Consider the following 139,461-nt stretch of genomic DNA (forward strand, 5'->3'; position numbering starts at 1 on the left):
CTGTGAGCAGTGGTGTAGGTCACAGACGTGGCTTGGATCTGGCATTTCTGTGGCTGTGGTGTAGGTGTACAGCTACCGCTCCAATTTGACCCCAAGCCTGGGAACTTCCATATGCTGCAGATGCGGCCCTAAAGAGACAAAATAAATAAATAAGAAAACATTTTGTTTTTCTCTGCTGCCTGTTAGATTTTACCATGTTTAAAATGAATCTGATTAGTATCCATAAGGATGCAAATTCAATCCCTGGCCTTGCTCAGTGGGTTGGGGATCCCGAGTTGCTGTGGCTGTGGTGTAGGCCAGCAGCTGTAGCTCTTTTGACCCCTAGCCTGGGAACTTCTGTATGCTGCAGGTGCGGCCCTAGAAAGCAAAAATAAATAAGTAAATAAATAAATAAATAAAAGTATTGATTTCTCCTTACAGGATATCCATTTATAATGGTTTTTAGTCACCTAAGATTAGTGAGCTTTACCTCAAAAAAAAAATGCCTTGAATTACAAGTTCTCTAAGACATAAGGGAACCAGTGTAATAAGGTAATTCTTAAGAGATACTTTGTATTTTTATCATCTGTTCCTACAGTCACTCACACACATATGGGGATACTAACCAAACGTCACCCTGAAGACATTCTCAGTAAAGTGGAGGCGTTAGAAAATAAGTGAGCTTCATGACTGAAGAGAATGTGATGTGTGATGGGATAAAACTGAGTAACTGAGCCTACCGATCCTTTCCCTCTCCCTTGTGAACTGGAGTTTGCCTACTAGCTCTTCTATTTACCAACACAGGACCAGCAACCAAGAACTGTAAAAAAATAGATAAAAGTGGTTTGTTATGGAAACCCATATATGCACAATGGCAAACTAGAAAAACAGCCAGCCATATTTTCAATTCAAATAGCTGATCACTGGGCCAGAACTCTACTTCTGACAATGAAAGGTGCTGAACAAAATAAATATAGCCCAGAGGATGCCAATATGAAACCAAGGCAGAAACGTGAGAGAAAAAGGGTAGACTTGAGGAAAACAAAACAAAACCTGGACTGCCTTAGATGCTAATCCAATAGTCCAGTTTTTATGAAATACGACTTTCTCAGAAAAATCATCCCATAAGAGGAGCCAGAAGAACAGGGAAAGGAAATAAGAAGCAATGGAGCTGGTGAGGGCTGCAGGAAAGGGGGAAGACAAGAGTCCCTCAAGGGATGAGGGCAGGGTAGGGGTAGGGTGCTGAAGCTCTGCTTAAACATGAAAAGTATAAACCCAATAGATAATCCCATTAGATTTAAGAAATGCACCAATACTTTTCAACAAATATGACAAAAAAGAAATGTTAGCACTTTTCTCTAGGAAATTAGGGACGTGAGAAATGAGGGCTCAGCTCCTGCCTCTTCCATCATGGGAGCTGGCACCCTGTGAGTCCCAGCAGGCAGTGGATCCACAAAAACTTCTTGGCACCAGAGATAATCCACTGAGAGTGCAGAAAGTAAATACACAGGGCAACTGAAACTAGATTCCACAGTAGTTGATTCAACTCTTTACTAAGAAGAAAGGTCAGTATAGTTGGTCCTTTGCCTACCACTGGCAAATGGTTTTTGTATACTTTATTACAAATAAAATAATCTTGCTCGACAATACCATCTGTCAGCTTTACAACATACCACTAAATAATAAAGTAATAATATATCTCTAAGAACTGAGCTTTTCTTAAAAACAAACAAGTGAACTATTAGTATATCCTGTATCTAATTTTATACAGCATCTTTAAGCAATGTGGAAATGAAATTATGATTTATTAATTTACATAAAAATTTCTTTATACATTAATGAATAATTTTTCAAACTGTTAAAAAACAAAGTCTGAAGCTGTAGTTATTGGGATTCATGGGATGTGGTCTGCTCTTCTATCACTTGCTTCACAATTTCTGCCAGTTTTAGTCGATCTACTTTATCTGTGAATCCACGACCTGAAACCCCAAAAAAAAAAGTCAGTCTCCAGACTGTCTGGGAGGTAATGAGATTCTTGACAAGGACCCAATAAGGTACACTTTACCAATGTCAAATTCACCCTCACCAATGGAGGAACCATCCCTAACAGTGATCAAAAGTGGTACTGATCTACCATTTTTCAGATAGAAGTGAGCAGCTTATTAACCTGGTAGTAAAAATCCAGTGTTCAGTACAATAGCACAGAAGGCAATTATAAAGAGGGAGAAGTTCTTTGTAATACCTATGTCCACCACAGGACTCATATATAGACTAAAGAAAGAAATTCTATACATCTATAAGAGGTACAATTCAACAGAAAAATGGACAGAAGTACTTCACAAAATATAAATGGCCAATAAACATTAAAAAGTGCTTAAGATCATAAGTCATGAGGGAAAGGCAAAGTAAAATGACACTGCAATACCAGTAGTACTTTTTTTTTTTGTCTTTTTTGTCTTTTTGCCATTTCTAGGGCCACTCCTGTGGCATATGGAAGTTCCCAGGCTAGGGGTCTAATCAGAGCTGTAGCCACCAGCCTACACCACAGCCACAGCAACACGGGATCCAAGCCACGTCTGCAACCTACACCACAGCTCATGGCAATGCCAGATCCTTAACCCACTGAGCAAGGCCAGGGATCGAACCTGCAACTTCATAGTTCCTAGTCGGATTCGTTAACCACTGAGGCATGACAGGAACTCCACCAGTAGTACTTATTAACCAGAATGATTAAAATGAAAAAAATAGACAGTAGCAAGTGTAGGTGTGGATATAGAGTAATTAGAATCCGCAAACACTGCTAGTAGAAGTATCAGTTGGTCCAATTACTTTGGAAAACTGGTGGCAGTACCTACTAAAGCCAAAGAGATAAATATCCCCATGAATCAGCAACTCTAATCCTTGATACATAAGAGAAATGAATCCATCAAAATACTAATCAAAAGATATGCACAAGGAGCTCCCGTCGTGGCTCAGCAGTAACGACCCTGACTAGTATCCATGAGGACGAGGGTTCAATCCCTGGCCTCATTTAGTGGGTTAAGGATCCTGTATTGCTCTGAGCTGTGGTGTAGGTCGAAGACTCGGCTTGGATTCCGTGTTGCTGTGGCTGTGGTGTAGGCCAGCAGCTAGAGCTCCAATTTGACCCCTAGCCTGAGAACTTTCATATGCTGCAGGTGTGGCCCTAAAAAGACAAAAAAAAAAAAACAAAAACAAAAAAAGATATACACAAGAGTTTTCATAGCAGCATATTCCTTAATTATGAAAACCTGGAAACAAATATCTCTTCAGTAGATAAATATAAATATAATATATATTTATACATAGAAAAAACATAGAGAATATATATATTTACATACACACACACACATATAATGAGAATGACTTGCTGTTACAATATGGCTGAATCTCACGAATATAATGTTGACAAAAAGAAGTCAGACACAAAAGAACATAGACTTTCCTGATTCCATTTATGTAAAATATAAAACCAGGTAAAGCTAATATATAGTGCTAGAAATTGGGATGGTAATTACCCTTGTGGTGAGAGAAGTAGTTAGAAGAGGACACATGTTCCACTACATGTCCTAGGTGCTGGTTACAGGGGAGTGTTCACTTCGTGAAAATTCACTGGAGGTGCACTTTTTTTTTTTTTTTGTCTTTTTGCCTTTACGTGAGTCACTCCCGTGGCATATGGAGGTTCCCAGGCTAGGGGTCGACTCGGAGCTGTAGCTGCCAGCCTACGCCAGAGCCACAGCAACTCAGGATCCAAGCCATTTAACCACTGTGCCACAACGGGAACTCCAAGGTGCACATTTTAAATGTGATCACTTTTCTGCATTTCAAAATCTTAAAAACAAACAAACAAACAAAAACCCTGGGGATTTCCTGTTGTGGCTCAGAGATAACGAACCTGACTGCAACCCAGGAGGACGCAGGTTCAATTCCTGGCCTTGCTCAGTGGGTTAAGGATTCGGCGTTGCCATGAGCTGTGGTGTAGGTTGTAGACACCGCTCGGATCTGGTGTTGCTGTGGCTGGGGTATCCTATTCAACCCCTAACTTGGGAATTTCCATATGCTGTAGGTGCAGCCCTAAAAAGCAAAAAAAAAAAAAAAAAAAAAAAAAAAAGACCAGAAAAATAAAATCAGAGTTCCCTTATGGAGCAGTGGCTTTGGGACCTGGCATTGTCACTGCAGTGGCTCAGGTCACCATTGTGGTACAGGTTTGATCCTTAGCCCAGGAACTTTTGTATGCCGTGAGCACAGCCAGAAAAAAAAAAAATCCCAGAGAAGGTAATGTCCTCCAGGTATGGGAATGGCCAGGCTAGCACTTTGGATTTCTCATGTCCAAGAATCCAGCCAGGCAATGAGTTTTCTCCCTTTCCTGAGCATCCTAGACCTTAAGTCTAGTCTAGTCTAGTCTGCTAAAGTAGAAAGACAATACAAAAGCAGCTCGAAAAATACACCTTAAGGTAAAGGTGTTTGCCTGTGGGGAAGAAATTCAACAAGTAGCGGATTTGGCACTCATTGATCTTTAATGAAACACATTTTCCGTAAGCTAAGCAGATGAGCAGGGTGGACTCTGTGGTACTTTGCCCTCTTTCCCCATTTCAGAGGATACTGCTCTTTAATGACGCAGTGAACAGCTCAGGTAGTCTGGAAGGAATTCTGAGATCTGATGGTCTTTTTTCCCAAAGGGTATGTGATGGGGGCTCTGAAGCAATGAATCTAGAACATATCTCTCCAGCTCTGCTTCACTTGAAAATAGCCCAAGCTCAGTCCCCAGAGAGCCTACATGTTCTAAACACAATTACTTCTTTACATTCCTGGGGAAAGACATAATTAAGGCTCCTACCATTCCAGCTGAAGCTTTGCAGAGTATCTCTTAGGAGTTTGCATTCCCGGTTATACTTCCAAGCTTCCTGCACTACTTCATTCAGCTTTTCATCTTCATTCTCTCCTATTGATAAAGATGCAGAAGTTGCATTTTCATACAGCATCATGGGATTTTAGTGTCAGAGATGGAAGGACATAATGTTCAATTTGTTGAGAAGTGATGATTAAAGGTGCAAGCTTTATTAGACATTATCATTACTGCTAGTCCCTACAGTAATATGTAGACCAATTCTGGTTTCTGAACTCCATTCTCCATTCTTTATGGATGTTATCCCCATGGGGATAAAATATGTGATCTCATTAACAAACTAAGAAAATACAAAATTACATGCTGTGCCTGACATTGGCAATTAAACCCAAACTAGAAATTTCACAGGAAACCAAAGGAGGTGCAGAACTTACCACTTTTCTGAGTTTCCACTATCCACTCTTTTCAGCAGGCACAGACTATATAATATACTTATTTTCTTGTAACACAAAGATGAAACACACAACTTTAAATTAAACCACTCCTTTTGTCATGTGCATGTACACACACAAAGACACGCACAAAGCATTCATAAATGGTGTGACCTTTACCAGCCTGGGGGAGAATACACTGAGCAATCACATCTCGAAGCTTTTCCAAGGCAACATTTGAATCCTCAGCTCCATTCTCACGGTCATGGATATAAATACCATCCTTTGGCTTGGTGCTTTAAAAGTTTGGGAGAGAGGTAATAACAAGGTGAGATCCCAAAACCCAAGTCTTAACAAATGTTATCTCTAAACATATGGCAACAGATTTTTTAGATAAATAATTAACTACAGAGTATCTCTAACTTCTGATGCTATTTAAAGAACTTATCCTTTCCACCCTCTTAAGAGGCAAAAAAGGGGAGACCCCTGGCTGACCTTTCAGTACCCTGCACTCAGCTACACCAGTCATGAGGGAGAATCAAAGAAATAAAGCTCAGTTACCCGAGTAATTTCCTCTTCCGCAGAATGGGGTTGTTCACAGAATGCAGGGGTTTGAGGCTGACTTTCAAATCCTGAATTCGCATGTTGGCCAACTGTTCCGCATGGGCCTGCTGGATTCCTGCAACCACTGCCTGAATGTAAACACTGTTGTCAGTTTTTCACATTCACTTCTAGTCACCTGAAAGTCCAATCTAAGAGACTGGAAAAGAGAATCTCAAAGAAATAAGGCATTTTCATTCTTATGCTGGCAGTATACAAATTTTGCTAAGGCAGAGGACTCTTCCCCGAGGATCAGCAGGGCTCAGGGAATACCAGGCCAATCAAGGACAACACAACAGCTAACCCTTCTTTCCTGTATGGGGACAGAAGTGCAAGTAAGAAATACTAACAAAGTTCATGATCACAGTCATTGGCAAGGGGAAAAGCTGGCAGGCTACCATGTGAGAAACCTCCTTGACTGGCATTTATTCACTGTCCCCATAGTGCAGACATCACCTCAGTCCTGATGGTTTGGAACCCCAACCTTTTCACAAAGTGAGAAGATAGATCCTCACAAACTGATCTATCTAAAAGCCAGTCAATTAATTTACAAAGAGGAGTAACCATCATGAAGCCTAGCACCCTTTAAGTCTGTCTTTATGATGAGTGCATTTTCTCAAAATGGGAAGACCAATGAGGGAATGCAAATAATCAGCAAAAAGCTTTGTAAGAATGCGATGATCCCAAAAGGACAAACTCTGTGAGTGTGTGTGTCTCCCCAGCAAAAGATCAGCAAGGATACATCAAGCTGTAGATCACCTCACCTCTGAGGAGTGAGCTTGAGGCAGGGGAATACAAGAAAATTTTTGCTTTTTATTTTATATACCTCTGCAGTGTCTGAATTTCAACAATAAAATTTGACAATTTAAAAAAAAGTAGTTCCTTGGTAAACATGCAATTAGATCAGGAAGAATTCTCACTCCTTTAGGGGAATTATAGTAATTAGCCCTGGCTATAGGACCCCAGACCCTTACAACTTTTTCCTTCTCATCAGTGATGTAGCTCAGCCAAAAAGTGGAGAACAGCTCAAGGTCATGAGCTCAGACTCCATCTCCTAGGCACAGCTTGGATGGACACTGTTCAGCTTCTGCATATGTGGCTATTTTTTCTCCACTTCTAAAGTTGACCATCCTGCATCATGATCACATCATTTTCTTTAAAAGAGGGAATACACTGTCACATTACAGTTCCATCTTATAGGCCTAGGAGCTACTCTTCCTCATTAAGATTATGCATAGCCATACTTGGCTTAATTAAAGTAACTCCAGAAAGCAATCTTTATTTTCCGAGATCTTGAGAAAGCCACACCGTAACCCTAATGTGCTGACAACCAGATGATACAAGTAATCCTTTTGTATTCTGGACTGACCAACAAACCATTTCTGGACTACTGGGCATATATATTTTTTTCTTTTCCTTCTTTTCTTTCTTTTTTTTTGCTTTTTAGGGCCACACCTACGGCATATAGAAGTTCCCGGCCTAGGAGTTGAGTCAGAGCTGCAGCTGCTGGCCTATACCACAGCCACAGCAACACGGGATCTGAGCTGCATCTGCAACTGATACCACAGCTCATGGCAATGCCGGATCCTTAACCACGGGGCAAGGCCAGGGTTGAACCTGCATCCTCATGAATCCTGGTCGGGTTCAATACCACTGAGCCACGATGAGAACTCCCTGGGCATGTTTAAACCAGGAAGACAACTGCACACAAATCAGAGATAGCAGAAAACTATGTTCCTTCTAGCTGTCCTTTCTCTCCTATACTATAGCTAAAAGGGAGATCTGAGCATTCTTTTTTCCTATCCACTTATTTTCTTCTCACACTTCAACTCCATCCCTTCTAAGTGAGTAACACTCAAGTCTTAGTCACTGCCTTTACCTCTCTTACCTCTCAGCTACACTCTGATTCCATACCACACATCTCATTCATCTGCATGTCCATCTACCACCTTAAATAATACCTAAAACCTAAGAGACTCCCCTTTATCCAAACTAGCCTCATTCCTGATTTCCTTCTATTTGTCAGCGGTATCACCAGATATGCCACCCACTGTTCCCTTATATCTAGTCAGTCACCAAAAATTAATCTTCAGAAATATTGAGCTTATTCATTCATCTCTGTCTCTGCTCCTAGAGCAGCTTCTCAGCCTCTAGATTACTATAGAAGTATTAAGTTGGCAAGTCTGCACATCTGACTAACCATACCTAAATACCTTGTGGCAAATCTATCCTCACAAATCTACAATAGCTTCTCAGTTATGCCCTACTGAGACTTAAACCCCTATGTCTACCTTCAAAACCAGGCCCTACCACACCCATCTCACCAACTTCCCATTACTGAAGCCAGGCTGTGTTTCCCAGTGATGAACTTCAGTCTCTAATTTTCTGCTTGTGCTGTTCACCACACAGGGGCACTCATGCTGTCTACTCAAATTCTTCAAGGCCAGCTCATAGCTAAACATGTGAAGGGGTTAAAAAAAAATGCCACACAACAGTTAATAAATATGATATTTTTTGCCTTCTCTTTGGGAACCTTTCCCTAATTATAACTTTTCAAAGATGTTCTCTTTTTCTGAATTCTCACAGTATTTGCAGAAAACTTAGCATGCAAAAGCTCTGATGTCTGAAATGTTCCCTCTTTGTTTTCTGTTTATTGGTCTTTCCAGTCTTATATAAACCCCTTGGGCAAAAGGAGGGTGTCTGATACTGCCACCCCATAACACAAATATGGAGGATAGTCCTTTGAGTGTTTACTTAGTGTATTTACCAGGCTTTGATCTGATCTTTTCTGAAAAGAAGCTCTTTATTTCCAATCCTGATCTTTATGAAACCAGAGATGTTTCTCTGGGAAGAGCTGAATGCTTTGCATTGTTTTGCCTTTAACCCCTCACTGAGTCAAGCCCCAGCATTCCTTCCCAGCACAGCCTTTTTGGCTAACAAAATAAGCATCATTCAAAACCTTATCCATCATCAGTTGAGCAGAGGGTAGCACATTATCCAGAGCCTCAGTAGAGTTGAGCCAGGGGTGGTCCAACACTCCCTCGATGGTAAGTCTTTCCTCTGGTTTGACCTTCAAGAGCCTGTGGAGAAAAGGCCAACAGGGCTGCCACACACATTTGTTTCTAGAAGGCCAGGAAGTTCCTGGGTCTAGCTCTAAACCAGCTCCAGCTTCTGACTTGCTAACAACTCTTACAAGCCTAGGCTTTCCATCTATAGGACAGCAGTGGGTTCTCATCCCTAACCATTGGTTATAAGGGCACTGTGTCCTTAGGCAATCCTTTCTATATTAAACAAATTAAGATTTTTAAAAAAAAAATTGGTAGGAAAAGGCTTAATTCAGTGATATTTCAGCCTGAGTTCTAGGTCCAGTAAGGTAGTCCTACCTAAGGCTTATAGTCCCTGAGACACTGAATCCCCAGACTAATGTTTCTAGACAGTGGGCTGTAATTTCCAAAAGGGACTCAAAGTGCTCTTTTGGCTGACGGTAGTTGCAAAATTGGTTGAGGGGTCATACCATTCTGAAAATCCAGATTGCTACTTGTGATAAAACTCTTGGATGTCATCATATGGTAGGACACGAACCTTTTGTTCTAAAGACATTCAAAAGCTAAAAATCCAATCTCTGAGAAGGGAATGGCATTTCTTTCATGGCCTAATGCATTGTTTTGTACCACTGGCTTTTTGATCATAGTTCTTTATATCTTGCACATTCATGCTGATGCAATTCCTAGCTCACCCCAGCATATTCCCTGGGCCTCTTCCAGCATCTCCTACCAAATACACAGCCTCTTATTCTAAACATCCAAGTCAGGACAATATGCCTACTTGCTTTTTCATTCTCTGCAACCTTCTGGATCATTGTGAACAAACAGGTTCAGATTCTAAAGAAAGGACTGTTTAGAAAAAAATCCCAATGCTGAAGATGATAATCAGTGTTGCTCTAGAGATAGGAAAGACATTCATTAGAACTGCCAAGAACCCTTTAGAGGATACTAATGTTTTGGTTAAGCATGGAAATAGCACAGAAAGACAGATGATGATTTAAACATTGCCTCCCCACCCTCCCATTGTACCTCTGGGAGTTCCTATTGTGGCTCAGCTAGTATTCATGAGAATATGGGTTTGATCCCTAGTCTCACTCAGTGGGTTAAGGATCTGGCATTGCTGTTAGCTGTGGTGTAGGCTGCAGATGTGGCTGGGATCCTGCGTTGCTATGACTATGGTGTAGGCTGGCAGCCGCAACTCTGATTCAACCCCTAGCCTGGGAACTTCCATATGCTGCAGCTGCAGCCCTAAAAAAAAAATAAAAAACTTTTTTTATTTGTACATTTTAGAAACTAGTCCTTTTTTTATATGTATAAACACCTAACCAACAGGACAAGTTCACTTCTGAAAGGGAGTAATTTCCATAGAGAAATGGCTGTACTATTGGAGACAGTTCCCAGGTACTTCCCCTTGATTTTTTATTTTATTTTAATTTTTTAATGGCATCTGCGGCATATGGAAGTTCCGGGGCGAAGGGCTGAATCTGTGTCATAGGTCACAGCTGTGGCAACACTGGATCCTTAACCCACTTTGCCTGGCTAAGGATCAAACCCATGCCTCCTTGGCAACCCAAGCCACTGCAGTCGGATTCTTAACCCACTGAGCCACAGTGGAAACTCTGCTACTACCCTTTTAATGCTTATCTTTATCATATTATAGATGAAGAACCTGAAACCAAAAAAGGAGAAATTACTCAGTGAAGACCAAGCAGTGGGGCATTCCACCCTGTTGGACAGAACAATGTCCAAGTCCCAGGTAGCTGAGCCTCTCACACAGGTGGGCAGAAAAAGCAAATATACCTCAAATTTAGGTCTGACTTCTTGCTTAGTACTCCAGCAAAGGACTCCAAAGGATTCTGAATGTCAGCTCTCCCTCAGCTACTCACTAGCCCTAATTCATCTAAACCTTTCCACCTTAATATATGTCAGAGCAACCAACGAGGATCAGGAAGACCAGGGGCAGGGGTCCAGGCCCTGCACAACCAATCACTCATTCCCACAGCAGCCAAGGAATGAAAAGCCAAAAGCATGGTGGTCATTTTAGCACCCCATTTCAGTTCCTGGCATCTTGTCCCTCACAAATGACCAGCCTCTGTGCAGGAAGAGTACACGAGGAGGGTTACCATTTAAGGTCCTGAATTAATGCTGACAGATACAATGGCTACCAGGGGACCTGGGTTCAACCCTGGAGACAAATTCTAGGAAAGCAACAGGAGGGAACAAAGCTTCATTTTCACTGTGGTGTGGACACAAAGAACCTTCACATTAAGCTCCAGGGAAAAATTTCTGTGATGCTAAAATGGGAAGGAACATGCCTGGGAAACAAATGACTTTTCTCTACTCAACATTCCTTTATGTTCTACTACTCTTAAGGCTTCCCCAGACTCCCCACCCAGTGGCCAGGGCACTCACTTTCTCACTACATCTTTGGCCATCTCAGAGATCTGGCTCCATTCTTCTTCTGGGAACTCAAAACTGCCTGTCATGATTTTTTTCCGCATGTCCTTTGGGATGGTCCGGCTATGGTGTTTGGAGTAAAAAGGAGGGTATCCACACAGCATCACGTAGATAATCACCCCTAGGGACCACAAATCACAGCTCTGAAAGCAAAAAGAAAATAGTCACTCACAGTAGAGGTAAAGCCCTCAGGACTGACCCAGAAACAGCCCTTGATATACACAGGTTGATATCGCCAAGAATCATTTAACAGAAACTGTGAAAGTCTCAGGAAGTCTTAAGAGAACTAACCTTTCTCTCCTTATTTGTTATGTGCTGCCAACACTACATATATGCACACTGCATATGAAAGGCCAGTCTCAGGTTTAGTCTCACTGCTTAGGTCCAAGCTGTTATCTGATTACTGGGAACAGATGTAGGATACTCTGTCCCCAGCCAGAAAAGTAAGCTAGCTGGTTGTGAAACATGTACTCTGGAGACCTGGGGAGGGTTGAGGGTGCGGGAACAAAGGAGTTAGGACAGGAGTTCCCATTGTGGCTCAGTAGTTAATGAATCCGACTAGGAACCATGAGGTTGCAGGTTCGATCCCTGGCCTTGCTCAGTGGGTTAAGGATCCAGCATTGCCGTGAGCTGTGGTGTAGGTTGCAGACGTGGCTTGGATTCCGTGTTGCTATGGTTGTGGTGTAGGCCGGTGGCTACAGCTCCAATTAGACCCCTAGCCTGGGAACTTCCATATGCCAAGGGTGTGGCCCTAGAAATGGCAAAAAGACAAAAAAAAAAAAAAAAAAAAAAAAAAAAAAAAAAAGGCAGTTAGGACACATGTGGGCTGACCCCATAAAATAGACATTTATAAACGACATGATCCATGCTGTAGAACATAATTTTAAAATTATAGAGGTGAAAAGAAATCTTAAAAAATAGTTCAAATGAGGAAAACAGTTTACACGAGGAAACTGATATAGAAATCTTGTCACCTCCAAGGTAATCTGTCAAAAGCGAAACTAAGTGCACTAACCAACATCACGCAGCTGAATAGTGGAGTCAGAGTAAGTCTCCTGGCCTAATGCCTTTTTTTTTTGGTCTTTTTTTTTTTTTTAAAGCTGCACCCACGGCATATGGAAGTTTCCAGGCGAGGGCTCGAATCGGAGCTGCAGCTGCCAGCCTATATCACACCCACAGCAACTCAGAATCCAAGCCTTGTCTGCCACCTACACCATAGATCATGGCAACACCAGATCCTTAACCACTGAGCAAGGCCAGGGATCAAACCCATGTGCTCATGGATCCTAGATGGGTTCGTTACCACTAAGTCACACAGGAACTCTTTTTTTTAAAGGTTATAAATTTAATTTTTGAAAATGTAACTGCATCTTTTTTTTTGTTTTGTTTTTTTAGGGCCATACCCACAGCATATGGAGGTTCCCAGGCTAGGGGTCGAATCGGAGCTGTAGCCGCCAGCCTACACACAGCCACAGCAATGTGGGATCCGAGCCACGTCTGCGACCTACACCACAGCTCATGGCAACCTGGATCCTTAACCCACTGAGTGAGGCCAGGGACTGAACCTGCATCCTCATGGATTCTAGTCAGATTCGTTACCACTGAGCCACGAGGGGAACTCCTAACTGCATTTTAGTACATTATTTTTATTTAAAAAGTATTTGCAGATGTAGCATTCAGAGTTCGCTTAGCCAATATAAAGATTATAATTAGACCAACATATATATTCATTCAAAAGTAACATGAACTTTTTATTTCAATATATTATTCATGTGTGGAATGTAAATTTTATGAAGGCAATGCTAATTCACAAGCACATTTAGATTCACAAAATGAAACAGAAAGCAAAGAAAAAATAGGACTGGGAAATAATATATCACACAAGAATCCATTGTCTTCATGCTGAAAAGACTGTACTAAATAAATTAATCTGTTAGCTAAGTGCTTCTGCACCTCAATTCCTGCTTGAAATGGGAAGCAGGAAGCAGTTTCTGACTCTGACACTATAATCAGCATGGCCCTCACTGACCATGAGGGTTAGAAAGGGCATGCTGCCTACAGTTTTCAGTTTATAGGACAAGAATGTGTAGAGCAGTGCTTCCTTTGAGGACTGAAGTGTGTTAATCAGGACCTCCAGGACATGTTTCAAGAGGCCCTAAACCTCTCGTATTTTAGAAGAGAAGTGTAATATGTAGGCTATAGATTAAGAACTGTGATAATATCAGGTAACACTTAGGAGCACTTGCTAGGTGTACTAAACACTGTTCTAAGTTGAGTATTTTATAGTGTTAGAAAGAATGGTACCATAAATGGTCAAGGAATATTCTCTGAAATGGCCTCCACCTCAAAAAAGCAAGACAAACATATCTTTCAAATGTGATCAGTAGACTGCACAGCTAGCCAAATAAATAACCTCCAGGTAACCATGGCCTTTGATTTCTACTGCAAAACCTAAATTGATAAGAATCTTATTTCATATTTCACCAGATAAAAAACTTCAATTCCAAATACTCTTCTGCATGTGGCTGCTTTCTGCTTCTTAGGCAGGAATATTGAGAGATAAGAATGGAATTTGCCACCTTCCTAGAGGGCCACAAACACTTCATGGGAAAAGAATGGCTACACTCAAGGGGTAAAGAGAAGTATCTTTTCTCCTACCTTGTTATAAGTGTAGGGTGTTGGCGAGGTAGGTATGATGCCAGATTTCTCCTTCTGATGCCTTCTCTGTGCCTCTAGTACCTGTCAGAGTCATACCAAAGGGGACAATTTACTGAAAATCATACCAACGACCTGCAACTTGAGACAGACCACTGGAAGGCTGACAAAGGTAGTCACTGGCAGTCAACAATCAACAATTTTAAAAAGTTCTATATAGGAGTTTCCCACTGTGGCTCAGCAGGTTAAGAACCTGACTAGTATCCACAAAGATATGGGTTTGATCTCTGGCCTCGATCAGTGGATTAAGGATCTGGCATTGCTTAAGCTGCAGCATAGGTCGGCATTGCTGTGGCTGTGGTGAAGGACAGAGGCTACAGCCCCAATTCACCCCTAGCCTGGCAGGTACGGCCTAAAAAAAGACCAAGAAAAAAAAAAAAAGTTCTACATAAACTCTTTCAAAACCCCTTTTTCTCTCTTACAACCAGCAATTTATCAGTGTTTGCCTAGGTCAAGGACATGAAGATTAAGTCCTTAAAAAGGAGATTTCTCTCTTCTTCCTGATCATCTGAGATCAGCCATCCCCTATGCCTCCCTAAAAGCATAAGCGCTGGCCAGTGGTACAGGTTTAACGTACTTGTTGCCACGTGAGACTGCTAACACTTACGTGGTCTGAGTGTTAAGTGCTCCAAAGAGGTAACCACTTGCATCCATGGGGCCACCATCCTGGCTAAGCTCTCCATTGTCAGGTGCAATGGGATTCCTGAGAACATAAGACTGGCAAACCCCTCACAATTTCTTGAAAGTGACAAGATACTATGGCTCTCTGTGGCTACGCTTCATCCTTGCATCCAGACTCATGGCAATTATTGTTTTGGCCCCCATGACCTCAAAGGACTTGCTGATGGCAAGTCCTGAAAACTGTTACACCTCAGCCAAGGGCTGCACTGCCACCTTGGGCAACTTTGCCAAGGCCACTTTTGATGCTACCTCTAAAACCTACTGCTATCTTACTTCTGACCTCTGGAAGGGGACTATGCTAACCATGGTTCCCTAACAGGAATTCACTGACTATCTTGTAAAGATCCACACCAGAGTCTCTGTGCAGAAAGGACCCAGGTTTGTGTTTTCATACAAGAATAATAAAGTGAATTGATTAAACCCGAAAAAGAAAATACCACTTATGAAAGCCTAGAAAACATTGAGGACAAATCTAAAAAGAGATACGAAAGACCTATGCTAAAAACTATACAAATATTGCTGAGCAAAACCAAAAATAAAAATAAATGGAACAGGAGTTCCCGTTGTGGCGCAGTGGTTAACGAATCCGACTAGGAACCATGAGGTTGCAGGTTCGATCCCTGGCCTTGTTCAGTGGGTTAAGGATCCGGCGTGGCCGTGAGCTGTGGTGTAGGTTTCAGACACAGCTCGGATCCCGCGTTGCTGTGGCTCTGGCATAGGCCGGCGGCTACAGCTCTGGTTATACCCCTAGCCTGGGAACTTCCATATGCCACAGGAGTGGCCCTAGAAAAGGCAAAAAGACAAAAAAAAAAAAAAAAAAAAAAAAAAAAAAAAAAAGGAACAATACCGCTTGCTCATGGGTCAGAAGAAAAAACCCAAATTGAATCCCAAAAGGCTTTTCTATTATATAGAAGTGAATTCTAAAATTTATAGAGAAATGGAAAATGTTTTGACTGTTCAGAACTAGTCAAAACAATTCTGAAAAAGAATAAATTTGAAGGACTTATTATACTATCTGAGATCACGACTTAGGAGTTCCTGTTGTGGTTTAGGCAGTAACAAATCCAACTAGTATCCATAAGGATATGGGTTCAATACCACCTAGCCTCGCTCAGTGATCCAGCATTGTTGTGAGCTGTGGTGTAGATTGCAGACGTGGCTCGGATTTGGCATTGCTGTGTGTATGGCATAGGCCGGCAGCTGCAGCTCCGATATGACCCCTAGCCTGGGAACTTCCATATGCCGCACTAAAAATATGTGCGGCTCTGAAAAGAAAAAAAAAAAAGACTCAATATCGAGCTACGGTAATCCAGGTGATATAGACATATATATCATATAAACAGAATATAGCCTAGAAGAGACGAACACATACATATATGGTCAACTGATTTTCAACAAAACTGCAAAATAATTCAATTCAACAAAACTCTAAGGTAATTCAATGAGGCATGGATAGTCTTTTCAACAAGTGATATGGAAACACCTTGACAACCACAAGGGAAAAAAAGACCCCTGTCCCTTTTTATAAACATAAATATACCTTAAATGGATCATAGTCTAAAATATAAAAGCTAAAACTATAACCATTAATAAGAAAAGATGAGAAAATCTTCATGTCCGTGGATATGGAAAGATTTCTTAGGAACAAAAAGCACCAACCATTTTAAAAAAAAAAATGGTGATCGATATTTAAAGCTTCTGCTATTCAAAAAGACCATTAAGAAAACTGAAATGCAAGCCACAGACTGAGAGATATACTCATAATACATAAGTGGCAGGCAGAATAATGGACTCCCAAAGATGTCCCTATCCTAATCCCTGGATCCTATGAATAAGTTTCCTTATATAACAAAAGGGACTTTGAGGATTTAATTAAATTAAGGATCTTGAAATGGGGAGGTTATCCTGGATTACCCTGGTGGGTCCAATTTAATCACAACAGTCCCTATAAGAGGGAGGCAAGAAGGTCAGAGTCAGAGAGAGAGAGACCAGAAGATGCTCTCTGTCTGCTGCTTTTGAAAACAGAGGAAGAGGCCACAAGCCGAAGAATGCACAAGCTGGAAAGGGTAAGAGGATGGATTCTCCCCTAGAGCCTCCAAAAGGAACACAGTCCTGCTAAACCACTTCAGACTTCTGACCTCCAAAAGTGTAAGATAATGTGTGTTATTTTTATAGCAGCAGTAAAAAATTAATACAGGTATACAACAAATAACTTACATCCAAAATATAATTTTAAAATGTCTTATATCTCAATTATAAAACCAACAACAAAAAAGGGCAAAAGATTAGTACTCATACTTCATAAAAGAATGCTGTACCCTTGGAGTTCCCGTCGTGGCGCAGTGGTTAACGAATCCGACTAGGAACCATGAGGTTGCGGGTTCGATCCCTGCCCTTGCTCAGTGGGTTAACCGATCCAGCGTTGCCGTGAGCTGTGGTGTAGGTTGCAGACACGGCTGGGATCCCGCGTTGCTGTGGCTCTGGCGTAGGCCGGTGGCTACAGCTCCGATTCGACCCCTAGCCTGGGAACCTCCATATGCCACGGGAGCGGCCCAAGAAATAGCAACAACAACAACAACAACAACAAAAGACAAAAAGACAAAAAGACAAAAAAAAAAAAAAAAAAAAAAAGAATGCTGTACCCATATTTCACAACAAAATGGTGAATAGACACAAGAAAAAATATTCAACAATAGGAGCCATCAGGAAAATGCTATAATTAAACCCGTAAAAAAATAACACTATATACCTACCAGAATGACTAAGACTATATATACAAACAAACATGAGTTGGTGATAAGAATGTGAAGAAACTGAACATTACATGACTTTATTGGTGCATATGCAAAATAGTACAACCATTTTGGAAAAAGATTTTACCTAAAGAGGGGTATGTCCTCCAAAACTTATAAATGAATGTTCCTAACAGCTTTATCCATAATAGTCAAAAATGGAAAACAATCCAAAATGACCATCAGTAAGTGAGTGGATAAACAAATGTGGCTTAGTCATATGTTGGAATACTACTTGGAAATAAAAGGAACTAACTACTGACACCCATAATAACACGGATGAATCTTAAAAACATGCCAAGCCAAAGTAGTGAAACACAAAAGCTACATTAATTCTATTCTTATGAAATTCTACAACTGGCAAAACTACTATAATGACAGAAAGTAGATCATTTTTGTATTTTTTTCTCTTTTTACACCGCATCTGTGGCACATTTGGAAGTTTCTGGGCTAGGGGTTGAATCAGAGCTACACTGCCTACATCAACACCGGATCCAAGTCACATCTGTGATCTACGCTGCAGCTTTCAGTGGATCCCCAGATCACTGAGTAAGGCCAGCAATTGAACCTGTATCCCACGGAGACCACACTGGGTCCTTAACCTGCTGAGCCACAATGGCAATTCCTAGATCAGTAGTTTTAATTAAGGAGATTAAGTCGGGAGCAGAATGACTGCAAAAGTACATAAGACAGCTTTTGAAATGATAGAAATGTTTTATACCTTGATTTTGGTGATGTTCATGCAGGAGTATTCATTTGTCAAAACTCATCAAACTGCACTTAAGGTAGGAATACTTTATTGTATATTAATCATACCTTGATAAAGTTTCTTTTCTTTTGTTTTTTAAGGATATTTTGAGTTTTTATTTTTCAGCACTTCCTAACTAAATCAAATAGGTATTCATGTAAAAATATTTATTTATTATTACTCAATGAATTTTATTACACTTATAGTTGTACAGCAATCATCACAACCCAATTTTAGAGCATTTCCATCCCACCCCCCACCCGTCTCATTTGGAAACCATAAGTTTTTGAAAGTCTGTGAGTCAGTATCTGTTCTGCAAAGAAGTTCAATGTGTCCTTTTTTTAGATTCCACATGTAAATGATAGCATATGATGTTGGTATCTCACTGTCTGACTGACTTCACTTAGCATGATAAATTCTCTGTCCATTCATGTTGCTGCAAATGCCATTATTTCTTTCCTTTTAATGGCTGAGTAATATTCCATCGTGTATATGTACCACATCTTCTTGATCCACTCCTCTGTTGATGGACATTTAGGCTGTTTCCATGTCTTGGCTATTGTATACAGTGCTGCAATGAACAATGGAGTACATATATCTTTTCAAGTCATGGTTTTCTCTGGATAGATGCCCAGGAGTGGGACTGCTGGATCAAATGGTAATTCTATTTTTAGTTTTCTGAGGAATCTCCATACTGTTTTCCACAGTGGTTGCACCAATTTACATTCCCACCAACAGTGTTAATAGGTTCCCTTTTCTCCACACCCTTTGATAAGGTTGGTTTTAAAAGAATAAAATGCCTACATACACCAAATTAAACAGCCTTATAGGTTTCTGAAGATGAGTTCTCTCCCTCCTATTTGTAATATATGCCTATTTATGCTGTAAAATGGAAGAAATGTCAGTCTACAGGCCTCTTGGTGATACATCCTATGGCAGAAACAGCACATGCTTACCTGAGGTGCTACATAATATGGGGTGAACTGCGGTGTCATCAAGTCACCTTGGTCAATTTTGGCAAATCCAAAGTCACATAACTTCACTGGGGCATCCTGAAACAAAACACATGGGAGTAACTGCTCCAGAATTCTCAGAAAGCTAGGTGTAAGACGAGTTACCTTGACTCTTACAAATTTCTGGCTGCTACGTGGGCCTATGAGTTGCCTGTCCTCAGGTCTGGAGACAGTGATTCATATTTAGGAACTGTTCTAGTAATAAAGACGTAAGGAATTCCACTCACTCATAGCCTTGTTTTATAACTTGTAAAGGCAGCACTAAAATCAAGATCTTAGCCAAATGCTCCCTGACTCTATCTATTGGCCCATTATCTCTCACCAATCCAGGTGCTTCACCCTTAACATCAGCTTCGTGATAGCCAGATTATTTGGTTGGACATGGTACATGAGGCAGGGGGCTAGGGCTGGAGATGAAAACACACCTTATCAGGGTTAACAGCAAAATCAACCATTAAGTTTCAAGGTAATATATAACATACAGATTTCTCCCCCTTTCCAAAGTCCCTCCAAATAATATCCAAAATCTTAAGTCCTACAGATACATATCAGCATCATCCAAAATGATCAATACCAGGGGTATGGTACAATCACTCTGAGCCTTTAGCAAGGGAAAAGATGGAAAAGTAAGCTGCTTGAAGCACTTCGACCTAAAGCCTCTCTTCACCATGGATTCAGAGCACTCCTAATATATACACACTTGCACACCGTTCCTGAACTATGTTGAGAGTAGCAGCAATAAAATGCAGAAAAGCAAGTCATCTCACCAAAGAGTTATCCTTGAAAAGCAGATTTTCAGGCTTGAGGTCTCTGTGCGCGATGTTTAACAAGTGACAGTGTTGTAGAGCCAAAGCTATCTGGAAAATGACATAATGGAGCAACCATATCTTAGAGAAGATAACTCTTTAATGCCCCTGGGTTTAGAGAACTCAGGATATTCCTTACTAAGGAAAAAATGATCCTAAGTCAATTAAGACTGTGGTCAGTTTTCAGTTTTAAAGCAGAAATTAAGTAAGACTTTGGATATTAAGAAACAGAAATGAACTAAGCTTAGTTTAACTGCAATCCGTATTTTTTTTAACAAAAAGAAAAATACAATAGTAACACAATTCTTCGTATGAAATGCTTCTACTTCCATTCATCTGAGATGTGATAAGTACTGCAGGGCAAATATTGGGCCAGGCAGTCTTCAGCAGGTCTAAGTTTCCCCCAGCAGGGCAGGGGCACTAATGCCTGGCTCAGAAGAGACCAGAACTCTTCAAGAGACCCAACTTCAAGCTCTGCCTTCAAGAACAATGGAAAGCAGCTGAATGGATTTTTCCACCTGAAGTTCTAATTTGCTTATCCCACTTGTTGAAAATGTTGCCTGTTTAGGTGAATTTGAAGGGGTTTTGTCTTGCAGAAGACTATCAGAGCTCATCCTTTAGTCCTAATAATTGAAAAATACAAGCTATATATTTTTTAATTAAGTAGAACAGATTCTAACTGTTCTTTAACACTCTGTATGGAACTGGCATTCCAAATATCAGTCCCTCCCAGAAATAAGAGGCATCAAAAAATGCTTGAGGCTCTGGAGTTCCCACTGTGGCACAATGGGATCAGTGGTGTCTTTACAGTGCCAGGACACAGGTTCAATCCCTGGCCCTGCACAGTGGGTTAAAGGATCCAGAGTTGCCACAGCCTTGGCATAAGTCACAACAGCGACTCGGATCTGACCCCTGGCCCAGAACTCCATATGCCACAAGGCAGCCAAAAAAAGAAAAAATAAATAAATAAATGCTTGAAGCTCATGGAAAATTTGGAAGAGTTTTTTATTAAGAGCTAATAGGGCTATGTGTCCTGCTTCTCTGCTTTTTTTGCTTGGCCTGAAGATAAACCTTAAGAGTTTAGCTTTTCATTTCCTCAAGAGGTTATTTCCAGTTGGATTCCTAGTATTGTTTGTGACATAAATCATTCCTCTAGCAATAAAATGTGATGTCAAAACAGAACATAACCAAGAATAACCCAGAATTACAAAGACCTATTAAAATCTGATTAGAAAGGTGACTCATAAGCAAAAAGTATCAGAACATATTTTTACATTATACAATCTTTGAGGTATTATCAGCAGCATTTTATCTCAAAGTCCAATAGCAGTGCTTGGAACTATATATCTAAAGATTATCTGCTGTCTAAAAAGAAATTAAGATTACATTCCCTCCAGAGTTTATTTAAATCTTCTAATAGGCAAAAACTGACAACTTAAGAATACAGCCCCCCTAACAGGCAAAAACTGACAACAACTTAAGAAGACAGCCCCCCTCTCCAAAGTACAAACAGGGTCACATTCTTCCTGTCAAGGTATCTTTTCTAATTATATAACAAAGCAGGCAATGAGAGATCAAATAGAGCTTTTCTTCAAGCTTTCTTTTATTCCCCCCAATAAAATTGCACTTGTTAACCAACATTGTTGGCAGTTTGATTGGTACCCGGGGTTAACTTGCCTGCTTTGTTACTTGGCTGGCTTGCTTCTCTGTAAAGTGCCGGTGCTGGCTGATTCTGTGAAATAGCTCTCCCCCTTCCATCATCTCCATTACAATTAAGAGTCGAGCCCTGTTTGAAAGCATTTGATTTTGTTAAGTTAAAAAAAAAAAACTGAAACATCAAGTATCTAATCTAGATACCTCACATACAAAGTGCATAACTACTTATTAAATCTAGTCCTACCAAGCCCCTTTGATTTGGACCCCTTGTCACAACCAGCTGCAAACTATTAATAAGGCATATCCCTAACCTAAAGGTTTCTAAGAAGCTAAAAGAAAGTAAAAGAATTAGATTAGAAGACAATGATCCCTTTGAAGATTCTATATTTAACTTGTTATTGTTAGATGCTAAAGGGGGGTATACTTTTAAGTGACATGTTTTATACATGTATTTCAGGAAGCTACACTGAAAGTGTATTGAAAACAATATGACTTTGTGTAGGACATGAATTTCAAGTCATTTGATTGGGCTGTCTTGTTTATTCATTCTCCCTGTGTGCGCACACTTCCCCCTTTCTACTTCCCGCCCCTCCTCCACTAGTTTTCCATATGACCCACAGCATACCCAGCAAGGGAGCTGGACAGGGTTACACAGTTACTAAATAAAAATTCTCATGCTGTCAAAAAAAAAAAAAAATCCTGAATTTTGGTTACCACTGTTTGATATGTTTCCAGCTTCCATCCAAATGCTTTCACCAACAGAGCACAATTTTAAGAAATAATCATTTGATTTCCCAGTTGTCCCTACGAATTCATCTTTTTCCACTTAGAAAACTCCTATCCACTCCCTTCAGGTCCTAGTCCCCACACAACCACTGAGACACTCTGCCTCCTTGAATTCCCTGGAAAAGACTCAGAATGCCACCCAATGAGCTTGCCAAACATCTGACGGTTAAAAGAATGATACCTATTTCTTCCTTTAAAAGGAATGTCAGACTAGGCAATAAGGGCTTTTTGCCATATTAACCTCTAAGACATTACCTAGAATAATATTTAGTCCTCCTTTGAAACAGAACGTTTTAATTCCACAGTGCATGCATGCTTTTTTTAAGAGAGAAAATAATACAATAATGGGGGGGGGTAGACAGGAGAATGGGTGGGGTATAGATGAAACAGAGATTGGCAATGAGTTGATAATTATTGTGGTTGGCTGATGGGTACTTAGAGATTCATTATCTAATTCTGTCTTTTACAAATGTTTGAAAATTTCCAAAATAAAAAGTAAAGGGGAAAAAAAAAAGAAAGAGGAAAGGAAGGTGGGAGAAAAGGGAGGAAAAGAAGGCACAAAAAGGAGGAAGCCCTCCATACACCTTGGCTTACATACAGAGAGATGGGCATTTGGTAATGACCCTGTGTGCAGTCTTACCTGGGGCTGGATTCATGAGGAAACTGTACACTATTAGCAAACACTTCAATAATTTGCACTATATTGGGGTGTGTTGCACACATCATGTGCAGACGTACCTTAAAGAGAACAGAGGAAATGTTTCTGTACATAAGGGATGCCAAAGTTTCCTCTCCAAACTTTCCCCCCAAATCTGACCACACTAGGCCTGGGGATGAGCCTATTACAGTAAAAAATCTTATCACCTAAATGATGTTTAAAAGAAGAAAAAAATGTTTTCATACACAGATTACCTCCTTAATGCTCTTTTCATGGAAAAAAAAAAAACTAACATATTTCCTTCCTACTGTCTTTTATCTATTAGCAAATGAAAAATTTGGCAAATCATTTTATTTCAGAATTTATTCATATAGGGAGCTCCTGTCATGGTGCAGTGGTTAATGAATCCGACTAGGAACCATGAGTTGGGGGTTCGATCCCTGGCCTCGATCACTAGGTTAAGGATCCAGTGTTGCCGTGAGCTATGGTGTAGGTTGCAGACACAGCTCAGATCCCGTGTTGCTGTGGCTCTGGTGTAAGCCAGCAGCTACAGCTCTGATTAGACCCCCAGCCTGGGAACCTCCATATGCTGCGGGAGCGGCCCAAGAAAAGGCAAAAAAGACAAAAAAAAAAAAAAAAAAAGAATTTATTCATATATCTATAAACAAAAGTTCTTCATTGCATGTTATTAACACATCATCACCATATCCAAACAATTTTTTTAAATGCCTATTTTTAAAAACTAGAAATATTCTCAGGGTTCTGCAGCACCCTTTTAAGACACCATTCCTCAGAACCTTCCGCATACTATTATATCTCCACTCTTTAAGGACCTTTTCCAATAAGTAAAAGCTGAAGTAAACCTGAAGCAGGGTACAAAAATCACAATAATTGAAAAAGAATAAGGGGTGGTTTGAAAGGGACAAGACTCCACTAACAGCTTTTAATATTGGTAAGGACTGCTTTATAATGATAACGTGAATAGGAAAAAGGAGAAAATATAAACATAAAATTCTTTGTGCATGTCTATATTCTCTCCAGGAAGCTACCTTACTTGTAAAAAGAATAATTCTTAGGCACTTCAAATATTTAAATAAGTCAAGGCAATAAAGAACCATACCTCATTTCTAGCTTTTGGACGATCAAAAAGAATTTTTAGTGCAAACCGTTCTTGGGTAGATTTCTTCACACAGACTCTAGATTTGGAGAAAAAGTTTAATCAGAAATCATCAGAGTTCCCATCACTGCTCAGGGGTAATGAACCCGACTAGTATCCATGACTCGGGTTCAATCCCTGGCCTCACTCAGTGGGTTAAGGATCCAGCATTGCCACGCTGGGTTGTGGGTTGCAGACATGGTTCAGATCCTGAGTTGCTGTGGCTGTGGTATAGGCCAGCAGCTGTAGCTCTGATTCAACCCCTAGCCTGGGAACTTCCATATGCCATGGGTGTGGCCCTAAAAAAACAAAAAAAAGAAAACATCTATGTTACAAGAATACTAATTTAACAAGCCATTTTTGGAGAACTGTACTTTTTTTAATATATAACAATTTTTTTTTATTATAGTTGGTTTACAAGAGAACTGGACTTCTAATCAAAAAATGAATCTAGGCACATCAGAACAAATTTGCCTCCAGGGCTAGCAGGTAGAAAGGCAGAGAGAGCCACGAGAATCAACTTCAGGCTGGACAAGAAAGCAAAAATGGCTGGCTACAGGTGACTCATAAATGGCTCAATGGTATCGACATCTTAAATGATTCAGGTTACAGACCATGTGACTTGGTCACTTGAATCTATTTCTAAATGGATGCGAAAAAGCCTATCCTAACTACCTTCACTTGTTAAATTAAGGTTATTTCACAAATCTGGCATACCTAATGCTTCTAACTTAAGATGTATTTCGAATGGCCCTTTTTAGAACAGTTTTGTCATAGTTTACACATGGGTCTCTTACCTAACTGGACCACTAATTCCAGCGCCCAGCTTCTGGGTCCAATTGATATTGTATTCTTCTAAAATGGAGGTTTCCTATTAAAATAAAAATGAAGGGGGCAGAGAATGATTCTCCAGTTTAGCACAAGTGGGACAAAACAATACCTTAATGCTCAACATCTCACCTTCTGAAAGAAGATGATAAGCAGAGCTTTGTGTAGAGCTTTATGATTAGACATTTTGCCTAAATGACTAGGCTAGGCATTGTTTAACATTGTTTAACAAAAGAGAAGGGGCGTTCCCATTGTGGGGCAGCAGAAACAAATCGGAGTAGGAACCATGGCCTTGCTCGCTTAGTCAAGCATCTGGCGTTGCCGTGAGCTGTGGTGTAGGTTGCAGGGTGGCTTGGATCCAGCTTTATTGTGACTGTGGCATAGGCTGGCTGTTGTAGCTCGGATTTGACCCCTAGCCTGGGAACCTCCACATGCCTTGGGTGTGGCCCTAAAAAGCAAAAAAGCAAAACAAAACAACAAAACCTAAAAAAAAAAAAAAAAAAGAGAGAGAGAGAGACAGAGAGAGAAGGCAAAAAAATTAGGATAAAAAAGTTCTTCAGCTCACCTGCAAGGTCTATGTGAATAAATACTTGTTGGGTTTGTTTTGTTTTCTGGAGTGTGGAAGGAAGATAATCTTTCAAAATGTTTCACTACTAAATATTTATTTGCTCAAATGGTCAAGTGTATTTTCTGAGATTCTAGAAAAACTGGTCTAGATGTTTTGCTGCTAAGATATAAGGGCCTATATCCTTGAACAAGTTGATGAAATTGGAATAACTGAATAAACTGAAACAAACATTTGAATGAAATTGTAGTAAATATTGTAATAAATTTATCTAGTTTTCAGCAGTACTATTTTGAGTACAAAGGTATTCTGTCACATTCACTGTATGCTATATTTTTTAGTGTTTTAAATAGTTTCCAGCAGTTCCATGGTTGGCTCAGCAGGTTAAGGATCCAGCATTGTCACTGCTGTGGCTTGGGTTACTGCTCTGGCACAGGTTCGATCCCTGGCCCTGGAGCTTCTGTGTGCCATGGGCAAAAAAATTTTTTTTTTAAAGTTTCCAATTTGAGCTTCTGTTGCTATGTTTTTAGGCAAAAAAGCCATACATTTAAACTGGTAGGAGTTCCCTTGGTGGCGCAGTGGTTAACAAACCCGACTAGGAACCATGAGGTTGCGGGTTCGGTCCCTGCCCTTGCTCAGTGGGTTAAGGATCTGGCGTTGCCATGAGCTGTGGTGTAGATTGCAGACTCGGCTCGGATCCTGCATTGCTGTGGCTCTGGCGTAGGCTGGCAGCTACAGCTCCAATTCGACCCCTAGCCTGGGAACCTCCATATGCCGCGGGAGCGGTCATAAAAAAGGCAAAAAGACAAAATAAATAAATAATAAAAAATAAACTGGTAGGTTAAAATTCATTTTTCAGGGTTCCACAGGTAAAACAGGAAACCAACTACAGAAGTTGAGAAATTAGGCCAAAACTCATGAGACTTTCAAACTGTTTTGTTGCAATGAAAATCTAATAGACTGAGGTTAGTACTAGAATCCTGATTCCCAGGTATGGCAATAGGATATTTATTTGTCCATGTAACACAAACTCATTGAATAGTTAGTAAGTGCCAGACACGAGACTAAGTTCAGAGATGAAAACAGAGCTTCTGTCCAATGAATATGCAAGTATTATAAAACAAGCTCAAAACAGCCTTCATCTGCACACCTTTCTGCTGACAGTTCTTGATAAGGGTTCCCATCATATAGTTTGCTCAGTGAATATGGAATGATTGATTAGAAAGGTGGAAAGAGGAGTTCCCATCGTGGTGCAAGTGGTAACAAATCCGATTAGTATCTATGAGGACATGGGTTCAATACCTGGCCTCACTCAGTAGGTTAAGGATCCAGTGTTGCCATGAGTTGTGGAGTAGGTCGCAGACATGGCTTGGATCTGGTGTTGCTGTAGCTGTGGTGTAAGCCAGCAGCTACAGCTCCGATTCGACCCCTAGCCTGGAAACTTCTATATGCCATGGGTGCAGCCCTAAAAAGCTAAAAAAAAAGAAGGTGGAAAGAAAACCAAGTGATGGAGGGAAACTGATTTAAGAGGGACCAGCAAAAATAATTACACAAACTCTTTTCTGAAAAACTGTATATCAGGGTTAAGAAGCTTTCCAAAGTCACATATATATAACAGTGAGTTATATACAGGCACTGATAAGACCAGAATCTATGGCTTTGGCCTCTTGTCCATCATTCTGGTTATCAAGGATAACTGCCCAGGCCCTAGTATGAAGATTAGGAATGAATCTTGCCTAGTTAGGGAGGTCCTAGGCTTTGTCTCTACTTACCATCTTCTAAACAGAATTTCAAAACTAACCATACAACCTGTCTACCTCCTTCATGTTTCCACTGCCTAGCCTGTTGGATTTAGAAGTATTTAAGGAGTTCCCTCTGTGGCACAATGGGATTGGCAGCATCTCTGCAGTGCTGGGACACAGGTTTGATCCCCAGCCTGGCACAGTGGGTTAAGGATCCAGTGTTGCTACATCTGTGCCATAGGTTATGACTGCAGCTGGAATCAGATCCCTTGCCAGGAAACTCCATATACTGCAGGGTGGCCAAAAAAGAAAAAAAGAAAGAGAAAAGTATTTGAGAAGCCAGAGAGGAACAAAGGATGGGGAACAAGGGAACTGCAGCACAGCCTATGCTTCATAGTAGAGTAAAATCACTGCCAAACCTCTCCTCTCAACTCTAATGAAAACATACACTCATAGGGGACTCAATGGAAAAGAGATTTGTTGTATAATCAGATCAAAAGACTAGTTTCTGGGATGTAAAAATAATATTAGACCAAATTCTTCAATGCACTGGTGCCTATTAAGACAGTACTCTACCTAATGGACAGCCAAGAAAATTCAACTTAGAGAGGTTCTGGCTGGAGTTTTGACACTTGGCTTTGCAACAGATAGGAGAGGCACTACCACGTCTCTCTACAACCCTGATTTCTGAACTCTATTTTGTTTTATGTCTCTTGCCCTCTTTCCCATGTTTAATTCTTGTACCTTTGTTGATGGTGCCATATACAATAATCAGTGCGAAGACTTTACTAAGCCCAGCTGGGCAAAAGAAGTAACACTCCCATGTCAGCCAACTCTTCTGTATGTAGATGGCATATTTTCTCATATATTTTAGAGGCAAAGAGAAGTTAGAAAGGCATGGTACTTTATTGAAGAAAATTACAGACTACCTCAAAGGCATCAATGACAAACACATTATACCCAAAGCAAGCAGAAATAATCAAAAGTAGAACAGAAATCAGTAAAGTAGAAAACAAAATAGAGATAAATCAATGAAAATCAAAAGCTGATTCTTTGAAAGATCAACAGAATTAACAAACCCTTAGCTAAACTGAGAAAGAAAAAACATGTTATTATTAGAAAAGAGAGGACGTCACAATAAACTTTACAAGAACAAAGTTTTATAAAAGTGTATCATAAGCAACTGTATGCTAATAGAGTAGACCACTAGATGAAAGAGACAAACTCCTAGAAGGATGCAAATTGCCAAACTGACTCAAAAAGAAAGAGAAAATCTGAATAGATCTTTTAACAAGTAAAGAAGCTGAATTAATAATGAAAAATCTTTTCACAAAACAAAGTCTAGGCCCACATGGCTTCAGTGGCAAATTCCACCAAACATTTAAAGCAGTTTCTCAACCTCAGCATCGCTGACATTTTGAACCACATGGTTCTCTGCTGTGAGATTGTCCTATGCATTTTAGGATGTTCAGCAGTATTGCTGGCCTCTACCTGCTAGATGCCAGAAGCATCCTCTACCAGTAGGGGCAACTAAAAGTTTCTCCAGATACTGCCAAATGCCTCATGAGAGGCAAAAATTGCCCCTTATTGAGAACTACTGATTTAATGAAATAATACCAATCCTCTACAAAGCTTTCCAGAAAATAGAGACTCATCTATGAGACTAGTATTACCCTCACACCAAAGCTAGACAAAAAGCTAGACAAAAGCATCACAAGAAAACTATAGACCTATATTTCTCAAGAATACAAATGCAAAAATCCTCAGCAAAATCATTGGCAAACCAAATACAGAAACACATAAGAATGATTTTTACATCAAGAATGCAAGATTGGGAGTTCCCACTGTGGCTCAGTAGTCTAAGAATCTGACTGCAGTGGCTTAGGTCACCGCAGAGGCACGGGTTCAATCCTGAGCCTGGCATAGTGGGTTAAAGGATCTGGAGTTGCTGCAGCTGTGGCAGAGGTAGAAGCTGTGACTGGGATTTAGTCCCTGGCCTGGGAACTTCCATATACCTCGGGTGCAGCTATAAAAAAAAAAAAAAAAAGAATGCAAGATTGGCTTAATTATCTGAAAATCAATTAATATTGTATTAATTGATATACTGTATTAAGAATAAAGAATGAAAACCATACATGATCAATTCAATAGATGAAGAAAAAGCATTTAACCAAGAAAGACAAAAAAAGAAAACAACCCTTGGAGTTCCCATCATGGCTCAACAGAAATGAATCTGACTAGTATCCATGAGGACACAGGTTTGAACTCTGGCCTTGCTCAGTGGGTTGAGGATCTAGTATTGCCATGAGCTGTGGTGTAGGTCGCAGATGAAGCTCAGATCTTGGCTCGGATCTGGCGTTGCTATGGCTGTGGTGGAGGCCGGAAGCTGTAGCTCTGATTCAGCCCCTAGCCTAGGAACCTCCAGGTGCTGTGGGTACAGCTATTAAAAAACAAAAACAAAAAAGCCGTCAGCAAACAAAAAGAAGGAAACCCCTCAATTTGACAAATGACATCTACAAAAAAACTTACTTAGGGATAAGTTTTGAAATGCTGTCCCCCTGAGATCAAAGACAAGGTCAATGTCCACTTTTGCCACCTTCATTCAACACTGTTCCTGAGTTTCTACCCATGAAATAAGGCAAGAAAAAGAAATCAAAACATACATACTGTAAAGAAGTAAAACTATATGTATTTGCTATGTAGAAAATCCTAGAGAATGTACCCCCCCCAAAAAAAAACCTACTAGAGCTAACAATTATAGTAAAGATGGAAAAACCAAAATTAAAATACAGAAATCAGGAGTTCCCATGTGACTAAATGGGTTAAAAACCCAACTAGTATCCATGAGGATGCAAGTTCCATCCCTGGCCTCACTCAGTGGGTTAAGGATCCAGTGTTGTGGTGAGCTGTGGGTGTAGGTTGAAGAAGTAGCTAGGATCCCTCATTGCTGTAGCTGTGGCATAAGCTGGCAGCTGCAGTTCCAATTTGACCCCTAGCCCAGGAACTTCCACATACTCCGGGTACAGGCCCCAAAAGGAAAAAACAAATACATATGAAAATCAGATGGAGTTCCCACTGCGGTGTAGTGAGTTAAGAATCCGACCGTAGTGGCTTGGGTTGCTGCAGAGGCACTAGTTCAATCCCTGGACTGGCACAGTGGGTTAAGGATCTGGCATCACCACAGCTGTGGTGTAGGTCACAGCTGTGGCTCAGATTCAATCCCTGGCCCAGGAACTTCCATATGACACAGGTATGGCCATAGAAAATAATAATAATATGTAAAAAAATAAAATATTTCTATACACAAGCAACAAAAAAATCCAAAAAATGAAATTAAGAAAGCAATCCCATTGTTAATAGCATCATAAAGAATAAACAATTTAGGAAAAAAAATTCATCAAAAGATGTGGAAGATCTATACACCGAAAACTACAAACACGTTGCTAAGAGAAACAGGAGACGCCCTAAAGATATGGAGAATTACACAACATTCTTGGACTAGAAGATAATATTGTTCAGCAACATAGATAGAACTAGGGACTCTCATACTAAGTGAAGTAAGTCAGAAAAAGAAAGACCAATACCATATGATATCACTCATATCTGAAATCTAATATATGGCACAAATGAACCTTTCCATAGAAAAGAAATCATGGACTTGGAGAACAGACTTGTGGTTGCCAAGGGGGAGGGGGAGGGAGTGGGATGGTCTGGGAATTTGGGGTTAATAGATGCAAACTATTGCCTTTGGAATGGATAAGCAATGAGATCCTGCTGTATATAGCACTGGGAACTATATCCAGTCACTTATGATGGAGCATGATGGAGGATAATGTGAGAAAAAGAATGTATGTGTGACTGGGTCACCTTGCTGTGTAGCAGAAAATTGACAGAACACTGTAAACCAGCTATAATGGAAAAAATTAAAATCATTATTAAAAAAAAAAAGAAGAGAATATTGTTAGGATGGCAACTGTCCTCAAAACTATGTATAGATTCAATGGAATCCCTATCAAAAATCCAGCCCAGGAGTTTCCGTTGTGGCGCAGTGGTTAACGAATCTGACTAGGAACTATGAGGTTGCAGGTTTGATCCCTGGCCTTGCTCAGTGGGTTAAAAATCTGGTGTTGCCATGAGCTGTGGTGTAGGTTGCAGACGCAGCTCGGATCCCACGTTGCTGTGGCTCTGGTGTAGGCCAGTGGCTACAGCTCTGATCAGACCCCTAGCCTGGGAACCTCCACATGCCATGGGAGCGGCCCTAGAAAAGGCAAAAAGACAAAAAAAATCCAGCCCATGTTTTTGGTAAAAATTGACAAGCTGATTCTAAAATTTATTTGGAAATACAAAATTTGAATAGCCAACTTAATTTTGAAAAAGAAAACTCAAGTTGGTTCTCATGCTATACAATTTGAAAACTTACTATAAACCTTCAGTAATCAAATCAGTGTAGCAATGGCATCAGGATAGTTATATGGATCAGTGAAACACAAAAGAGAATCCAAAAAAATAAATGCGTACAGTTATAATCAACTGATTTTCAAGAAAGATAATTCAATAAGCAAAAGACAGTGTGTTGAACAAATAGTCCTAGAACAATTCCATTTTGGAAAAGTTTTGCAGTTTCTTAAAAAGTTAATCACGTACCTTGGAAATCTATACATAGAACTTCCATATGACCCCGCAATCCCACTCTTGGGCATCTATCCGGACAAAACTCTACTTAAAAGAGACACATGCACCCGCATGTTCATTGCAGCACTATTCACAATAGCCAGGACATAGAAACAACCCAAATGTCCATCAATAGAGGATTGGATTAGGAAGATGTGGTATATATACACAATGGAATACTACTCAGCCATCAAAAAGAATGACATAATGCCATTTGCAGCAACATGGATGGAACTAGAGAATCTCATCCTGAGTGAAATGAGCCAGAAAGACAAATACCATATGATATCACTTATAACTGGAATCTGATATCCAGCACAAATGAACATCTCCTCAGAAAAGAAAATCATGGACTTGGAGAAAAGACTTGTGGCTGCCTGATGGGAGGGGGAGGGAGTGGGAGGGATCAGGAGCTTGGGCTTATCAGACACAACTTAGAATAGATTTACCAGGAGATCCTGCTGAATAGCATTGAGAACTTTGTCTAGATACTCATGTTGCAACAGAACAAAGGGTGGGGGAAAAAATGCAATTGTAATGTATACATGTACTGATAACTTGATCCCCTTGCTGTACAGTGGGAAAATAAAAAAAAAAAGGGGGGGGGGAGTTAATCACGGAGTGTGGTATAGGTTGCAGACGAGGCTTGGATCTGGCATTGCTGTGGCTGTGGTGTAGGCCAGCAGCTACAGCTCTGATTCGACCCCTAGCCTAGGAACCTCCATATGCCTCCGGTGCGGCCTTAAAAAAACAAAAACAAAAAAACAAATATGTAAGACAATCTCTAATCCCAAAATGCTCATTATCTAGTCTAGGTAAGTGACTTGGGAGTAGTGAAGTCAAGTGGCTATGGGAGTAGAGACAGAGATGAGAAGAAGAGCTTTTGGTTGTAGCCAGTTGGCCTAATCCAAATACCTTTAAGAGTAAAAGGATGCGATCTTAAAGTCCAATCAGACCACTCTCTGGTAGTCAGATGGCAGAAATTTAAGTGTTGTGGTGGGAGCCTAGAAAAATAGCTTTTCCAGCTGAACTCTACAGGTCTCAGTTCTCAACAAATGAGGGACGGCTGAAAAAAGCACAACAATGAATACAACACATTGCCACAAACCAAGACTTTTATTTGATGTGATGCTGGCTTACTTCCATGGAAGTATATCCTAGTCAGTACTGTTTGTTAGAGCAAATATTTTAAACTCCACTAATTTGTATTGGTTGTACATACCCAAATTAGTAGGAAGATTCACCAATGGCTTGTTAATTAGTACATGAAGAGAAGAAAAAAAATGTTTTTAAGAAAATTAGCTTGGATAATAATGACTGAAGAAAACTGCAACTCTTTCTAAACCATTCTTAAGTTACTATGGGCTAATATTCACTGAGTTCTTACTAAATGTTAGGTATTGAAAGCACTTTCAGATATGTGTGCTTATTAAATTCTCAAAAAAACCCAAAAAAAACAAAAAAGCTCTGAGCTGGAGAAAGTTGTTTTTTTTTAACATTTTTAAATGTTTGGTATCTTTTCATTTCTTGTTTCCTAATTTCTTATTATAGTTGATTTACAATGTTCTGTCAATTTCTGCTATATAGCAAAGTGACCCAGTCATACACACACACATTCTTTTTTTCACATTATCCTTCATCATGTTCCATCACAAGTGGCAAAATATAGCTCCCTGTAGATAGGAAATAGTTTCTGTTTTTGGGGCTTTTTTTAATCCTCTTTCTTTGGATGAGGAAACAAGGGACAGAGAAGTAAAGTGACTTATTCCAGGACACAGTTAAATGAACGGCCAGGCTAAGATTTCAACTCATGAGTCAACCTGGAGAAACTTTTACAACCACTAAGTAAAACTGCCTCCCCCTTTACATACTTGCCCACTAAAACTATATCTGTCTTCTGCTCAAAACTCTCCCAGATTTCCTCTTTTACTCAAAGTCAAAGCTAAACTTCTTACAATGGCCTACAAGGCCCTATGTGCTTTGGCTTCCCATTACTTGTCTCTAACAATCTACACTGACCCACTGCATCCAAGACACCTTGTTGTTCCTGGATCACATAAGACTTGCACCTACCTCAAGACTTTTGTAGCCACTGAAAAGGGGAGAGGCCACACGGAAAAGTGAGAACAACCTCTTCGCCAAAGAACAGGTTTTCCTTCTGAAAATGCAAATTTCAAACAAATCTGCAGCGATGGGTAAAGTCCAACTCTCCAAGTGTTGCTGCATATTATCTGGACGCAAATTCTGACGACACTTGGGCAGCAGTCTAAAGTAGAGTAGTAGTACGGCCCCCTCCATCCTACAAACGTCAAGCATCTCCACGCCACTCACTTCCATCCTAGCTAAGCACTAGCCACATGCCGGTTTTAAGCAAATAAATCGCCGCAGGGAGTCGGAAATCTCTCTCTCTACACACACACACGCGCGCGCAACCCTTCGCCCCAGTGCTGTAAAATGCAGTCCAAAAAATCCGGGGAAGATCTAAATCTGGGAGATGCTGCAATCTCTCCAAGTTATCTCTTCTTTCTACTGCTGGAGGCAAGAGGAATGCCACAGGAGCAAAGAGGGGGGAGGAAGGGGGCATCTCCCCCTTACCTTGATGGCTTTCTCCATGTCGCTCTCCTCCGACATGCTCCGCGAGGCCCGCACGGCCGGGAGCAGCGGAGGCTGCGCAGCTGCCTGATCCCACCGCAGCCGAGGGAACAAGGAGCTCAGCGCTCCGGACCCCGAGCCTCGGGAAGACTGGCAGCAGCCGCCCCCAGGAACCGGCAGGAATGAAGGCCCCGGCGCCGGCTCGGCCTCGGCGGGCGGTTCTAGGCTGGCGGCGGCGGCGGCAGCGGCCCCCGGGAAGAAGCCTTTGTGCTGGGCCCCACGCGGCCGCCTCCCGGCCTCATCCCCGGCCGGGGAGGCAGGCTCCCGGGGCAGGGCGAGGCGGAGAGGGCCCCGATCCGGGGCGCTGTGCTGGGGCCTCGAAGGGCCTCCGCTTAGGCCCGGGCTCGCCAGGTCCTGAAGAGGAACCTGCGCCTCCGCCTCCGCCGCCGGCACCGCCGAGAAGCCGAGGCCGACCCCGCCGCCGCCGCCGCCGCCGCCGCTGCTCCCGCTGCTGCTTCAGCGCCACACATCGCCGGGACACCCGCGCCGGGCAGCCCTGCCGGCCGCCCGCCTGCCGGCGCTGTGCACTACTTGAACTCCGGGCCGCCCTTCCTGCGGCCAGACTTCGTGCCCCCACAGCTCCACGCGCCCCTCGCCGCGGTCCGCTGGGGTTTCCGAGTCGCCCCCGAACCACGCAGTTGACTTGCAGGCGTCTGCCAAGGCCTCCCCAAGGTGGCGCCAAACTCAGGACAGGCCCCCGGGCCCTCCGCAGCGACGGCGCAGTGCTGATGACGTCAAAGGCCCCAGACCAGGCGGGGCTATTGGACCTTACCACCCAATTCGAGTGGCAGCGGGACATTTCTCACCTTCTGTGTTTTTCCTAACGTCGTGGTCTAGATTTATGGTAGCAGAAACACGCTGCGGAAGAAGCAGAGGATATCGGCTTGTGATAGAGGTCAGACACTGAACCTCCGGAAGAATCCTGAGGTAAGAACAGATATATAGCAATAACAGTTATGTATACAGGGCTTTCATTTTGCGTGAAGCTCTTTTTTTTTCCATTAGTTTCCTTATTCTTTATAAAGTAGGCATTTGGCTCTTCGAGGTAAGTGTATGTATGTGGAATATATAAAATATGTATGTATTTTTTGCTTTTTAGGGCCGCTTCTGTGGCACATGGAAGTTCCCAGGCTAGGTAGGGGTCGAATAGGAACTGTAGCCTCTGGCCTACACCACAGCCACAGCAACGCCAGATCTGAGCAGTGTCTGCGACCTACACGACCTACACCATAGTTCGTGACAGTTCAGGATCCTTAACCCACTGAGCGAGGCCAGGGATCAAACTGGCATCCTCATGGATACTAGACGGGTTTGTAACCTGCTGAGCCACAGTGGAAACTCCTGAGGTGAGTATATTGTTATACCCTATTAACAGATGAGATAACAGATGAAGTAACAGATGAAGTAAGTGGAACTCTCTTGCAAACAGCTGAGAACTAGTGAAGTCAAAATTGGAACCAAGGTTTGTGCTCGTTATGTTACACCAATAACCTGTCAAAGGACCTTGCAGGAGTTTTTGCCTAATCACCTCTTGATAGATCTTCGTTCATTCACTTATTTACTGAGCACCACTGTGTGCCAGGCCAACTCCATCCTGGGGAAACAGTAGAAACAAGATATGGTACCTGTTTACAGATCTTACTTTCCAGAAAAGGAAGCAGAATGTAAAGAGGGAAAAGCACAGAGTTTGTGGATACTAAGAAGAAAGTCAGCAGGGTGCTGAGGTAAGAGAATAACTGGATGTGGGGACTTTTTCCAAGTAGGTGATCAGGGAAGGTCCCAGGTGGTAACTTTGAAGCAGAGACCTCAGATAAATGAGGAGGAGCTGTCTCATTAGAAATCCAAGGAGATTTCTGGGCAGATGGAACAGCATGTGGAAAAGTCTTAAAGTGAAAGTAAACTAAATGTGGTCAAGGAGCATCTGTCATTGTAGCTGGAGTAAGGTGAGTAGGAGAGAGTGGTAAAGGTTGGAGAGATGGGCAGGGCCTGTATCATATACACCCATAGAGGTCATGGTGAGATCTTTGGATTTTATTCTAAGCCAGTGGAAAGTTTTAAACTAAAGAGTGATACCAAATTTATGTTTTAAAAGATAAGACTGCTGTATGAAGAGTGAAATATGGGCAAGTTAAAGTGGAGACATGGAAGAAAGAGAAAAAAAAAGGATTTCCCGTTGTGTGGCAGAAATGAATCCCACTAGGAACCATGAGGTTGTTGGTTCGATCCCTGACCTTGCTCAGTGGGTTAAGGATCTGGTGTTGCTGTGACCTGTGGCATAGGCTGGCAGCTATAGCTCCAATTCAACCCCTAGCCTGGGAACCTCCATATGCTGTGGGCACAGCCGTAATAAGCAAAAAAAAATTGGAGACATGGACAGTTATTAAGAGGCTGTGGGGTAACCTAGATGATTATGATGTTCCAACAGTAAAGTGGCGGTAAAGTTAGAATAGATGGATTTATGATATGTTTCGGAGGTAGAGGTGAATGGACTTACTGAAGGACTCAGTGTGGAAAATGTGAATAAGAAACTAATCCAGAATAATTTCTGGCTTAAGCAGCTTGTATGGGTGATGGGACATTCAGTGAATGAAAGACTTGATGAGAGTGAGAGTGGAGAATCCAGAGTTCTTTTCTGCCTGGTTAATTTGAGGTTCTTATGTGATGTACTAGAGGATAAGTAATTGGATATATTGTGGTGCAGACGTAGTTGTCTCCTTTGTTGACCATTTACCTACACTACATTCCTCAACCCCCGTAAAAAAGGTGTGGCCATATGCCTATGCTTTCCTCCAGTGGAAAGTGAGCAGAATACATGTGCATATATCTAGGCCTGGCCCAGAAAATCTATGAACAGATGCTCTTACTTACTTTGTCAGCCGGAAGATGATGACCAGGTTATGGAGAAGGCAAGGCTTTAAGATGGAAGATACCTGAGTGAAGGAGAAGTCTGCTGTGTTGACCTTAACATCCACTCAGTATTGTTACATGAGAAAAAAAATAAATCTCTGTCGTGTTGAGCTTTTATGTATTTATGTCTTTTTGTTATAGCAGCTTTGCCTATGCTACCTCATTCAAACTAAGAATGTGACCCAGCAGTGAACTTTGGGAGAAAATTTCTGAATAACTTGAACAGTAAGGAAGTAGAAGATGCCTTGGATTCATTTATTGATTCAATAAGTAAGAACTTTTCAATTCTTGGCACAGACAGGCACTGTCCTATGTAATAGAGATGCAGAGATGAGGTCCATTCCTTAAATTATCTGAGTCTGGCAGTTAAACATATTGGTTGTTATCTGCATGTACTTTCCCTCTATCTAGAAACTTACTCTTCCCTCCCCACACACACATACACACACAGCTCAGTTTCTACACGTCTTAAATCACCTTCTGAGTACTATTTTATCAGAAAGACTTTGCCTGACCCTTGTCTCAATCTAAATTAGATGTGCCTATTATCTCATAATTAACTTCCTTGTACTTAGCACAGTTTTTATTTGTATGTTCACTTTATTCTTTAGTGTCCTCTTCCCCCACTAGACTAAGTAATCTCACCAAGGGAAAGAATCTTATTTGTATTATTGATCACATCCCCAACACCCAGCCCACTGTAGGTGTTTAATAAGTAATTTTTGAGGGCGTCAAGAAACAGAGAAGGCAGAGCCCTAAGGAAGGAGATGTTTCCTCTATTTTTTGCCTGGGAGATGGTAGGCTTCCTAAGATAGCCTTCAATGATGCCCACCTCTTGTGGGCTGCTTGTGGACTGATCTAGTGACTTGTTTCCAATGATGGGATGTCATGTCTGAGATTAGGTTACAGAAAGACTATGGCTTCTACCTTGGGTACCCCTCTCCTGCTTATTTGTTCTGAGGAAAGCCAGTTCAAATGTGAGTAGCAAGACCCTGAGCTAACTTCCTCCCATTGTTGGAGGCATGAATATGCGACATAACAAAGAATGGAAAGAAAAGATTGGCGCCGTAGAGTAGCTATAGAATGTCAGTCTATACTTTACAAAGTCTTGTGACTCTTTCATGACCGTTGAGGCAAAACGAATGAGAACAACATCAAAGAATGGCATCTTGAAAATAAGATTGCTGAAGCATTGATGTTGCTAATGGAAAACCAGTAGTTCTGACATTCTCAGGACTGGAGCCTTGGGGGATTTGTGGGAGAAAAGCCATGGATGGCTTGAAGCAAACAACAAATTATGGCCTGGGAGGGCTAAAACATTTATGATTACTTTATGTGCTTAGGAATGACTGTGCTAGCATATCTTGCTTCCAGTCTATTTGAAGTAAAATACCGATGTATCCCCTGCACATACAAGGAAGTAGAAAAGAGTAAATAAAAACCATGAGTTGGCTCAGAGGGTTGCTATTGCCTCTTGAAGGCTGTAGCCCCCTAATCCCCACTCTATTTGTCTCTTTCTTCTTATTTCTGTGGCACCACTGACTTCGGGACCAGGGTCATGAGCAGGCCTCCTCATCCCATGGTCACACCAAAATTACAACTATTTACAGAGCAGCTATTGATGAAAATTACCTGAAGACTAGCAGAAATTATTTTCCACAACTAAAGTATAAAGAAGGAACCACAACTAGGCAGATAAGAAGGGCAGAGTTGCAGTATAGTCAAGACCCACACCTCTAGGGTAGGCTACCCAGAAGAATCCAGCCCCAGAGTGTCTGGCTTTGAAAGCCAAAGGAACTTGTGTATGGGAGAACCAGAGGGCTATAAGAAACAGAGTCTCTGTTCTTAAAGGACATATGCAAAATCTCACATACACTGAGAGCCCAGCACAGAGGCAGTAATTTGAAAGGGGCCTTGGTCAGACCCACTTGCTGATCTTGGAGAGCTTCCAGGAGAGGCAGAACACAATTGGGACTCCCCACTGGGGCATAGACTGATGGCAGCCATTTTTAGGAGCCCAGTCTACGATGAGGACATTGGTTTTGCCAAGTGCCATTTTGGAGTCCTCCCAGCCATTGGGCCAGTAGCCTATGCACGAGGCAGAGCCTGGCAACCAACCAGGCTGGGGGACAGCCCTGCCTATTAGTGTACCCATAGTGGTCAGCCCCATGACAATAGAAGGACCCACGTAGCGTACAAGAGCATATAGCTCTGGTAACCAGAGGAGAGTGTGCTGCTAAGCCACATAGCTATTAAGGCCACTTCTCCAAGATTAAGAAACATAACCAGTCTACCTAATACATAAAAGCAAAAGCAGAGGGTTATGCAAAATGAAGCAAAAGAAGTGTGTTCCAAATGAAGGAACAAGGTAAAACCCCAAAAGAAGACTAAGCAAAGTGGAGTTGAGCAATCTACCATTAAAAATTCAAGGTAATGATTATAAAGATGTTCAGAGAGCATCATTTGGAGAGGAATAGATGAACACAGTAAGAAGCTTAATAAAGAGAAAACATGAAGAACCAAACAGCTGAAGAATACAATAATGGAAATTAAAAAATATACAAGAAGGAATCAAAATAGATTAGAAGATACAGAGGAACATATCAGCAAACTGGAACACAGGGTAGTAGAAGTCGCCCAAACTGAACACAGAAAAAATAATTTCAAAAAATAAGAATACTATAAGGGGAGTTCCTGCTGTGTTGCCATGACTTAAGAATCTGACTGAGTGGCTCAGGTCACTTTGAAGGCACGGATTTGATCCTTGGCCAGGCACAGTTAGTTAAGGGATCTGGCATTGCCACATTTGTGGCATGGTTTACAGCTGCAACTCCAATGCAATCCCTGGTCTGGGTGCTTCCATATGCTGCAAGTGTGGCAATGAAAAAATGAGGGCGGGGAGACTAGTTTAAGGGACTTCTGGGACAACATCAAGCATATTGACATCCACATTATAGAGGCTCAAAAGGAAAATAGAGACAGAAAGGGGCAGAGAACTTAGTTGAAGACATAATAGCTGAAAACTTTCCTAACCAGGGAAAGGAAGCAGATATCCTAGAGTGGGAAGCACAGAGAGTCATAAACAAGATCATCACAAAGAGGTCCACACTAAGACACATTGTAATTAAAATTGAAAAAAAGTTAAAGACAGTATTAGTAAAAGCAGCATGGGAAAAGCAACTACCTACACACAAAGGAACTCCACGAGACTGTCAGCTGACTTTTCAGCAGAAACTTTGCAGACCACAAGGGGTGACACAATATATTTAAAGTGATAAAGAGGAGAAAAACTATAACCAAGAATATTCTACCCAGCAAGGTTAGAATTCAGATTTTAAGGAGAGACAAAAAGTTTTGCAGACAAACAAAAACCAAGAGTTCAGCAACACTAAACCAGCTTTACAAGAAATGTGAAAGGGACTTCTCTAAATGAAAAAGAAAAGACTACAACCAGAAACATAAAAATTGTGAAAGAAAAAAATGTCATTGGTAAAGACAAATACACAGTCAAGTTAGTAAGTCAACCGTGTATAGGGCTAGTAGGACGGTTAAAAGACAAAAGTAATAAAATTATATCCATAATCAGTGGTTAAGGGATACACACAACAGGTCAGTAATATTCAATACAGTGAATATGCAGCATTGTTAAGAGATCAACTTAAAATAATCGTGTATATATATGACTGTTATATAAACCCACTAATAACCACAAACCAAAAAAAGAACTGTAATAGGTACACACATAAGAGAGAAAGGAATCCAAACATAACATTAAGAATAACTGTAAAATTACAAGGGAAGAAAGCAAAAGAAGGAAAAAGAGGAGTTCACATTGTGGCTCAGTGGTTGTGAACCCAACTATTATCCATGAGGATGCAGATTTGATCCCTGGCCTCACTCATTGGGTTAAGGATCCACCATTGCCATGAGCTGCAGTGTAGGTGACAGACATGGCTCAGACCCACGTTGCCGTGGCTGTAGTGTAGGCCAGCAGCTGTAGCTCCAATTCAACTCCTTACCCAGGAACTTCCATATGCTGCACCTGTGGCCCTAAAAAGCCAAAAAAAAAAAAAAAAAAAAAAAAAAAAAAAGAAAGAAAATCAATAAGGAAACACTGGCCTTAAGTGACAGATTAGATGGACTATCTTCGTAGATATATATACAACTTTCTCTGTGAAAGTGCCAGGCTGCAAATTATTTTCTTTTTTTTTTTTTTTTTATTTTCAAGTGCACATGAAACATTCTCCATGATAGGTCACATGCTAGGCCACAAAATGAATTTCAATAAATTTAAGAAAATTGAAATCATACCAAGCATGTTTTCCAACCACTATGGTGTAAGACTGGAAATCAACTACAAGAAAAAATGGCAAAAAATACAAATGTGGAGGCTAAACAGTGTGCTACTAAACAACCCATGAGTCACTGAGGAAATCAAACAGTACCTGGAGACAAATGAAAATGGAAACACCATGATCCAAACTCTATGGATCATGCAGCAAATGTGTTCTAATGAGAAAGTTTGTAATGATACAAGCCTACCTCAGAAACAAGAAAAAACTGTCAAACATACAACCAAACCTTACACCTAAAAGAAAAATAAGAGGAAACAAAACCCAAAATTAGTTGAAGGAAAGAAACCATAAAGATCAGAGCTGAAGCAAATGCAATAGAGACTTAAAAAAAAATCAATGAAACTAAGAGGTTGTTCTTTAAAGAGAAATGAAAATGATAAACCTTTAGTCAGAATCATCAAGAAAAAAAAAGCCAAAATAAATGAGTTAAAATGAAAGAGACCAAACCTTGTATTTGAAAAATACAAAGGATCATAAGAGATTACTATAAACAAATATATGTCAATAAAATGGACGCCTAAAAGAAGTGGATTAATTCCTTGAAGTGTACAATCTACCAGGACCGAATCAGAAAGAAATAGAAACTATAAACCAATTACCGGTAATTAAATTGAATCAGTAAATTAAATAAAAAACCCACTCCCAACAAACAAAAGTCCAGGACCCAGATGGCTTCAAAGGTAAATTCTACCGAATATTTAAAGAAGTGTTAATGCCTATCCTTCTCAAACAATTTTTTTAAAATTTGAAGAGGAAGGAATGCTTCTGAAATTCTGTGAAGCCAGCATCACATTGATACCAAAACCAGACAAAGACACAACACACAAAAAAAGGAAAATTACAGACAAGTATCGCTGATGAACGCAACTGCAAAAGTCCTCAACAAAATGTTAGCAAACCATTCAAAAATACACTAAAAGGGAGTTCCCATCATGGTGCAGCAGAAATTAACCCAACTAGGAACCATGAGGTTGCAGGTGTGATCCCTGGCCTCAGTGGGTTAAGGATCCAGAGTTGCTGTGAGCTATGGTGTAGTTTGCAGATGTGGCTAGGATCTGGCATTGCTGTGCCTCTGGTGTAGGCCTGCAGCTATAGCTCTGATTAGACCCCCTAGCCTGGGAACTTCCATATGCCATGGGTGTGGCCCTAAAAAGAAAAAAGACAAAAAAAAAAAAATACCCTAAAAGGATCATTCACCATGATCAAGTGGAATTTATCCCAGGGATACAGGGATGGTTCAATATCCACAAATCAATCAGTGTGATGTACCACATCAAACTGAACAATAAAAACCAAATGAACTCTCAACAAAGTGCAAAGAGGGGACATACCTCATCATAATAAAAGCCATATGTAACAACCCCACAGCAAATATCAAACTTAAAGATGAAAAGCTGAAAGCATTTCCTCTAAGTTCAGAAACAGAATAATGATGCACAGTCTTACTCTTTTATGCAACACAGTATTGGAAGTACTAGACACATTAATCAGACAAAGAAAAAAAAATAAAAGGAATACAAATTGGAAAGGAAGAAGTAAAACTCAATGTTTGCATATGACATGATACTACATATCATAAATCATAAAGATGCCACCAAAAAAATTAGAACTAATAAATTCAGTAAAGTTGTCATATACAAAATTAATATAACAAATCTGTTATATTTCTATACACTAACAAGGAACGATCAGAAAGAAATTTTTTTAAAAATCCTATTCACAATTGCATCAAAAACAGTAAAAAACCTAATAATAGATCTAAGGAGATGAAAGCCCTGTACTCAGATAAGTATAAGACATTGGTGAAAGAACTCAAAAACACAACAAAAAGGAAAATACTTCACTCATGAATGGGAAGAATTAATATTGTTAAAATGACCGTACTGTTCAAGGCAATCCCTATCAAACTACCAACAGCATTTTCTACAGAACTAGAACAAAGAATTCTAAAATTTGCATTAAAAAACACAAAAAACCTTGAATAGCCAAAATGACCTTGAGAAAGAAGGACAAAGCTGGAGGTATCACACTTCATTATTTCAAACAATACTACAAAGCAACAGTAATCAAAACAATATGGTACTGGCACAAAAACAGCAGACATATAGATCAATGGAACAGAATAGAGTGCCCAGAAATAAATCCAAACTACTGTAAGCAATTAATATATGACAAAAGGGGGGAAGAATATACAATGGGAAAGAAAGCTTCTTCAATAAATGACATTGGGAAAACTGAACTGCTGCATGCAAAAGAATCAAACTGAACAACTTTCTCACACCATAAACAAAAACACTCTCAAAATAGATTAAAGACTTAAATGTAAAACTGCAAACCATGAAACTCCCAGAACAAAACATAAGCAGTACACTCTTTGGCATTGGTCTTAGCATTATTTTTTTGGATATATCTCCTCAGACAGGAGCAAAAAATAAACAATTGGGACTACATCAAACTAAAAAATTTCGTACAGCATATGAAACTTAACAAAAAGGCAGCCTACAGAATGCAAGAAGATATTTGCAAAAGACGTATCTGATAAGGGATTAATATCCAAAATATACAAAGAACTCTTACAACTCAACATCAAAAAACCAAACAACTCAATTGAAAAACGGGCAGAGAATCTGAGTAAAAATTTTTCCAAATAAGACATATAGATGGCCAACAGACACATAAAAAGATGTATAACATCACTAACCATCAGAGGAAGACAAATCAAGACCATAGTAAGATATGACCTCACACCAGTTAGAATGGCTGTTATCAAGAAGGCAACAAAGGAGTTCCCATAATGGCTCAGCAGAAACAAACAAATCTGACTAGTATCCATGAGCATGCAGTTTCAATCCCTGGTCTCACTCAGTGTGTTAAAGATCCAGTGTTGCTGTGAGCACTGGTGTAGGTTGCAGACATGGCTTGGATCCAGCATTCCTGTGGCTGTGGCATAAGCCACGGCTGCAGCTCTTATGTGACCCCTAGCCTGGAAAGCTCCATATGCCGCGGGTGTGGCCCTAAAAAGACGACCAAAAAAAAAAAAAAAAAAAAGCAACAAATAACAGGTGTTGGTAAGGATGTTCAGAAAAGGGAAACTTCATGCAGTGCTGGTGGAAATGTAAATTGGAACAGTCACTATAGAAAACAGGAGAGAAGGTCGTCAGAAAATTAAAAATAGAACTGCCATGCATTAAAACAATTCCTCTTCTGGGTATTTTTAGGGGAAACACTAATTTGAAAAGATATATGTACCCCTATCATTGTAGCATTATTTATAATAGCCAAGATAAAAAAGCAACCTAAGTGACCGGCAATAGAGGAATTGATAAAGAAATTATAGATATAGATATGGATACAGATATAGATACACACCCCACACAATGGAATATTATTCAACCATGAAGAATGAAATCTTACCATTTGCAACAGCATGGATGGACCAAGAGGATATTATGCTAAGTGAAATAAGTCCAACAAAGAAAGACAAATAACCATATGATTTTATTTATATGTAGAATCTTTAAAAAGAACAACAGCAAATGTACATACATAAAACAGAACAACCATAGATACAGAGAACAAACAAATGGTTGCCAGAGAGGAGTAGGAATGGGGCATGAATGAAATAAGATTAAGCGGTAAAAACTTCAGTTACAAAATAAATGAGTCACAGGGATGAAACGTGTACAGCATAGGGAATATAGTCAATACTGCAATAACTTTGGTGACAGATGTAATATGTAGAAATGCTGAATCAATATGTTGTACATATGGAACTAATGTAGTGTTGTAGATCAATTATACATCAGTAAAAATTGTTTAATAAATAAAAAACAAAAAATAATAAACATTTATTCCTCACAGTTCTGGAGGCTGGGAAGTCCAAGATCAAGGTGCTTAACAGATTCAGTTCCTGATGAGGCCCTCCTCCTGGTTTGCAGAAAGCTGCCTTTTTTTTTTATTATTAAAGTATAGTTGATTGACGTTGTGCCAAAAGTGACCCACCCATATATATACACACACACACACCCCCTCTTTCTCTCATATTATCTTCCATCATGTTCTATCACAAGAGATTGGATATAGTTCCCTGTGCTGTACAGTAGGATTTCATTGCTTATCAATTCTAAATGTAATAGTTTGCATCTACTAATCCCAAACTCCCAGTCCATCCCCTCCCCCTTGGCAACCACAAGTTTGTTCTCTATGGCTGTGAGTGTTTCTGTTTTGTATATAGTTAATTTGTGCCATGTTTTAGATTCCACGTATAAAGTGATATCATATGGTATTTGTCTTCCTTTTCCTGACATACTTCACTTAGTATGAGAATCTCTAGTGGCATCCATGTTGTTGCAAATGGCATTATTTTGTTCTTTTTGTGGTTGAATAGTATTCCATTGTATATATGTACCACATCTTAATCCATTCATCTGTCGAGGGACATTTAGGTTGTTTCCATGTCTTGGCTATTGTGAATAGTGCTGCAATAAACATTAAGAGTGCATGTATCTTTTTTAATTATAGCTTTGTTGGAGTTCCTTTTGTGGCTCAGTGGTTAATGAATAAGACTAGGAGCCATGAGGTTGCAGGTTCGATCCCTGGCCTTGCTCAGTGGGTTAAGGATCTGGCATTGCCATGAGCCGTGGTGTAGGTCACAGACACGGCTCGGATCCCATGTTGCTGTGGCTCTGGCCATTTGACCCCTAGCCTGGGAACCTCCATATGCCATGGGAACGGCCCAATAAATGGCAAAAAGACAAAATGAAATAAAAATTTTTTAAAAAATGAATTATGGCTTTGTCTGGATATATGCTCAGGAGTGGGATTGCTGGATCATACAGTAGTTCTATATTTAGTTTTCTGAGGACCCTCCATACTCTTTTCCATAGTGGAAAACATTCCCCAAATGTACCAATGTATATTCCCACCAATGGTGTAGGAGGGTTCCCTTTTCTCCACACCCTCTCCAGCATTTGTTATTTGTAGACTTATTAATGATGGACAGCTTCCAGAAAAGTTATCCCTCACAAAATAGCTGAATGAGAGCCAGGTGTGACTGTAGGGGTTGTGAGGAAAAGAGGCCCAGAGGTTATGTGGGGTTTTTTTCTAATTTAGGTAAAATTCACATAACATAAAATTGATCTTTTAAAAGTGAACAGTTAAGTGGCATTCACAATATTGTATAGCTATCTCTATCTAGTTCCAAGACATTTTCATGGACATTTCCCAAAGGAAACCCATAACCATTGTTCATCCCCTTTCTTCCTTTCCCCAGCCCCCTGCAACCACCAATCTACTTTGTGTCTCTATGGATTTACCTATTCTAGACATTTCATATTCATGATGTAGACAATATATGGCCTTTTTTTATGTCCAGCTTCTTTCACTTAGCATCATGTTTTCAAGGTTCATCCATATTATAGCCTGTATCAGTGCTTCATACCTTTTATGGTTGAATAATAATAATAGTTCATTATGTGAATAGGTCACATTTTGTTTATCTATTCATCTGGATATTTGAGTTGTTTCCACCTTTTGACTATTGTGAATAGTACTGCTGTGAACATTTGTGGACAAGTTTTTTTCCACAAGGTGGCGCCTACACTTAGAAAACGCCTTATCAGCCAGGTTCTCTGGGCTGCATGAAAAGTTCCTTGTCTCCGTTATTCAGCCAGAATCAGAGCATTTCCTGTTGGATACTGGGTAAGGCTATAGGCAGAAACAACAGCTTTACACCCAATACTCCTGTGACTGACCCACATCCAAATACCCAGAGAGATTAGGTTGTTCATAACCTGAGAACTTTTTGTTTTCAGACAGCTACTTAGTGCTCTAACAGGTTCCTGTCACTAAAAGCATAAGGAGATGAATAAGTGTCTGTGATGTCAAAATCAACATTATAGACTTTCACAGCTAGCATTTCCTTTGTTTCATCAGCTTCAGAGCAGATTCTTTTACAGAGTTTGATTCAAAGCTGTGACTTTGTTCAATCTGAACCTCTGGAGGGAGACTCGACACTGAGATGTACAAGTAATTCTGTTTCCCACCATAAGCTTTGTCCACCAGTGGTGTTACTGAGATGATTTCAGGTAATACAAAGGCAAACTCTGTCTTAATCACTACCTATTTGTAAATTATCCAAAACTTACAAATATGACCAAGAAGATATCCTTTCAGTGTTACACGAAAACAGTTTTTAACAGACCCATCCAATGATTTTCTCATTCTCAAGGACATGGGTCAGCAAACTATGGCCAGGGAACCAAATCCAGTCTGTGGCCTATTGTAAAGCTCTCAAGTTAAGAATGTTGGTTCCCCCACCACCACCATTTTTAAAGGATTGTAAAAAACAAAAATAAAAAGCAAAAAAAGAATATGTGGCAGAGATGTTACATAGCCTGAAAAGCCTAACATGTTATTACCTTGGCCTTTTACAAAAAAAGCTGCCCTAGATCATAGCATTGTTTGAAATTCCTGTTAACGAATTAGGAGCTCACACTCGGTGAAGTGACCAATAATTTATATGTAGATTTATGTCCAGTACAACTGCAAATAATTTCTATCTGGTTAAAAACAAAACACTCATGGTTAGTTTCTTGCTTTATAGTACATAAACCAGCAGTCTTAATCTAGCATTTCTTTGTTTTGTTTTGCTTTTTTATTGTTTTTTTTAGGGCTCCGTGGCGTATGGAGGTTCCCAGGCTAGGGGTTGAATCAGAGATATAGCTGCTGACCTATACACAGCTACAGCAAAGCTGGATCCGAGCCACACCTGAGTAAGGCCAGGGATTGAATCCATATCCTCATGGATACTAGACGGGTTCATAACCTGCTGAGCCACAACAGGAACTCCCTGTGTTCATTTTCTATTAATATAAAAATCATGCTTTTAACTTTTGCAAATCAGACTTTGACACGCATTGGTTATTGCTTAGGGTAAATATTAAGCAGATAGGTGTGGTACTTCCATTTACATAAAGGGCATAAATTATAGACAGATAACCTGGCTTCAGGAATTGAACTTCTGGCAAGAAGCCTGGAAAGCAAGTGAAAAATATGAGTACCATCTAGGGAGCTTTCTTCCCTTTCCTTCTTGTCCTTCCATGATGTCACTACCTTATCGCTCTCATTGCACCTGGCATCTATGTTATATTATAATCGACTTTTTTTTTTTATGGCCACACCTGTGGCATATGTAAGTTCCCAGGCTGGGGTCTAATTGGAGCTGCAACTGCCAGCCTACCCCACAGCCACAGGAAAGCCGGATCCAAGCCACATCTGTGACCTATACCACAGCTCACGACAATGCTGGATCCTCAACCCACAAAGCAAGGCCAGGGATCGAACCTGCATCTTCACGGACACTGTGTCGGGTTCTTAACCTGCTAAGCTACAATGGGAACTCCTAATCATCTCTTTTGAGAGTCTGTGTCCCCTCACCAGATCCTGAGCTTCTATAGACAGTGTCTTACGAGTCTTATTCATCTTTGCATCACCAGTACCTAGCACTGAGTAACCTCCCATAAGTGTTTGTAATGGACACACATTAAGTGTGACGGGCATGACCTCTAATTCCATCAGGCCCAGCTTAGGCCAGGCATCTGCTCTGGCACTCTCAGGATACCCTGCTCCCATTACATTCCTATGATTAACACGACTCTCCCCAAGACTTGCTGAGAGGACAGACATTTCAGCTGACCTGGTGCCGCCACACACCCAGTGTGTACCACAAGGCCTAGGAGGTTGCAGAGTAAGGTGAGAGAACAGGGCTGGGTTCAAAACTTAGCCCTCTGCCACTAGGTTCACATGTTACAGCTTTGGTGCTGCAGCTCATCACCAGGGCTAAAATCCAGAATCATTTTATTGGCAGTGAACCCCATTTCACTTTGAAGCAATGTGAACTAAAATACTCCCCTACTGCTGACTGGTCATAAAATTGTCACCTCCATGAGGCACTTATTTCAGGTATAAACAGCTATAAAATTGTATTTATTTATATAAATACAGAAATGTAATTGAAAGGATTAGGTTTGTTTGTATTTTATTTTAAATTTAGTAATGCTGTTCTTTCGTCTTTTTAATATTTCTACTTACGACAGTTAAATGCTATTTTTATGTATTGCGGTAAGGTATTTTTAAAAATTTTACAGTTTAAAAGAGTCTATTTGAAAGAAAAAAGTAAATAATAGTATGCATTTACGACAAAAATTGTGACATGCTATTCAAAGAAGTCAAATTAGTCTTTGGCAGAATAGGGATTGCTTATCAAGACGTGGCTTAGCCTCAATGAAATAAGGCCAGGGGTCAACAAGTGAGTTCCATCACTCCCCTGACACTGTCTACAAAAACTATGTGGGTGTGTTTTTCTTAGGAAAGTATCAGACCTTCCCTCAAATTCTTAAAGGAATCTGTAACCCGAATGGTAACTCACAAACTGATACTGTGATTCAACTCTTTTTGCTCCAGTTCCATTGCTCACTAGGGAATCTTCTGATTGCTAATTTACCAGTAATACTAATTACTGATTTGCTAGGTCCCTTGACTAAGAGAAGGTTCTAGATATGAGATTCAAAAGGTCTGGTTCCTGGAAATACAGACCTCACTTAATATGAATAAATGGACATCTGGTTTTCAAATCAGTCTCTTATGAAACTGGTCCATCAGGACTCTTGTCTCATTTGGTTTGATCAAGTATTTGAACTTAAAACACTGAGAACCAACCATGGGCATCAAATATGTCTTTCCTGGTTTACCTCCTGCCCTGAGGGTAGGGGCTGGGAGTCTTTATTTATTTATTTGTCTTTTTAGGGCTGCACTCATGGCATATGTAGGTTCCCAGGATAGGGGTTGAATCGGAGCTGTAGCCACCGACCTACACCACAGCCATAGCAACCCGGGATCTGAGCCACATCTGTGACCTACACCACAGTTCATGGCAACACCAAATCCCCGACCCACTGAGCAAGGCCAGGGATCAAACCTGCATCCTCATGGATACCAGTCAGATTCGTTTCCACTGAGCCACGACGGGAACTCCCTGGGAGTCTTGTTTAGGTGTCATCCTCAGTGTCCAGCACAGGACGTACCACATGTGGGAAGGCCAGTGATACTTGTTAATTACACCCAGGAATCAAAGGTTATTGACCCACAGCATGGGAGAGGTGGTAGTTGTATACGTGATGTATGCACAGAGGGGACAACATATCTGTGTGACAGCATCTCCTTGGGTTGAGATGGAGGAAGAGTTACCCAAAAAGTGAACAGTAGTATTGTTTTTAATGAGTTTTAGTCCAGAATACAAAGCAAGGTGCTAGTTGCCTCAATGATAGTACAGTGGTAAACAATGGCTTTTTCTTCCCCCATTAAGGCAAGTTACAGAAGTGTATCAGATGGACAGGATGAGACATTTCAATCTTATGTTTGAAAAGGCAGCCCGAAAGCTAGTAGCATTGTTGTAGTTTAAAAGGCTTTCCATGTACCTTTTGCCCCACACCCACCCTATTTATTGATTAAAATTCTGGAACTTTCTTGATCCAAGAGATTTTTCTGGTAGAATTTCTCTTTTGAGAACTTTATTGTGCAAGGGTCCTTTTTCGTGGTTTTGTTGCTTATGTCCTTGAAGTTTACGTCACTGGATGAGTAAGAAAGCCAGCATGGTTCTTTATGAGTTCTTCTGAGGAACTTTGACTGTGACCTGGGGGTTAGGGAGAGAAGCTGTTAAATCTACTGTTTTCCCTATGGTCTGCAGGCATCCTCAGCTGGGTGTTGCCCCAGCTGTAAGCACAAGGGCTTTCCTGACTTCTAACATCTCAGTGGTCAGCTGGCCAGTACCAGCAACTGCTGGGGCTGTGTTCTGCATGAGCTCACACTCTGCCTCTTTGACCTAATCATTCTCAACTGGGGGCTGCTGTGGCCTCCAGGGAACTGTGGGCAATGTCTGGAAACATTTTTTGATTGTCATGGCTGAGGGGACTTTGCTACAGGCATCTAATGGGCAAAAGTCCAAGATGCTGCTTGACATCCTACGCTGCACAGGGCAACACCACAACAAAGAATTACCCAACCCCAAATGTCCATAGTGCCTAACCTGGATCCCTACATTCCTCCACAAGAATCAGAACCAGAAAAAGGTAATGTGCTCAAGCTCACAGGTGTCTCAGTGTGTTAAATGGGAAGATTCCTGATTCAGATAGATGTGGGGCTGAATACAAGCTTTACCCCCCACTGGGCAAGTGCTTCACCTCTGTGTGCCTGGTTCCCTCATGTGTAAAATGGGATAGCAGCCATATCTCCATGGGGTTGTTGTGATTATTAAATGAGGTAACATACAGAAGAAAGTCTAGCCCAGATTCCAGCACAAACTGTCAGTAAAAATGAGTCTAAAGGAAGAGATTTTCTCGTCAGTCCCCCTTGCAAACTTGACTTCTCTTTCAAAAAAAACCCTATATTTGTTAGTGTCATCATTTGAATTCCTCAAGCTCAGAATATAGGAATCTTTATCAGGAGCACTAAGCACAGTGTAGGTAGGTGCTGGGCTGCATCAGCTTTGCTTCCTTCACCTGCATCCTCTAACCCTCCCAAGCCATGAAGTCCTGCCACTTCTTTCTTCAAAAGCCTTCTCCCATTCTGTTCTCCCTAACACCTCAGTTCCTGAGGCCTCTAACGTTAGCAGCTTCCACTTAAGATTCCTCCATGAATCACCTCAACTCAAGCCTCTCCTTTTCAGGCTCTCCCACTGCCCTCCCATCAGTCCTCAGATACTGCAGTTCCTTGGGGTTCAGTTCCAGCCCTCCCTCCCCCCTCACTCCATGCCTAAATAATTTCTTCCCCTCAGTGTCGATTTCAAATCTAGTTCTCACCGCTTATATATACAGGAAAGATTTCAGTAAATAAGTAAACATGTTTTACTTTATTCCAGTGATCTTCCTGAGAAGACGTGTTATATCTTATTAGAGTTACATTTTATACAAAGTTTATTCTCAGGTTCACCACTGTAATGTTGAATGAACACCACTGTTTGCCTTTTCTTGCTCTGTTCTCCCTTTTGCATCCTGCCCCTGCCCTCCCACCCAACCCTGGGCTCATTTGGTTGCCCTGAGCCTTCTTTCCCAATCCTAGAAAAGCCCAGCTCCTCCCATTTCTCTTTTCTTAAAGTATCATTTGTGAGTATGTTTCCTGACTAAATTGTAATTGATGTTCACTGCAGAGATAAAATCATTTTCACTTTAGTATCTTTCCTTTTTCATATTGATAAAGATTATGAGTATCTATATATGTGCATATATGGTTTTTAAATTGGGCTTATACTGCATATATTACTTGGTATCTGCTTTTTTACTTTAAACGATGAGCATTTTCCATATCAAGTATCCTGTTGAAATACTTAAACACCTACTTCATATTCTATAATGTATTGGACATTTGGGTTACATCTGATTTTTCCCTGTTAGAGAGAACACTATGATGGGTATTTATGGAAACAGGACTTTAGATCTTTGTATTTTTGACTAGTTCTTCAGGCTATATTCCTTGTTCAAACTGCAAAGCAAAGGATATAGGTATTTTTATGGCCCTTGAAACCTAATGCCTCATAGCTTGATTCTTATTAGACATTTTTTCTCGCTGTTTCAGTCCACTGGGGTCTTTGCCTCCTTCTAGGTGTTACAGAACTTAGTGTATAACAAAGTCCAGCAAAGGACTATGGGGGCATATTGGTGGCCAAGACCCCGGTTATTCCTCACGAGATAGAGCAAAAACTGGGTCTTTTGTAGCTTCCGTGGCTGAAAACAAGAAACTACCGATAAGTACTGAGGGACTCTGGCACAAGGGCAGGGTGGGGTCGGGGCTGGGAAGGTACCCATACTCACAGTTTTTACTTCCGTGTATGCCTGCAGCCCATACTCTCCCAGCTCCCGGCCACTCCCAGACAGTTTGTAGCCACCAAACGGTGACTGGGCCCCAAACACGTCATAGCAGTTGACCCTATAATTTGAGATGAGATTTCAGAAGTAGCTCTTGGGGTGGGGGATAAGTATCCCTATCCCTGGGACCTCCTGTTCAGCTCTAAAATTTTACTGAGAAAAACAGATGGGTAGAACCCTACTAACAACTAGCCATACTGGACTCCTGAGCAGGTCACATGAAATAAAGCCATGTTATCTCGTCCTTCTTGATATGGTCACAGGTGGATATCAGTAACAGGGTGCCTGACGTGCTAGCTTCCCATTTTAATGAATCATTTTTGCTAACTAGGTGCTAAGCTTTGGGGGGCAATTTTTGAAAATTACTCATTTTAACTAAATTTAAAACTTATCACTTTAGGAGTTTCCATCATGGCTCAGTGGAAACTAATTTGACTAGTATCTGTGAGGACACAGGTTCAATCCCTGGCCTCACTCAGTGGGTTAAGGACCCGGCATTGCATGAGCTGTGGTGTAGGTTGCAAACGCAGCTGGGATCCTGTGTTGCTGTGGCTGTGGTATAGGCCAGCAGCTATTGCTCTGATTCGACCCCTAGCCTGGAAATCTCCATATGCCATAGGTGTGGCCCTATAAAGCAAAAAACAAAAACAAACAAACAAAAAAAACCATAGCACTTTATTTTTATTTATTTATTTATTTTGCTTTTTAGGGCCACAATTGCAGCATATGGAGATTCCCAGGCTAGGGGTCGAATTGGAGCTATAGCTGCTGGCCTACGCCACAGTCACAGCAGCATAGGATCCTAGCTGCATCTGCCACCTACACAGCTCATGGGCAACACCAGATCTTTAACCCACTGAGTGAGGCCAGGGATTGAACCCACAACCTCCTGGTTCCTTGTTGAATTCCTTTCCACTGCACCATGACGGAAACTCCAAAACCTTAGCATTTAAAAGTATATGATACAGTGCTTTATTGCATATTTATAATGTTGTGCAACCATCACCTCTATTTAACTCCAGAACATTCCTATCACCCCAGAAAGAAACCCTATACCCAGTAAATAGTAGTTACTCCCTATTCCCGCCTTCCCCAGCCCCTGGCAGCCCCTAATCTACTTTCTGTCTCTGTAGATTTGCCTTTTCTGGACATTTCATATAAATGGAATCATATAATATGTGGCCTTCTGTGTCTGGCTTCTTTCATTTAGTAGTAATGTTTTCAAGGTTCATCCATGTTGTAGCAGGTGTCAATTCTTCATTCCTCTTCATGGCTGAATATTCCATTGCGTGGATAAACCACATTTTGTGTATCCATTCATCAGCTGATGGACATTTATGTTGTTTCCACCTTTCGACTATTGTGAATAATTTGTGAACATTCAAATACACTTTTTGGAGTGGATGTTTGTTTGTTTGTTTTTTTCTCTTGGGTATATACCTAGGAGTAGAATTTCTGGGTCCTATGATAATTTTGTGTTTAACTTACTGAGGAACTGCCAGACTTTTCTACAGTAGCTGCAACATTTTACATTCCCACCAGCAACATGCAAGGGTTCCAATTTTTCCACATACTAACCAACACTTGGTATTTTCTGCATTTTAAATTGCAGCCATCCTAGTGGGCGTGATGTAGGTGCTAAGCTTTTAAGACCCATGTTACCTAAGTGTAAGCCTTCAGCTCTGGTCTCTTGCTCCTTACAGCTTGGGTGGAGCCCCAGTCATCCATCTGCCCAAGGACAGCTGCATGGGAAAATGTGCTGGAGGGAAGTTTAATCTCCTGAAGGCGAAGAGATAGGAAACCTCCATCTGCTGTACCACACCCTGACCCAGGGGGAACTGAACCCAGCACCCCAATTTTGGGATGTGAGCAGTGTATTCCAGAAGACCCTGGGCTTGGGGATCTCTGCCTGAGTTGTGAAAGGCTGCTAGGAGGCACTTACCACACGGTGCCAGCCTGAAGGGCTTGAGACAGATAATTGGCCTTGTCTAAGTCCTTTGTGAAGACAGCTGCGGCCAGCCCGTACTTGGAATTGTTGGCTCTCCCAATGACTTCCTCTATGGTCTTGAACTTGAGAATCTGCATCACTGGCCCAAAGATCTAGGGTGAGAGAACACAGTGGGTAGGCACAGCAGACACAGAACCACCTGTTATCCAGCTTTCACAGCGTGGAACAGGTGATTCCAGATGTGGTTACGAGCCCAAGGAGGGAGATGACAGCTCCAGCGCTCACTGGAACACAGAGGGAAGGACAATAATGGGAACTGGTTACCTTCCATGTGCCACGGGCCTTACACACCTTTTCTTATTCTCAACAGTCCTGCAAGTAGGGACTTGCACTGACAGGTTACATGTAGATTTAGTTTCAAATAATTTAAGTCATTCAGCAAAACACACACCAAAGGCTGAAGAAACAACTGTGAACAGATAGGGTCTCTGATCTCAAGATGTTCCAGGATTATCTTAGTACGTTCCCTGTCCTATTTCTGAGTCACTTCTTCAGGGAATCCTGGTTCCTTCTAGTGAGTAATAGAAACCAAAACATGGGACGAGATGTACTTGTTGCTGATGGGGTGTAGCTGCTCTTAGCCTAATGAAGGGAGAGACAGGGGTGGGGGGAAACAGATCCTGATGTATTCACGTGATTGGCGTGATTGTCATATGACCATGACAAGCAGGAGGATGAGTGATGGGAGTCCAGAGGAGCTACCTGGCTTAAGTGGTGGGAGGCGGGGGATCAGGAAAGACTTCTCGGAGTGATAGTCAAACTGTAACACCATAGGAGCAGAAACTGGCCAAACTAGATTAGGGGTGAGGAGCAGAGAGGAGGGAAACAGAGTCCTAGGCACCAGCACACTCAGTGCCCATTCTCATGAAATCCTTTTCTCCTCTATAAGGAACTAGGACTTCTTGAAAAAATGGCTGATTCCAGGACTGTGTGGAGAGTATCAAGACAAAGATGGAAGAAGACAGCCAAGAGCCCATCATGGTTGGAGCAAGGCCTGTGGGATGGGGCATCTTGCACTTGAGGCACTAGCAAAGCAGAGGCATCCTGCCCTTCTAGAAAATGGGTATTTTCTATTTCCATTGTGTTTTTTTTTAAAAAGTGTCAAAATTGTCTTGAGAAAAGGGGCAGAATTCTGAGGTACTTTCTTACCCTGACTTTGCATTTTAGTATTATTTTATTTTGAATTATCCACGGAAGGGGGTGACAGTATAATATTTTCTCTGCGTAGGACCTCTAAAAGGGCTTAATCCAGCTGGGGGAAGTGGAGTGAGTCTGAACTTGCCAAGGGCAGAGTTGGATACCCCTGGGTGTCCAGTGTTTGTAGAGCACCTGGCACATAGAGGCATTCAAAAATTATTTGTGAAATGAGCCAATGAATGAGCTGGAGCTGCTGCCCTGAGTTTATAATCAGTGCCAAGCAGGAGATCAAAGGACTCTTGCCACATGGGGAAGTCAGCCCTTTGATCTAGTCCGGTGTCCTGCTTATGTGAAGGCCACGAGAAGCACCAGGCAGAGTCATTCCTTGACTCACAGCTCACAGGGATCAGGACACACAGGGCCTATAGGCTATGCCAAGGGATTCAGGGGTTATCCCCAGCCACTGGCAGTCACAGAAACTGAAGAGGAGAAGCATGAGATCAGAAGTGAATTGTGAATAATTTGTCCTAGACGTAGAGCCAGGATTTGGCCCAAGGCCAGCTGATGGGTCAAGATGCTGGACTGAACTGTCCGCTTCTCCTAAGAATATTCCCTCAAGCATTGGACCCATGCTGACCTCCTCCTTTGCAATGGTCATGCCATCTTGCACATCTCCAAACACGGTGGGCTGGATGAAGTAGCCACGGTCAGCAGCCGCCCCTCCACCGCAGAGCAGTTTCGCCCCTTCCTCCTTCCCAGACTTGATGTAGCCAAGAATCTTCTTAAACTGAGTTTCATCTATCTGAGGGAGAAAAAGCCCAGAGTTAGAGATGCTAGAGCCAGACCACTCATGGCTTCAGGCTTAGAACCACACAGGCAAGGAGACAACTGGAAAATGGGCCAGGGCATGAGTAAGCAAGGCCAAAAACATAAGAAAAAAGTTTTCCCCAAACTTTTTAGCTCTCAAAGAAATGAATATCAAGCCCATTGTTTTTGTTTTTCAAGTATGAGATTACTAAAAATTTTAAATAGCAAGAAAATACATTGATGGCAAGAGCTTGTTACATACTCTGTAATAGTCATACACTATTAGAAGGACTGATAGGTCAGTTATACCTCAATTGTTTTAAAAAAGGACTGTAGGGAGACGGGATTAAATGGCGGAATAGAAGGACTGGAGCTCAACTTCTCTCCTAAAAACAACAAAATTCACAACTAAAGACTGAGCAATCTCCACCCAAATGGACCGGAAACCCATACCCTACTCCAGAAGAAAAAGAGGAGGCCACATCCACAGGTAGGAGGGGTGATATAAACAACCCCATACCTCCCGGTTGGGAAGCTCCACAGACTGAAAACTATCTGGCTCACAGAGACTCACCTACAGGAGTGAGAGTTCTGAGCCCCACATCAAACCCTCACATGCTGGGATCTGTCACTGGGAGAAAGAGCCCCTGGAGCATCTGGCATTGAAGGCCAGCGGGGCTTGTGCGCAGGAGCTCCACAGGACTGGGGGAAATGGAGACCCCATTCTTAAAAGGCGCACACAGACTTTCACGTGCACTAGGTCCCAGGGCAGAGCGAGGTCTCCCCAGGAACCTAGGTCAAACCTGACTGCAGTTCTTGGAGAACATCATGGGAAAACGGGTGAATGTGGCTTGTTGTGAGGGAAGGACATTGAAGGCAAAGCTCTCAGGAATATTCAGCAGTTGCCTTTCTCTGGAGGTGGCCATTTTGGGAAAATCTGGCCCCACCCGTCAGTCAGTGCTGAGAAGCCCCAGGGCAAACAACAATCCAGGTGGGATCACAGCCCCACCCCTCAGTAAACAGGCTACCTAAAGAGCCTCAGGCACACAGCAGCCCCTAATCCCATCCAGAGACTAAGCCCCACCCACCAGAGGGATTAGAATCGGCTCCACCTACCAGTGGGCAGGCATCTGCCCCTCCCATCAGGAAGCCTACAGCAAGCCCTCCATATCGACTTCAGCCACAAGGGGGGCAGACACCAGAAGTAAGAGAGGCTACAGCTCTATTATCTATAAAAAGGTCACCACACCAAAAACCCATAAAAATGAAAAGACAGAGAACTATAACTCAGATGAGGGAGAAAGGAAAAACCCCAGAAAATCAGCTAAGTGATCAGGAGATTCTCAGCCTCCAGGAAAAAGACTTTAGACTGTTGATGCTGAAGATGATGCAAGACATTGGAAATAAACTGGAGGCAAGGATGGATAACTTACAGGAAACACTAACCAAAGAGATACAAGATATAAAACTTGAAGAGAACAAGAAGAGATGCAAAATATAATAACTAAAATAAAAAACTCACTAGAAGCAGCTAACAGCAGAATACAGGAGGCAGAAGAACGAATAAGCGAGGTGGAGGACAGATTTGAAGAAATTACGGATGCAGAACAGAAAAGAGAAAAAAGATTGAAAAAAAAATGAAGAGAGTCTCAGGGAACTCTGGGACAACGTTAAATGCACCAACATCCGTATTATAGGGGTGCCAGAAGGAGAAGAGAGAAGGGGACAGAAAAAATATTCCAAGAGATAATAGCCGAAAATTTCCCTAACATGGGAAAGGAACCACTCACTCAAATCCAGGAGGCACAACGAGTACCATATAAAATAAACCCAAGGAGGAACACACCGAGACACATAATAATCAAACTGACCAAAATTAAAGACAAAGATAAAATACTGAAAGCAGTTAGGGAAAAGAAACAAGTAACATACAAGGGAACCCCAATAAGGTTATTGGCAGATTTTTCAGCAGAAACCCTACAGTCCAGAAGGGAGTGGCATGATATACTTAACGTGATGAAAGGAAAAAACCTCCAACCAAGAATACTCTACCCAGCAAGGCTTTCATTCAGATTTGAAGGAGAAATCAAAACCTTCACAGATAAGCAAAAGCTGAGAGAATTCAGCAACACTAAACCAGCCTTACAACAAATACTAAAGGAACTTCTCTAGGCAGGAAAGAAAAGATCAGCAACAGGAAGCAAAAATTCCACAAAAGATAAGGCTCACCAGTAAAGGTATATATACAGTAAAGATACGAAATCATCCATGCACAATTATACCATCAAAATCAGAAATCGGAGTTCCCGTCGTGGCGCAGTGGTTAACAAATCCGACTAGGAACCATGAGGTTGTGGGTTCGGTCCCTGCCCTTGCTCAGTGGGTTAACAATCCGGCGTTGCCGTGAGCTGTGGTGTAGGCTGCAGACACGGCTCGGATCCAGCGTTGCTGTGGCTCTGGCGTAGGCCGGTGGCTATGGCTCCAATTCAACCCCTAGCCTGGAAACCTCCATATGGCACGGGAGCGGCCCAAGAAATAGCAACAACAACAACAACAAAAGACAAAAGACAAAAAAATAAAAAGTCCTGTCAGTTATTAAAAAAAAAATCAGAAAGCATGAGAAGAGGTGGCTACAAATGCGGGACACCGGAGATGAACTTGCAATGAAGAGAACAACAACTTAAAACAATCTCATATACATACAGACTCTTACATCAAAACTTCAGAATAACTGCAAGCCAAAAATCTACAATTGATACACAAACAAGGAATCTCTGGAGAAGAAATATATCTCATAGTAAATAAGTGCATAATCCACTATGAAAGGGGTCATTTGACATCATTCTTGGAATGCTGAAGTCTTCTTAGATCTGATTCTGATTTCCTCTCCATCAAAGAACTTATGATAATTATAATTAAATAATGCCACTGTACAATTAAATAATACAGTTCTACAATTGTATTATTAATAACCATTTCTCTCCATGGTACAATGTAAAGTCTATAATGTCTTGTTTATCACATCACCTAGAATGGTGTAATGCCTTTACTGAAGAATCAATGAGATGGAACAAATTGTGAGGACATATTTATATAGTTACACTGTTTTTTAACCAACTTATGCATTTTATATTTTACTTATTTTCAGAGGGTGTATTATTTTTGTTATGCTTACCAGTTGTTATTCTTTTTACTATGCTATATAAAATATTTAATGGTATATAAGGCTTTTTTCTTTATAAATTTTAGTTGCATAATATAACAATTTAATATAATGCTAACTTTTAAAGAAAAATTGAAATGTAATAGATAATGCTAAGTAGTAAAGATGAAAGCCTAAAATTGGGATAAAGTATAGAATAAATTTCCTATTTGTCTCAGCATATTTTCCATTCCACTTCTCCAGTGGGAGTCAATCTGTTTCTTAAGATCCACGTTATAACAATCTGTGTGAATGTAATTGTGTGTAAATGTATGTATTTTATTCTGTAAAAAAAATTTAAAAAAAAAGGACTGTAAGCTGGTACAGCTCTTTGGGAAAGTAGCTTATTAACATTAGACAAAAAATTTGATGTTCATATCCTTTGATCCAGCTATTTAATATTACTTCTAGAAGTTTATTCTACATGTGACAAAGAGACTTGAACAAGGATAGTCACTGGGGAGCATCTTATAGAAGCAAAAAAATGGAAACAATTCTAAGTATACATGAGCAAAAGGGCTGGTTAACGTAATTATGGTATATCCCTATATTGTGTCATCATTTATAGCAGATCTGTGAACTATCTGACACAAAAAGACAGCCTAAGATATTTTGTAAAGGTGGAGGGGGGGAGTGTGTAGAATGGTATATATTACAAAACCCTATTTTTGTTAAAACAAACACACCAAAATGTAGCTCTTTGTGTGTTTTGGGGGGGAGGTGGAGCAGGTTACCTGTGGGGAATGGACTTGGAGAAGACAAAGGGGTGTTATTTTACTTTAAACTCTTTTCTTTGAAGCATCTTATACAAATTTGTGTTAGCATAATAATTAGCCACAAACCACAAAAACAAGAGAGAAAAAGAGATGCTGGGGTTCACAGCAGCACTCTTCACAACAGCCAAAAAGGAGAAACAACTTAAGGGTCTATCAACAGATGAATGGATAAAGAAAATGCAGTCTACCCATTCAATGGCATACTATTCAGCCATAAAAAGGAATGAGCTTGGAGTTCCCCATTGTGGTTCAAGGGTCACGAGCCCAACTAGTATCCATGAGGATGTGGGTTCGATCCCTGGCCTCACTCAGTGGGTTAAGGATCTGGGGTTGCTGTGAGCTGTGGTGTAGGTCCCAGACATGGCTCAGATCCTGCGTTGCTGTGGCTGTGGTGTAGACTGGCAGCTGCAGCTCGGATTTGACCCCCTAGCCTGAGAACTTCCATATGCCACTGGTGTGTCCCTAAAAAAAAAAAGAAAAAAAAAAGGGAATGAGTTATCAAGTCATGAAAAAATATGGAGGAAACTTAAATGCATATTGCTAAGTAAAAGAAGGCAATCTGGAAAAAAAAAGCCTAACCTCAAAAGGCTACAGACTATAGGACTCCAACTATATGACATTCTGGAAAAGACAAAACCATAGAGTTAAGATAAGTGGTTGCAGTGGTTGGTTGCAGGGGTTGGGGGAGGAAAGAATGAATTGGTGTAGCACAGGAGATTTTCACTGCACTGAAACTACTCTGACAGGGGATACATGTCCTGATTCATTGTCAAAACCCATAGAAAGTACAACACCAAGAGTGAACCCTAATGTAAACTATGGACTTAAGTTAATAATAATATATCGGTAATGGCTCATCAAATTATAACAAATGTATCACAGCAATGCAAGATGTTAATAATAGGAGAAACTAGGTAGTAGGAGATTAGGGAGTATGTACTTTCTGCTCTTCTTTCTAAAAAATAGAATCTATTAATTTTTTTAAAAAGGCTGTTCTGGCCAGTCCTGGAGCCTGGGGAGTGGACACCAGCAGTGTAAATGCCCCCAGGACAATGGAGCCTATAGAGAGGCCCCAATGGGCCACAGAAGTGGGCTCAGGGCCGCATGCAACGGACTGAAGGGAACTGCAAGCATCCCTGACCCTATGTATTCTTCGTCCCTCGGAGGCGGGTAGCTGGAGGAGGCCAGTGCAGAGCCCTAGGGAGAGTGTGCCCAGGACAGGCTGGTCCAAGGATGATGCTGGAAAAAGGACCAGGATGTGAGAGGAAATGGTAGGGAGTGACTCTTTTTATTGTACTTACTATTGATTATGTTTTTATTAATTAAAAAGAATAGGAATTCTCACTGTGGCATCTCTGAAATGCCAGGACACAGGTTCAACCCCTCACCTGGCACAGTGGGTTAAAGTATCTGGCATTGCTACAGCATAGGTCGCAACTATGACTTGCATCTGATCCCTGGCCCGGGAAATTCCCTATGCTGTGGGGCGGCCCCCAAAAAAGAATACATGCTTATAGTAAAAATAATTTTTTTTTAAATCTTAAACAGCTCAGAAGACTATAAAGTGCAATAAAGTCTCTCTGCTACCCATACCATGGCCCTCCACCCACCTCCCAGAAGTAACCACAATGAACAGGTATGCATGTGTCTTTCTTAGATGCATTTTTATGGATGGCCAAAAGGCTAGAAGGCATACATTCCCTTTTGCACAGACACTCCTAGTGTTTATCATGTGTATGTAATTTACAAGGGGCTTTCCATTATTCATTTCCACTTCAGAGCCACCCTGTGATTTAGGAAAGGCAGACATTATGGATGAGAGAATGGTAGCTCAGAGAGGGCATGTGGCTTCCCAAGGGCACACAGCTGGTTCCCAGCAGAGCTGAGACCTGAAACCAGGCCTGCCCAACTTGGAGGCCAAGGTCCTTTCTGCTTCTCATGCCGGCTCCAGACACCAAGACCTACGTGCAACTACTGGGCTTACCTGCGGCCCCTGCTCAGTCCGGCTGTCAAAAGGGTTCCCCACCACACGAGACCTGGCCCGGGCAACACTCCGCTCCACAAACTCAGCATAAATGTCCTCCTGCACAAAGGTCCGGGAGCCCGCACAGCAGCACTGGCCCTGGTTGAAGAACAGGGCGAAGTGGGCCTGCTCCACAGCCCAGTCCACTGTGGAGGCAGAAGCAACCGTAAGAAGAGGACAAAGAGAAGCCTGGTCCCTTAACCCATTAGCACTACCACAATCGCTGTGCTGGAACAAGACAAGACCCGTTCTCTCCCTCCTCTGAGTGTAGAGACTAAGTGGCAGACAGACACAAAGGATGGTGGTTGTAACCCACGTGGTAACGGAGCCAAGGGCAGCCGGAAGACCAACCCAGCTGGCCTTTAGCCCTCGGAGAAGGCTCCCTCAGGGAGGACAAAGCTGAGAGTGCCTCAGCAGGACCAGAAAAAAGGAAGTGATGGAGGAAGAGTAGTGTTATCTGAAAGTATGAAGTGTGGTGGGCAGCTAAGTACCTCAGCCTGGCTGAATTATAGGGAACAGAGAGGAGAAAGGCTGGAGGAGAGGCCACATCATGCAGGCAAGGGGGCCATACTGGGGCCCTGGGGGCAGAAACCCCTCCTGATGGATGCTGAGAATTACAGAAGTCAGTGGGACCATGGAATAGAAAGCCAGGGACACGTTGATACCAGACCTTCCTCTACCCTGACCCCACCCAAAAACTTACTATCAGCATCTGACATGATGATATTGGGGCTCTTTCCTCCTAGCTCCAGGGTCACTCTCTTGAGGTTACTCTTCCCTGCAGCAACCTGGATGAGGTGGCCAACCTATAGGGAAGCAGAAACAGAGACAAACTCTCAGTAGGAGTAAAAAGCCAAACACTCACAGACACAGAATAGAAGCCACCACAACTTGAGGGAGTAGCTGGTTCACAAGAGACCCAGAAAATTTCACCAAATCTGTCCATTCACTTACCATCACTGCCCCACCCCTGAGCTCCTAGGACCTCAAGGATAGTAACAACATAGAGCAGAGTCATTGCTGTGTGGCTTCTACATACTGAGCACCACCTACGTACCAGATACTGTGCTAAGTGCTTTGTGTGCACTAAGTTCAACCTTCACAACAACCTCAGAGATAAGGCTAATTCTTTCCCTTGATTTAGAAATGTGGGCACTGCAGCTCAGAGTGGACAAGTCATCTGCCCAAAGTCACACAGTAAATGTGGAATCAGAATGCACACTTGGGCAGGCTGCATTGTGCACCAGTTCAGACCTGCTATCCTGCCTCCTTCCTATGGTATTTTAAATGCTATCTCCCGTCACAGGGTGAAGATGGGGTACCTTTCACCTCCATATTCCAAGAGCCTGGCACAAAGACACCCCTGTGCTTATTTGCTGAAGGAATATACATATCTAGTCAGGAGACCATCCCCTCTACAAGATTCTCAGCATCCCCTTGAGGCATTAATTTATGTGGTGACTAAGCCAAGCAAGCCTGGACCATCATCTTGACCATTGTTCTGCCCTCCCCAGACCATCATCACTGCTCACAGACTGAACATTTGAAAGTATCTGTATCTCAGGGGGGTCATTTTGAAGATCACCTTCGTTATACACTATTCAGTATGCTTTCTCTGAAGTCATGTGAAGAAGCCTTCCAAGAATTCAAGGATAAGAAAAAGTTACCTCTTTAGAAGGAATTTTGTCCCTGCTTTAAAGGCAATTATGTTTAAGGAGACACAAGGCATCTTATTTGTTTTCGTGTCTCTGAGGCCTGGCACAGAGCAGCACTCATTCATTCATTCACTCACCGAGTATTTACTCTGGGCTGGACCTTTGCTAAATATGTCATAAGCTTTATCTTATGCCAACCCTGTGAGGTGGGCGCATTATCCCCACTTTATAGATGGGGAAATGGAGGCTTAAGGAGGCTGACTTGCCCAAGGTCTCGTAGCTCAGTAAGTGCTGCTGAAAGTTAGGTAGACTCCAAAGTGCATTCTCTTCCCCACTACACCACACCTACTGTCTCTACTGCATAGATAGTGCCATCCTAATTTTTTTTTTTTTCTTTTTAGGCTGAACCTGCAGCATATGGAAGTTCCCAGTCTAGGGGTTGAATCAGAGCTACAGCTGCTGGCCTACACCACAGCTACAGCAACTTGGGATCTAAGCCGAATCTGTGACCTACACCACAGCTCATGGCAACGCCGGACCCTTAACCCACTAAGCAAGGCTAGGGATTGAACCTGAATCCTCATAGATCCTAGTCAGGTTCATTAACCACTGAACCACGAAGGAAACTCCACCATCCTCATCCTCATAAACACAATGAATGGAGCCCCCAAAGACATTCAGTGAATTACCCCATGTCAAAATGTCAAGGCTGGGATTTGAACTCCTTTCTTCCTGAAGTCCACACTCTTTAATCACCAGGACAGTGCCAGTCAAGGAGTCTGACAAAGCTGAAGTGCTTTGACCATGGGCTTTATGAAATCTAGACAGTCTTGGTCTCTTTATCCTATTTATTTACAGGATGCCAGCCCCCCACAGCAGCTGGAGTGTTAATCAATCCGAAGAAGGCTCCACCCTGATGGGGCCCTGCCAGCACACATGGGGCCCCTCACTTGAGCTACTCAGAGGCAGTCCTGGGGCAGAACCCTCCCAACCCCCTCTTCCCCCCACATGCAGTACCCAGAGGCCAAGTGTGAACACATCCTCCTTTTAGGAGGGATGCCCTTAAGCCAAAGGCACCACAAGCTTGAGGTCCTGGGATGCCTTACCTCAGTGGAGCCTGTGAAGGCCACTTTGTCCACATCCTCATGAGAGGCGATGGCAGCCCCGGCTGTTGGGCCATATCCAGGAACAATATTGACCACGCCAGGAGGAAAGCCGGCCTATGGGCAAACACCCAGGGACACTGGGAGTCATTCTCCTGCTCAAAGGGTCTGGACAGAGAAATACACATCCCCTCCCAGAGAGGCTGAGGCAGTCTGCCCAGGACACAGGTGAGCAGTCTTCGGGGTACCTCTCAGGAATTATAAATGGTATAGCGAGAAGCCTGTTTCATGGGATTCCCTCATGGCATTCACTTAGAATGGTTTTCATTCTTCAAAGCGATGAAACCCAATGTAGAGAAGAGGTGATGGGGGTCACTCTGGCTGAAGTGTGATGGGGGGCGTCAGTCCCTGCTCTATAAACACCCCTCCCCACTACGGGGCCCCTCATCAGAACTCCTATAAAACAAACCTATACCCTGTATGAAGGCACTTAGAGGTCAAGACAGACAGACACAAGCCATGTACCTCCTTAATCAAGTTGGCCACATAGAGGGCAGTGAGTGGAGTCTGCTCAGAAACCTTCATCACAACCACGTTTCCAGTCGCCAAGGCTGGGCCCAGTTTCCACGCTTGCATCAAGAGCGGGAAGTTCCACTGCAATCAACAACAGCCACTTCCACAATCTCAGCAAGAGCTGCACTGGCAGCGGAAAATGGCAGCCAGAGAGCAGAAGCAGCACCAGATTCTCTGAACCTCCTGTGTCCTTCCCACAACTCAATTGTAAATTTAAGACAGATATGAACAAGGCAGGTGGTAGAGATAATACTGGTGACTCACATGCATGAGTGCTTTTACATACTAGGCAGATTGTCACATTCAATCCTCCCTACCACCCTAAGACAGCTCTGTGTTCATGCTTTTCATGATAAGAAAACCAAGTCCCAAGATAATAGGTGACTTGCCCAAGGTCACAAGTCTCACGCATAGCAGCGCTGGTTGCCTTTGTTAAAGCCTCAACCACTGCCCAGATTGCCTTCTAACATCACCCTGCAGACTCTCCCACCTTGGCAATGAGCTTGCCCAAGACCACTGCCCCTCACAGCATTCCTGATAAACCTCCATCTGTTTATTATGAGGCTAATACTCACCGGGATGATCTGCCCACACACTCCCACAGGCTCATGGCGAGTGTAGCTGAAGTAGTCCCCGTCGATGGGAAGGGTTTTACCATGGTACTTATCAGCCCAGCCAGCATAGTAACTTAAAAAAAAAAAAAAAAAAAATGCAAGCTTTATCAATGACTGTCAGGTACCCCTGTAAACCCTGGCAAAAGAAAAACTCATATTGGCCCAGTTAGGACTTTCTGATAATCGGCCTTGCTCTTAGCTTATTTTCAGAAAGACCTGACTAACTGCCAGGGTCACAATCCATTCCAGCTAACTAACCTCTAAGCCTCAGAATCACCTGGGGTGGGGGGTGTTTGTAAAAAACACCAAATTCCATGTACCCATTTCTGACCTACTCAATTACTCTCTGGAGCCCAGGAATCAGTATTTTCCATAAACATTCAGATTTATTAAACTGTGACTATGGCACCAGCCCAGCACTCTACATTAGCTTCTGGAAACCATGGATCAACTCTAGGGGATCTAATAGCTGGCACTTGCTGTGTGCAGAACACTATACTAAGACTGAGTGAACAGTGACCAGAAACAAATCAATGATTGGGTCCCAACCTTCCAGACACAGAGACACTAAGGGCAGAAAAGCACAGCATTTCCATGAGCTGTGGTTTTCCATGAGCTGTGGTGTAGGTTGCAGACATGGCTCGAATCCTGCGTTGCTGTGGCTCTGGTGTAGGCCAGCAGCTACAGCTCCGATTAGACCCCTAGCCTGGGAACCTCCATATGCCACGGGAGCAGCCCTAGAAATGTCAAAAAAAAAAGACAGAAAACCCCCAAAAAACAAAACAAACAAAAAAAAAAAGCACAGCAAATTAGAGCTGGGGTGGAGGGAAAGAAGAGCCATGTGGTTTTCAGGGAAGTAGGAAAAATGAAAGATGGGAGAGAAAAGCATCATGCAAGGTAAAAGAGAGATTTCAGAAATGAGTGTGCCTTCTGAAGTTAGCCTGAGACCATAGTTAACCTGGGTGTGAACACAGGTTTATGACCCTGGAGGGAAAAATAGCCAGGGAGTTGCCAAATCTGTACACACTAAGGCATTGCTGCCCCCTTCCTCCCAGGTCTATATTACATGTGTTTGTCTGCCTCAGAACAGGTATTTAATCAGCACAAAGGCATACTGCTAAATGCAGGAAGGCCTGGGCTCTGCCTGAGATTCACCAGGCTGCTCCCTCTGGAGTTTCCTTGCAGAACATTCTCGATCATGGCACTGCTCCCACTTGGGGCTATAAAATTCTTTGCTGTGCAGGCTGACCTGTGTTTTGTAGGATTTCTAGAGCATCCCTGGTCTACTAGATGCCACGAACACCCCTCCCTCCAAGTCTGACAACAACAACAAAAAAATATTTCTAGATATTACCCACTGTCCTCTGGGAGACAGCTTCCCTGGCTGAGAATCCCTGTTATGGGATAGAACTACTCTTTTCTTATCCAGCCCATACTTTCCTGGCACTGCTTCTTCCCCTCCACCCCCATCCACATGATCACAGGGAAACAGCCATTATTTGCACAGTGATCTGTCCACCCAAACCACAGCTGGCCAGACTTAAGGCCAGCCGATCAGGGCCCCTCCTCCAGGAATTTGGCATGAGGATTAAGGAACACAGCCTAGTCTGGCTCGAGTCACACATACAGAATCACGCCCAGGTGTGGGCGGCCAGGTTGCAAAACACAGACAGGCCCCAATCAGATGCCCGGGTAGTTGAGAGAAGAATGAAGCAAGGGGACAGCAGTGAGACACAGTGACCTTCAGGACTCAGGGCACCTGGCTAGCTGCTCAAGTTAGGCTGAGTGAGTTCCTGTTGTCTGTGATCCAAGCATGCTGACAAAGCTCTTATTCCTCATCCTATATTTCTTGGTCATTTAAATGTTTATTTTTAAACTAAACCCAAAGCTACAAGAGGAAGCAAATACTAAAGATTAGAGCAGAGGTGGATGAAATGAAAACAATAAAATCAACAAATCCCAAAGCTGGTTCTTTGAAAACATTCATTAAGCTGACTAACCTTTAGCTAGACCAAGGAAAAAAAGGGGAGAAGACACAAATCACTAAAATCAGAAATGGAAGAGGGGACATTAGGACCAATCTCACAGAGATCAAAAGGATTGTGAGCTAATGCTATGTGCAATGGTAGCCAACAAATTAGATAACCTAGAGGAAGTGGATAAGTTCCAACTAATACATAAATTACCAAAACTGAAGGAGAAAACATGTATGACTCAATTATAGTTTTTGTCTTGAGAGATTATTCCCTTGAGATGGCTTCTAACTAGAATGTTTCTCCAGCTCCTGTGATCCTTTTACATTATTCTGTTTCCACCCCTCCAGCAACACTATCCCCCCTCCTTTGGCACGGCCAGAACAAAGAACAAGAAGTCTGAGCCCCTACCGGAGACACTTGAGGACCATGTCCAAATCTACCAGGTAAGAGATGACATAGGGCTTGCCGTTGTCCAGGGTCTCCAGTGCCTGAGCAAAGAGAACAAGATCAACATAGGCGGGCACAGAAATGAATCACAGCTAATGGGGTGACCAAGAGCACTGAGGCTCAGCATGGACAAGGAAGGGCTGGTGGCCACTTTGCACTAAATTTCATGGCAGCTCTGGGCCATTGCCCCTCCCTCTTCAGCGGCAGGGAGCTTGACGAGGGGGATGGGAAGACAGATGCACCAATTTCTCATTCAGTCATTTCACAAACATGTTTTTTTCCAAGCTTCTGCTCCATGCCAGATCCAGGTGCTGAGAACACAGACGATTGTGGAGCTTATAAGCCAAAAAGACAGCCAATAATAACATGATTCATTAGTTACAAGTGCTAAGAATGCTAGGAAGTACCCAACCCAGCTGGAGAAAATCAGCCTAAGAAGCACCCTTAGGCTGAAACATGAAGGATATGTAGGAGGAACCAGGCAAAGGGGAAGGTACGAATGGTGACAAAAGGAAGAGCACCCTGAATGGAGGAAACAGCATGTACAAAGGCCTAAAGCCTGGCAGTGAAGAAGTTGAAGGAAAGCTGGTGAGCTGAGCTGTGTGTCTGAGGCTACCATGCAGCATGAGTTGGGAGATGGAGCCAAACCAGGCAAAGCCTAGTAGATCATGTTGAGGGAACAGGACTTTATCCTAAAGATAAAGGATACCACGGGAGGCTTAAGGGCAAAGTGCCATTGTATAATTTGCCTTCTAGAAGGTTCACTCTGATGGCTATGGGCAGTATGGTTTCTTTTGCCTCTTGCAGCTGGGGAGAAGGCCCACCACACAGAGGGTCTGGGAGAGGTATCCATTCCTGGGGGTCTCTCTCCTGGAAAGCCTTCTCCATCACAGCCCCCGCCCCCGTGCCCCCATGTCTCCTTTCTTAGCAGAACACATTGCATCAAAGGAAACACTAAGAGGCTCCCCAGGCTGGTGCAGGGGTGTACCCCAGTGGTATTGAGCCTATGCCACTCTGACCAGTTACTTGTCAGCAATGCAACCCTTTCCTGCCTGTCCATAGGATATCCATTCGTCCTGTGGGATGAGAGGGGAGGGGGCTTAGGACTCACCGCTAGGTAGGTCCGGTCCCGCTCAATCAAATCGGCCAGGCGGTTCAGCAGCCGGCCCCTGTCAGATGCATCCAGGCGACGCCAGGGTGAGCCCAGCTGGAATGCAGCCCGGGCAGCTTCCACTGCCCTGTCCACATCTTCCTGGAAAACACCCACCAAGGCAGCTCAGGCCTTCTCGGCAATAACCAGCTCCAAATACCTCCTGCTCTGCTGCCAAATGTACCCACAGCGGCTTCCGTCAATGGCTGAGTAGAAACTGCCCCAAACAGTCTCTCCCAGCCTCCAAAGGCTGTTTGGCCAGCTTCAGAATTAAGCAGCTGGGCTTCTCTCCTTCCCAGGAGTCACAGTGGGGATGAGGATCCTGACCGTTTCCATTTTGGGATTTCTACTTCAAAATCCCCCGAAGAGTTTTGTAAGGAGAGGCACTCAGGGATCAGCACTTAGAATTTGGCCTTTTTTTTCCCCCCTCTTCTTTTCAAAGCAAGCCCAGTGGAATTAACCATTCCTTCTAAGATGACTGGCAGTCTCCAACAAATGCAGGTTTGCCCAGCTTTCCTCTCCTTAGGGAAGTCATAAAATCAACATAACCAGCACTTTTGGAGTTCCCTTCGTGGTACAGTGGTTAACGAATCCGACTAGGAACCATGAGGTTGCAGGTTCGATCCCTGGCCTTGCTCAGTGGGTTAACGATCCGGCGTTGCCGTGAGCTGTGGTGTAGGTTGCAGACGCGGCTCGGATTCCGGTTGCTGTGGCTCTGGTGTAGGCCGGTGGCTACAGCTCCGATTCGACCCCTAGCCTGGGAACCTCCATATGCCGTGGGAGTGGCCCAAGAAATAGCAAAAAGACAAAAAAAAAAAAAACATAGCCAGCTCTTTCCATATAGGAAAATGTGTATCAGGAGGTGGGAAGCATGGTTTTCACTAATACTAAATATATGTTCCATTAGACTACCCTATGAGCCAGAAAAGTATTTACTCATTTAGCCAAGGGAGCAAGCCCGTAAATGTGTATATAGAAGACAGTTTTAAAGTAGAGGGCAGGAGGCATTCTTGAATTTTTTTTTTTTTTTTTTTTTTTTTTTTTTTTTTTTTTTGGCCACACTTGCAGCATGTGGAATTTCCTGGGCCAGGGACTGAACCCATAACCACAGGTGTGGCAATGCCAGATCCTCAACCCACTGCATCACACAGGAACTTCCTGAATTATTTTTTAAAGCTTTTTCCATTTTTAAAAAATGAAATATTTCTACTTAAGTCTAATATTTTAACTCTAAAATTAGTATTACTATTTGTTAATTATTATACATAATTAAAACAAAATACACTACAGACACCAGGAGCTAGATCTCAGGAGGCCCAAATTCTGCTCATCAAGATTTCCATCTAGCTATAGACACCCTTTCACTGACTTTCAACTTTCAGGTCTGGAATGGAGAAATTGGGTTAGATGTCCTCAAATTAAATTCCAAGTCTACAATTCCACAACTGTATGAAATCTTGAACCCAGGTACAATCTAGCACTTTTGTCTATAAGGAAGAGTTTCTGTGACTTCACTTACTCAAAAATTTTAATTGCTATTTTTTAGTTATGAAAGTAATACACAATAAAGTTTCAACTATATAGAAATCATATAGTTAAAAAGATGAAGTCAGGAATTCCCATTGTGGCATGGCGGAAACGAATCCAACTAGTAAACATGAGGTTGCAGGTTCGATTCCCGGCCTTGCTCAGTGGGTTAAGGGTAAGCTGTGGTGTAGGTCGCAGACACGGCTCAGATTCTGTGTTGCTGTGGCTATGGCATAGGCCTGCAGCTGTAGCTCCAATTTGACCCCAGCCTAGGAACCTCCATATGCTGCGAATGTGGCCCTAAAAAGCCAAAAAAAAAAAAAAAAAAGGATGAAATCATCCTTGCCCTCCCACAGCCCACTCAGCCCTGCCCTGAGTCACCAGTTCTTACCTTGTCTCCTTCAGCTACATGACAGATGACATCCCCAGTGGATGGATTGACGGTAGGGAAAGTTTTCTTGCTGATAGCATCATGCCACTCATTGTTTATGAAGATCTAAAATGAGAAGGGAGAAAGTCCTCAGGACCAGCTCTCAACCTGATACCACCAGCAATGTTAAAAACAAACAAACAAACAAACAAAAAACAGAACAAATAGGAATTAGCTTCAGAGAGATGTGGCCTGAAAGTTAAAAAAGCACAGGCCTTGGAGACAATCTGAGCTGGAGAGCCCACTCTGCCAAGTACTGTGGATAAATCATTTGACCTTTCAATGCCCTGGTTTCTTTGGCCTGAATAATGAAGAATACATTCCCATCCTATCAGTTATCTATATCTACAGCTGTGTAACATCACCTCAGAATTTGGTAGTTTAAACTGATTTATTATTATCTCTCACAGTTGTATCCATTACTGGGCGCAGCTAGGCAAAGCTTGGTCATGTGGTTGCAGAGTGAGGGCACCTGCGGCTGCAGGTACACAATGCTTTCTTCACTCATATGTCTGGCACCACATGGCTGCTTGGGCTTCCTGACTGTACGGCAGACTCAGTCTAGTCAGACCTCTCACATGACAAGTGGCTTCCCCAGAGAGTGTTCCAAGACACCAGGCAGAAGCTGAAGGGCTTCTTAAGATCTAGTTTCAGAAGTCACATGGCCTTGTTTCTGCCACCAAATTCCATTGGTCAGCATAAATCACAGGTCCAGTCCAGATTCACAAAGAGGGAGGAGCAGCAAAGAATTAGCAACTTTTCTCTACCACACTCCTGTCAGGGTTGTTGTCAGAATTATTCTTTCACCCATTCAGTCAATATTTAGTGAACACCTTCAATGGGCCAGGCACTGTTGAAGGGCTGAGGACACTGTGGGACCCAAATTCAATTAGGACATTTCTCTCGTGGAGCTGGTGCTCTAGTAGGCACAGAAAATAAAGAAGCAGTCAAATACACAAGGCAGCTTCAGACTGCAGTCGTAAGTGCAAAGGAGAAAAACAGGATCCAGAGAGAGTAGTAAAAAGGGAGGAAGATGGAGAACTTTAGCTGGGATGGTCAGGGAAGGCTTGTATGAGGAGCAGACATTTGACTTGACCCCTGACTGATGAAAAGGAGCCAGCCACCACAAGAAGAGTGGGAGGATAAGCAGTCCAGGCAGCACAAACAGCAAGTGCAAAGGCTCTGGGGCAGGAGTAAGTTGGTTTGAGATAAAATAAAGGCAGCAAGAGTTATTGGTGAACCCAGAAGGAAGTGCTAGGAGACAGGGGCAGGGGCAGTCCTGTGAAGCCCTCGGGGAGCAAAGAGCTGAAATCTCCCAGTAAGCTGTCCCCCAAGGCTGGGGAAGCTCATCTCTCAGGGAGGGGGCTGAGGTCACTTCAATCATTTCAATCAAGGCTGGAGCAAAGGTGACTGGTGGGGTGAAGGCAAGGACATCCACTGAGGTCACTCTGCCTTCCTTCCCCAAGCAGTCCCCTGGGCCCAGCATCCTAACATGGCCTGACCGTGGCTTAGGACTGAGGTCACTGTCTGCAGTCACTCAGGCAGGTTCTTTGGAAATGAGTTCACATGAGTTGGCTGATCATCAACCTATTTGTTCCTGCAGCAGGGCTAAGAAATGACAGGTAGTTTCCAGTGGAGGGAACAGGTATGGCAGAAAGAGTTCAGGCTGGAAGCCAGGTGAACCCAAGTTCAAGCTGGACTGGGCCACACCTGTGCATGCACACCCACTCTGAGACTCGGTCTTACCTCCTGGTGAGCGTGGAGCAGAGCGAAACCCAAGGGAGGACTAGAGCTAACACTTGTGGAGAAGAAAGGAGGGCCTGGCACACAGCCTGTGGCCATTCTGAGCATCTGTTCCCTTAGCCTCCCTGAGTCTAGCCTCAGGTTTCATGGCCTTGTTCCCAACTGCTTCATGGAAGCACTTGAAGCCAGAGATCAGTAGCTACAGAGAGTGGCAGGCTGCAGTGCGTGGGGGTGTGTCTCGTGGTCTTATACCATTCCCCCCAACCCCATTCCCCTCTGCTGACCAGGATGTCAGCACCTGGTCCCATGAGGATATCCCATCCCCCACCTGCATGTCACGGAAATGGCTAATGACTGTTACCAGATACTCATTATGTAATAGCCCCTGTACTAGGAACTTTCCATACCTGGATCATTCCCATTTAAACCTCATAGCAAATCTAGGTGAGCTTCATCCTCTCCACAGAGGGGATCCACTGAGTCACAACAGGGTCAAGTCACCTGCTCAAGGTCACACAACAGTGAGGGTAGGGTCTGGAATTGAACGTAGGTCTTCGGAACTCCAAGGCCCATGTTCTTTTCCCAGTTCTCCCAACTCCAGCCTCCAGTCAGAACCCATGTCTGCCTTTGAGGAAGTCAGAACTCATGTTCTCTAATCTCCATCTCTGTGGTTTACTTACTACCCTACTGCAAATTTGATTTTTGTGTTTTTATTATGGATGTTGTAAAAAGCACCAACCTCTAAGCCAGATAGACATGGGTTCTAGTCCTGGCTCTCCCTCTCATGAGCTGTGACCTTGGGCCAATCCCTTCATTTCCAGATGCTTCATCAGTCCACTGGGGATAGTCATCTGGGGGCTGATGTGAGGATTAAATTCAACAAGGGGTGTAAAGCTCCTAAGCCAGGACCTACATTGCTGCAGCTCCCTGCACAGCAGCGTACTAAATTAGCTTATCCTGAAAAAGTTTTCATTGCTATTTCACAAAGATCAAGAAGTGTAAAACAGAGAGGTTAAACTTCCCGAGTCCTCACGCATTTCTCCCTGGGTAGGGCCCAGGCTGTCCCCCTGACCATTCCGGGCACCTCTCTGCCTCTCATGCCCTGGATTTGCTGAGTCACTCTCCACTGTCACGTTTGCAATCATCCATCCTCCCTTCTGACTGAGTAAGCTGGGGTTTGCAGGGACCTGTGGTTTTCCTTCTGTTTAGAGTTCCCCCTTTCTTCTCTTCTGCCAGACTTTAGTAGTTTTGGGAAGGGAGACCAAAACCAATACGGGAACCGTTCTCACACTGAGCCTCTGCCAAAGTTCTCCTTCAAATAAGGCATTTCACGGTAACCACAATTTATTAAGTAAACAAGGGCAGACTCCAGGCCAAATGCTCCATAACTTTTTTTTTTTTTTTTTTTTTTTTTTTGTCTTTTATCTTTTAAGGGCCTCACCTGCCACACATGGAGGTTCCCAGGCTAAGGATCTAACTGGAGCTGTTGCTGCCAGCCTACACCACAGCCACAGCAATGCCAGATCCAAGCCTCATCTGCAACCTACACCACAGCTCACAGCAACACCAGATCCTTAACCCACTGAGCAAGGCCAGGGATCAAACCCACCACCTCATGGTTCCTAGTCAGATTCATTTCCACTGCACCAAGACGGAACTCCCCAATGCTTCATAACTTCTAGCCAGAAACCCAAAGCCTAACTTACCTAACATGTTACTCAATCACCCTGGGAGGATACAGGCTCACCCTTCCCCATTATAGTTTCTAGAAGCAGAGGGACAACCTTGTGGTATCAGATGTTGACACTTTGAATCTGGACTGTTGGGAAAACTCAAAGAGCTTTTCCATCAAAATGCTATATTTTCTATGCATTTTAATAAATACATCTCACTACATATTATAAAAGTTGGATTCACTTATCCATGCAGTAGTTAAGTTTTAACCAAGTGTCATCAGCATGCTGGGCACTGAGTGAAACAGCCCCATCCTGACTCCTTGAGCCAAAGTTCCAGCGGGAGAGACAGGATCCATAAGCAAACGAAGGGAGATGTGGAAGCAAAGAGAACAGTGAGGTCCGGGGCGGGGAGGGGGGGCGGGTGCCTGGGGGAGGGATTTGAGGACAAGAGGAACCAGAAGGGCTGCACTGAGGACTGGGGAGAGCAGGGAGCCTCTGGGTTCCATACCTGCTGTATGCCAGGACCTATACTATTGTTGGAGTCCTGGAGGGAACAGGACAGACATGGGGAACATCCACTCTTAGTGGGGATCACGGACTTTTATTTTGTAACTTGCTTTTCTAAGTTTATCTTGGACATCATTCCACAGGCAGATGGGCCTCATTATTTTACACATGGCGATCCTCAAAACAAACAGACCACTGTTTATTTAACCATGTCCTACAAACTCACTTTTAGGGCATGTTTTCACTACAAGCAGACCTCAGAGATTGTGGGTTTGGTCCAAACCACTGCAATAAAGCAAGTATTGCAGTAAAGCGAGTCACATGAATCTTTTCATTTCCCAGTGCATTTGAAAGTTATGTTTACACTATACTGCAGTCTCTTAAGGGTGCAATAGCATGATATCTCAAAATATAATGTGCATACCTTAATTTTAAAATATCTCATTGCTTAAAAGTGCCAATCATTATCCAAGCCTTCAGCAAGTCATAATCTTTTTGCTGGTGGAGGATTTGAAATACTGTGAGAATTTCCAAAACGTGACACAGAGACAGGAAATGAGCAAATGCTATTGGAAAAAAACGCACTGACAGACTTGCTTGGACACAACGTTGTCATAAACCTTCAATTCATAAAGAACGTGGTATCTGTGAAGTGCAGTAAAGCACACCACAGTAAAATGAGGTCTGCCTCTGTTCCTGACAGGGCTGCTGCAGCAGACATCCTTTGACGTGCATCTTTGCAAACTCGGGGCAGATCACCATATAAAAATTAGAATCGCTGAGCTGGAGGATAATATGATCCTTGGATGCCTTGGACATCTTGTTTTCTAGGCCCCTGCAGGTTAGGAACTGCAAATAGAAACTTGGTGGGGGACTTAGAAGCAGGGGAAAGGACAGCAGAACTGGGAGCAGGACTGCAGGACCCCAGAGAGGAGTCTTAACTAAAGCAAGGACAGAGCCATGTTCTGGTGCCACCTCCACCACATGGCAATGGACAGGCATAACCTGCCCGAGGTCTCCAAAACAAGGTTAAATACTGTTCAGTAGCTCCAATTTATAGAGGCAGGACATATTGTAGAAAGACTACTTTCAAGCCTTGATGCATGAAAGAATTGGGGATCTGTTACCTAGGAAATCTCCATCCCTGGAATATGTTATTCCCACAAGAAGGACTGAGCAAATGCTGTGGTTTTCTATCCTGGGGTGACTCCTGCTGGCATTTGCTTTTTCAGTGGCAGCTAGGTAATTTATGTCTAAGAGAAAACAGATGGAATCTTTCATATTACAAAGTCCTGAGGAGCAAAGTCCAAGGTAAATACTGAATACCACACACATTCACACATTCCTAGGCAATCATCTAGATACCTTAGGTTAGTTTGGGGTTAAAGCCAAGGGCAGCCACCTCCTCCAGACTTGATGGAGACATTCCGGCACCTGACCCCAGCCCTCCCCTCCCCTCTTCTCCTCATTCTCTAGGGTCTTTGGTCCCACAGTCCTGGACTCTCACCACTTCTAAGATTGGAGGGTTGACTGCACTGTGGACGTTTGCCAGGCAGGAAAGGTTTCAATCTGTCGATGGATCTATGGGCTTGTGGTTTGTCAGTCTCTTTCTTGCTGCCAGTTTCAGCACTCCCTGTGTGTCCTCACAATCCTGGTCATGTCCCAAATTCTTTGCAAAAAGGCTGTTCTGAGTGGAACTATTAGGTTCCCATGCCTTACTACTGGAGCACAAAGACTGTAAACACAGTTTCATAAATATCGGCCTTTGATAAATAATTACTGAATAGTGATTATATTCAAGTCTCAGTGCTAGGAATGCAAATGTGAACACAAACTTGGCTCCTCCCATCTGACATCAAATATTCAATTGTCTCAGTAATATTAATCCTTGTTTGACCGCTAGGCTTGGTCATGAGGCAGCACAGCATGTGGCTAAAGGCATTTGTGTTAGAGCTGAACAGAGCTAATCTTGAATCCTGGTTTCACACTTACTATTTATGTGAACTTGACCTCTCTGAGCCTCAGTTTCCTCATCTATAAGATGGGATCTGGTTCCTAGAGTCTTTGGGAGAATGAAAGGTGAAAAGACATAGGTTCAAGCTATCAGGCACAGGTAGTATATATTCTGTATACACTACCTGTTAGCAGTGATTACCTGCAGGGGTGGAATATCAAAGGACTGTCGCTTTCTTTTTTGTTTTTATATTAGCTTAGAGGCTACTTATTTTTAAAGAAATAAAATGTTTTAGGAGTTCCCGTCGTGGCGCAGTGGTTAACGAATCCGACTAGGAACCATGAGGTTGCGGGTTCGATCCCTGCCCTTGCTCAGTGGGTCAAGGTTCCAGCGTTGCCGTGAGCTGTGGTGTAGGTCGCAGACATGGCTTGGATCCTGCGTTGCTGTGGCTCTGGTGTAGGCTGGCAGCTACAGCTCCGATTCGACCCACAGCCCGGGAACCTCCATATGCCGCAGGAGCGGCCCAAGAAATGGCAAAAAGACAAAAAAAAAAAAAAAAGTTTTATTGCAGGATTTGCAACAACTCAACACTGAAAACATCTCAAGGAGCTTTAAAAGGGGCTAGTTCCAGCAGAGTATAATGCTCATGTGGATTGCTTTGCAACCCTTGGGAATAATAAATAAGATCTGAATGTACTTTAAGATTTAAATGTACTTAACTGATTTAGGAAGATAATCTGTATACATTGTTCAATGAGACAGAACTTCAAACAGTAAGTGCAAGGATCTCATTTATGTTAAAAAGAAAAAAAAGTCTGATGCATGCTCACACACACAAATGCCTGTAAGATCACAGACCTACCAGTGAACAGTGCTCTTGGAGGGAGTACAGTGCAGTATGCAGGAAGTTTTACTTTCTTCATTTTTACACAGTGATCAAGGGTTACTTTTATGATCTCAAAAAAATCTGATAAAGAAAAGCAGCTGCAGGAAGATTTCACTCTGCTCCAACTTAGATTCCCAAACTAAAACTAGAGAACAGGACTCAAACTATCTACCGTGCCTATGTGCCCATTTGGACTCTGTTTCCTCACTTCCACAAGAGCACAGAGGAGGAGGATTTTAATTAGATCCTGTGACCACAAAGGCTTAGTGTGCTGCTGCTTTTCCTTTGAGGATGTTTCTGCCTGATGTTCAAGTCTTTCAAGCATAAACTCCTCCTTAAGCAGCCTACCAAGGGAGCAGAAGTTGCTGCCTTTTTGGCTTGTGTTATGCAAAAGGCATATTATTTTATCTTTTGTTTTTATTCCCTCACAAATGACTATTTGTAACATCCCTTAAATCACACAGATGCGCCTTTCCCCATCTCCTGTGTGCAGATTTGCAGCCGAGCTCTGACAAGCAGGTCCCCTGTTGAAAGCAGCCAGCCAGGGGTAGGCTCTACAGCATCCTAAATCAGCAGTGACCCCCTTATTCCCACCCAGAGTTGCATCAGTGGTACCACACGGAAAGTTCTGGTTATTGGCTTACTCTTAGAAGCCTAGATGTGAACCTCAACTTTGATGCTGACTGCAGTCTTTGGGCAACTCAGGAGACCTTCTTGTAACTCAGTCTCTTCATCTGTAAAATGGAGATAATCACAGTACCTACCTCACTGGGCTGTTTAAGGATTAAATGGCAAAACAAGTGCTCTGATTAGTGCCAGATGCAAAGGAAATGCACAGAGAATGAGACATTATTCCTCTAAGTGCCCACAGTGTGAGGCCCTGTGCTCACCCTCTGACCCCTTCCAACTTCAAAGAAGTTGAAGTTCAGAAGAGCAGCAGCAGCTACACTTGTTGCACAAACAAAACGAACTCTTTCATAACCAGTTTTCTTCTCTGTGAAATCCATCACCTTACCCAAACTCAAAGATCAAAACAGAAAATATTCCAAAGTCCTAGTTGAGCAAAAAATCGACTACTGGGAATCGGTGTTATCCTGGAAAGTCCCTCCTTGCTTTAATCAAAGACCCTTGGAAGGCACCAATACTTTACGGAGATTGCGACCGACCAGGTGGGGAAATAATCTACCCTTTCCCAATTCCCAGTAGTGGAAGCGCCTTAGCAAATTAGTAAGTCTTAGCTGAAAAGGACCCCTCCATTTCTTGTTTTTACTTTTGGACTTCCTTGTATGAGGGCATGAGTAAAGAGATTTTTAAAAGAGATTAACTGCGAAAAGACAAAACAGTTCCTGCAAAGAGGGTCTAAAAGGACATGTCCTCTGAGTGGGTGATGTTTAGACTGCTCAGATACAGAGGCGACTAAGAAGCCCGAAATCCGAGGACGATCCGGGTGGAGGGGGAAGGTGAACGGGACCCAGAGTCGGCCCTGAAAAACGGACATCTGCCAGACGAAAAGCGTCCAAAGTCACAGCTGCATAATGAAACAGAGGTGTCGTTGGCGGCTACGGGGCCAAACTGCTCGCGGGCAGGGAAGGGAGTATGCTGAAAGAGCAACTGCAGCAAACCCCTCAAGTCCCAATTGGGTAAACTGAGGCCCAAGAAGGCCCAGGCCGTTCGCACCCGACGGGCTCCGTCCCCCAAGAGAACAAAGCTCTAGCGCGGCTGGGGGGCGGCCTCACCTGGTTGTAGAAGATCTCGGGCTGCTGGTTGGGGGCCGGCACCGCCTGGGTAGGGGCGGCCGATAATAGGCGGCGGCCCTGGCGGAGCACGAGGCGGGCGGCGGCAAGCGCAGCAGGGCGCAACATGCCGATGCTGGAGCTGAAGTTCCGAGAGGCTAGCTAGCGGCGGGTCTGAGGTGGCGGCGGGCAAGGCGAACGCAGAGCCAGGGACCTCTCCCCGGCCCCGCCCGGCAGCCAATGGGCAGGCGCGGGGCGGGGCCCCGGGGCGTGCACCCGGAGGGGAGCAGATGAGGATTGCCAGATCTCCCTGCAGGCCCGCCACTGTCTCTGCGCTTGGCGCGCCGAGGGTGTAGAAGTAATGGATCTCCAGGATTCTGCGTGCGTTGGCTGAACCCCTACTGCGTGCCTGAACCCCTAATATGTACAGGCCTGAACCACAGCGACCCCTGACCTTGACTTACAGGGGTTTACACTCTAGTGGGAGAGACCAACTCTAGTCCAAACACGAGGTAATTTCAGGCAGTGAAAAGGGATGCGAAGGAAATGGATAGGGTGAAGAGATAGTTGGGGCAAGGGTACTACTTTTAAATCCCATAGTCAGGAATTGACACGTGAGACCTGAGTCGTAAAGGGACTGTGACTAAGGGAGAGCATTGCAGGAGGAGGGAACGCTAGGGCAAGGCCTTGAAGTGGGACCACCCGACTTGGGTGGCAGAAGGGGAAACACTGGAGGCCAGGGAACCAGGGGGAGAGGATTAGGAGGTGAGGTGAGAGAGGTGGATGGGGCCAGAACTGGAAGGCGGTGGTGAGGGGGTTTGGAAGGGAAGAATGACTTGCTGGCTTTGCATCATAAACTCATTGCTTACTCCTTCTGTGGAAAATAGACTGCAGGAGGGCAGAGGTGGGAGTAAGGATTTTCCAGGCTGTCTTATTCCACAGACATCCCAGGGCTGGGCACTGGGGACACGGGAGCAATGAGAGGACAATGGATAGGAAAGCAGATGGATCCTGGGTCAAATGTGTACATTTCAACCAGATAAATATCAGCAAAAGTCCAAGAAAGACTGAAGAAACCTGGCAGCAGTTTCTGAGCTGGGTGGAGATAAGTATTTTGACAGCAGAGAAGCAGAGGAAAGGGGCACATCTAGGTGCCAAGTGTCTGGGGAGCTGTTTAAGGCTCTAGCTGTTGGAGCTGAGCCCAAAGAGATTGAACAAAGCCCAAGTATGGAGTACCAGGCAAAGGTATTGCTCCAGTTTTGCTTTGTTTTGGAGAGCTAATATGATGTCAAAAGGATATTGTAAGAATATTATAATCTGCTGAAATAGATACACCACAGCATTCTGGTGGCCAAACACAATGAAGTCCCTACCTACACGTTTCTCACACAGATGTTCCCCTCTAGGCAGGAACTCAGGGACCCAGACTCTTTTCTTTGTGTGACTCTGAGATCAAAGCCTGATTCCCAAAGTTCCCCTGGGTCTCAGCACCAGTCCAAATAACCGAAAGAGAGAAAAAATATTAAGAATGGCACAAGGGAGGTTTTTCTGGGTCAAGCCTGTTTCATTGGTTAGAATTCAGTCATGTGGCTATTCCTCCTTATCAAGGAGTCTAGGAAACAGGCCCTGTACCCAGAAAGAAGGGGAAATAGGTTTGCAGATCAGCTGCAGGGATAAGCTGCAAAGTAAGTCTGCCTCTCTTCTCTGAATGCAGCACCCAGCCTGCATTTCTCTTCCCCCAAGGCATCTTGCTTTTTCTGCTTGGAAATGTGTGTGGGAGATCTTCTGTAACCGCACTCAAGGAAACTGATCTTGGATGGACGTTTAGGTTGTTTCCAGTTTTTTATCTTTACAAACAATACTGCAATTTATAACCTTGACTTCATAAAAATGGAACTACTAAGTCAAAGAATATGGACAATTTAAGTATAGGTGTTGCTGGAATTTCCTAGTGGCACAACAGGTTAAGGAATTGGCATTGTCACTGCTGTGGCTTGGGTTTCCTCTGTGGCTCAGGTTTGATCCCTTGTCCAGGAACTGCACATACCATGGGTGTGGCCAATAAATAAATATGACTATTGCTGTATTATCCACCATAGAGATTTGATCAGTTTATGTCCCACCCCTGTCATGTCTGAGTTTCTTCACACCCTCACAAATACAATTTATCAGATTTTTTTTTTGGTTAGTGTTGCTAATCCAATAGATGAACAAAAGCATTTCTCTTTTTAGAAATGTGCTTGAGTGTCTTTGACTGTATAGTCATGTTTTCTTCCACTGCTACAAACTGTTAATGTTCTTGCTCATTTTTCTATTAGATTGGTTGTTGGTTTCTATAAAATTGAGTTATAGGGGCTTTCTTTACGTCAAAGCAGTTTACCTTTGGCCTGTCATATGTGCTGCAAATACTTTCTGTCAATCCTGTTTTTATCTTTTTACTTAGTCTGTACCTTGTTTTTTTGTTTGTTTGTTTTAGAGCTTTTTGGTTTGTTTTTTTTAATGCCTTCTGGCTTTTATCTTATGTCTATAAAACCTTTTCTACTCTGAGATTATTTTTTTTAACTTATGGGTTTTTTTCAACTTTATTTAGATCTCATTGACATATGACATTGTGTAAGTTTAAGGTATACAACATATTGATTTGATATACTTACATAATGCAAAATGAATACCACCATAGTATTAACACCTCCATCACATCACATAATTATCACTTCTTTTTTTGTGATGAGAACATTTAAGATCTACTCTTTAAGCAAATGTCAAGTATTTAATACAGTATTGTTAACTCTAATTGCCATACTGTACATTAGATCTCCAGAACTTATCCATCTTATAACTGAAAGTTTGTACCCTTTGACCAGTATCTCCCCATTTCCCCCACTCCCCAGCCCCTGGTAACCACCATTCTACTTGTTTCTGTGGGCTTACCTTTTTAGATTCCACATATAACATAGGTCATACAGTATTTGTGATTCTCTCTCTAACTTATCTCAACATGAAGACTTCAGGGTGCATTCATGTTGTTAACAAATGTTTTTCTCCTGGTTGAATAGTATTCAATATATATACATTGTGTGTCTATATACCATGTCTTTTTTATCCATTCATCTGTTGGTGGACACAAGTTATTTCTGTATCTTGGCTATTGTGAATAGTGCTGCAGTGAACATGAAAGTGCAGGTGGCTCTTTGGGGTGGTTATTTTAGCTTCTTTAGATTTTCCTTGGACTCAGAAGTAGGATAGATGGATCATAAGGCAGTCCTCTATACTGTTTTGCATGGTAGCTATACCAATTTACATTCCTACCAATAGTATATAAGGATTCCCTTTTTGCCACATCCTCACCAACCCTCATTGACAATGACTTTTTGATGTTAGCCATTCAAACTGGTGTGAGATGATATCTCATTGTGGTTTTGAGTTGCATTCCCTGATGATTAGTGGTGCAAGTTTCCTTTCATGTACCTGTTGACCATTTATATGTCTTCTTTGGAAGAATATGTGTTGGTTCCTTTGCCTATTTCTTAATTGGATTGTTTTTCCATTATTGAGTTATATGAGTTCTTTATGTATTTTGGGTATTAACCCCTTATCCAATATACAATTTGCACATATTTTTCCCCTTCTGATGACTACCTTTTCATTTTGTTGATTGTTTCTTAAGCTGTGCAAAAGCTTTTTAGTTTGAAATGTCCCACTTACTAATTTTTGCTGTTGTTGCTTGTGCTTTTGGTGTCATATCCAAAAAATCATTTCCAAGATCAAAGTCACGGAGCTTTTTTCTTGTTTTCTTCCAGGAGTTTCATGTCTGAGTCTTTATTCCAGTTAATTTGAGTTAATTTTTGTGAGTAATGTTAAGATAGGGGTCCATTTTCATTCTTCTGCATGTGGTTATCCAGCTTTCCCAACACCATTTTTTTTTTTTTTTTTGTCTTTTTGCTATTTCTAGGGCCGTTCCCGCAGCATATGGAGGTTCCCAGGCTAGGGGTCTAGTTGGAGCTGTAGCCTCCGGCCTATGCCAGAGCCACAGCAACGCGGGATCCGAGCCGCATCTGCAACCTACACCACAGCTCATGGCAACGCCGGATCATTAACCCACTGAGCAAGGGCAGGGACCGAACCCGCAACCTCATGGATCCTAGTCGGATTCGTTAACCACTGAGCCACAATGGGAATGCCCCAACACCATTTTTTGAATGTTTATTTTCTAGTACTTTCATTGCTCATATTTTACACTCTGAAATTTGATTATTTTATTAATTTTGGTATAAGGAAAGATTTAAAGACCAATTCCTTTTTTTTTAAGATGTTGCATGGAGTTCCTAACACCATTTATTCAGTAATTAATTTTTCCCCACCCGTATGAAAAGCCATCTCTTTGTATACTAAATGCCCTTAAGTAATTGAGTATTTCTGAACTGTGTTCTTTTACATGGATCTGCCTATTCCTTTGCCAGTATGATGCTGGTGTGTCCCCTGTAGCTTTATTGTTAAATCTTAATCTCTCGTACTGTCATTTCTCTCAACCAAGATTTTTAAGCCTGTAAGTGATGAGTTTGTAAATGTGCTTTGAGAGATCCCTCTGGAGACACCATGGAAATTCAGTTGTAGAGAAGAGACAGGCTGGAAGCAGAGAGCTGACATGAGAGATGATGACAGCCTGGTTAGAAACAAGGGGAATGATTAGGAGGGAGAGCACAGAGGTGGAATTGATAGGTCACTGGATGGAGATAAGGGTGAGGGAGAGAGTGGAAGATGGTGCTGAGATTTCTACCCCCTGCTAAGTGAAAGCTAGGAAAAACAGTAAGTTTGGTTGTGGGAGGGGAAAGAAAAACATACTAACTTATAGATATTAATTTACATGGAGATAGTGTGTGATGACATACTTAGGTCCCCACTGGGGTCCACAGTTGTGTGTGTCAGTTTAGCACACATATTGGTTCACAGGTTCATTTATTCTGGTTTGTTCATCTGTGGTGCTCACCATACCCCACCAGTAGCTTTCTCACCCCTGCTCCCCTAGTTTGGGGGGGGTGGCTATCTTCCCCAAGCCCTCTTTGCTTAAGGAAATCTTCTCTGTCAAGATTCAGTCCAGAGGATGGGATTAGGATGGCAGAACAGAAGGACTGGAGCTCAATTTCTCTCCTAAAAACAACAAAATGTACAATCTTCAACCAGATGGACTGGAAACTTTCAAGAAGATATCCTACTCCAAATGACAAAGAGAAGGCCACATCAAGAGGTAGGCGGGGCAATTACATGACATAAGCAACCCCACACCTCCTGGCTGGGAAGCCCCACAGACTGGAAACTAACTGGTTCACAGAGACTCACCTACAGGAGTGAGAGTTCTGAGCCCCACATCAAACTCCCATGTGTGGGGATCTGGCACTGGGAGAAAGAACCCCTGGAGCATCTGGCATTGAAGGCCAGTGGGGCTTGTGCACAGGAGCTCCATGGGACTGGGGGAAACAGACAGCCCATTCTTAAAAGGCACACCAGTCTTTCACATGCACTGGGTCCCAGGGCAAAGCAAAGTTTCCATAGGAATCTGAGTCAAACCTGACTGCAGTTCTTGGAGAACGTCCTGGAAAACAGGGGTGAATGTGGCTTGTTGTGAGGGAAGGACATTGGAAGCAAAACTCTCAGGAATATTCAGCAGCATGCCTTTCTCTGAAGGTGACCATTTTGGGAAAACCTGGCCCCACCCATCAGCGCTGAGAAGCCCCAGGCCAAACAACAATCCAGGTAGGATCACAGCCCCGCCCATCAGTAAACAGGCTACCTAAAGAGCCTCCCAAGCACACAGCCACCTCTAATCTCACCCAGAGACAAAGCCCCACCCACCAGAGGGGTAGGAATCAGCTCCACCTACCAGTGGGCAGGCACCAGTCCCTCCCATCAGGAAGCCTACAGCAAGCCCTCCATATCGACTTCAGCCACAAGGGGGGGCAGACACCAGAAGTAAGAGAGGCTACAACTCTATTATCTGGAAAAAGCTAACCACACCAAAAACCTATGAAAATGGAAAGACAGAGAACTATAACTCAGATGAGAGAGAAAGAAAAAAACCCCAGAAAATCAGCTAAGTGATCAGGAGATTCTCAGCCTCCAGGAAAAAGACTTTAGACTGTTGATGCTGAAGATGATGCAAGACATTGGAAATAAACTGAAGGCAAAGATGGATAACTTACAGGAAACACTAACCAAAGAGATACAAGATATAAAACTTAAGCAAAAAGAGATGCAGAATACAATAACTGAAATAAAAAATTCATTAGAAGCAGCCAACAGGAGAATATAGGAGGCAGAAGATGGAATAAGCGAGGTGGAGGACAGATGAGTGGAAATCACAGATGCAGAACAGAAAAGAGAAAAAAGATTGAAAACAAATGAAGCGAGTCTCAGAGAACTCTGGGACAACATTAAACGCACCAACATCCGTATTATAGGGGTGCCAGAAGGGGAAGAGAGAGAGAAGAGGACAGAAAAAATATTCCAAGAGATAATAGCTGAAAACTTCCCTAACATGGGAAAGGAACCACTCACTCAAATCCAGGAAGCACAAGTACCATATAAAATAAACCCAAGGAAGAACACCCCAAGACACGTATTAATGAAACTGACCAAAATTAAAGACAGAGAATATTGAAAGCAGCTAGGGAAACAAACCAAATAATATACCAGGGAACCCCGAAAAGGTTATCAGCAGGTTTTTCAGCAGAAACTCTGCAGGTCAGAAGGGAGTGGCATGATATACTTAACGTGATGAAAGGAAAAAACCTCCAACCAAGAATACTCTACCCAGCAAGGCTCTCATTCAGATTTGAAGGAGAAATCAAAACCTTCACAGATAAGCAAAAGCTGAGAGAATTCAGCAACACTAAACCAGCCTTAAAACAAATACTAAAGGAACTTCTCTAGGCAGAAAAGAACAAACAGCAACAGGCAACAAAAATTCCACAAAAGATAAGGCTCACCAGTAAAGGTATATATACAGTAAAGATACAAAATCACCCACACACAATTATGCCACCGAATCAGAAATCATGAGCAGGGTACAAATGCAGGACACTGGAATGCACTTGCAATTAAGAGACCAACAACTTAAAACAATCTCTTATATATAGAGACTCATATAAAAACTTCAGAGTAACTGCAAACCAAAAATCTACAACTGATACACACACAAATAAGAAAAATCAACTCATTTGATTTCTTTGATTAAAGTTTTATAGTTCTCGGCATATAGGTCCTTTACCTCTTTGGTCAGGTGTATTCCGAGGTATTTGATTTTGTGACATAGCAAAAAAAAAAAAAAAGACAAAAAAAAGGAAGATAGAAACAAGATGAAGAGCATAATCCCATACAAATAACAAGAATATCTCGGGTGCTTGGTAAAAATGGAGAAAAGTATATACAAAACTTAAACCTGGTTATCTTGGGGAGAATGCATGCTGTGTGAGAGGGGAGAAAAATGGCAGTTATACCTCCTACATTGTTGAAAAAAATAAACAACAACAAAATTCAGCTAAGTAAATTTGAAGATCTAAATGGCAGGTTTCAACAATTCAGGAATCAGGCACTATCCCTCCTAGCAACTGGAAGGGTATGCAAAATGGAAGGTTTTGTGTGTGTGTGTGTGTGTGTCTTTTTGCCATTTCTTGGGCCACTCCAGTGGCATATGGAGGTTCCCAGGCTAGGAGTCGAATCGGAGCTATAGCCGCCAGCCTACTCCAGAGCCACAGCAACTCGGGATCCAAGCTGCGTCTTCGACCTACACCACAGCTCACGGCAACGCCGGATCGTTAACCCACTGAGCAAGGGCAGGTATTGAACCCGTAACCTCATGCTTCCTAGTCAGATTCATTAACCACTGAGCCATGACGGGAACTCCCAAAATGGAAGGTTTTTATAGGAAGAAGGATGCGGCAAGGGAGCTATTAGCAGTAGAAAATAAAGGATTATTTTCAGGCCAGGATTCTTTTTGAAGAGAGGAACGAGGCAAGGATATTACCATGCCAGCTGCCTTCTCATGCCAGCTGCCAGAGGTAGGGATGGGGGTGGGGGAGTGGAGAGATTATCTCATTGGTGCCGACCAGAAAGTTCCAAACTGGTTAATTAAGATTGCATTTCTGGCGAAGGTCAAAACTGCAATTAGGAATTCCCTTGGTGGCACAGCCCACGTTAAGGATCCGGCATTGTCACTGCTATGGCTGGGGCCGCAGCTGTGGCATGAGTTTGATCCCTGGCCCCCAAAACTTCTGCATGTCATGGGCAAGGCAAAAAAAAAAAAAAGGAAAAAACAAAACCAAACTACAATTAGATTACGTATTAAATCTAGATTGAAGGAGTTCCTGTTGTGGCTCAGCAGTAGTGAACCTGAACCTGACTAGTATCCATGAGGACGTGGGTTTGATCCCTGGCCTCACTCAGTGGGTTAAGGATCCAGCATTGCTGTGAGCTGTAGGTCGCAGATGAGGCTCGGATCCTGCATTGCTGTGGCTGTGGCGTAGGCTGCCAGCTGTAGCTTCCATTTGACCCCTAGCCTGGGAACTTCTGTAGGCTGAGGGTAGGGCCCCAAAAAGAAAAAAAAAAAAAATCTAGATTTAGTATCACAGGCTTTAGCACAAGTGATACCATTTGGAGCAAGTGGTTTTTCTCTTTAACCATATGTGCTATACATAACCATATAGTTATAATTTCTGTAACCATATGCAGAAATCATTTATTTTCTTAACATCAAAAATTATCTTCTACCCTATCTCCAACCTCTGGCACTGTCTTCCACAAAACAAGACCTAATTTTGTTTGGTAAAAACTTCTATATGCATCTTGTAGGTTGGGTCCAGTTGTGTGCTAGTAAATGTTTAAGAACTAGCTGGGGGGTAGAGGGGGCAGGGTGAGGGGTTTATAGGCAATTTCTGTGGTATAAATACCATACAACCACAGCACATCTCAGGCTACCACCATGCTGTCACTAAATATGCAAATAGGGAGAAAAACATGCAACTAGGTCTTTCAAGCCTAGGAAAGCCAGCTCCAATGCCCATTCCCAGCCATTGTTAACAAGTAATTGGATATTGAGTTGCTGTCTTTTTTAAAAGGGTCAGAGTCAAGTCAGCCATCTGCTGAGCTTTGCTTGTTTTGAGTGGTATAGACAAGTTGAGAGCCAGAACTGAGTTGTTCCAGACTGTTGAGGGGAGTTTATGTTGTGATAAGGAACTGAAACAGAGACCAAGAAGGAGGAATGGGATGGGAGAGAGGAGGCTGATATTTCGAGAGGAAATTCTAGCAGAATGTTTGAAGGGAATTGCTGTGCTATGCAATGTCACCCTTCTAACACACCTGCTCCAAAAAACCTTCAGTACAACTTGATCACTCTGTCATGTATGGCAGACTCGGACTGGTTTCCTAGGATTGCTTTTAAGCTCTGAATGCAGCCTCAGAGTGGGCCCAGGGTGAGAGCTGTGGTTACATCATGGGCCTTGCCACATCTAGGTTATACATTTTCTGTGCACGTTTGATCATTTTTAAAAATGAGCATGCATTATTCGAGTTGTCAGCAAAATACTTTTTTCAAGTTACCTCCACTCAAGAATGTTGAGTTGAGAGTTATTTTCTTACCCAACTCAGCAAAACATGGCATAGTGATCTTTGCCCTTGCAGGAGGGAATCAAGTCCTAGAATGGAATAGGAACCAGTTGGATCTGTTTAGAAGAATGTTTTTTGCAGAAAATAATCTCCCTAAAACTTCTTGTGTCCTTCCGTTGCGTTTTTATTACAAACCTTTGGCGGAACTTCAAACATGCTAATAAGCCTCCCAAAAAGCTCTATAAAGATAAGACATCTGTGCAAATCTCCCCTGTTCCTGATATCATGCTGATCCTGTGGACAAGAAACCCGGATAGAAGGCGTTCAAGTCTTTGGCATGTTCCTCCAATGAGGTGCAAATATGGATTCCTATTGTTGTCAAGCTCCAAGGCCTAGATTAAAAAACAGAGAGGAAGAGACAAAGAAAGAGAAGGAGAAAAAAAAAACTTATCTTTATCTCTAGCTATAGGTATACATTTCCTGGCTTTAGGTACTTGCTTTCATTATGTCAATGGTACCTCTTAAGTCCACCTTCTTGGCTGCTCCTAGTGATGGAAACTCCTGGGGCTGGCACCCACCAAACCAGTCTGGGAGAGAGGGTGCCCAAGTTTGCTGCAAAGGCACAAGGACTTTTGCTGTCTGCCCCATCAGTGTATTTTCTAGCTTCTAACCAGCATCCAGTCTTGACCACTTCCCTTCTTTTTGCCTTCTAGTTTCTGCCCTTCTAGCCTCTGAATGCCAGGCTAGATGGACAGACAGCCTTGCCTGGGTCCCCAGCTGCAGCTGCAGATTTCCTTCTAATGCTTGCCACCTGGTTCCCACCCCCACCTAAGCTCCCTGGCTGTGGATGACTTCTGAGACTCCAGATCCCCAGCCTAGCACTGATGGCTAACATCACACTATTTTGCTAAGTCAGATCACTTCCAGGGCTAAGCCACCATTCTGTGTCCTCTGTCTCTCAAAGGTTCCATTGGCCTAATTTGTACGTCCAGAAGGGGCAGCTGGAGTCAGTACAGAAAAAGAGTGAAAAAAAGCATCAGCTTAGACTGCATGTGTACCTAGAATGCACTGTGAATTGTGCCCCCTGGAGGAAAATTCCAGGGCTGCAGTCCATGTGAATGATTTCCCCTCCCTTTCCCCAGGGTTGTGCTACCGGGGGGTCTTGCAAGCCATGTGGCTCTGAACAAATCACTGAATTTCTCAGTGCTTCAGTTTCATCATAAACTAATAAAATGGAGCTAATATAGAGTACTTACTTCACAGGGCTGTTGTAAGGAGAACACGAAATGCTATGTAAAGGCAGCCAGTGTCTGGTACATTAAAAATGTTCTATATGCATTAGTGGTTGAAATTTTCCAAGTATAAACATAATGACCAACCTTCTTTTTTTATTTTAAATGATTTCTGTCTTTTCCATTATAGCTGGTTTATAGTGTTCTGTCAATTTTCTACTACAGCAAGGTGACCCAGTCACACATACACATTCTTTTTTTTCACATTATCATGCTCTGTCATAAGTGACTAGATATAGTTCCCAGTGCTATACAGCAGGATCTCATTGTTTATCCATTCCAAAGGCAATAGTTTGCATCTATTAACCCCAAATTCCCAGTCCCTCCTACTCCCTCCCCCTCCCCCTTGGCAACCACAAGTCTGTTCTCCATGTCCATGATTTTCTTTTCTGTGGAAAGGTTCATTTGTGCCATATATTTGATTCCAGATATAAGTAATACCATATGGTATTTGTCTTTATCTTTCTGACTTACTTCACTTAGTATGAGCCTCTAGTTCCATCCATGTTGCTTCAAATGGCATTGTTTTGTTCTTTTTATGGCTGAATAGTATTCCATTGTGAATATATAGTACATCTTAATCCATTCATCTCTCAGACGTTTAGGTTGTTTCCATGTCTTGGCTATTGTGAATAGAGCTGCAATGAACATACGGGTGCATGTGTTTATTTCAAGGAAAGTTTTGTCAAGATGTATGCCCAAGAGTGGGATTGCTGGGTCATATGGTAGTTCTATATTTAGTTTTCTGAGGTACCCCCATACTGTTTTCCAGAGTGGTTGTACCAGCTTATGTTCCCACCAACAGTGCAGGAGGGTTCCCTTTTCTCCTCACCCTTTCTAGCATTTGTTATTTGTGGACTTATTAATGATGGCCATTCTGACTGGTATGAGGTGGTACCTCATAGTAGTTTTGATTTGCATTTCTCTAATAATCAGGGATGTTGAGCATTTTTTCATGTGCTTGTTGGCCATCTGTGTATCTTCCTTGGAGAAATGTCTATTCAGGTCTTTTGCCCATTTTTCCATCAGGTTGTTGGCTTTTTTGCTGTTGAGTTGTATAAGTTGTTTGTATATTTTAGAGATAAATCCCTTGTCGGTTGCACTGCTTGAAAGTATTTTCTCCTATTCTGTAAGTTGTCTTTTTTTTTTTTTTATGGTTTCCTTTGCTGTGCAAAAGCTTGTCCGTTTGATTAGGTCCCATTGGTTTATTTTTGCTTTTATTTATTATTATTATTTATTTATTTATTTTGTCTTTTTGCCATTTCTTGGGCCGCTCCCGCAGCATATGGAGGTTCCCAGGCTAGGGGTTGAATCAGAGCTGTAGCTGCCAGCCTACACTAGAGCCACAGCAACATGGGATCCGAGCCGCGTCTGCAAGCTACACCACAGCTCACAGCAACGCTGGATTGTTAACCCACTGAGCAAGGGCAGGGATCGAACCCGCAACCTCATGGTTCCTAGTTGAATTCGTTAACCACTGCGCCACAATGTGAACTCCTGCTTTTATTTTTGTTGCTTTGGGAGACTGACCTGAGAAAACATTTGTATGGTTGATGTTGGAGAATGTTTTGCCTGTGTTCTCTCCTAGGAGTTTGATGGTACCTTGTCTTACATTTAAGTCTTTACGCCATTTTGAGTTTATTTTTGTGCATGGTGGGAGGTTGTGTTCTAGTTTCTTTGATTTACATGCGGCTGTCCAGTTTTCCCAGCACTACTTACTGAACAGACTGACTTTTTCCCGTTTTATATTCTTGCCTCCTTTGTCAAAGATTAATTGACCATAGGTTTCTGGGGAAGCTTCTTTAATCAAAGTTTAAGTTGTATCAGAGATGCTGTCTTTCTACATGTTGGTGGGACCAGCAAGCCCATACTCCTGGGTCCTTAAGTATATGGACTGCAACCTTTTTTTTTCTCTGCTAAAAGTTATGCTTGTATGGGTTTGGGTTCTGCACATTTTGGTGAAGTCCCAGTGTAAAAGCAGTGCTTCTCAAACTTTAATGTTCATGTAGGGATCTTAAAAATGTAGACTCTGAATCAGCAGGTCTGGTCTGGGACTTTGCTTTTCTAAACAGCTCCTAGGTAGGAGTTCTTATTATGGCTCAGCAGGTTAAGAACCTGACATAGTAGCCATGAGAATGCGGGTTCAATCCCTGGCCTCCCTCAGTGGGTTAAGGATATAGTGTTGCTGCAGGCTGCACTATAGGTCACAGATGTGACTTGGATCCCAAGCTGCTGTGGCTATTGTTTAGTTCAGCAGCTGCAGCTCCAATTTGACCCCTAGCCCAGGAACTTCCATATACCACAGGTACCACCCTAAAAAAAAAGAAAAAAAATAAATAAACAGTTCCCAGGTAATGCTGATGCTGCTGGTCCATGGAACTTGAATAGCAAGATTTTATTGAAATATGATTACAGATTGTAAAATTCACCCATTCCAAGTATATGGTTCAGTTATTTTTGTTAAATTTATCAAATTGTGCAACCATCATTACGACCCAGTTTGGGAACATTTTCATCACCCCAGCAATATCACTTGTGCCTATTTACAGTTAATCCCCATTCCTACTCCCAGACCCAAGCAACCATTCATCTACTTTCTGGCTTTATAATTTGCCCTTTCTGGCATTTCCCATAAATGGAACAATACATGGTCTTTCTGTCTGGCTTCTTTCAGCAGGCATAATGATGTGAGGGTTTGTCCACATTGTAGCAAGTGTCATTATTCCATTTCTCTGTCTTGCTAAGCGGTATGAATAGACCATATTGTGTTTATCCATTCGTGAGTAGCAGGTTGCTCCCATGTTTTGGCTATTATAAATAATGCTGCCCAGAGCATTCACATGCAAGTCTTTGGAGGTATGTTTTCATTTCTCTAGGAGTGAAATTGCTGGTGAGCAGTAAGGTTTTAGAGCATGGTAAAATATTAGACAGTTGTGTTAAATAACAGGGCTTTGTTGTTAGTTATGACTATCCTAAGGTCCAGGGATGAGCTTACAACTCCCTCACTACCTAGCAGTTCTGTTTTCCTTAAATCAGGGTTTCTCAACATCAACACTATTGATATTCTAGGTCAGATAATTCTTTGTTGTGTTGGAGAGAGAGTGCCCTGTGCATTGTAGGATGCTGAGTCACATCCCTGGCCTCTGCCCACTAAATGCCACTAGCATGCCCACCACTGGCCCCAGTCCTGATTGTAGAAATTGTCTCTAGACATCACCAAGATCCCCTGGAAGGCCAAATCACCCTGGGCAAGAATCAGTGTACTAGAGTTCACTTAATAAATGGACGTTGTTTCAATCCTGCTCCTGACCTGGGAGTATTTAGAGGTTGAGCACATGGCCAGTCCTATCTTCCACACTCAGGTAAGGTGTGTGGATCCTGTCTTGGAGCTCTCAGCATTGACATGCTATACACTGCTTTATTTAATTCGTTCTTAATTTATAGTTCTCTTGTGGCTTTGTGTGTATGCGTTTGTTCTCAAATTGGGCCAAGAGAAGAAACAAAGAATTGCAGATGGCACAGGCTGTAGTCTCCTTTTAATTCATGTCAGTCCATCCTAATGGAATTTATTCCAAAAATACGAGTTTGAGACAACATGTAATAGAAATGTTGAGTATTTATTCAATTCTGCTTACAAGAAGCACAAAGGAAACTAGAAAGAATATTTGTTGTTTTTTCACTCCTAGGTATATATTTCTTGCATTTTGAAGAACTTCTCCCAGACTGTAGGCATTTGGTGAGGCAGAAAATTCAGGATGCAGCCCTTACCCTGAGGAAGACAAAGGGGTTCCTAGAGGTCCCTCCTGACAGATCCGTCCTCTCCAGCTCCAGGGGGTGTGTGTGTGTTTTAGTTTTCTATTGCTATGAAATAAAACTCCAACCTTAGAGGTTTAAATCAACAGTGATTTATAATTTCTTGTGATTCTATGGGTTAGCCCTCTGGACAGATCTGCTGGGCTCATCCACATGGCTACCTTCAGCTAGAAGTTTGGCTGGGCTAGGCTAGAAGATCCAAGAGGGTTTCACTCAGTATTTAGTGTCATGGGTGCTGACTGTCATCTGAGGAGCCTCAGTTCTCCTCCACAAGACCTCTCACCCTCCAGTTCTAGCTTACACCAGGACTCATGTAAGAGATACTAGAAGATCTATTTTTTCCTCCCCTGAATGATGTGGCATGAAGATATGAGAGGTACTAAAAGTAGCAGAATCCAGAGCAGGCATAGGACCACTGAATAGACTCTGGAGATGATGCCAGTACTATAGAAGCTAGAATGGAGAAGAGGAAAGAAAGACATTCTTGGTTACATTCTGTAAGCCACTGGATCAGGCCTTACCTGAAGGGAACCCTACATATAGAGTCATATGAGCAAATATGTAATAAATTCCCTGTATTTTTTGAACCATCTGGAGTTAGACTGCAATCAAAAGTATCCTCACTGACAACAGTATCATAAGAATAACCTGCTACTTCTTTAGGGAGTAACACATGGAGGAACTTCAGCCCATGTGCTACTGAAGAGAACCCAACTCCCAAATCAAGCTCTGCAGGCTTTTTTTGGCACTTAGGGTATTCACAGATCCTGCTAGAGCCGCTTCAATTATAGAAACCATATGTCTCAGTCCTCCAATAAAACCTTTTAGGGAGTTCCCTTTGTTGCTCAGCAGTTAACGAACCTGACTAGGATCCATGAGGATGTGAGTTCGATCCCTGGCCTCGCTCAGTGGGTTAAGGATCTGGCATTGCTATGGCTGTGGTGTAGGCTGGCAGCTATAACTCCGATTCGACCCCTAGCCTGGGAACTTCCGAATGACTCAGGTGAGGCCGTAAAAAAAGCAAAAAAAACAAAAACAAAACAAAAAACCTTTTAGAGTGTCCTCTGTAGTTTGGCTGTGAGGAAGTTGGCAGCAACAAACAGAGCAAGTGTCTTGGGGCTCATTCTGGGTTCTTACAACCCACTAAAGCTCAGGAAATAATTTATTTTGCATCTCTGGCCATTGACAAACACAACTCTCCACTGTGTGATGTTGACCCAAAGGCTCAACCTGCAGGAGTCAGAAATGATTTGGGATTTTCCAAAGTGATGAGAGGAGCAGCTGAGCCTGTGAGATTCGCTTTGTTCTCCTACTGCTGCTAATTTATGAAAAGAAAGTGTGAGCTCCATTTTATGGATAAGGCATATTGAGGTATATGGTGGTGACTGACTCAGCTCTGACTTAACAGGGCAAGCACTAGCAAGGACACTTACATTTGATGCTGTGCAGAGCTTATAAATAACCTTTGTAAAGCTATAGTGTTAGCCACCTGCCTAGACACCTAAAAATAGAACTGGATATGCTGCAGCTGTGGCATAGGTCACAGCTGTGACTCTGATCAATTCCTGGCCTAGGAGCTTCCATATGCCATGAATGTGCCTGGGGTGGGGGGGAAGAACTGGAGTTCTCTTAAGGGGCCAAGAGGAGCAACCCTTCTCCTCCCAAAAAGAGTAGGGGCATTTAAAAATTATAAATCTAATTTAAATTAGCAGGACATGCATTATAGTGACCCAGTGCAGGGGCCTCATTAGTGACGGACTTTTAAGGAGTTGTTAGAATTGTCCAAAAATGAATATTGACCCTTCCATAGTTTCATGGGTAGAATCAAATGCCATAAGTAAGGATGCAAATTAGCAGATACCCACATGCCCGGAATCTAAAGAAAATAAATCAAGAAACTATCCTTAAAAAAACTTTCTTCTGGAGTTCCCATTATGGCTCAGCAGTAACAAACAAGATTAGTATCCATGAGGACACAGGTTCAATCCCTGGTCCCGCTCTGTGGGTTAAGGATCTGGCGTTTTCTGTGTGCTGTGGTATAGGTTACAGATGCGGTTTGGATCTGGCGTTGCTGTGGCTGTGGTGTAGGTCGGCAGCTATAACTCTGATTCGACCCCTAGCCTGGGAACTTCCATATGCCTCGGGTGTGGCCCTAAAAAAAAGAAAAAAAAAAGCTTTCTTCCTCTTTATTAGCATGTGGTTCACTTTAGTTCAACAAGCATTTATGCATTTATTGTGTGCCTACTCCATGCCCAGCACTGAAGATTTCATTCTCATTCATATGATGGTCAGCTATCACCTCATTTTGCTCATTAAGCTTCCAAATAGAATACTGTATTAGTTTCCTAAGGCTGAACACCACAAACTGGCGAGTTTAAATAGTGAAATTTTATTCCATCGCAGTTCTGGAGGCTAGAAGTCAAGGTGTCTGCAGAGCCATTCTCTGAAGGCTCCAGGGGAGAATCCTTGCTGGCCTCTTCCAGCATCTGCTGGTGTCAGATGTTCCTTGGCTTGTGGCCATGTCACCTTAATTTCAGCCTCTGTCTTCAAGTGACCTGTTCTGTGTGTGGCCTCCTTGTGTCCTCTCCTCTCATAAAGTCCTTGGACCTAGAGCCCAGCCTAAATCCCGGTTGATTTCATCTTGAGATCCTTAACTAGCTTCATCTGCAAAGACCCTATTTCCAAATAAGGTCACATTCTGAGTTTCCAGATAGGCCAGAAAAAAAAATTGGAGAGTGGAGGAGGACACCATTTAACCTGCTATAAATGCTGTCTCACAAAAGCATGAGTGAGAAAGGCCAATTTCATCAAACATTTGAAAGGGATGAGGAGAAGATTTAGATTACTCACTCCCCAGGGGAAACCTTGAAACCCCTGTCATGGGTTGGGTTGCTGTGAAGCAGACTCTGAGATGAAGATGAGCATGGAGGGTGGTTATTAAAATGTGCTCTTGGGATCCCAACCCTTGGGAAGAGAGGGAAAGAAAGCAGGACCAGGAAACATTGAGCTGTGGTGCAGTCACCCCAAAGGCTGACCCCATGAAGAACTCTGGAGCTGGGATGGTCCTTCAGAGCCTTTCTGTTCCCCATCAGTTATCAAGTGTGGGATTCTCAGGAATGGGGTGTGACCTCGGTGAAGTGGCTCCCTCTAGGAAGGGCAGTCCCATAGGGGGCTGAGAACTGAGGCCTGGCAGCCAGCAATACTCTGAGCAGCTGGGGCAGTAAGTCCTTCATCCTTGAGAGGGGATCTGGGCAGCGCATCACAATGTCTGATGCATTTCCTTAGTCACCTCTCTTTCTGCAGCTGCCATCAGGTTCCCTTTTTCTCCCATCTCCTCATAGTGCTGAGGACCCATCACATTCCTCACCCCCACTGAAGCTGTTTTCTCTGAATTTGCAAATGCAAACCCATGCATAAAGAAAGGGTCTGAGAATTACCCTTAAGGGTTACCTCCTTCGAAGATATTGAAGGGGGTAATAAACAGCAACCAAGGTGTTTGTCAATGTTGCTGATGGCGTAAGTGAATACGTACTGGATTTTCAGTAAGAAGGCACAGATTCAACTTCTGGCTCCCCTGCTAGCTGTGTAACTATAGGAGAAAATGTCCCAATAAAATGTAGAAAGGAGAGACCCCGGCCATGATGACTAAGCAAAGTCTAGCCAACTGCCCCAACCAGTCCTCCCCCATGCATCTGCTTCTGTAAATTTGTTTCCGCATCTACTACCTTGCCTGACGTCACTCCAGTCCAACTAGCCAAGCTTGGACCCAGAAGACGTAGCCCATAAAAGCCTTGTGAAACCCTTCTTCCGGGCTCAGACTCTGGAGAGCGATCTCCTCTGAGCCCGCTGGCGTAATAAACCTGAGTTCTCCAACTCTCCAAGTGCTCACTTTGTTTCTCGCCGGGTAAAAGAGCTGATCCACTACAGCCACAGAGCTGCTGGAGCTGGTACGCTACAGCCACGGGGCTGTCGCCAGAGCTGATACGCTGCAGCACAGGGCTGCTGGGTATCTGCCGTAACATAACCTTGAGCCAATCACTAGTTTATGAGACGAGAGGGCAAGGACTGTGTCTGCTTTGTCACTGGTTATGCAGAACCTAGGATAGTGCCTTGCAAAAACCAGGTTTTTAGTAAATATCCTCGGATTTCATGATGGAATGAACAAGCATTGCCTGAGTTTTGGTTTCCTTGGGATAATAGTGAATTGGCAAGGAGAGGCAAAGTAATGCTTCCCAAAGTGCAGTCCCTGTGTTACCCTGCAGGGTTCTTGGCCTCCTTAATCAGTGGAAACTGATAAGAGGCTAGAGAAGAAATTCAGGCAAGGCTTTATAGGGGCCCCTGCTGTAGCAGTGGGGAGTGAAAACAAGCTGCAGTTTCTTTCCCTTGCTTGCTTACTCACTGATCACTGGTCCTGGTGGTGGGGGGTGAGCTGGTTCCTTATATGGGGTGAGGATAGGGACAGGTCCAGGGGTCAGTACAGAGGGTTGGCTTAGGTGGTTTGCCCACCCCTTTGGTGGTGTTGTGTGCAGGAGGCATGCCTAATACTCTACTTTTGTTCTCTGCTCTTCAAAAGCAGCAGTTGGTTTTTTAGGTTTTTTGTATATTGTCTATAACTTGCCCCAACTGCTCATGTACACAGTTATTTTTGGTCGCTTTGTATTTTGTTGCTCAAGGAGATGCTTGTCCAGGTGCAAACACTGCAGCAAAAGTTTCTGAGTCCCAGGTCCCAGCCTGTCTCACCTGCACCAGCAGCAGCACCAGGACCTGGGAATTTGTCAGAAATGCAAATAAGCTCCACCCAAGGTGCTGAATCAGAAACTCTAAAGTAGAGGCCAGCCCTCTGTTGATTCTGATGCATGCTCAAGTTCAAGAACCACTGGGGGGGTTCCCGTCGTGGTGCAGTGGTTAACGAATCCGACTAGGAATCATGAGGTTTCGGGTTCAGTCCCTGGCCTTGCTCAGTGGATTAAGGATCCGGTGTTGCTGTGAGCTGTTGTGTAGGTCGAGGACTCGGCTCGGATCCCAAGTTGCTGTGGCTCTGGCATAGGCCGGCGGCTACAGCTGCGATTCAACCCCTAGCCTGGGAATCTCCACATGCCGAGGGAGCAGCCTTAGAAAAGGCAAAAAGACAAAAGACAAAAAAAAAAAAAAAAAAAAAAAAAGAACCACTGGGATAAATTATACCAAGGCAACAAACTCAAAATCTTGATAGCTTAATATAGCAAAAGTCTATTGCTCACCCTTAATGCCCATCTTCTTGTTGATAAGAGGCTCTGTTCATCGTAGTCACCCAGGGATTCAGGCTGGTGGAGTAGCCATCATCTCGAAAACCATTAGTGGTCATAACAGAGGGAAGAAGTGTGTTGGAGTTCCCATTGTGGCTCAGTGGTTAACGAATCCCACTAGGAACCATGAGGTTGTGGGTTTGATCCCTGGCCTTGCTCAGTGGGTTAAGGATCCAGCCTTGCCGTGAGCTGTTGTGTAGGTTGCAGACGCAGCTCAGATTCCGGGTTGCTGTGGCTCTGGCATAGGCCGGGAGCCACAGCTCCGATTAGACCCCTAGCCTGGGAACCTCTATATGCTAAGGGAGCAGTCTTAGAAAAGGCATAAAGACAAAAAAAAAAAAAAAAAAAAAAAAAAAGAGGAAGTGTGGCAAGTCATGAACTGGCTATTCAAAGCCCCACTGAGATGTGCTGTCATTGAAATAAGAGTTTTGTTCCTCTCTTATTCTTTTTTTTTGGAGTCTTTTTTAGGGCTGCATCAGTGGCATATGGAGGTTCCCAGGCTAGGGATCTAATGGAGCTATAGCCGCCGGTCTACACCACAGACAGAGGCAACGCCAGATCCGAGCCCTGTCTGTGATCTACACCACAGCTCAGGGCAACGCCAGATCCTTAACCCACTGAGCAAGGCCAGGAATCGAACCCGCCTCCTCATGGTTCCTAGTCAGATTAGTTTCTGCTGCGTCATGAGGGGAATTCCCAAATAAGAGTTTTAGCTAAGGAACAAAACCCTCCCTCCCTCAGCTGAAAAGGCAGCTGCAAGCCTTTTTAGCTATGCTCTCCTCATCCTACCATTCTTATAATAATGTAGCAACTATGTACCCTGTGTCCAAGCCAGCAGCCCTGCTAATAGTGTTCCCAGCATTGCTTATCAGTTCCGCTTCTGTAACCTTGCTTGCTCAGTTTCTTAGGGAGAAACATTGTCTACTCTGGGAAGGGGGAGTTCCGGGATGCTTATATGGGAAAAACAAGACCCTGTAATGTATAAAAGTTGCTAAGAGCAAAAACCTGGTGCTCAGAGTCTGGAGGTGACTCCTTTGAGCCGGTTCGGGTGCTGAGTAAACTTTGCTTTTCTGCATCTCCAGGTGCAGTTTGTCTCCTTCTGCTGCCACGGTTTTTGCAGTTTCTGCAAGATCATTTCTGCTCACAATTTATTGCCGAAAGCAAGTCCCATGGGCACTTCCAACTGGAAAAGAGTAGGGAAGAGCACCACTTTTCCTTTGTAGGATTGTTGAGAGGATCAAGTTGAATAGCAGATAGGGCAGCCTTTTGAGAATGTTCAAAGCTATACCAGGAGTTCCCACTGTGGTGCAGCAGGTTAAGGATCCAGCATTGTCTCTGCAGCAGCACAGTTTCAATCCCCAGCCAGCATAGTAGGTTAACTATCCAGCATTGCTGCAGCTGTGGCATAGGTGGCAGCTGCAGCTCAGATTCCATTCCTGGCCTGTGGAACTTTCATATGCCATGGGTGTGGCCAGAAAAGGAAAAGAAAAAAGCTATACCATTTTAGGATATTATTTCTGTTATTTCTACTCTTGGTAGAAAAGGGCCTGCTACCTGACTATTTTGCATATTATCACTATTATTAAGAATATTACGGCTGAGAAAGGTGTCAAGATGATGTGGTTTCTAAAGCAGAAAGTCACAACCCTGTAAGGGAAAGTTCAAAAAAAAATTTTTAATCAGAATTTTTTAAGATCCTGGCTTTGAAGAGACAAAATGATAGAAATATATTTTTTTAAAAAACATGGTCTACACAATACTTGGTAGGTAGAAGGTATTTGATATGTTTTTGTTAGGCAAGTGATTTTTCTGATTGTTTATACAAATTAATGTATAAATTGCAAAGACTGGATTCTTTGGAACAAGTTTTTTGTCGCTGGTCACATTTGATGCAGGGTTCATGCGGTGACTCACTGGATAGTATATAGAGGTAGGATTCCATCCAGAGTTCAGATCCCAGCTCAGCCACTTAGGACCTGTGTAACCTTAAGTGAGTTTTTTAAGTTCTCTAGAACTCTTTTCTTCTTGGGAAAAAACAAGGATCATAATAATCCCTGCGTCACAGGGTGGTTGTATGATTAAATAATACTTATAAAATGCTTGGAATAGGAGCTTCACATAGTAGGTATGTAATATATACGTGGAAGTTATTGTTCTGTTGTTGGTTTTTAACTTAGAATGAAATCCATCCTCTTTATTAATAAATACAAGACCCTGCTTGAACACTGCCCACCTTCACCTCATCTGCTCCTCACTGACTAAACCCTGGAAAACCATACCAGCCTTTTTCTTTTTCAAATATGCTGAGTTTGTTCCTGTCCCAGGGCCTTTGTACTTGCCGTTCCCTCCAGCTGGGCTCTTTCAGCAGCTCTGCAGATGGCCAGCTCCATCTTTTAGTTTATTTCTGGTTCAGATGTGCCTTCCTATATGGTGACCACACAATCCAAAATTAGCCACCTCTACTGACTTCGTTTTCCTCCCCCACCACCCTGATATCTTTACTCTCTACAACCACCACGTTCATCTGTTTACCAGCTCTATGATGTCATTTTTGTAAGAGCAGGGCCCCAGACTCCTAAAACATGCCCAGGGCAGAAGTTAGTGCCCTCTAACTATGTTGAATGAAGGACTCTGGTGGGGCTCTGATTCCCTTTGGAGATCCCAGCACTTCACTCCATAAGAAAATACCTTCTCTTTAAACTTGAGATGACCAAGAATTTCTGCAGTAGAAGTGTTTTTCACATTAAGTAAATGGATCCCCAAACGAAGTGCTTTGGGGAGCCGTGTGTAGAGGAAGTGCCATTTTTAACAAAGGGCTTCCAGGGTCACTGTTTGAGCTGATTCACCTTGCAGGCTCACCACAGATGCCTGGCAAAGTATTGTACTCACAGCCAAATTACTTTTGCATGTTACTACGCTGGAGCTACATGCAGTGTCCTAAAAGTTGAGTGTTTCGGGAGAAAAACAACATTTATTGTAGGTTTTTAAAATTTCTAATTTCAGAGAGTTCCCGTTGTGGCTCAGTGGGTTAGGAACCCAACTAGTATCCAGGGTTTGATTCCTGGCCTCGCTCAGTGGGTTAAGGATCCGGAGGTGCCATGAGCTGTGGTATAGGTCGCAGATGGAACTCGGATCCTGTGTTGCCATGGCTGTGCTGTAGACCAGCAGCTGCAGCTCCAATTTGACCCCTAGCCTGGGAGCTTCCATATGCTGCAGCTGCAGCCCTAAAAACAAAACAAAAAATTCTATTTCAGAAGAATAAAAAGCTCAGTGTAGAAATATTAGAAAACAGAGGAAAGCAGAAAGCACAAAGAAAACATTAGTCTTTCAAATAGTAAACATTTCATTGTTGGAGTTCTCATCATGGCTCAGTGGAAATGAATCAGACTAGTAACCAAGAGGTTGTGGGTTTGATCCCTGGCCTCGCTCAGTAGGTTAAGGATCCAGCCTTGCTGTGACCTGTGGTGAAGGTTGCAGACGCTGCTTGAATCTGACGTTGCTGTGGTTGTGGTATAGGCCGGTGGCTACACTGCAAACAAACAAACATTTCATTGTGTTTACTTTCCAGTCTTTTTTCTGTGAATGTTTTCAAAATGAGTCTGTGTCACATAAACTGTTTTGGAGTCTAGTTTCTCTCTAGCAGTATATCATGGATGTTATTATTTACTTAATATTCTTCAAAAAATGTTTATATATTATTGCATATTTAAATAATTCATGTAGGAGTTCCCATTGTGGGACAGCGGAGACAAATCCGACTAGGAACCATGAGGTTGTGGGTTCGATCCCCGGCCTCGCTCAGTGGGTTAAGGATCCGGCGTTGCCATGAGCTGTGGTGTAGGTCGCAGACATGGCTCGGATCTGGCATTTCTGTGGCTCTGGTGTAGGCCAGCAGCAACAGCTCTGATTAGACCCCTAGCTTGGGAACCTCCATATGCCGCAGGTGTGGCCCTAAAAAGACAAGACAAAAATAAATAAATAAATAAATAAATAAATAATTCATGTAAAGATATGAGCCCGTGGTTAAAAAAAAAAAATCTAAGTAGTACAGAAGAGTAGGAAAGAAAACTTCATGGCACTCCTAATGCTAAAGGTGTTTTTGATTCCCTCCAAATATTCTTTTTACATATACAAATGGAATCACTTTTACTGTTCAACATTATATTTAATGTATATGTGTAAATACATACACACACACACATATTTTCTTTGAAGGGGAGTGGGCCACACCAGTGGCATGTGAAAGTTCCCAGGCCAGGGATTAAACCTGTGCTGCTGCAGTGACAATGCCAGATCCTTAACTGCTAGGTCACCAGGGGACTCCTTTTGTTTTTGATAGCAATATATTTTAGATATCTTTCTATGGTACATAGTGCTCTGCATGATTTATTGCAAATTTATTACAAATATGTAATAATTTTTTGAACTAACCTCCACTGGACACTTTTGTTAATTCTTAGTTCTTTTATGTTATACACAATGATGAAATGCTCTTGCTCTCTTTTCTCCCTCCATTCTGTCTCTCTGTTTCCTTCTAGATAGATAGATATCTTATTTCTTAGAATGTGCCCACATAAAGTATATGGTATGTGTATGTACAAACCAATTTATTAATATATTTTAAAAACTAAATGCATGTCTCCTTTGACATATAAATTCTGTATAACTTGCAAATCTATAAGTTTTAGGTATAGGATTTACAATGTATTTTAAATTTTGTAAAATACTGCCAAATTGCCCTCCAAAAAGATGTACCAGCTTCAACTTACACTGGGAGTTTATGAAAGTATTTTTCTAGTCTTTCCCTACCTTTTGCCAACATTATATGGATAATGTCAATTTTTTAAAAACTTGTCAAACTGGTTAAGTGAAAAATTATATGGGGTTTCCATTGTGGCTCAGTAGGTTAAGAATCCATGAGGATATGGGTTTGATCCCTGGTTCCACTCAGTGTGTTAAGGATCTGGTGTTTCTGTGAGCTGTGGTGTAGGTTCCAGACACAGAGCTTGGATGCTGAGTTGCTGTGGCTGTGGCATAGGTCGGCAGCTGTGCCTCTGATTGGACCCCTAGCCTGGGAACTTCCATGTGCTGTGTGTTTGACCATGAAAAAAATTTTAATTTTTAATTTGCATCTCTTTAATTGCTAGTTTCCTTGTCCTATGTATCTATCTAGAGAAAGAGAGAGGGATATATATATATATCTTATTTGTTGGTTGTTTATTTCCCTGAGAATTACCTTTTCATGTCCTTTGTACAGTTTTCTATTGTTTCTCTTTTTCTTATTGATGTCTCATCTCTTTGTTCCACCAAAGAAATCATATTATTAAGAAGGTAACAAATTTATGTACCTACTGTCTTATTATTACTTATATGTTATTTCTAATTTCCTGAAAATAAATACTGGAGGTTCTCAGCTCTGGTTGCACAATAGAGTCACCTGAGAGGTTGTTTAAATACTGATGCTCTTCTGGAAGAGATCTTGCTGTGATTGGTCTCAGGTAGGGCCCAGACATCAGGATACCACAGGGTTTCTTCATCTCAGCACTATTGACATTTTGGACCAGATAAATCTATGTTGCAGAGACATTTTCTGTGCTCTGTAGGATGTTTATCAGCATCCCTGACCTCTGTCCACTAGATGTCAAGAGCACACTCCTTCCCAGTTATGACAACCATAAATGTTTCCAGATACTGCCAAACATCCCCTCTATAGAGAATGGTCCTTTCCCTCCTTGACAGCCCCCCCTTAGTTGAGAACCACTGATACAGTGATTTGGTTTTGTTTTGCCACATTTGTGGCATGTGGAATTTCCCAGGCCAGAAACTGAACCTGCACTATAGCAGCGACAAGAGTCACTGCAGTTACAATGCCAGATCCTTAACCCACTGCACCAAAAGGGAACTCCTAGTATAAGGGTTTAATTCCCCGAGTGAATCTAATATGCAAGTAGAGTTGAGAACCACTCATATAAATAATGCTGCAGTGAGCATTTTTATACATATGATGTTGCCTACATCTTATTTCTTTAGGATAACCTCAGGAATTTGGCACATCTTAAGGCTTTTGACTTAGTTATGCCAAAAATATTTTTTGTTTGTTTGTTTTTTGTCTTTTTAGAGCTGCACCCGTGGTATATGGAGGTTCCCAGGCTAGGGGTCTAATCGGAGCTGTTGCTGCCGGCCTGCACCACAGCCACAGCAATGCGAGATCCAAGCCTCATCTTCGATTCACACCACAGGTCACGGCAACGCCAAATCCTTAACCCACTGAGCAAGGTCAGGGATTGAACCTGAAACCTCATGGTTCCTAGTCGGATTCGTTTCCACTGCACCATGACTAGAACTCCAATTTATGCCAAAAGTATTATAGATATTTACTTTTCCATTCCAATGCCCGAGAGCATACTTTCCCCCTCACCTTTGCCTATCTGAGTATTATTATCATCCTTCTCAACCAATCTGATAGGCAAGAAATAGAAATGTTCTCACGGGTTTTTTTTTTGTTGTCGTTGTTGTTTTTCGTCTTTTTGCCATTTCTGGGGCCGCTCCCATGGCATATGGAGGTTCCCAGGCTAGGGGTCTAATCGGAGCTGTAGCCGCCGGCCTACACCAGAGCCACAGCAACTCGGGATCTGAGCCAAGTCTGCGACCTACACCACAGCTCATGGCAACACCGGATTGTTAACCCACTGAGCAAGGGCAGGTATCGAACCCACAACCTCATGGTTCCTAGTCGGATTCATTAACCACTGCGCCATGACGGGAACTCCGAAATGTTCTCACATTTAGAAGAGGACATTTTGTAGGCTGCATGAGAAAGTAAACCTAATATAGACTGTACCAAAGGTGACATTCAGATCAATTGTTTTCATCATGTTGGCTGGTTGACTCCACCACTTGTGAAAGCCTAAAGGTTTGGATAAGTTTCAATGCTGACTTAACACCATGGTGTCTTTAGGAGTTCCCGTCGTGGCACAGTGGTTAATGAGTCCGACTAGGAACCATGAGGTTGAGGGTTTGATCCCTGGCTTTGCTCAGTGGGTTAACGATTCGGCATTGCTGTGAGTTGTGGGTCGCTGACATGGCTCAGACCCCGAATTGCTGTGGCTCTGGCGTAGGCCCGTGGCTACGGTTCCAATTGGACCCCTAGCCTGGGAACCTCCATGTACTGCAGAGGCGGCTCAAGAAAAGGCAAAAAAGATAAGAAAAGAAAAAAAAAACAAAAACACTGTGGTGTCTTTGTAAATGTTTAACAACTGGTTTCCTGGGGGCTAAAAATAACAACCAAAAAAAAAATAATAAGAAAAACCACACATTTGATCTGATTTGTTATACTTGCCGATTGCCAATTTCAATTTATACACCCATTGTGGACAATCTCATGTTATCAATGTGACGTCAATGAACATAGGGATGGGAAGACATGTGTCCCAGTTGGTTGTTGATGCTGGTAGGTTCTGGCTCCAGGTCACCACAGCTTTGCATGAAGGTTGAAGTTATTGTATAATTCAGTTCCAGGGCCTACATCTAATAGTAAGAACTTAACCTATTCCTGTTAGATTGGGTCCATGCTAGCAAAATAGACAAGCATATAAGTGATGAATTTGGCCCATGAGTTCAGCTTGTATAATGAAAGAGTTGGATGAGAGAACAAGGGTAAGGTGAAGACAAGGGCCCGTGTCATCCAAAGTACTTATATTAAATGCCCAGTGGCCTCGGATATTATCAGATCACCACTTTGTCTAGTATAACCTGACTTCAGGGATTCTATCCTTGACTTTGACATTTGAAAGCTGCTCCAGCCTTGAGCAGCTCCCTTAAATTTATATGCCTCATTTTTATCCAGTTAACTGAGGAGGAAAAGAGGTATGTTATTTCACAAGAGGACTGTGCCAAGCAGTCCACAGACATCAGGGATTGCAATCAGGCCATCTGCCAACAGTGCTGACTTGAAGCCACAGAATGACAAGTCTGCTGACTTTGGCTGTGCCCACATTCAAGACAGTTTCAGAACTTTAATAATCATGGTGCCTAGGACAGAATGGAAATGCTAAGCAGTTTCCCAGTGACAACAGTCAAAATCAGAATATTAAAAAAAAAAAAAAGCAACATATAAGATCAGATTCCAGGGAGAAAATGGCCTATTAACTACAGTAAATATTCAGCTCCATTTTTCAGGGACTGTTTAACCAATTTAAGAATTTCCTAAACCAATAGTTCTCAATCCTGACTGCAAACCAGAATCAGTGAGGAAGATTTCAAAAATTACAGATGCCCCACCCACAGGAATTCTTGTTTAAGTGGTTTGGGGTGGGGTCTAGCCATTTTTATTTTTCAAACTCTCTAGGTAATAGTTTTTTGGTTTTTTGGTTTGTCTGTTTGTTTTTCAGTCTTTTAGGGCCACACCCATGGTATATGGAAGTTCCCAGAGTAGGGGTCGAATCCAAGCTGTAGCTGCCAGCCTATACCACAGCCACAGCCACAGCAACACCAGATCCCAGCCACGTCTGCGGCCTACACCACAGCTCACGGCAATGCCACATCCTTAACCCACTGAGCGAGGCCAGGAATCAAACCCGTGTCCCTGAGGATTCTAGTCGGGCTCATTAACCACTGAACCATGACAGGAACTCCTCTCCAGGTAACCGTAATGTGCAGTTAGATCCGAAGACTGCTGACTTAAATCAGTGGTTCCTGAACTTGAATGTGCATCAGAGTCATTTGGGGGAAGCTTACTAAGCATGCAGGGTCCTGGGTGGGAATCTGCAGAGATTCTAGGTTGGTGGGCTTTGTCTCTGCAGTGAGACCTATAAATCTGTACTGTTAACCATCTCCTCTGTTCAAGACTCACCGTTAATTCAGACAGTGGGGAATGGTCCAAGGATTGGGCAGTGATGGGATGTGATGAGATCTGATCAGAGTCCCAGTAAAACTACTGGAGAGGGGAAATACAGGGAGACTTGTCAGGAAGCTGTGGGAAGATTCCAGGCAAGTAATTCTGGCCTGTGGTGGGTCAAGGACATTGGGGGATGGAGGGTAGGAGTTGGCCCTGGGGTGGATGTGGGAAATGGTGTTAGCAGGACTTGGTGCTTGGCTGGATGTGGAGAATGAGGGAGAGGAAGGAGTCACAGGTGACCCCGAGGTTTCTCCACTCAAGACTGGTTGGGTGGCAGTGCCAATAAGATAAGGAGCAAAGGCAAATTTGGAGAGAAAAGCAGTGTGCTCACTTTTGGACCTGAGGCATTTGCAATGCCTCTGGGACAGCCAGTGTGGCTATTCATGAGTGACTAGATGGTCAGCTCTGCCATCGAGAAAGATGATGGGGCTGGTGATGGAGACCTGGGTGTTATTAGCACAAAGGCAAAAGAGTCAAAGGAATGGAAATGGATGAGTTCACTCAAGGCTGACTTCTTCATTGAGCCCAGCGGGCCCAGGGCAAAGTGCCCACAAAAATACAGGCAGAAAATGAGTGGAGGGGTATCAACCCCATAGAAATCAGGAAGAACATCAGTTGTTTATTTTCCCTCTAAAACCCCAGGAACTGACAAGAGGGAGCTTCTGAGGGCAAGTTTGCGTTTTGCTGCCATCTGGTGGCTGTTATTGGAGCAGTTCCCACAGGAAAAAAATTTTACCCAGCAACAATTATGCGGCACCTACTGTGTTCAACGCTGTACGCCAAGCAGTCTATAAATAATTCCTTACATTTTTTTTTGGCCATACCCATGGCATGTGGAAGTTCCTGGGCCAGGGATGGAACCCGCACCCCACCAGTGACCCGAGCCACAGCAGTGACAGCACCAGATCCTTAACCTGCTGAGCCACCAGGGAACTCCAATAATTCCTTACACTTTTATGCTCCTTTACCAATGACAGAGCATTTTCACATATAGTGTTGCAGCTCATTCTCATAGCAACCCTGTGAGGGAGGCCCTGAGCAGGTAAAAATTTTCCCATTTTGCAGGTAAGGAAACTGAGTCCCAGCTTGCAAAGGCCCTTGTAGCTGGTCAAGGAGCAGAGTTCAGATAAGGCTGGAACCCACCTTATCTACCTCCTAGTTTGATCACTACAAACAAACAGATATTAATTTATTTTTTCCTGGGTAGAATACAAAACAAAAACTAAGTTCTCTAGCACTGAAAGCACATAAATCCTGAAAAGTGAAAAAGAAAAGGCAAATGGACCAAGAAGAGAGAGAAGAAAGAAATGGCATCTCTAAAAATTTTTTCCAGCTCCAAATTTATTTAATTTCGGGTAATAAGAGTTTAAGGTTTCAGATCAATGAGAGACAAAAAAGAATCAACTAAGCTAACAATACTGTATTATATAATTGTAAGTTGCTAAGAGAGTAGATCTTTTTTTTTTTCCTTTTCTTTTCCTTGGGGCTGCACCCATGGCATATGGAGGTTCGCAGGCTAGAGGTAGAATCAGAGCTATAGCTGCCAGCCTAGGCCACAGCCACCACAACGCAAGATCTGAGCTGGGTCTGCGATGCCGGATCCTTAACCCACTGAACAAGGTCAGAGATTGACCTCACAACATCATGGTTACTAGTCGGATTCGTTTCCTTTGTGCCATAGTGGGAACTCCTAGATCTTTTTTTTTTAGAGAGTCTGGAACTTAAAAGTTGTCATCACAAGACAAAAAAGTTGTGTGAGATAATAGATGTTAACTAAACTTATTGTGGTAATCACTTCACAATATATACATATATCAAATCATTATGTTGTACACCTAGAACTATAATTTTACGACTATATCTCAATTAAAAATAAATTTTAGGAGTTCCCATCGTGGCTCAGCAGAAACGCATCTGACCAGTATCCATGAGGATGCAGGTTCAATCCCTGGCCTCACTCAGTGAGTTCCTCCATATGCCATGGGTGCGGCCCTAAAAAGACAAAAAAAATTTTTTTAATTAAAATAAATAAATAAATAAATTTTAAAGTTCCCATTGTGGCTCAGTGGGTTACGAACCCGACTAGTACCCATGAGGACTCAGGTTTGATCCCTGGCCTCCTTCAGTGGGTTAAAGATCTGGTGTTGCAGTGAGCCATGGTGTAGGTCACAGACGCAGCTTGGATCCCAAGTTGCTGTGGCTGTGGTGTAGGCCCCCTGCAATGGCTCTGATTTGAACCCTAGCCTGGGAACTTCCACATGCTACAGCTGCGGTGCTAAAAAGAAAAAAAAAAAAAAGTTAGGAGAAAAAAAAAGGAGTTCCCTGTGGCTCAGCATGTTAAGGATCTAGTGTTGTCACTGCTCCGGAGCAAATTTGATCCCAGGCCTGGGAATTTCCACTTGCCGCAGGCATCAACTAATTCTTCACTTGAGGCTGAATGTTAGCAGGAACTTTGAAAATCATATAAGTCACTCTTCCAAAGCAAGTGTCCTCTGCACAGCCTCCTCCATCCTTACTCTGCACACAGACTCCCTGGGGATTGTGTTAAAATGCAGCTTCTAACAAAGTCAGCGTGGAGTGGGGCTTGAGACTCTGCCTTTCTAACCCGGTTCCAGGTGATGCTCACGCTGCAGGTCCACAAACTGCTACTGTGAGTCACGAGGGTCTAAAGCATAGGCTGGAAAACTTGTTCTGTGAAGGATGAAATGATTAAGGCTTTGCAAGCCATATAGCATCTGTGGTCACTGCTCAACTCTGCCACTGTGAATTCTTGATTCTGCCATTATAGCACAAAAAACAACCTTAGATAATACATTAAAAATGGGTGTGGCTAGGTTCCAAAAAAACTTTATTTACAAAAACAAAAGGCTTGAAGTTCCCATTGTGGCTCAGCAGTAACAAACACGACTAGTATCCATGAGAATGTGGGTTCAATCTCTGGTCTCGCTCAGTGGGTTAAGGATCCTGCATTGCCATGAGCTGTGATATAGGTCACAGATGCAGGTCAGATCTGGCATTTGTTGCTGTGGCTGTGCTGTAGGCCTGCTCTAGGCTCTGATTTGACCCCTAGCCTGGGAACTTCCATATGAGGCCAGTGTGGCCCTAAAAAGCAAAAAGCCAAAAAATGAAACAAAACAAAAGGCTTGCTAGATTTGACCAGCAAACTCTAGTTTTCTCACTCCTGCTCTAGATATTTCTATTCCAGAATGAGCTTTGTGTATGAACTGAGAATATGTTGGCTGGGTTGTATGTGGAGTCCTGTTAGTTGAGATTTCAGGTTCTTCAACCCAAAGGCCATCACCACTACATCATACTAAGCTGTTCCCATTCATTTAGACCTTCCTACTGGGTATCAGTCTGACATCGGGTTTTGATAAAGGGGTAGAGAACCGAAAATAATATTACTAGCACTTACACAATGTTTGTTATATTCCAGCGCTGTTCTAAGTCTTTGCATGTACTATTAACCCTCACAACAACCCTATGAGGCGGCACTATTATCTCCACTTTACAGATGAGGAAAGTAAGGTTAGTTAGTAACCTGCCTGGAGTTGCACCCATAGTGCTATAGCAGAGTCAGCCTTCGAGTTCAGGCAGGCCAATGCCAGGGTGCCTACTCTTTGTTGCCTCATTTTATTACTTCTGAAAAGGAGAAGGAGATGGTACCATTAGTTGGGGGTCAGTGGGTGGAGGGAGGCAGTGAGTAACATGGAGAAAGGTGTGCAAAATAAGGAAGCTAAAAGCTAAAGATAAATTATTTCCTGTTGTACAACTTGCTGAGACCAGACTCTGTTGTGGGGGTTTCCTTACATTCTATCTTATCATGCATTAAATTTCCTTAATGATAGTATATGTCTGTCATTTCCCAAGAGTCAGAATAGAAACAAACCAAACATTGGTAATTCTCACATTCAGTTGTATACTGATCTACCCCTCTTTTTGCTCAAGTGCTTTTAAAACTATGCTTAAAAGAAAAATTCCAGTAGACCTTGGAAGAGTGAGTTTTTCAGAGTTTAGCTGGATATTTTGCAAACTTACCTGCCATGTTCAATGCTCTCCTCCCAAATTGGGAAAACAGGACCTCACATGTGCCTCACTATGCCAAGACCAGCCATTGAGGATGCTGCCAGAGTTTTTCTGTCGAGGCAAGTCTTCTTATTGAGACTTCTTTATATGCAAAAGCACAGACCATATGTTTGCTTTTTGTGTAGATAAGAGATTCTCAACCTCAGCACTATTGAGATTTTGGACCAAATAATTCTTAAATGTGAGGAGCTGCTATCTGTGGAAAGTAGGACACCTAGCAGCACCCTGTTCTCCTACCCACCAAAAGCCAGAAGCATCGCCAGAAGCATCACCCCAGTTTTTGACAATTAAAAGTGTCTCCAAGAGTTCCCATCATGGTGCAGCGGAAACAAATCCGACTAGGAACCATGGGGTTGTGGGTTTGATCCCAGGCCTCACTCAGTGAGCTGCGGTGTAGATCTCAGACACTGTTCGATCTGGCAAACCTGATTAGTATCCATGAGGAGGTGAGTTCGATTCCTGGCCTTGCTCAGTGGGTTGGGATATGGCATTGCTGTGAGCTGTGGTGTGGGTTGCAGACGCAGCTTGGATCTCGCATTGCTGTGGCTGCGGCATAGGCCAGTAGTTGTAGCTCTGATTTGACCCCTAGCCTGGGAAACTCCATATGCCACAGGTGTGGTCCTGAAAAGCAAAATAAATAAATAAATAAATAAATAAATAAATTTTTAAAATGTGTCTCCAGATATTGCTGTGCTCCCCTGGGAATTCACAATCACTCTCAATGGAGAACCACCAGTACAGATCAGTGTCAGTTTATGAATCGAGAATGCCCACCACCAACTGTTGGTAGGAGTGTACATTGGCACAGACCTTTCAAACAGTGATTTTGAAAGTAGGCTTTGAAAAGCAGTCATTAAAATATTCAAAATATTTGCATTTGGAAAGAAAAGGAAAGGATTTACTATTTATAGCCCTGGAAATGTAAAAGAGTCATTAGGAATAAAGGTTTGACAATCTATAAGACTTTATTATCCCTAAATAACAGGCACAGATCTGGAGGCTGCCAGCTCCCAACAATCCCTGAAGCCATGAACCATGAGGAGTCCTTGGGTGATGGATCTGAGGTGTAGGTGTCTGGCTTAACGGGCTTGGTCCACGCATTATTTCCCAGACTATAGTAATTGGTCCAAGCCAATCAGAGACCTTCCCTGGGTTCTTCTAACCAATCTGAGGGGGCAGGATGGGGAACAAGGGTGTCTCTCCTCTAGGATCACAAAGCTGTAAAGATGGGAGCCCAGCGTCTGAAAGCTGTACCCCCACCTAGTACAGAAATTGAAGTCAATATGTAGAGAGCAGTGAAGGCAAGAGGCACAGAGAATCCTTGCACTGTTCTGGTCTCAGGTTCTGGCCATCCCTGTGGCTATGTCCAGACAGGATGTTCCCATGGTTTCATTATGTGAGCCAATTTATTCAAGCTAATTCATGTTATATTTTTGTCTCTTGCAACTGTTGGGTTTTGACAAAGGCACTTTGGCAAAGATGTAAAGAGAATTCACATAAAGACCACATGAGCATCAGGAAAATGTTGACTCATAAATGTCCTAAGGAAAACATGTCTATGCAAATCAGATGGGCATACATTCACCTCTTTCATAAATTCTAATGTGATGGGAGAAAATGGTTTCAAACAATGCAACTGACAAGAGCTTAATCTCTAAAATATATAAACAACTTACACAACTCAACAGCAAAAAAGCCAACAACCCGATGGAAAAATGGGCAAAAGACCTGAATAGACATTTCTCCAAAGAATATACACAGATGGCCAACAAGCACATGAAAAAACGCTCAACATCCCTGATTATTAGAGAAATGCAAATCAAAGCTACCATGAGACACCACCTCACACCAGTCAGAATGGCCATCATTAATAAGTCCACAAATAGCAAATGCTAGAGAGGGTGTGGAGAAAAGGGAACCCTCCTGCACTGTTGGTGGGAATGTAAGCCGGTACAACCATTATGGAGAACAGTATGGAGGTACCTTAGAAATCTATACATAGAACTACCATATGACCCAGCAATCCCACTTGTGGGCATATATCTAGACAAAACTTTCCTTAAAAAAGACACATGCACCTGCATGTTCATTGCAGCTCTATTCACAATAGCCAAGACATGGAAACAACATAAATGTCCATCGACAGACCATTGGATTAAGAAGATGTGGTGTATATACACAATGGAATAATACTCAGCCATAAAAAAGAATGACATAATGCCATTTGCAGCAACATGGATGGAACTAGAGACTCTCATACTGAGTGAAGTCAGAAAGAGAAAGGCAAACACCGTATGATATCACTTATATCTGGAATCTAATATATGGCACAAATGAACCTTTCCACAGAAAAGAAAATCATGGACTTGGAGAATAGACTTGTGGTTGCCCGGGGGAAGGGGGAGGTAATGGGATGGGACTGGGAGCTTGGGGTTAATGGAAACTTGGGGTTAAAGCAAACTATTGTTTTTGGAATGGATTAACAATGAGATCCTGCTGTGTAGCACTGAGAACTATGTCTAGTTACTTATAACGGAGAATGATAATGGGAGAAAAAGTATGTATACATGTATGTATAACTGGGTCCCCAAGCTGTAGAGTGGGAAAAAAAGAATTGTATTGTGAAAATAACAATTAAAAATATTAAAAGTAAATAAAATAAAAAATAAATTATGATGTGGCTCTAGAAAATTCTCAGCAGATATGGCTGCTTCTTGCTATATACAGATAGCCACCACAATGGCTTCCATTGGCTCAAAGGATTTATACTTCCTAAAGCTTTCACATTCATGATCTTTGGACCAAGATCAGCAGCTCTCAGATTCAATCAGTCACAAACTGTGTCATGATTGATTTGATGCAGACGGTTAAAGTACTGGGAGCTGGAGAATGATTCATCGTTTTTTAAATAATACATTAGCCCTGTAACAACCTAATTCTTGCCAGTATTCAATATGCTTTCCTGAGTAGGAGGAAAGGAGGAGAGTTACAGCTGGCATATTGGGAATTCCCGTGGGAGTGTCATGCATGTGAATATCCAGCCATGTGCATCCCAACAGAAAAGGGTGGGGGAAAAAATGATTGAGAATCAAAGGATTAGCCAGGCCGGCAAGTTGCTTCCAGCTCTAAAATTGGATGATTCACCCAAAATAAACGAGTTGATGGCATTCAAGATCAAAACAAACCACCTTCCCCTGTCTATGTATCTTATTGAGGATCACTCACTTCAAAGAGTGGTAGGTTGATCATAAAATGTATTATCCAACCCAGGATAGTTTTAAGAGAAAAAAGCTCATCAATGGAATGGAAAGTTCAGGCAACAAATGAAACAGGAATTATGTTGAACAAACCCCAGGACTTGAATCACCGTTAGTATATGTAACTCAAGAGAAATACATTTCGATGACTGGAAAACATCAGACCTGACCCAAGGATCATCACTCTAAAGGCAAGTTGGCCGTGTCTTTATTTTAGTTCCCCAGAAGCTGACTCTAAGACAAGGATTTAGGTGCAGTCGTTTATGGGGAAGGTGAAGGATAGTGGGGAAGCGAGGCAGGGAAAGAAAGGCAGCCAATAAGAGTGTGTCATTAAGCCAGCTATGCTGAGGCCACCTGGAACGGGATCCCTGATGTGGTCCCAGAGACATGCCACCTACAGTCCCCCTCAAGGAAGGACTTGCTGTCCAGCTGCAGGGAATGGGGTCAGCAGATGCCCCAGCTGTCAGTTCTTTCAGGGTCTGCCTTCAGGGCAGAGAGCTGCCTTGCTCAAGGTCACATCCTTCCCAGAGCAGCCTGCACTGCTGACCCAGCAAGGCAAGGCTGTAAAGGCTGCCCATTTCCTCCAAATGCAGGATACTCTGATGGGCAGTCTTTGTTCCAAGCTTCTCTCTGGGTTGACCAAGACTTTGTCAAGCTGATGTTGCAACTAGACTTTTCCTTTCTTTTCAGAGGGGCTCCCTAATAAGCATTTTGTATCACAAACCCCATGAAAGCATCTGCTTCCAGAGAATCTATCCCCAAACCATCCCTCGAGGGAAACTCAATGTATTCATGGTGGTTTATTTATTTATTTATTTATTTAGCTTATTTTTTAATTTTATTTTACTTTATTTTATTTGCTTTTTAGGGCTGCACCCACAGAATATGGAGGTTCCCAGGTGAGGGGTCAAATTGGAGCTGTAGCCACCAGCCTATGCCACAGGCACAGCAACACAGGATCTGAGCCTCATCTAAGACCTACACCACAGCTCACAGCAATGCTGGGTCTTTAACCCACTGAATGAGGCCAGGGATTGAACCCACGACCTCATGGTTACTAGTGAGATTCATTTCTGCTGCGCCACAACAGGAACTCCAATTTGTTGTATTTTATTTTACACTTTCTGTAACTTATGGTATTTTGACATCTTGGGGGATCTTTCAGACCTGAAGAGACTGCCCCTGAATGGCGAGCTAATTCCTGGGGGTGGTGGACTGCTTTCCTGGAACGTATCTAGTCATGTACAGGCCACCTGCCCCAGTGCCGTGCCTCCACCCACCTACCTATCTGACACACCCCAAGCCAGTATTTCCTCTGCCCTAATCACCCCAGAATCAGGTACCAGACAACTGAGGACAGCTCCTATGCCCCAAAGCCCAGTGGGATTATTCAAAGCAGCCCATCCTAAACTGTTTATACCATCTGTCCTTTCCTGCAGAAACTCCATTAAAGGCTCTGACTTAGGCTTACTCCTCATTCCTGCCTCTGCTTCCTGATCAAAGCCTTATGCCTCCCCTGTGACCCTGTGTGGCATGGCATGACACCTTCTCTCAGGAATGTAAGTAATAGTCATTCCATGGCATTGGCTTCTCCCTGTCACTGAATGCCTGTAGCACCCTTGTTTATGATTGCCCAAATCCAAAAGCAACCAAGATGTCCTTCAAAAGGTGAACAAACAAGTGAAAGAAACCAATTGGGAAAGGCTAAATACTGTATTATTCCAACTGCATGACATTCTGGAAAAGACAAAACTGGTCAAAAGTAAAAGGAGTCTGTTTTGTATGATACTGTAATGATGGATATGAGACGTTACGTATTTGTCAAAACCCGTATCATTGTAAGCACAAAAGAATGGGCCCTAATGTAAACTAGAGCTTTAGTTAATAATAAGGTATCAATATTGTTTCACCAATTGTAACATATATCACACTAATGTATGGTGTTACTTAGAGGAGAAACTGTGAGCAGAAGAAAGAAGGGGGTACATGGTAACTCTCTGCACTATCTGCTCAATTTTTGGTAAACCTAAAACTGCTCTAAAACCAAAACAAAACAAAAATTTGAAAGAGGAAAGATGGGGTTGGGTGGATGATCCAGGACAGTTATATTTGGACTCAGGACACAGGGAAATTTAAACTTTCCCCAAAAATAACAGAAATAACCCACAAGATACCACTTCACACCCATTAGGATTGCTATAATTTAAACATTCACAGTTAGTGAGGAAGTGAAGAAATTGGAACTCTCATCCATTGCTGATGGAAATGTAAAATGGTGTAACCACTTTGGAAAACAGGTGATTCTTATATGACCTAGCAATTCCCCTCCTAGGTACACACCCAAAGGAACTGAAAGCAGGACTGACACAGGTACTTGTATGTAAGTGTTCATTGCAACATTATTCACAACTGCCAAAAAGTGGAAACAACTGAGATGTCTGTCCATGAATGAACGGATAAGCAGAATGTGGTGTATCCATACACCAACGGAATATTCTTCAGCCATAAAAGAAGGAAGTACGGGAGTTCCCTGGTTCAGCAGGTTAAGGATCTGTCATTATCACTGCTGTGGTTCAGGTCACTGCTGTGGCATGGGTTCAGTCCCTGGCCTGGGAACTTCCACATGCCATGGGTATGGCCAAAAAAAGAGGAAGTACTGATATATGCTACAACACAGATCATCCTGGCAGGTGAAAAGGCCAGATAGGAAAGCTCACATAGATGGTATGATTCCATTTCTATGAAATAGCTAGAATATGGAAATCCATAGAGACAGAAAGTAGGTTAGTGGTTGCCAGGAGCTGGGAAGCGGGGGGAACGGAGAATGAGTGCTTACAGGTATGGGGGTGAAGGAACAGTTCTGGAATTAGACAGTGGTCATGGTTGCATAACAGTGAATATACTGAAAACCACTGGATTGTTCGCTTTAAAGAGATGAATTCTATATTATGTAAATTATATCTTAATTTAAACACACATAAATAACAGAAGTTCCAAACTATTTCTCTCTCCTCCTTTGTTAAGATCTACATGAAAATGGAGTTTCCTAGAAGTAACCTACTTATGGGTAATGCTGATCTATTGAATGGCAAGAATTTTTATTTTTCATTTCTAGTTAGTGTTTTATTAAATGAAACTATTATGCTTGCCTCTTAAAGGAAAAATATTACAATCAAAAAACCTAGATACCTATGTGCCCGTGACTCACCACTTAAGTAACATTTTCTTCCGATTCATGGGATGAAAAGCAGTCACTCAATTTCCAGCATCTAAGATTCCTGGGGAACTCAGTTTCCAACACTGCTGGTAATTCCTTGCTCAATAGGGGTGGCGTTATTGAGAATGGTTAGCCAGGACACCTACAAGCAAAGATTAAGTTAATAAACAGGCTGCATTTGAGTTACCATTGGCTGTTCTGAAATGCACAGAGCCTGCTGAGTGTACATTTTATAACATCATCTCTAGCTCTGTGTTTAGTCCCTACCTCCCAGCTTGTGCTCATGAAAATAAGTATAGCCACGTGGTAGTGTTTGAAGGGAAACTTGGACCTTATGAAACACACAATTCCGGTTGGTGGATTTCTAACTGTTGATCTAGAAGAACCCTTGTGTATGTTGGTCCTCTAAGTCCCATTCTTTTATTTAGCAAATATTTACCGAGCACCTGCTATGTGCAGGCACTGTTCTAAGCACTGGGTTCAAGAAAGAAGGGGTCCTGTGGCACAGTGGGTTAAGGATCTGACTTTGTCACTGCAGCAGCTCAGGTTGCTGCTGAGGCATGGGTTCAGTCCCTGGCCCGGGGAACTTCCACATGTCACTGGCACTGCCAAAAAGAAAAAAAAATGAAAACAAAAAACAAAACCAACACAAAAGAAAGAAGGGGCCAGAGAGTCCCATGCCTCTGTGTCTGCTTCTGGTCACAGGATTGGTTTATAAACCAACTGCATGTTTTTGTGCCACTCTACAGCACAGTAATCAAAATGCCTTCCACATGCCCAGCACCGAGCCAGACACAGGGGAAGGAGGCTCTGGTCCAAGAGGTTCACAGAAGGGGGAAAAAATGGTCAATAAATAAACGGAAAATGTTAAACCTTGCTAGTGTTTATTTATTTATGCACTGCTATGTTCCAAAAAAAGATTTAAGGCAGCTTACAAGGATGCATAAAACACGGCCAGATTGCATAAATTTTAAGTAGGAGAGACGGGAGAAAAAGAAAAACAAAACAAGAATGAGGAATGAAATGGGGCCAGAAATGAGAATGACACAGAGGTACATCAGATAAACTCCTCTCTGCCTGCAGCCTCATGTAGTCACTGGTGTAGTAGATACTGTGGGGGCCCTGCCCAGAGTCCCTCAGCACTCAGCTGTATACAACAAAGGATGCTCATTGTTATACCTGGGACTCTGAATGAGGGCTCTGCTCTGGCTGTGGAAGCACAATGGCTCCGAAGGCCTGAAGCGTTTGTGTCCCTAGAAATAGCCCCACCTAGTGATGGGTGGGATTGGTAGAGGAGTTTGCCAGCTTCCTCTCCTTCCAGTGAGGTGACATGAGGCTTGTTCTCTGCAATCTCCCTGAGCTCCCTGGGATACTGAGCTCCAGTTGCCCATAGGAATAACTTGCTTGGCACATGCCCTTTATTGGCCATCTTTTTTCCTGTGCCGCCCTTTCCCTCTCCCCATTCTGTTTCCTGGGATCTCCTCCCAAATAAGCTATCTGCCCTTGAATCCTTGTATCAGAATAAGCTTTTTGAGGAACCCAGCCCAATAGACCAGCCATCCCTCACCTGCTCTTTATTGTAGGACTCCACTTTCCTGCAAAGTTCACTCCCTGTCAGAATTTCTGGGGTTGCCCAGGAGAAAGCCACCCATGCTCAGAAACAAGTCTAGTCATCTACCATGTTTGTGGATGTTTTCCTCTTTTTCTCCTGTCTTGGACACCCCCACATCACCAGGCATGCTGCTATTTCTGCTCCTTATGACTAGCTTGGTTGACTTCCACTTTATCTAAGAATCACCTCCATCACTGGGTATAAGATGGTACCCATCTTGTATCACTGGATAAGACCTTTCCTACTAGGGACTGCTGCCTCCTTTTAGGTACCAGCTAGCACAAGGTGCCAGATGCCAAAGCTGTCCGATGTTCAACAGTGATGTTCAGTAGAGAGGAATGCTTCCCATCCAGGTGTGTGGATGAGATGACAGGACAACATTACTGGGGGACCAAAAAGAGATTTTCACTAGACAACTAACTTAGTTTTTACTTACAGAAATAGCCACATATAACTCAGCCATGGTAAATCCATAAGAACTGGTCATGAGAACTAATCTGTGTGACAGGTACTCCACTGTCCTCCAAAGTCACCCATCCAAACTCTAGACAAATATAAGTGTTGTTTTGAGACTAACTCATTGACTAGTACTGTTTTTCCTTTGATGAGTGATTGCCTGGGAGGTCCTTGGACCCCGGTGCAAATAGGATACATGCAAAATCTCCAGGGTGTCTTGGTAAGTGGAATTAAATTAATTAATTAAAATGCTATTGAGTATTGGAGGACAGCTATCCATACTAATCAGTGTTTAGTTCTTTCTGGCAATTATAGAACAGGGTCAGCTATCCAGTGAAGCTACTACTGGATCATATGTATGAAAAAAATGTGTCTGGTTACTCTTGTGCTCTAAAACCTTCAATGACTCCCCATTATCCTTAAAATAAAATTTAGGCTTCTTAATATGCCCTACTGGCTCCTGCTTGACAGCCTCATCTCCTATTCCTTTCCACTTTGCTCACCATGTCCCAGCTGTATGACTGCCTTTCTGTTCCTCAAACACATCATACTCTTCCCCAGATTAAGGCCTTTCCACCTCTTGTGCCTGGACTGCTCTTCGCATGGCTCTTTGTGTGGCTGACTCCTTTTTTCTCCAAATGTCATCTTCTCAGACAGATTGCCCGGCTACCTTATCTAAAATAGAGAAATACACACACACACACACACACACACACACACACACACACACACGCCACACACACACACCACACATCAATAAGTTAACTCTTTATCAAATCACCGTGTTAATTTTTTTTCATAGAATTCGTCAGAACCTATGATTATCTTATTCACTGGTTTTCTGTCTCCTTTCACTAAAATGTGGGCTCCATGAGGGCAGGGACTTTTTTTCTCCTAAATTCCCAGCACCTACTACAGTGCACACAATATCCACCCGATACTTTTTTTTTGTCTTTTTTTTTTTTTTTTTTTTTTTTTTTTTAAGGCGGCACCCACGGCATAGGGAGGTTCCCAGGCTAGGGGTTGAATCAGAGCTGTAGCTGCCGGCCTACACCACAGCCACAGCAACGCCAGATCCTTAACCTACTGATCAAGGCCAGGCATCGAACCTGTGTCCTCATGGATACTAGTCAGATTCATTTCCGCCAAGCCATGCGAGAACTCCCACCCTATATGCTGATGAGTGACTGTATATAGACAAGTGCTTATTCTTCTGGTCTCAATAGCAGAAAGGTGCATACTTTTGGTTCATCAAAAACTGATAGTATATCATTAAAGTACAGTTTAAAAAGCAAGGAGGCCAGTAAACATCCTGTATTTTCCCTCATTTAAAATACTTTTAACTGTTGTATCATAAGGCATTTCCTGGTGAATCTGACTCTGTCTGAGCATCAGTAGCTGGCAGGAGAGGAGGAAAGCTTCACCAAACTCCCACAACTTAACCCACAACCAATTTCTGGTACAGCCTAAAGTCTAATAAAAGGTTCATAAAACTTGCAAACAGTATTTCTAACCAGCTTTTTCACACAGTAGCAAAAAAATATCAAATTCACCATAGATGCTCAAAGAAATATTTGAATTAGTAGCTAGTTTGTGTTAGATCTTTCTACTAGACTAGCACTGTCCAATAGAAATATAACACAAGCCACGTGCAGAATTTAAAATTTTCTAGTAGCTGCAATGAAAAAAGTAAAAGGAAACAGTTGAAATTAATTTTAATAATACATTTTATTGGAGTTCTCTTGTGGCACAGCAGGTTAAGGATCCAGGATTGTCACTGCAGCAGCTCTGTTGCTGCTGTGGTGTGGGTTTGATCCCTGGCCCTGGAACTTCCACATGCTTCAGGCACAGCCAAAAAAAAATTTAGAGTTGAAAAAGTAGATTCATATATCCAAGGAGTTCCAAACATACTTAAAAGTGTTTCCAATAATGAAATCAAGTATCAGTTTTAAAATTTAACACAGAATGATATTATGCTAAGTTAAGGAAACCAGAAATATGATTCTATTTCTATGCAATGTCCAGAATAGGTAAATCTATAGACACATAACATAGATTGGTGGTTGCCAGGGGGTAGGGGGAGGGGAGAATGAGGAGTAATTGCTTAGCGGATATGGGTCTTTTTGGGGGTGATAAAAATGTTTTGGAACTGAAGAGTGGTGGTGGTTGCACAACATTGGGAATGTACCAAATACCATGGAACTGTTCATTCTAAAATGTTTAATTTTGTTATGTGAATTTCACATTGACTTTTAAAAACTGAAATTTGGAGTTCCCTGGTGGCTCACTGAGTTAAGGATCTGGCGTTATCACTGCTGTGTCTGGGGTCACTACCATGATGCTTGTTCAATCCCTCGCCTGGGAACTTCCACATGCCACAGACATAGCTTAAGAAAACCAGAAATTAATAAAATGTAATTAAAATTACAACCTCAGTTCCTCCGTCACACCAGCCACAATCCAAGTGCTCAAGGGCACTAGACTACAGCATTGTACAACATGGGACCAAACTATTCCCGTGCAGAGGCCATGGCTTTTTAAGTCATTTATTTCTGTTTTCATAGGACTCACTTCCCAGCACTTACCAAAAGCTTTCAAGGTGAAGTGTCCTAGATTATTTAAGCACCACCTGGCAGCCACTGAAGTGTCACGTTTCTGTTTCACAAGAGCTAGCTATGAATCAGATTGCTCCTGTTCCACATGATTAGCACATTGGGGTGACAGATTGTTAGGGCCGTCACACTTCTGAGCATGTCGTGACTCTTGAATAGGTTTTCTGAAGGGCACCAGGCATCCAGAAGCCTGTGGTCAGTGATAATGGTCTCCAGCAGCCTTGACCTCCAGAGAGCTGGAGGGGAGCAGAGGAGGAGTGAGGTCACAGATAACACGCAATGTGCTGGTCATGACACACATGAAAAGGGCAGTTTAAATGATTAGGGACATGAGACCCTAAGAACCCTGAAGACAATGCATAGGACTCTGAAGGAGCTGATGAACTCACCTGGTCCATCCCAAATGAACGTGAACAACTTGCTCTTTTCTTTCAACTTCCCAGAGATAAAGATCCACAACCACTCTTGTCTGTGCATTGCACTGAATCAGACCTCTCAGGTATCAAGAAGTGTTCCCTGGGAGGTCTCTTCTGGTTCAGCGAGTTAAGCATTCAGCATTGCCATTGCAGTGGCTCTGATCACTCTGATCCCTGGCCCAGGAACTTCTTCATGGCCTTGAGTGTAACCAAAAAACAAAAACAAAAAAGTAGAAGAATAAGCATGCCCTAAGTCTTTCTTATCAAAACTTTTTCTATTAGTTTATCTTTTAAACCTACCAGCCAAGCCTTATGTCATCATTCAGTGATGGCTGTTCCCTGAATGTCAGGACCCTTTATCTGGATATATCTCCTTAACACTCTCTCAATTTTGATGCTTCTACATCCCAATATGATTATTCAGTTCATAGGTTGCCTGGACTGTTTGTTCTCTCTCTGTCTTTTTTGCTCCCCATTGCCCTCCCCAACCCTCACTCCTGGCTACTTTATCAGATAGGAAAGAAAAGTAAATAAAATTTCCACTGGTCAGTTTTTTCTTGGCCAGTTCAGTAGTGGAAATGAATTCAAATTCTACCTTTCTGCTACTGAAGTGATAGCTATCACAATAAATCTGTATCTCTTATTTGTTTATAATACAGACCTTGGGTAATTTCTTTAAACTGCAACAACAACAATAAACTATAAACCATGGTGGCACATTCAGTCCTGTTGCTGATAAAAGTGATGTCTTTTATTTCTTTTTTTATTTTATTTTATTTTATTTTATTTTTGCTTTTTATGGCCGCACCTGCGGCATATGGAGATTCCCAGGCTTGGGGTCAAATCAGAGCTACAGAGGCCGGCCTAAGCCACAGCCACAGCAATGCAGGATCCGAGCCACTGCGACCTACACCACAGCTCACGGCAACACCAGATCCTTAACCTACTGAGCGAGGCCAGGGATCGAACCCGCAACCTCATGGTTCCTAGTCAGATTCATTTCCGCTGCACCACAATGGGAACTCCAAAAGTGATGTCTTTTATAGATGCCTCAGAAGGAATGAAAAATATTCGCCCCAAAGAATTGGTGTCCTTTTTACCTCTTTCTAGGTTGGCTGTATGCAATACCTTATTGGCAAAATTTTGATTGCAGTTAACAGAAAAGTCCTATGGTTAACTTAAACCAAAAAAGAAAAACCAGATGAGAGAGGAATTAATGGAAGGATGCTGAGGTATTTTGTGGCATCAAAGGAAGAGTTGAACAACTAAATCTGGGGGAAGGAAGAAACCAAGGGTGAGTTTTAAGAATTCAGTAGTGGTTCATGAACTTTTCTCCAGAGCACTGCCAGCACGACTTTGTTCCACATCTCCTCCTACCTTGTCCCTTTCTATTTCCAGTTTCCAATTCCTAGGAGAGCCCAGAGTGTGGGTCAGGTGACCTTTAAGAAATTTGGTGCAAGAGGAAGATGAAACTAATGTGTAAGAAGGAGGTCATTCAATTTGCTCAAATGAGATAACACCAGTATGGCGAATTGCGTTTTCCAAAGATATCCACAACCACACTTCCCAGCCCACACACTCTTCCACAATGTGACCTTGTCATTCCCTCATCAAGAGTTACTGTAATCCTTCTCCTTGAATCTGGATGGCTTAATGGCTAACACATAAATGCAAAAAAGACAATACCAGTGACAAAAGTGATACCATTCTTTGTGCCCCATTATTAGGTTTGATGGATAAAATACAGAACATATGGTTAGCTTTGAATAACAGATAAATAACAAATAATTTTCAGATAAACAATGAACATGTTCAAATGGGTCACACATGCGAAAGAAAAATGTGTATCTGAACTTCACAGTTAACTGGGATTATCATGTGCTCATTCTGGCAATCTTATCTATATCTATTCTCCCTTTCTTCTTTTTAATCATAGTACCCCTTGACAGGAGTTTCAGCCCAGCTAGAGACCATGTCCATGGCTCCCTTGCACCAGGAGCAGTCATGTGACTAGATTCTCACCAGCAGAGTGTGAGTGGAAGCGAAGGGCCACTTTAGCAGTTTTCCCACTTGGTTCCTTTATCTTCCCCCCTTCCCACAGGATCCAGTGCTGACGCAGTGCTGGAGAGCCAACTGGTTCTATGTAGATAAAGACAGTACTGCCTGGTACTGCGGAGCCACAATGCAGAAGGAACCTGGGTTCCCACTCAGCTTCCTGGAGCAGAGCTGCCTAGTCTCCTCAGACCAACTCCTACCTATTGACATGAGAAAGATGGAAATTTGTAACTTTATTAAGCCCCTATATTTTGGGGGTCTGTTTGTTACAGTAGCTTATTGGTCAAATAATAGAGTTGGCATCACTGTGCTGGATCTGAAGGGCCTTACATTTCCTGCCTACAATCTAGTCATTCAGAAACCCAGCAAGATCCAGTTTCCACACAAACAGCAGAGCTGAGTTGTATGCTTTTATCTCGATTCCCATGAGGCCTGGCAGCCTTTTGAGATCTCTGCTTTCCTCATTTCCATTCACATGATTGTAGTAACAGACCATCTGTTTCCTGATACCAAACTCTCCTAAAAAAACAATTATCCCCTTTAATCTTGCACTTCTCATTTATATGTGTCCTTTCTGTTTTCTCTGCTAAATGTGGGCTCCATGAGGACCAGAATCATTACCTCTCTCCACTGTTATTTCCTCAGCACTTGGTGTGATACCTGACACTTAGGAAGTGCTCTGTAGAGGATGGATGGTTGGGTGGATTGATGAAAAACTAGACTGTGGCTTATAGGAAGGAAGGTTTTATGGAATTTCTCTCTCTAAGCTCCTTCTGCCTTGACATACTATGTGTCGTTGTGACATTTGAATAGACCGCATTCCCTTTTTCATCTCCAATTGTAGAGGCTTGCCTCGACAGAAGTGTTAAATTAGGGAAGTATGCCTTTAGGACCTTTCTTTTTAGTGTTTCCTAAATTTTACAACCGTCTTCCTAAGAAGCCAGAGGCCTTCCCTTTATCGTAATCAAAGATCCCTTTCCTTGGTTCTATTTACTTCACCTGGTTCATCTAGAAAACAGAAACTGAGACAAGGATTAAAGTGCTAGCACATTATTTAGGAGGCAAATCCTACAGAGGTGAGGTTGTGGGGGAAAAAAGAGAGAAATGAGGTGGGGAAAGATGCAAAGTAATGTGATGCCCTCCCACCATGGCCACTGATCCCAGTCATTCATGGCAGGAAGCTGAGGCTTGTTCTCTTGCAGACAGTCTTTTCCTGAGAGGCCACGGGAAAAACCATAGCTAAGAGCAGGTCTGCAAAGGGGAGGGAGGAAAGGGAATGTATCTGCTCGGCCCTCTCCCATCTCCCACTTCCCAGTGGTCAAGACTCATCACTTGGGAAACCAACTTCCATACATGTCCTGGTTGTGTGTAAGCTGGCACCTTGCAGCCACCCAGGCTGGAAAATTCCCATGGCATGGCATTGCATCAAGGCCAGAAGTAGAAAGATAGCTCAGCGTGGGTAGGAAGCTGATCGGGAGAGAAGAAAGAAGGGGTAGTCATGATATCTGGAAAGATTTATAAGTGCATTTCCCCTGCATTACTCAGGTCCACTCATGCCCTCCTGTAAGATAATACTGAGCCACCATTGTGTCTGTAAGAACCCCATCGCCCGGACTCTTTCCCAAAGAGGGGAGGGACAAGTTCAGTCATTTATAGAGCCTTTCTCAGGGAGGTGGCTGTCACCAACTGCAGGAAGGCTGAGACAAGAGGATTAGTGACACAAGTTACAGTCTGTGGTAGAAGGAATAATGCTCCATCACCCCCGAAAGATATCCATGTCCTAATCCCCAGAGCCTGTCAGTATGTCATCTCACGTGGCAAAAGGGTGTTGCATATGTGATACAGTTGAGGACTTGGGGGAAGGGGAGCGTAGCCTGCATTATCCAGGTGGTTCTGATCTAATCCCATGAATCCTTAAAATCAGAGAACCTTACCTGTGGTTAAAAAGACATGACAACAGAAGAAGGGTCTGAGTAAGGCTGCACCGCTGGCTTTGCAGTGGAGAAGGGGACCACTAGCCAAAGACTGTGGGAAGCCTCTCAAAGTTGAAAAGACAAGGAAATAGATTGTATCCTAGAGCCTCAGAAAGGAATACAGCCCTGAGGACACTTGATTTTAACTCAGCGAGACCCAGCCTAGACTTCTGAGCTAAAGAACTGTAAGAACATTCATTTGTTGTTCCAAGCCACAAAGTTTATGGTGATTGGTTACAGCAGCAATAGGACACTAACACACAGTCTCTACTGCTAGAGCTAGTCCTAGGCCATAAGTAATTTATCATCTCCCTCCTCTACTACCCATCTGGATTTCATCTAAGATTTTGGTTGCTCAAGGTGATCTGCCTGGTGGGGTGTCCAGACCTTCATCCCCAAGGGGGGTTTGTGTTTAGGTGACCTGCCAGGTCATAGTTATTGTAACTGACCACTAACAGCCATTTCAAGCATAGACATAGCAAGTGATAACACTAGTGGCTCCTCTGGATTCCAGACATTCTCTGACCTCCCCCTGTTGAGTCCAATTGAACCATGAACCACAAGAGGGTTAATCCACATATAATTTGTAGTCAGCTGTCTGAATCCATGGTTCCTCTGCATTTATGGGTTGAACCAACCGTGTGCCAGATCATGCAGCACTGTAGCTTTACTGTTGAAAAATGTTGGAGTATGAGTGGATCCTGGCAGTTCAAATTCATGTTGCTCAAGAGCTAACTGTAGCAGCAGCCCTAAGAAGTCCCCCTGGTGATTGGAACTGATTAATAACTCAAGTAGTACAGTAACTCCCTTCTCTGTCGGTTTGATGACATGAGAAGCCTGAAGTGACTTAGTCACAATGTGGCTCGGTGGAATGTTCATATGTCTCCTGGCTTCAGTGCTTCTCCAGGAATTAGAAACTTACCCTAAAGAGCCAACTGTCACAGGGATGAGAAGCAGGGAATCCGCAAATGTATCATTGGGTGGAATTGTGAGAAAGTCATGGTCTCCATCCCTGCCACCATGGTCACCTTGCTCATGGGCCCATTGCGCAAGTTACAAGTGCATTGGGTAGTCAGCTCCACTAAAGACAGAGTTCCTTGCTCTTTTTTGTATAACCAGCATAATAATGCTTTTTACATTGTAGTTAATAAGTATTGTTGAACTTTTTTTTTTTTGTCTTTTTTTTTTTTTGTCTTTTTAGGGCTGCACACACAGCATTTGGAGGTTCCCAGGCTAGTGGTCAAATCGGAGCTTTAGCCGCTGCCAGCCTACGCCAGAGCCACAGCATCTTGGGATCTGAGCTGTGTCTGCAACCTGTACCACAGTTCACGGCAATGCTGGATCCTTAACCCACTGAGCAAGGCCAGTGATTGAACCCACAACCTCATGGTTCCTAGTTGGATTCGTTTCCGCTGCACCACAACGGGAACTCCTGAATATTGTTGAATTTGATTTATTTCCTCAACAACATTTATCTACAATGTGGTAGATGGTGAGATAGAGTATCAGCTAAAAGTATCAGTCCTGTATTGTGGAGTTGGTTTATATGGAAGCAAACACTGAGATGGAGTTTTGGGGAAAAATATTTTAAAAACCGGAAGAGGCAAATGACAATGTGCATATGTGAGCTTGACAGAGCCTTGGGCAACCCATGTCTTAGTTCATGTTTGGGCTGCTATACCACAATACACAGACTGGGTGGCTTATAAACAGCAGGCTTTTTTATCATAGTTCTGGAGGCTGGGAAGTCCAAGATCAAGGTGCTGGCAGATTTGGTATCTGGTAAGAGCCCTGGGTCACAGGCAGCTGTTTTCTTGCTATAACCTCACATGGTGGGACAGGGGATTTCTCTGGGGTCCCTTTTGTAAGAGTACTAATCACCCCCAAAGGGCCTACTGTCAGTACTATCACATTGGGGATTTGGTTTCAGCAGCCGGATTTTGTGGGAACACAAACATTGGGTCAACCCAGCAGGAAGGTCTTAGGACAAAACAGCCATCCCTTGATATGCCCTCATCTTTTCGGCCCTGATGCAGGCTGCCCTGACAAGGGCATGATCTCAGGCAAGGCCCAACCTGCAGGAGCTGACATCTCTGCTGACCGCAATCCTCACAGCTGGGCAGCAAGTCCTGCCTGGAAGAGGGATCCTAATGGGACATCCTACATCTCCCAGGGTCCACCTCTTGCTCTGCTTGGCCCCTGTCTCTGTGTGCTCTCCCCCCCCCCAAGGACTGGCTCCTCCAGGGCTCCATGGGTCTCTTTCTGAGGGAGAGCTCAGAACACACAATCAGTCGGCTGAGCCACAGCCCCGGCTGCTGCAGCTGGTCTCAAGGCTGCAATCAATGCTCATCCTCTTCCTCCTCCACTCCCCATTCTTGATTCACCTCCACCTCACCTTCGACCCCTGCTGACTTTGGCGTCTTCACTGGTGATTTGATTCAGACCTTGTGCTGGAGCGTCACAGGCAGGAAGTTTCTTAGAGAAGGTTCTCAGCAGCAACACTTGTGGGGCAAGTGAAGGAAGCAAGATTGGACAGAGAGAGATGTTATGACACAGTCACAGTGAGATTCCAGCTGACCCCATGGGGAGCTCTGAAGCTGGCTTTCTGTTCAGAGCTGTCCCCAACTGAGACCAAAAGGCCCTGGCCTTTTCTGCCCTGCCTTGACCTCTCATTGGGTGCAAGCTGCCTGGGGGAGTGGGTATGGCATGTTGGTCAGATGGCTTTCTTCCATCGAGGACAATTCCTACAAAGGGCTGACAGCTGAAGGCTGGTAACTGGGGCGTGTCAGCTGTGGCAAGTGTCCTTCAGTCCTGTAGGGGGTGGGGCGGTGCCAACCACAATAGCCTCATCTGTGTCCAGGAGTGGATGCTTGTCACTCCCTGTCACAGTCTCAAACTTGGCATCAGAGTTGTTTCTCACTGGCTCTTCTTTCCAGGGTTTGTTATTGTAGTCAGATACACATAAAAGAAAATTGACCATCTTAACCATTTTTAAGTGTATGGTTCAGTATCATTAAGTATATTCACAGCATTGTGCAACCAGTCTCTGGAACTTTTTTATCTTGGAGGGCAAACTCTATAGCCAGCCACGAAATTACTCCTTATTCTCCCTTCTCCCCAGACCCTGGCAACCACTATTTGGCTCTCTACCTCTGGAAATTTGACCATTCTAGATACCTTATATGGGTGTCTTTTTTAAGACTAGCTTGTTTCTCATAGCATAATGTCCTCAAGACTCACCCAAGTTGAAGCACATATCAAAATTTTCTTCCTTGGGAAACCTTACTGATCCTCCATTATGGAGCTCCCGTCATGGCTCAGCAGTTAACAAATCTGACTAGCATCCATGAGGATGCAGGTTCAATCCCTCGCCTTGCTCAGTGGGTTAAGGATCTGGTGTTGCCGTGAGTTATGGTATAGGTCACAGAGGTGACTCGGATCCTGCATTGCTGTGGCTGTGGAGTAGGCCAGCAGCTACAGCTCCAATTGGACCCCTAGGCTGGGAACCTCCATATGCCATGGGTGCGGCCCTAAAAAAAAAATACTCCATTGTGTGTATGTACAATATTTGGTTTATTCATTCATCCATCAATAGATACTTGGGTTGCTCCCACCTTTTGGCTATTATAAATAATGCTTCTATGGACATGGATATCTCTGTTTTTTATTATAGTTGATTTTAAATGTACCAATTTCTGCTGTACAGCAAGGTGACTCAGTTACCTATATATATACATTCTTTTTTAAAATATTATTTTCCATCATGGTCTATTCCAGGAGATTGGATACAGTTCCCTATATTATACTGTAGGACTTTATTGTTTATCCATTCTAAATGTAATAGTTTGCATCTGCTAACCTCAAACTCCCAGTCTCTCCCACTTCTACCCCCAACTCCCTCCCCCTTGGCAGCCGCAAGTCTGTTCTCTCTGGCTGCGAGTGTTTCTGTTGTTTTTTGTTGTTTTTTTGTCTTTTTGCCTTTTCTAGGGCTGCTCCCTTGGCATATGGAAGTTCCCAGGCTAGGGGTATAATCGGAGCTGTAGCCACTGGCCTGCACCAGAACCATAACAACTCGGGATCCGAGCTGTGTCTGTGACCTACACCATAGCTCATGGCAACACCAAATCCTTAACCCACTGAGCAAGGCCAGGGATTGAACCCGCAACCTCATGGTTCCTAGTTGGATTCGTTAACCACTGAGCCATCATGGGAACTCCTGCTTCTGTTTTGTATATAGGTTCATTTGTGCCATATTATAGACTCCACATAGAAGTAATATCATATGTATTTGTCTTTCTCTTTGACGTAATTAGTATGATAATCTTTAGTTGTATCTATGTTGCTGCAAATAGCATTATTTCATTCTTTTTTAAGGCTGAGTAATATCCCATCGTATGTATGTACCACATCTTCTTAATCCATTCATCTGTCGATGGACATTTAGGTTGTTTCCATGTTTTGGCTATTGTGAATAGTGCTGAAGTGAACCTAGGGGTACATGCATCTTTTTGAATGAAAGTTTTATCCAGATATATGCCCAAGAGTGGGATTGTTGGATCCTATGGTTGTTCTATATTTAGTTTCCTGAGGTACCTCCATACTGGTTTCCATAGTGATTGTACCAATTTACATTCCCATCAACAGTGGAGGAGGGTTCCCTTTTATCCACACCGTCTCCAGCATTTGTTATTTGTAGACTTATTAATGATGGCCATTCTGACCTGTGTGAGGTGGTACCTCATTGTAGTTTTGATTTGCATTTCTCTAATAATTAACAATGTTGAGCATCTTTCATGTGCCTACTGGCCATCCATACAAATATCTCTTTAAAACCCTGCTTTAACTTCTTTTGGATACAAAGTCAGTTCTAAGAAATTTTTATCCAAGACGGTTTTAATCTCACACCGGCTTAGCTTCTTTAAGATCCAGACAGAGGTTAGGATGAACCACCTACTGTCTTCTTAGGAAGGCGTATCTTATAAATCGGAACATTCTAGGAGAGTCGGCTTGATGGGTATTAAACCTGGCTCACGATTAATTATGAGCCCATATACGCTGTCCAATAGCTCTTTCCACCAAAGGGAAAGAAACCATCTGTAAAGGAAATTTCCCACATGCTGCTTGAACTGTTTCACCTTTTGTTATCCTAACTGCCAAGGTTAGTTAATCACAAACAGGACTTTGAGAAACAGTTTCTATGATGAAAGAAAATCAGGTTAAGAGGCAGGCAGGGGGCCAGCTCATTACTGTGCTAAAGCTGATGAGTGTATCTTTGTGATGAGGAGGGGTAAAAGCAGGGGCTGACAAAGGAGGGTGAGTGGAGTTTTAAAATTTTTGACCAAGAATCTAATAGTACCTCATTTTGTTGACCTGGTTGTTTTAGACTAAGTAATACCTGAGATTTCAAACAGCAAGAATGAAAAGTGCATTCACTGTGCATTTTTAAAAACAACTCAGCCTTCTTGTATAAGACCTATAAATTTGAACAAACACATACATTGAGTTTACTTCCTCTGTTTTCATTAAAGTTAAATCCAATCTGTACGATGCTAGCTAAAAGCCAAAAGCGGCATCAGATGTCTTTTGAACTTTTCTTCACCCCAGGTAGCCAGCTGAAATGAGAAAGTGATGAAAGTAAACTTAAAATTCAGAACACATTTCTCAAAGGAATTCTCAACTCTGCCAGTCGCCCACACAGGGCTGTGTGCAAGTGGATAATTGATACTGAATACATTAATGGCAAAATTGTATGCATGCTTCCTAAAATAAGCACAACTGTATCACAGTGGTTGGGAAGGAGACTTGAAATAAATAAATTAAATAAATAACATGGAAGTTCCCCTGTGGAGCAGCAGGTTAAGGATCTGGTGTTGCCGCAGCTGTGGTGTAGGTGGCAACTGCAGTTCAGGTTCCATCCCTGGCCTGGGAGCTTCCACATGCCAGGTGCAGGAAGGAAAGGAAGAAAGGAATGAAGGAAGGCGGGGAGGGAAGGAAGGAAAGAACTCCCTACCACAAGACTCATTTTAAACATCATGTGAAATAATACCAGATGACTCTGTTTGAAATTCCCAGGAATGTGTTCTGAAAAGACCAATCAACCCTAAAAGTTGTGTTTTTATGGTGCAGTGTTTAGTGAGCTATAGGATAACCATAGCCGTTAACTTTATCCTCTTGAGACATCCCCATTTTTATGGAGCAGTTGCATGTGATACTATATATGTTTTCAGTTTTGTATAATGATTCTATACCTTAAATGACTTCCCTGGTGTTCATTTCAAGGAGAAAAAGAAATTGGCATAAAATTAACAAAAAACACCAAAACACCTGAGCACATCTGACTTTCTCCATAGTTCCCCCTTTAATTGGCCAAAACATGGATAATTCTAAACCCCTTTCCCTTATTCCCTTCAGCAAAGTTGAGATCATCTATAATTTTCAAAAAGAGCTTCATAGTAAACACAGGAGGTACCAAAAACAAGAAAAGAAAAAAGTTGAAAAATAGAGATTTCTGAGTTTCTGATCCTACGAATGCTTGCTAGCTTACTGAGACAGCTGGTTCTGATCTGACATCCTGATCAAACAAGTTCTTGCTTAATTTTTCCCCCCTTTCCCCTCTGGATGAGGGTTTGATCCCTGGCCTCAAAGGATACAACGTTGCCACAGCTGTAGTATATGTCACAGATGTGGCTCAGATCTGGCATTGCTGTGGCTACGGTGTAGGCTGGCAGTTACAGCTCTGATGATTCAACCCCTAAACCTGGGAACTTCCATATGCTGCGGGTTCACTCCCCTCCAAAAAAAAACTTCAAGGGAAAAGTGAATGGAAGGTAAGTGAGGTTAGTGGCCCAAACCTGTGTGAACAATGGACTTTTCACTCTTCTCTAGGTGGTTTTGCCATAGAAGGTCTTCCTATCCCTAGGAAATTGTTATGAATTCATGTCTTAGAGTAACAGTTTGTGGTAATACCTCATTCAGAATATCCATTACACAAGAATCTAATGAGCTTCCTTAAGCCAACTTAAGTGCTGGAGACTTAATCCTGGCTTTAAAGTCAAATTCCATCTGTATGAAAGGAGAAGTAATTTTTATCATGGAAGTCACAGCTGTCTTTGATATAAAATTGTACCCTCGGAGTTCCCGTCGTGGCGCAGTGGTTAACGAATCCGACTAGGAACCATGAGGTTGCGGGTTCGGTCCCTGACCCTGCTCAGTGGGTTAACGATCCGGTGTTGCCATGAGCTGTGGTGTAGGTTGCAGATGCGACTCGGATCCCGTGTTGCTGTGGCTCTGGCGTAGGCCGGTGGCTACAGCTCCGATTAGACCCCTAGCCTGGGAACCTCCATATGCCGCGGGAGCGGCCCAAGAAATAGCAAAAAAAGGACCAAAAAAAAAATTTTTTTTTAAAAGACATTAAAAAAAAAAATTGTACCCTTCAGTTTTCACGGCCAAAACTTTCCACAGCTGAAACAAACCATTCTGAACTGTTGGTAGACATCTTAAAGGCCAGTTACCATAATGACCTAAGTGTTAAATTAAGGGCGAGAACTTTCTGAAAATGTTGTCACCATGTTACATAAGTGACCAATATAGTGGATGTGCTTAGGTGAACACACACTAATTTGTTTTTCTGGTTAATTAGAATAATATTGCAGAAGAGAATAATGAAAGGCTCATTTGTGCATCATTCATTTATATTTGGATATTCACCATGGCCACATCCACACCATCCTAACCCACTTCCCCAGTTTGTAAAAGCAGTCCAGAGTATAAACTCAGTAAATGAATCAGGAAACCAGCATTTTCTGAACGTTTTCTTTGATATTTAATTAAAATCCTCATTTTAATTAGTGAGCAATTGATTACCACTGTGATGGTTAATTTTATGTGTCAACCTGATTGGGCTAAGAGATGCCCAAATAGCTGGTGAAACATTATTTCTGGGTGTGTCTGTGAGGGTATTTCTGGAAGGGACTAGCATTTAAATGAAATCGGTGGACTGTTAAAGAAGTTTGCCCTCACCATTGCGGGTGGGCCTCATCCAATTCCTTGAGGGCCTGAACAGAATAAAAAGGTAGAGCAAGGCTCTATTACTTTTTTTTTTTTCCCTGAGCTGGAACATTCATCTTCTGCCACTGGACATTAGTGCTCCTGATTCTCAGGCTTTTGGACTTGGAACAGGATTACACCAGCAGCCCCCCAGTTCTTGAGCTTTTGGACTTGGACTGAATTACACTGGCTGCTTTCCTGCTTCTCCAGCTTACAGAGAGCAGATTAGCAGATCATGGGACTTCTCACTCTCCATAATCATGTGAGCCATTTGCTGTAATAAATCTCATAGATAGATAGATAGACATAGATATCCTATTCTATTTTTCTGGAGAACCCTAACTGATACAACAACCTTAAGTAAAATAACACAGGGTATGTGGGTATGTTATTACCTATCTCTGGTTAAATAAGTCCACTCATTCACATTTTCTTTCTAAGTTCTGTTTTCCAATTGTCTAACCATGTTTTGTGTTTCTCTGAACCATTGCCTGTTTGGGCATTGGATACTGACTCATAATGAGAGCAGCAAAGTGGTTGGTGGATGGTCCCTCGCTTTGCTTCGGGTCTCTTGGACTAAGCCTAGTTTCTTCAAAAGAAACAACTAATGTCTGTCCTAGGTTCAGACCAGTTCCCTTCCATGTTACTCTTCTGCACCTGCTCCCAAACTACCTTATACTTACTCTTCAGCAGCTCACCCACACATGGAAGCCTCTAATTTAGCCCAAGAATTTCTCTAGTCTCACCCAGAGTCATGCAACTCTCACAAAACACCTTACATTCACACAAGAGCAAAAGCCCTTTCTTTAATGGCCCAGAATGCTTTTTTTTTTTTTTGGTCTTTTTTTTTGCCATTTCTTGGGCCGCTCCCGCAGCATATGGAGGTTCCCAGGCTAG

General features: G+C 42.7%; 3 protein-coding genes across 10 annotated transcripts; 1 reads left to right on the top strand and 2 right to left on the bottom strand.

Annotated features, from left to right (window-relative positions):
• On the bottom strand, nucleotides 1,581–34,942 carry MAPKAPK5 (mitogen-activated protein kinase-activated protein kinase 5; the record flags this gene model as incomplete). Its single annotated transcript, NM_001143694.1, is given in 14 exon segments — nucleotides 1,581–1,958; nucleotides 4,835–4,939; nucleotides 5,455–5,570; nucleotides 5,836–5,966; nucleotides 8,834–8,954; nucleotides 11,331–11,518; nucleotides 14,034–14,114; nucleotides 19,268–19,363; nucleotides 20,092–20,181; nucleotides 21,808–21,916; nucleotides 23,213–23,310; nucleotides 24,351–24,426; nucleotides 25,184–25,257; nucleotides 34,788–34,942. Coding segments are annotated over 14 exon segments (1,416 nt in total). The 3' UTR covers nucleotides 1,581–1,863.
• Nucleotides 34,950–56,128, top strand: LOC102160475 (laforin-like). 8 transcript variants are annotated; one of them, XM_021074222.1, is made up of 4 exons: nucleotides 34,950–35,771; nucleotides 36,220–36,306; nucleotides 36,480–36,568; nucleotides 37,721–37,861. In XM_021074222.1, the coding sequence occupies exon 1, from the start codon at nucleotides 34,967–34,969 to the stop codon at nucleotides 35,666–35,668; it is 702 nt and encodes a 233-aa protein (XP_020929881.1). In that variant the 5' UTR covers nucleotides 34,950–34,966; the 3' UTR covers nucleotides 35,669–35,771; nucleotides 36,220–36,306; nucleotides 36,480–36,568; nucleotides 37,721–37,861. The 8 variants fall into 8 exon arrangements, with proteins under 8 accessions (XP_020929881.1, XP_020929883.1, XP_020929879.1 ...); XM_021074224.1 differs by having other exon boundaries at nucleotides 36,494–36,568; XM_021074220.1 differs by lacking the exons at nucleotides 36,220–36,306; nucleotides 36,480–36,568; nucleotides 37,721–37,861 and adding exons at nucleotides 37,893–38,021; nucleotides 55,728–56,128.
• Nucleotides 51,361–82,157, bottom strand: ALDH2 (aldehyde dehydrogenase 2 family (mitochondrial)). The gene is given in 13 exon segments (NM_001044611.2): nucleotides 51,361–51,797; nucleotides 53,971–54,085; nucleotides 55,967–56,124; nucleotides 57,807–57,971; nucleotides 63,939–64,123; nucleotides 64,681–64,783; nucleotides 66,739–66,852; nucleotides 67,261–67,389; nucleotides 67,884–67,995; nucleotides 70,307–70,386; nucleotides 71,457–71,597; nucleotides 73,414–73,518; nucleotides 81,955–82,157. Coding segments are annotated over 13 exon segments (1,566 nt in total). The 5' UTR covers nucleotides 82,081–82,157; the 3' UTR covers nucleotides 51,361–51,764.

Source organism: Sus scrofa, chromosome 14, assembly GCF_000003025.6.
Source record: "Sus scrofa isolate TJ Tabasco breed Duroc chromosome 14, Sscrofa11.1, whole genome shotgun sequence".
NCBI classification, from domain to species: Eukaryota; Metazoa; Chordata; class Mammalia; order Artiodactyla; family Suidae; genus Sus; species Sus scrofa.

What these genes read in the sequence shown, in the direction of transcription:
- LOC102160475 (XM_021074220.1), top strand. Translation starts at nt 34,967, where the DNA reads ATGAAGGCCCCGGCGCCGGCTCGGCCTCGGCGGGCGGTTCTAGGCTGG.